This window comes from Phaethon aethereus, assembly GCF_964289735.1.
Source record: "Phaethon aethereus genome assembly, chromosome: 3".
In the NCBI taxonomy this organism is placed as follows: domain Eukaryota; kingdom Metazoa; phylum Chordata; class Aves; order Phaethontiformes; family Phaethontidae; genus Phaethon; species Phaethon aethereus.
This window is the reverse complement of record NC_138576.1, coordinates 90,276,454-90,420,632: the sequence shown is the minus strand read 5'-3', so window position 1 is coordinate 90,420,632 and position 144,179 is coordinate 90,276,454. Positions and strand designations below refer to the sequence as shown.

General features: G+C 45.2%; 4 protein-coding genes across 4 annotated transcripts; all 4 read right to left on the bottom strand.

The window, feature by feature from the left end:
- Positions 1-15,347: 15,347 nt before the first annotated feature.
- Positions 15,348-30,387, bottom strand: LOC309404191 (protein ELYS-like; the record flags this gene model as incomplete). The annotated part of the gene is made up of 12 exons (XM_081998575.1): positions 30,205-30,387; positions 28,696-28,949; positions 27,114-27,294; positions 26,122-26,329; positions 24,741-24,857; positions 23,638-23,722; positions 19,993-20,143; positions 18,542-18,674; positions 18,273-18,454; positions 17,769-17,830; positions 16,703-16,831; positions 15,348-15,362 (listed from the first exon to the last, which is right to left on the bottom strand). Exons 1-12 carry the CDS (start codon positions 30,323-30,325, stop codon positions 15,348-15,350), a joined length of 1,638 nt encoding a protein of 545 aa, XP_081854701.1. The 5' UTR covers positions 30,326-30,387.
- A 22,339-nt stretch (positions 30,388-52,726) lies between these two features.
- Positions 52,727-68,067, bottom strand: LOC309404190 (protein ELYS-like; the record flags this gene model as incomplete). Its single annotated transcript, XM_081998574.1, has 12 exons — positions 67,583-68,067; positions 66,074-66,327; positions 64,493-64,673; positions 63,501-63,708; positions 62,120-62,236; positions 61,017-61,101; positions 57,372-57,522; positions 55,921-56,053; positions 55,652-55,833; positions 55,148-55,209; positions 54,082-54,210; positions 52,727-52,741 (listed from the first exon to the last, which is right to left on the bottom strand). Exons 1-12 carry the CDS (start codon positions 67,701-67,703, stop codon positions 52,727-52,729), a joined length of 1,638 nt encoding a protein of 545 aa, XP_081854700.1. The 5' UTR covers positions 67,704-68,067.
- A 563-nt stretch (positions 68,068-68,630) lies between these two features.
- On the bottom strand, positions 68,631-105,131 carry LOC309404189 (protein ELYS-like; the record flags this gene model as incomplete). Its single annotated transcript, XM_081998573.1, has 12 exons — positions 104,647-105,131; positions 103,138-103,391; positions 101,557-101,737; positions 100,565-100,772; positions 99,184-99,300; positions 98,081-98,165; positions 94,436-94,586; positions 92,985-93,117; positions 92,716-92,897; positions 92,212-92,273; positions 91,151-91,279; positions 68,631-68,678 (listed from the first exon to the last, which is right to left on the bottom strand). The coding sequence occupies exons 1-12, from the start codon at positions 104,765-104,767 to the stop codon at positions 68,631-68,633; spliced, it is 1,671 nt and encodes a 556-aa protein (XP_081854699.1). The 5' UTR covers positions 104,768-105,131.
- Positions 105,132-120,129: 14,998 nt separating this feature from the next.
- Positions 120,130-140,267, bottom strand: LOC309404188 (protein ELYS-like; the record flags this gene model as incomplete). The annotated part of the gene is made up of 15 exons (XM_081998572.1): positions 120,130-120,585; positions 122,613-122,808; positions 123,965-124,115; positions 124,202-124,349; positions 126,477-126,605; positions 127,543-127,604; positions 128,047-128,228; positions 128,316-128,448; positions 129,767-129,917; positions 133,579-133,663; positions 134,682-134,798; positions 136,064-136,265; positions 137,056-137,236; positions 138,638-138,891; positions 140,147-140,267. The coding sequence occupies 15 exons, from the start codon at positions 140,265-140,267 to the stop codon at positions 120,130-120,132; spliced, it is 2,568 nt and encodes an 855-aa protein (XP_081854698.1).
- Positions 140,268-144,179: the final 3,912 nt, after the last annotated feature.

The window sequence follows — 144,179 nt, the reverse complement described above, 5'->3', positions numbered from 1 at the left end:
CTGGATGTGCCCATGCCAGTGCTGCAAATGAGTATAGGGAGCAATTCTCAAAGGCAGTCTCGTGGGTTGTTTTTTTCCTTTTTAAGTTTTTAAAAGCAGTATGTCTGGGGAGAAAAAAAACCCAACAGCCTTTAGAAAAAATCCCAAGTCACATACTATTAACTGCTACTCCCATGCTGGCAGGCAGAGACTCAGCAGCGCTGTCAGGCTGCCTTAATGAAGCAGAGCACGAGCTGGCCAGCAGGCAGTTAGGGGAGAGCACCCACCTGCGGGCAGTGCCCACCCAGGACAAGGCTCCTGGGTTCTCCCAGTGCCTCATCTCAGGCTCAGAGGGAGTCCTAATCCGGACAGGGGTGGGGTGGCACAACAAGGCCTGTGCTCCTGCACGTGTGTCAGGGCTGAGCAGGTTTCATGCAGGTCTCCTCTCTCCCTCCCAAGTATTTTGAAATCCTTGGGATTGGCATACCGGGGTTAATACGTTATGAAACACCGTCTGCTGGACACCCTGTGCTCCCGAGCCCAGACAGCCTGGAGAGTAGTTTGTTATTTTCAGCCTTCCATGCTCTTTGAAGCTTCTCACTGGCACTTGCATTCACTACTGCTTTGCTCCTGATCTTGTTTGTCCTTTCAAAATCTATAAATACGTAAAAGACAAAAAAGAAGCTGTTACCCAGAGAACCCCAGGACACAACAAGATTTCCTCTCAAACATGACTTTTCTTCTTTTGTTCTTTTCCCCGTCCAGAAATATCCCATGTAGCTCCGGAACCTCACAAGTGAAAAGTCTCATGGCCGCTTTGCTCCTCAGGTGGAAGCACCTGATGCCCCCCCTGGTACTGCTACCAGCAATCACAGCCTGGTTTGCTTTGCCCCTGCCAGTCCAGGAAAACCCTTCTCTTCCCCCCGCCCCGAAACCTAACTGGCAGCAACGGAGCCACGACTGCTGTGCCTCTAGGATGTGGGGCAATGTGGGATGGGACACTTCCAAACCAGACCTGACCCACTGCAAGTGTGGGTACGCCAGGTGGGCAGACAAATCCCCTGCAGGGACAACTACAGCTGTCCCTGCACGGAGTGAGCTCGGGCGTGGGGCGTTTCTTGGTCTGCGTTCATCGGCACATGAAAGCAAGTCAGCTCGTTGCAGGACTGAACTGGTGCTGGAAACATTAAACCTTCTGCTCCTGGCACCTGCTAACAGCCCGGCTGCTGTGGCTACAGGGTCACTGAGCCCTGATCCGCTTCAGGATAACAGATGTGTTTTATGGCACCTCGTTTTATGGGAGCTGGAATAGGAAGGAATTAGTGCTGGAGTGCCAGCGGAAACCTGACTGAAAGGATGGCAAAGAGAGCGGTTTTCCATCCCGAGCCCCAGGAAGGGCAGGAGGAGAGCAAAGGCGAGGAGAGAGGGAACCTTCTCCTCCAGAAGGAGCCGACGGACTGGGGAAGTGGCCGGGAAGCAAGCTGCTCCTGGGCAGGAAGGAAAAAGCTCCGTGTGGCACTGTCGCTGGGGTCTGGGATTGGGAAGCAGAGACGGCAAATGCCTGGCAGCAGGGATCGTCTCTATGTCCTACGCTTCAAACCATGTTTGGTCTGTGGGACCCCAAACTACAGCTTCGTTTTAGAGGTGCTGCGCTACTGGGAGAGAAAGGGAAGGAGAGGAGCTGAGTTAAGTCACACATGTGAGCGAGACCCAGAATGCTCAGGAAAAATAGTTACTTCTGTCGTTCCACTTAGTTGTAAAAATAGATGCCGTTCGTTAGTAGGAATACAGAAGCAGCTCTTAATGGGCCTCCCTTGCTTATTGACAGATTCCCTCTTTCTGCACCCTCAGCTGGCAATCACTTTGAGCTGCTATCTTTTGTCATTTTGACCAGTGCCTGACTGCAAGTTGCACCAAGACCAGAGAGGAAACACTGGTGGTGTGTTGGACCATTAAGCACACCGTAAAGCTGACAGTTTCTTCATAACAGGTGTCTGCTGCACTCACGGCCGCACTCTGTAAGCACAGGAAAAGTACTAACTGGCATTAGCTTTTGAAGGAGGCTTTTCAAGGAGTTTTAAACACTGCCAAAAATCAGGTAAGGTTTCACATGGAAAAACAGACCATTAAGGCCTTCACCGTAAGAGGAGAACCCTAGTGTCTTAGCAATCTGGCTCCAAGTTATCTCTCCTTAACATTTTGCAAGAAAAGAGACAGGCAGAAAGAGAGAAAGAGAGGTGAGAAGATACAGGTCATTTTTGCAAAAATCAGTCATGTAGGTGCTTGAATCCTAGTAACTGGCTTACGCGAGCGTCAACGCAAGAAAACCCTCGCAAAACCACGTCGATGGTATTTGTACAAGTAACAACTGAAGAATCTGTCCTTAAGTGTGTTCAAAACACCCTTGATTCATCACGGGACTTAGCATTTGAAGAAACTCAGGTAAACTGGTTGAAGACTATCAGCATTTACAGTCAACGTTTTCACATATGCCCCTCTTTATTTGTATTCTTCCTTCTTTCATTTGATAGCGCTTTCTGTGAGAAAAAATGGGAGCTGGAATAGGAAGGAATTAGTGCTGGAGTGCCAGCGGAAACCTGACTGAAAGGATGGCAAAGAGAGCGGTTTTCCATCCCGAGCCCCAGGAAGGGCAGGAGGAGAGCAAAGGCGAGGAGAGAGGGAACCTTCTCCTCCAGAAGGAGCCAACGGACTGGGGAAGTGGCCGGGAAGCAAGCTGCTCCTGGGCAGGAAGGAAAAAGCTCCGTTGAAGACTATCAGCATTTACAGTCAACGTTTTCACATATGCCCCTCTTTATTTGTATTCTTCCTTCTTTCATTTGATAGCGCTTTCTGTGAGAAAAAATGCCTCTTCAAAGTGCTGGAGTGTGCTGGAGTACACAGTTCATTCACCCGAATTCGGCCCCAGAACCGAGCCCTGGGGAACACCGCTTGTGACCGGCCGCCAGCTGGATTTAACGCCATTCACCACCACTCTCTGAGCTCGGCCATCCAGCCAGTTCTTTACCCAGCAAAGAGTAAACCTGTCTAAGCCACGAGCCACCAGTTCCTCCAGGAGAATGCTGTGGGAGACGCTGTCCAAGGCTTTACTAAAGTCCAGGTAGACAACATCCACAGCCTTTCCCTCATCCGCTAGGCGGGTCACCTGGTCATGGAAGGAGATCAGGTTGGTCAAGCAGGACCTGCCTTTCAAGAACCCCTGCTGGCTGGGCCCGACCCCTTGGTTGTCCTGCACATGCCCTGTGAGCACTCTCAAGACCAACCGCTCCATGATCTTCCCCAGTACGGAGGTGAGGCTGACAGACCTGTACTTCCCAGGATCCTCCTTCCGGCCTTTCTTGTAGATGGGCGTCACATTGGCAAGCCTCTAGTCATCTGGGACCTCCTCTGTGAACCACGACTGCTGATAAAGGATGGAGAGTGGCTTGGCAAGCTCCTCCGCCAGCTCCCTCATACTCTTGGGTGCATCCCATCAGGCCCCATCATAGGCTTGTGGGTGTCCAGGTGGCTTAACAGGTCCTTAACCGTTTTCTGCTGGATTATGGGCCGGTTATTGTGCTCTCCATCCCCGTCTTCCAGCTCAGGGGGCTGAATACCCTGCGGATACCTGCTCTGGCTATTAAAGACTGAGGCAAAGGCGGCATTAAGTACCTCAGCCTTGTCCTCATCCTTGGTGACAATGTTCCCTGCCATATCCAGTAAGGGATGGAAATTCTCCTTGGCTTTCTGTTGTTAACATATTTGTAAAAACATTTTTTGTTATCCTTTATGACCGTGGCCAGACTGAGTTCTAGCTGGGCTTTTGCCCTTCTAATTTTGTCTTGTTTTGTCTCTAATTTTTGTCTATTTTTGTCTCTTGGGCTCAGGCACCCCCTGCAGCCAGACACCTCCTGGACAGCCACGTTCTTGAGCGGGAGCTCAGCCTGGGTCGCCACATTCCTTCTGGCCACGGTTTTCAGCCAAGTGGAGAACATGGCCGGCCCTCTTCTGGGAGGCCGACGACCACTCGTCAGAGAGCCTCTAGTGCGGGGGGGGACTGTGCCTTGCCCGCACACCTTCCCTGCACAAACTGACGCGCAAACTGACGCGCCACATCCTGTTTGCCCGCCCTCTTGGCGGCGCTGCGGGTTGCCCGCGCTCCCTGGGGCTGCTCTTGTACGTGAGGGGCTTTGGCCGCCGCCGCTCCTGTGCCCGCCCGCGCGGAGCCAGAGCTGCCGCTCATTAGGAGCCTGCTCCACCGGCCTGGGGCGGGGCTGGGGCACCCTCTCTCTCTCCCTGTGCTGCCGCCTTCGCGGTTTGGCCGCTTCAGGAAGGGTCCCCCGGCACAATCCTCCACTCCGGAGCCCTTCGCCTAATGTGGTTAGCCTTAGATTTACTCACGTTCCTTCCTTCAATCCGTCTCTTTCAGACCCTGAGGATTTTTGCCCAGTCCTCCAGATTTATGACGGAACATTTAGTGATTGCTTCATCAAGAAAAAGCTCTTAAAATACGGCATCAACAGCAGGAAAAATTACCACGTCAATTGCTCAGACAGCAGAGTTCACCAAAAACTGTGGCTCTGGTACAGAGACGACCAGGGGAAAAGCTGGGAGGGTGCTGATAGGAGCAAGGCCCGCTTTCCAGAGCAGAGCCGCGAGCAGTCGCCTCCCCCAGCACGGCTGCGCCGAGATGGTTCAGCCACGCGTCAGCAGCAGCACCACGGTCACCCAGCACCCCGCCGCCTGGCCGGGGGCACACACAGCGAGGACAGCAGGGTTCGGGCCCACCTGTCCCTCTGGGGCCACGTCTTTGCAGCTGCCCCACTGCAGTGTTCCCTCATGCGGGGTCAGGGAGGGAGAAACAAATGCTCTCCTACTACTTGAAATTCTATTACTTCATAGTATGTTGCGATTGGCCTAGACTAACAGGTTACAAGCATTGCCTAACTACTCATGAGGAACTATGGATTGGCTTCTGCCTGGAGCTTGTTTTGCCCCCACCAGAAATCAACAACTAAGCTACTTCTGATAAACTATATGAGAACGGATGAAATCGCAGCAAACAAATTTATTGCGCTGACAACCCCGAGAGTAGTCTTCCGTGAGAGGAAGTTCTGACAGGGGATTAAACTACTCAGGTATCTGAGGCCTCAGTTGCACACCGGGCAGGTTCTTGCAATACGATCCATTAAGGTTCTTAGTATTTTATCACGCGCAGATGGGTTTCTCTTTTTAAGCAGCACAGGAGTGTCCCCAGGTCCTCGGGGGAAGGCCTCCTCCCCTGTGCTCTCCTCCAATACCGATCGTCTCTTTCTGCCCCGACGCCCTGTCCTGGTTGTGCTCCTGGGTGTGGTTGATTCCTCCTTTGGCTGGGCAGGTGTTTGCTCATGCGTACCCCTTTTTTCTGGTTTCGCATGTGGAACTCTTCTTGTTCTTCGCCTAGGTGGATCAAGGATTTCCACTTTCGCACCTGAATGTATGTCTTCCTGAGTAGAGGCAGATTCTGTGTCTGCCAAGAGATTTTGTGCCCGCTTCCTGGCTTTTTCTTCTGATGAGCAGGACATCTTGGATCCCTGGTGCTTTGTTTCACTTCATGAACACAGAGAGAGAGAGAGAGAGAGAGAGAGAGAAATTCATCATGAAGCTTCAAAACAAACCTTGAAGAGCTGTGCAAATTACCTTAGCACTGTAAAATCTTCAGGTTTCAGAACAGAAGAAATTAAAAATTACAAGTTCCTTTACCAACGTACCTACATTCAGTTTGTGACTCATTCTGTGAATTCACTGAATCAAGTACTTAATGCTCTTCCCAGCTATCTAACGCTAGAGAGTAACGTAACAACAGAGCTGTGCTAAACAATAAGGTCTTACTTGTCTTCTGTAGGAAGAGTGCAACTGCTCTACTGCAGGTTTAGAACAAACTGAACAAGTTTGTACCAGGGTATGTTACCACTTGAAATTGAGGCTTACTTTGTTGCCTACATTCTCTCTTTAGCACTAAGCCGTTCCAGCTTTTAAAGTGTCTGGCGAGAAAACTGCTTCCCTACCAGAAACAGGGAGATGCTAATTGAGCACACGCAGAAAATAAAAATTCAGTGTATGAAATACTGCCAGGAACTGTTCAAAGCCACTAAAGTTACAGGAACCTCAGGTGTAATTTGTAGCTACACAATTTTCAGACACAAGCAAGGCGTATGTTCACAGCATCTGCTTAGTAACCCTCAAACTGTAGAAAGGCTTACATAGGCTGGTGAAGGAAGTCTTCATCAGCACACTTTGGGGCCTGCAATGACCGGAGAAAAAAGGCCTAAACTGGCAGCTAGTCAAGCTCACTTCTATTCATGCCAAGCCAGTTCTGTTCACAGACAGAAAGGACTAGAAAAGCCGTTACATTTAAGAACACAGGAGAGGACCAATACCTCGTCAAAATCATAGCTTCCAAACACACGAAAGCCAGCAGCTACATGTTGTGTGAGCCCAAAAATGTATCGATTTTAGAAACCTACCCTTCGCTTGCAGTCCCAAAAGTAGCAGCCTCAGCAGCTTTAAACACCAATTTACCATCCTGAGGAAGGGGGAGACATTCAGCACTTGAGTCTTCCACAAATCCTACAAAAACAAGCAGATGAATGACTTCCCTGTTGCACTTAACATCATGTCCGTTAAAACACTCATGTGATTTTAAAGTGAGCCTTTATGCATTTCAGCTAGGAGAGTGATCTGACAGAATAATGCTGCCAAGGCTTCAAAAGCACAGGAGGTCTGAATTCTTCTTCCCAGTAAAACAAGAAATCCGATGCGTAGTTTCAGGCAAGGAGACAAAATGTCCAGGGACACTCTGTTTACAAACTAAGCTTGACATGTTACTGACCTAACACATCCAAACCTCACAAAACATGCCTCCTTCTTAAAAGCGGGTACTAAGTTTTCTTATTTCTCTTTGGATATTTATCGCATTCCTGCAATGCTCTTTCCTTGCTTGACTCCATTTCCCCTCTCCCACAAGAATACATCTAAGGTCTCTTCTGGTTCTGCTCTCTAATGATTGACCGGTGGTGTTGAAGCCTGGCTGCTTGCTAACCTGTTCTCATCTCAACAGGTTCCGTTTTAGAAACATCCTCCTCTTCTGCCTTGTTTCTACCGCCTGCTTCCTCCAGATCCAGCAATTACCTTGGCAGACAGTAGGCAGGACTGGCATAAGTTTGCCAGCTCAGGCCAAACAAGGGCTATACAGACTGCCTTCTAATGCCTCCAGAGTACTCAAAGTGTACAGAACTGTTTGTACCGTAGCCCAGCAATGGCCAAGTTCCTTTATCAGGTTATTCTTTGAAGGCCATTTGAAAAATTCAGGATCTTAGGTTATCTTAGGGTGAAACACACCAGCTTCTTTTCTTAGTTCTGATGAATCGGGTTGTTCCATCTGGAAAGGTTTATCTTCGACCATTTGACTGTCTTCTTCCTTCTTCGATTCTGGAAAATCAGCAGTTTCTTCAGTGGAAGAATGAGCTGGTGTAGCAGCTATGAAGATGACATCATCTTCAAAATCGCCAGGTGACTTTGCATCATGACTCTCCAAAGTAGTTTGGTCTGACCTGGCAGAGAACTTACTATTTTCTTGGCTGACATCCGTTTTCTCCAAACCATCTCCAGGTCTGCTCTCTGAAGAATCTTCCGCTTCAGCACCATCACCCTCAGGATTGCTCGGAGTAAACAGCGTTGGTTTCTCTCTACTTTCAGACCAAGCATCCTCCACCACTCCATGATGATGCTCAGATGAGTCTCCAGACAGCGCTTTAGCATCTTCTGGTAACTTTTTTTTTAAAAAAAAACAAAAAAAAAAGGTTCACAACCAATAACATGCATATGCTTTTTCTCAAAGCAAGACACACACAAAAGAAAAATATGTACCAGTGTTTGTAAGTTTTACAAGCATCACCTTAAGCAAGGCACTACAAGATTAATTCTCATTCTAGCACTATCTTTTAAAGCTGAGGGGAAAAACTAATCACACTTTTGACCGCTTACTGAGTTTCCAGGTCCTTGGAGAATTAAGGTGAAGTGGGTCTTGTAAGTGCTTGCTTACAAGCTGTTGTGAGGCTTGTTCTCAGCACTGTTCACTGGCTTCACTACTGTGCCTTCAAGAGGAGGGAGCTTTGCATAACTAAAAGCATAACCCAAGAGCTCTCTTTTGTTATGCTTGCTTTTTCAAGTTGGATGCACTACTAAAATATCCTAGCGTTCACTGTGCCTGTAGCATGGAGCAAGTAAATTAATCTGGCCATGCTGCATTATTAGTAAGAACTTCTTATCGGAGGGAGAGCCTCTTGTTACAGTTGAGCAGCTCTTTCTAGCAGCCAATAAAAACAAAAACCAGGTATAAAAAAGGTATCGTAAAAATGCCCCTGATTTTGATCGGCAGTTGCATGAGGAGCCGAACCAGGGAATCCGACTGACAGAACAAAAGGAGGAGTAGAAGGGGGCAACGTTCAGATGGACCAACTTCGTTTGACAGCTGTACAAATGCTACCCCTGATGCAAGGCAAGAAACAAAATTGCGCACTTCAGGGCTGGAGAACAGACAACAGTACAGCTCTCTTCACCAGGCGTCTACTGTTACCATAGTTGAAGGAAACGCAGCCTCGCGAAAAGAGAGATTGAAAGTAAATCCAGCTCATGACTCATGTTGCTTTTGAAGAGGGTTAATTCACAAAGCTTAACAAACCCAAACAACTGGCTCAATCTATAGTCCTTTACCTTCCTGCCAGACCAGCCTTTCAAAAGGCCTAGCGGGGAGCTGAACTCGCAGGTTGGAACAATCACAGCTCCTAACACCTCTCGGGTAAAAACCGCCAAGCTCGTTGGCACTTCTTCTGAACACGTTCCTGCAGGCACGTGACATTACAGAAGGTCTAACATGACCTTTTTTGAGCAAATTCAGGTCTGCCATCCCGATGTGCAGTTCCAATTCTCAATATAGGGAGTTTTGGCAAACTTGAAAAAAAATCTAAATCAAATCAGAGTCTGTAAAGCCTTTAACCGTAAAAGTCACTAACTACAGCCCAGCTTACTCCAACAGTCCATCTTGCCTTCGAGTTCTCTTCCCTGACAGACACTCTATGTTTCTTTGCTCGCGGAGATGCAGAGGGAGTTGCTAGGGGTGTGGTGCGAAGGCTGGATCTGAGAATAGACCGAGGAGTAAACCCAGGACAACCGGAAGCAGATGTGGCCAAGACTTTCGCTCTCTATGAAAAGAAATAAAAACATCTACTTGAAAACCAGGCAAACCTTCAAAAGAGTAGACTCCACTCGACAGAAGCATTAGTGTAAAAAATTGTAAACTGCGATTGTACCAGCAGAGAGGACAAAGTTTAGCCTCTGCACTGGTCTTTTTCCAAAGGTAGGAAAACATTAATGATTAAGGAAACGTGCTGTTCATGTTTCTTTTGGCGCTTTTTTAATGTCAACATAAAATGTTATCTTTCAAACTAATTATACGGAAAAAAAAAGGATGTGGCACCTTGTTGTCTGCAGCGCACTAGACTTAATTAAGTGACACTGCTGTAAAAACACCTAGACCTCTTCATCAAGAAGCGTTGAGGTCTTCTTAGCTCAGCTGAAAAAAGACTTGACAGTACTGACAGGGTTTCCCTCTTCAAGACTGCTCCCAACGTACTGCTTCCAAAAGGACTTTATCTGCAATAACCACATGCATACTGAAAATACTCCACAAGTTGAATCCAACAGTGTTGGTGTCAAATCCCTTTGCTGGTTTCATTTTCAACAAAGTTTACAGGCTTTTGGTTTGGCTGTTTTTCACAGGTTCTTTAAAATACTGACCTTAACCGCAGGAGGAATCTCCAGTAACTTCCGCACTGATGCCCCTGAAAATTCCTTCTGTGAGATGGAACTGTGGATATTTGATTTCAGTGGGCTGGAGGCCATGAACAAAGCAGGGGCTCTGCATGGTGACTGAGCGCTACCACCCTGTGCAGCAGAGCATGAAGGAACAGGACGAACCACCAAATCCAGCGGTCTGTTAAGATCCACAATTTAAAAGAGGAGAATAATTAAAAAATGCAAAAAATCATGCTGCGTCCAAGAAATTGGAGATGAAACATAGCAAAAACATACAACAAACAAGAAGTACGGGTGAGCCCTCACACTTCGGGTGATGCATGAGGGCCATGAACAAGTTACAGCCATTTTCTCTTTCTTTGATGATTCCTTTACATTTCATACTTCATTTCCCAAGTCACTGCCTCTGAGGCAAGAGTAGCCCAATTTTAAGCTGCACAAGTGATGTGCTTCTCATGTCAGAAGAAAAATTGTCTACATTTCAATGCTGGGACCACTTCAGATTCTCCACTTAGTTGTGTCCCTGAGTTGGCCTTTTCTTTAGCAGATACAAAACTAAATGCAAACAGAACACTTTGCAAACACTGAGAGTAAAGACACACTCTCTCACACACACACACATACATATATATGAGAAACCACACCTTTTTGAAATAGTCGTTCTGTAGATCTACTATACCTGGAACAGTTTTGTGAACGTTTTGTAAATAGTGTCCCAACAAATGCATCGCGCAACTCTGTGCCAGCGAGAGGATGTGTTACGGCTGGTGGTTCTGTAGCAGTAGGACTAGATTTAAAAGGAAAATGTAAGTGACTTTCAATCCCCCGAAGTCCATACGTATGAGAACTCAAATTTAGTTGACCGTACCACCTAGAGGAAAATCATCAGACCGCTGCTAGCCTCTTTTCTGCTCTTTACAATTCTGCCTGGGTTTTGGGTAAGAAAAAGGCAGAAACGAGGCAGAAACTGGGCAGGAGGAGGTAAAAGAGTACTATTTGGTCACGCGATCAAGTCTATCAAAATCCATACACCAATAGCTTGGACGGTAATCATAGCTTTACTTTCAGCTATCTTAAATTCTGTAAACACATTTGCCATCATACATATGCAAATATATGTGTTTACAAGATCATCATAGCAGAAGAACTCTCTCCAACTATTACTTATGCTGTATTGTTTCTTCGCTGTTATATATCGTATGAGTAAAACAACGCCAAACAAAGCTTTGTTCAGGCGCACCTTCCCTCCGAAACACTAGCGTCATTCAAAAGGATTTTTCCCTCTCTCTCCCAACACGTAGTTCAAGACTAAACACTGTGAAAAGGCTGCTCACCTAGCATAGTGTGAGAAACTGGTTTGCTGCTCATTTCCCACTCCAGCTTCTCCAATTTTGGATAATACATTACTGATAAAAGTTGCTCTTGTATGCACATTTCCTGTGTTAGCTTGTTTTGTTACTGTTGACAATGGTGTTGGTCTTGCAACTGTAAAACAAGAGGGAAAAAACATCAGCCTTGTGTAATCAAAGCCGTGGTTAGCTGTCCATTATATATCACCCCCTAAAAAGTACCTTGACTTAAGACCGATGAAGGCAAACGGTAAGGCTTGGCCCTCTCCACAGCCAGCTTCCTTTGAACTCTAGGCAGGATCTTGCCATATTGGTCTACCGTGGAATTTCTGGCAACCGCTCGCTCTCTCAAGGGAGGATCACAATCGTTCTGATCCATGAAAAGCGTAAAGCAAAAAGTTAACTGATTGCAAGAAGTTCATCGCACAGAACTCTCTGTGCTCTTTCTAATTAGTGAATAAATTTCCTCCACAGGTCGAGGAAAATACACCCACTGCACACACCAGCAGCAAGTTCTGCCCATCAGCACACGCCAGCTTCACCTGGTAGTTTTGGCAAAGTGGAAGGAAGACTAGAGGAATAACAGAACCCACAACTTCAAGGTAAAACAGCTCTGGCACTCTGCAGAACTTTGTTCTGATACACTTGCTGTCACCTGCAATCCTCAAATGGCTGACAAAACAGCAGGCTCTCCCTTGTTTTCCCTCAATATATATGAACAACCAACACTAAACGTCCGTGTCTAACTGTATCCTCATTCAGACACCACAAACCCAATTAGGACACATGCAACTAATTCCACATTCTTTTGCTTAATTCGAGCCGCAGGCTGGGCTGCCTGTTGGTCTGAGGAACACTCTCACTTTTCCTCCGACATTTCAACTTACGGAAGGCTAATTCTAATCTTTGCTTGCATGCCTCGGCATTACAGTCTCAGTTTACTGAGTTCCAACTAACTGGCTTTGGGCACATCCTCTGCTAATACCCATTGCGCATTTTGTGCAGTTGAGTTTGCCGTCAGGAATGCACGAAGGGGACAGAACAAGTACAACTACGCAATGACGTTTGCAGGGAAACAGCGGAACTAAGGTCAAGCAGCTTTCTAGGCTGTGAGAACAGGAACCCATTCTGCCACCCAAAACGTTAAGTTACAATTTCCTAAAATGACAGAAAAGATGCAACGTGTTTAAATTCTAATGGCTTTAAATTTTAGGCTGTTGAAATACTGTATTATCATGTAGCGGTAATCCCTTAGAAGCACAATGCACAGCCATACGACACAAAGTAGTAGCTTAGTTCAGCTGGTGTTCTGATAATTCTCTCCGGTGAAATGATCCTTCATACAATTTTACTTTTTTCTTTTAGGTACTTTCTTTGTTTTTAAACGCGCTCGGAAGTATCTTTCCCTTCTAGGCATAATCATTACATCCAAAGCGATTACTACACATTAGAATACACGTGGGATATCCCCATCTTTCACAGCAATTAACCTAGAACTAAACGTTCCCTCTGCGGGACTGTTCGCAACGTACTGCTTCCAAAGGGACTGTATCTACAATAAGTACATGCATACTGAAAATACTCCACAAGTTGAATCCAGCAGTGTTGGTGCCAAATCCCTTTCCTGGTTTCATTTTCAACAAAGTTTACAGGCGTTTGTTTTGGCTGGTTTTCACAGGTTCTTTAAAATACCGACCTTAACCGCAGGAGGAATCTCCAGTAACTTCCGCACTGATGCCCCTGAAAATTCCTTCTGTGAGATGGAACTGTGGATATTTGATTTCAGTGGGCTGGAGGCCATGAACAAAGCAGGGGCTCTGCATGGTGACTGAGCGCTACCACCCTGTGCTGCAGAGCATGAAGGAACAGGACGAACCACCAAATCCAGCGGTCTGTTAAGATCCACAATTTAAAAGAGGAAAATAAATTAAACAATGGGAAAAAATTCAAGAAATCGGAGGTGATACCTAGCAAAAACATTCAACAAACAAGAAGTACGGGTGAGCCCTCACTCACCAGGCCCATGAACCTGCTACAGGCATTTTCTCTTTTTTTAATGATTTCTTTATATTTTGAACCTCATTTCGCAAGTCACTGCCTCTGAGGCAAGACTAGTCCAGTTTTAAGCTGCACAAGTGATGTGCTTCTCATGCCAGAAGAAAAATTGTCTACATTTCAATGCTGGGACCACTTCAGATTCTCCGCTTAGTTGTGTCCCTGAGTTGGCCTTTTCTTTAACAGATACAAAACTAAATGCAAACAGAACACTTTGCAAACACTGAGAGTATAGACACACACACACACATATATATATATATGAGAAACAACACCTTTTTGAAATAGTTGTTCTCTAGATCCACTATACCTGGAAGAGTTTGGTGAATATTTTGTAACTGGTGTCCCAAGAAATGCATCGCGCAACTCTGCGTCAGGGAGAGGATGTGTTACGGCTGGTGGTTCCGTAGCTCTGGGACTAGATTTAAAAGGAAAATGTAAGTGACTTTCAATCCCCTGAAGTCCGTACGTATGAGAACTCAAATTTAGTTGACCGTACCACCTGGAGGAAAATCATCAGACCGCTGCTAGCTTCTTTTCTGCTCTTTACAATTCTGCCTGGGTTTTGGGTAAGAAAAAGGCAGAAACGAGGCAGAAACTGGGCAGGAGGAGGTAAAAGAGTACTATTTGGTCACGCGATCAAGTCTATTAAAATCTGTACACCAATAGGTTTATGGTAATCATAGCTTTACTTTCAGCTACCTTAAATTCTGTAAACACATTTGCCATCATACATATGCAAATATATGCGTTTACAAGATCATCATAGCAGAAGAACTCTCTCCAACTATTACTTATGCTGTGTTGTTTCTTCGCTGTTACATATCGTATGCGCAAAAGAAAGCCAAACAAAGCTTTGTTCAGGCGCACCTTCCCTCCGAAACACTAGTGTCATTCAAATGGATTTTTCCCTCTCTCTCCCAACACATAGCTCAAGACTAAACACTGTGAAAAGGCTGCTTACCTAGCATAGTGCGAGAAACTGGTTGGCTGCTTAAAACCCACCCAAAAGTCCCTAATTTTTGAAAATACATTACGAATGAAAGAATGCACATTTCCTGCGTGAGCTTGTTTTGTTACTGTTGACAATGGTGTTGGTCTTGCGACTGTAAAGCAAGAGGGAAAAAACATCAGCCTCATGTAATCAAAGCCATGGTTAGTTGTCCGCTATATTTCACTCCCTAAAAATTACCTTGACTTAAGACCGATGAAGGCAAACGGTAAGGCTTGGCTCTCTCCACAGCCAGCTTCCTTTGAACTCTAGGCAGGATCTTGCCATATTGGTCTACCGTGGAATTTCTGGCAACCGCTCGCTCTCTCAAGCGAGGATCACAATTGTTCTGGTGCATGAAAAGCGTAAAGCAAAAAGTTAACTGATTGCAAGAAGTTCATCGCTCAGAACTCTCTGCGCTCTTTCTAATTAGTGAATAAATTTCCTCTACAGGTCGAGGAAAATGCACCCACTGCACACACCAGCAGCAAGTTCTGCCCATCAGCATGCACCAGCTTCGCCTGGTAGTTTTGGCAAAGTGGAACGAAGACTAGAGGAATAACAGAACCCACAACTTCAAAGTAAAACACCTCTGGCACTCTCCAGAACCTTGTTCTGTTACACTTGCTGTCACCTGCAATTCTCAAACGGCTGACAAAACAGCAGGCTCTCCCTTGTTTTCCCCCAATATATATGAAGCACCAACACTAAACGTCCGTGTCTAACTGTATCCTCATTCAGACACCACAAACCCAGTTAGGACACATGCAACTAATTCCACATTCTTTGCTTAATTCTAGCCGCAGGCTGGGCTGCCTGTTGGTCTGAGGAACACTCTCACTTTTCCTCCGACATTTCAACTTACGGAAGGCTAATTCTAATCTTTGCTTGCATGCCTCGGCATTACAGTCTCAGTTTACTGAGTTCCAACTAACTGGCTTTGGGAACGTCCTCTGCTAATACCTATTGCGCATTTTGTGCAGTTGAGTTTGCCGTCAGGAATGCACGAAGGGGACAGAACAAGTACAACTACGCAATGACGTTTGCAGGGAAACAGCGGAACTAAGGTCAAGCAGCTTTCTGGACTAGGACGACAGGAAGCCGTTCTGACACCCAAAACGCTAAGGTACAATTTCCTAAAATGACAGAAAAGGCGTGAAGCATTTAAATTCTAATGGGTTTAAATTTTAGGCTGTTCAAATACCGTATTATCATGTAGTGGTAATCCTTTACAAGGATAATGCACAGACACGCGACACGCAGTAGCAGCTTAATTCAGCTGGTGTTCTGATACTTCTCTCCGGTGAAATGATCCTTCATAAATTTTTACTTTTTTCTTTTAGGTTCTTTGTTTGTTTGTTTGCTTTTAAACACATTCAAAAGTATCCTTTCCTTCTAGGCATATTCATTACACCCAAAGCAATTTCTACACATTAGAATACATATGGGGTATTCCCACCTTTTTCTGAAAACGGGTTTCAGACAAGGGAAACACACCAAATACTGCTTACGGTGGCCAACAAAACTCCTAACCAAGCTTCCTGACCACAATTCTGAAATTTGTCTTACTAACATGCAAAAGAAATCCCTGCTCAAATGCATCACAGGTCTCTGAATGATTGAGAGGTAGCAAAGGGTATTAAAAACGTTCTTGATTTACCAAGTTTTTTCCAAACTGGAGTCATGATCAGAATATCTCATTTGAATGTAAGAGTCTACATCAGGCTTGCAAAGGAAACAGTCTACATGCTAGGCCAGCTTGCCAAGAAATTTATTTTAGCACCACCCTGTGCAGAAGTGTTCTCTGCCCTACCACACTTCCACAAATCTAGTGAAGAATCCAGGAGACAGGAAGATGAGGCCAGCAGGAAGACTGCTCTCCCTGTCCTACTACTTGCTCCACTGGGCAATGACTAGCTAGCTGATCCTTCAGCTTAGTTCCTGCCTGGGGGAAGATGGGCTGTGCACCACATAGGCTCCATCTCTCATGAAACTCTTCAGAGAGAAAGGGAGGTGCACTGCAGATGGGAAGCCTATGACAGAGGGGGGTGAAGTCACTATGGGGGGAGAAAGCAGACAGAAGGTCGTGGGTGTCATAAGACAAAGGTGATTAAGGTGTTGCAGCAACAAGAGGGCCGTCTAAGAGGAGAAAACTGGGCTACTGTAGCTTCCTTGGAAGCAAATGATCCTGTTTAGTGCAGCAAGCTGATGTTTGCAATAGCTCGCATCCGAGTGAGACACCCCCCTCGTCAGCTACTGCACTGGACCTAACGCTTGAGAAAGTGATGGGGATCAAGGTCGTTCTGAGGGAAAGACGCTTTCTGCTGCGCATGACCAGCACGGACTGCACACTTCCTTGTGCCTATCTGTGGCGCAGGATTAATAGACGGGTCTCTAAAGACAGATCTGCTGGGGCTGTTGCCAGTCAGGCTCAAGATGGACGTATTTCCCCCTTGATTCCCTGATGTGCACTCACCTGACTCAAACTGGATGGCTCAACATCAACTAGTCTCGGAGACAGCAAGCCAGCTACAAGACACCTCTTGTAGCTCTCATGAATGGCTTCTCTTATTGCAGGACCCTGTTTCTTTAAAAACTTCAAGGTCTGAAACATCAATCGAGCATTACAGATTAAGACAGCACTATTATTCAGTCACTGAGGTTCTGGGTTAACCACTAAGAGAAATAATAGAAATGTTCAGGTAAACTGTCAGAAAGCTTGCATCAGTAATAAGCTTTAGGTTTGCAATCTGAGTAAGTGGTACTACGTAGAGTCTTAAAGCTGGCAGACAAACCGTTACAGATTCTTTCAAAAAATCCTGTACGACAAACTATCAGCCCTTGCAATGCTTAGTTAAGCATTGTTTAGCTTCTCTGTCAATATACAGGCCTTTCTGTTTCCATGAACGCTGACACAAAATACGTTCTATGTAAGCTAAAACTAACACACAACTTCAAATCACACTTTGGAAGATCCTTTCTATGCTTGTTTGTGCAGAAGCTGATGCATGTTGGAAATATTTAGTCAGCTCAAACTTAATGCAAAGTTCTTTGTCACAATCTGCGCAGTGGCTCCGAACTTATACTTCGGCCAAGTTTGGGAGAAAAAAACATTTCATTTCTTCTCCAACAGTTAAATAATTTTCCACTTTCTCCATTCTGTCCACCTTTTTCAAGTTAACCGGGGATCAAAACCCTAACTCCGGACTATGCAGGCAGTTCCACTGAGGGGTAGTAAAGAAGTAACAGCTTTCCCCGACTTCCACAACATCTTTGTTCTTGCTCCGGGAGCAGCGTTCTATTCCTTTCTAGACATTCAATCCCCGACCGTGCTTCAACAGGAGACAACGGTAGTTTTACAGCCCCAAGAGTGCACCTAAAACGTTACCCTTTGCATAAAACTGGCAGGACACAACTGCAATTATGCGCGTGGGTGGGCAGGACGAGCATAAAATGGTCTCTGACACTCAAAGCCGCGCAATAGAAAACTTAGACAAGGTACGTCTCTTGACATTCTCGGTAAAGACACAGTAAAAGATCACCTCCTTCTGGAAGCCGGTGCAAGTCACATGAACAACTCCGCAGGTCAGCAAGCACGTAACATCTGCAAAAACAAGGAACGTTTGACAACCTCCCATACTCTCACAGCCAGGTTATGACCAGATTACAAGTTTTAAACAGCAGTGTCTGGAAAGACATAACTGAGGACCCATTTTCTTCATCAGATCACTTACAAACCTGTTTTAAAAAACAATTACTGCGTGCAGAAATTTTATCTCTAGTGCTATTGAGGCGCTGTGCTTTGAGCTTCCGTTCAAAGTCATTTCGTTTTATGACCGCCACCACTTCACAGGCTACATGACAAGAGCACCAAAACCCAAAACTCAGCAGACTGTCAGAGACGTTCCACAATATTAAATAACTTGTTAGTACAATGTAATCAGAGTTGGGTTTGGGGGGAGGTTGTGTTGTTTTGGTTTGGTTTTTGACTGACAAACAATGAACAGGAGAACCAATTTCACAACCAAAAGCAGTGAAATACCTACCAAAATTATAGTTCCTTGGATGAAAAAACTGCTCAGGTGGTGGATAAGAAGGACGAGCTCCCCGACTTAGACTCCGCTCATGTACCAGAATATCCAAAAGGAGGTTTGGAGAAGTCATGCTTATCACAGTGTCCAGTGACCACAATCCAAAGTAGGGGCAGTCATGAAGGAATTCTTCTGGCCTTAAAGAAAACAAGTGCATAAGCTAAAGGCCGGCATTCAAATGAAGTTTTTGGAGGGGTATTGAAAACAATGTAAGAAAAACCTACCTTAGTGAATCTGGCATTTGAGCATGATACCAGCGATTAATGTCAAATACAGCCAAATAAGCAGATGGTTTTCCCTGACCACATGTATTCACTTGCCAAGTGAAGACTGACACACTGGTCTCGGGAGATATTACTGTAAAAGACAAGACATTGTTTCTTATGTGTAGAAAAGATGATCTCTCTGATATTTTCAAAACACCACTTTCTGTTTTGGCTTCATTCTGTTCTATCCCTCATGAAACACAACACTTACTAAGAATAATCAAAAAAATGTCTGGAATAGCAAACACCTCTGTGATAGGTTTCAGTCATACTGCCCCTTTTTCTTGTTCAAATGGTATCAGTTCTAAGCCAAAGCAAACACACAATTATTAGCTAATTAAGTTTTCCAGACATTAACAGTTGATCAAGACGTTTAGCTAGACAAATAGTTTAGGGAAAAAAATATGCTAGGGACACGTACATTGCTACTTTCAGAAAGCATACAACTATTTATCATGTACACTCGTATCAATCAGTAGGCATTCACAATTTCCAGATTTGAGTCAACTGCAAGTTTTAAGACTAGCCCCTTTCCAGCATATATTGAAGTAAAGAAAACTGAACACAGTATTCAAGGTGCAGCCTCACCACTGCCGAGTACAGGGGGGTGATCACTTCCCTACTCCTGCTGGCCACACTATTTCTGAGACAGGATGCTGCTGGCCACCTTGGCCACCTGGGCACACTGCCGGCTCATGTTCAGCTGGCTGTCGAACAACACCCCCAGGTCCTTTTCCACCAGGCAGCTTTGCAGCCGCTCTTCCCCAAGCCTGTAGCGTTGCATGGGGGTGTTGTGACCAAAGTGCCCTGGCACTTGGCCTTGTTGAACAATTGACCTCGGCCTATTGGTCCAGCCTGTCCAGATCCCTCTGTACAGCCTTCCTACCCTCAAGCAGATCAACACTCCTGCCCAGCTTGGTGTCTTCTGCAAACTTACTGAGGGTGTGCTCGATCCCCTTCTCCAGGTCAACAATAAAGATATGAAACAAGACGGGCCCCAAAACCGAGCCCTGGGGAGCAGCATTTGTGACTGGCTGACAACTGGATGCAGATGCAGATACAGGTTTGAACAGAAAAAAAAAAGATCAGGTAACATTCCTAAGCAATGGAGGGAATGATCTTGTTGTTCAAAGACGACAGCTGGAGGAATAAAGGGACTGACCAGCATTATACACATGACCCCACCATATATCACTATAGCATTTCAGCAAGCACAAAATAAAACCTATTTTTCCCCTGAAAGAAGTCCCACATCACTTAAGCACACAGTTTTTCTTTTTAAATAAGCCCAACAAGCTAGTCTATGCAGACATTTAAGACCTTCAGCCTGTGGGTACAGAACAGCATTCATTGCTTAGATTCCAAAACCATTTATTGTAGAATAACCAAACACGGACATCAGAACAAACCTTCATTAACGCTATCCTCGCTGTCAACGCATTTGTGAAATTTTTCTACAGTCTGGCAGCTGAGTAATTTAATATTGCTCGTTTGCCCTCTCGAGGGAAAGACTCCACCCATGAGATCTAAGCTGTACCTTTCATCACAGAATTCCAAACCCTGGGGAAAGAATAAAAGGGGAGGAAAAAGGTCATTTTGAGATTAAAACATACAGTATACCTAAATATGAACGAATGTCTCTCTCTGACATAATATGCATATTATACTGTGTATTTCCCTTGAGTTCTTTATTACGGTAAATAGCAGGTACAACTGACATGCAAGAGAATTAAATGTCAAATTGTAATGGGTAAGTTTGGCTCTGAAGGCTTTGCACAGCTCCAAAATGTAGCATTTCCCTAACGTTATTCAGATCGGAAGATGTTTTGCAGAATTCTATGCGGCATCAAGGCTTCTTTACAAACCTAAACGTATATTTACAAAGCGATACCTGAAATAATACAACAGATATGCACGCAAAGCTCTTTGCTCCATGTCTTGATTACAGAACCGATGGAGTTAGAAAAGTCGTGGCACTACAGCAGCTAAAGCTCTGTTGAGAGCTCTTCTCTGCAGGCACACCACTGGAGAGAACATGCACCCCTCTGTCGCAACTATGAGGCCTTCTTACTGGTTCACAATCTTCTTTCAAACCACGTCAGCTCTTACCAGCTCCTCCTCGAAGCTTGTCAGAGACTAACGGGTGAAATATCCCTCAGTTCCTGCACCAAGCACAGCCAAGAGCAAAAGGGGAAAACAGAGAGGACATGGGGTGCAGAGTAAGCAAACTACTTTGAGATACACAGAGACCCCGGCAGGATTGTGTTGAAACTCTGCTGCCACCATCTCCCAAGTAAGCACTAACTGAAATGCTCTCTTTGCAAATACAGCATTTGTTCAACCGGTCTACCGCACAACACATGAATGTGTGTATTGTGGACAAATGGCAGCTCTACAACTAAAAAACCACCCAAAACAAACCACAACAACAAAACACCAAACAAAAAAAAAAAACCAAAAACCCCACGCACCACCTAACATAAAACAACCCCCAAACTGATCAGACCACATTCTACCCAAGTTCCCTAAGCTTTCAGAGCTCTCAAATGAACTGGCATGAAACAACACATTCCCAGATGATCTCATGCGCTACATCTAATTTGCCGAATCTGAGAAAAGGCAAGCTTTCTCTTCATAGTTCCAGGAAATAAATATCAAGGCAGTCTAAACCAAAAATAATTTAAAAACCAAAATTAACTCTTTCATTACTGAGAAGAAAAATAATTCTGAAGCACAGCAGCGTATTTTACATTCTCCACCCTGGGGCAAGCAAATCTAAGGGAAGGAACTCCATTGTATGGAAGATATTAAGCACTGTCTTTATCGACCAGTAAAATATGAAGACACTTTTCAGATGAGATGCACTCAAACTTGGCCTGGCAAGTGGGAACAACTCTTACCTTTGCTGCCACTGAGGTCGGACAAGAAACTTGACTCGGCCAGCCATGTAGGCAGACAGTCATGTAGTACTGACCACTCTGTGACTACAAGGAAGTATTCTGAGACTAAAAGTGCCCGCTGTAGAGCACAGATTCTGCCCTAGTGCGTCTTCGGGAGGTTTTGGCGGGTTGGGAGTTGGTTTTGCTGGGCTTTGGTGCTTTTTTTGGCTGTAGGTGTTGTCCCGTCTTGGTATGTGTAAGTGGCTCATCTGGAAGCTAGCTGAAGAACCTGTCTCTTCTCCCCAGAGGGTCCAGCTGTTTCGTTCTCTCTTCCACTTACCTTGTACGACTGGTTCCTCTTTCAGTCTTCCACGACACTCATCACAGGGAAGCGGAAACAGCGGGGCAGTAAACTGCCTCAAACCCAGAGACTGGTGCCTGACACCTCTCACAAGCCTGTGAACGTGTGGCTGGTTGCATGGTCTGCACTGGCTTAAAAGTCTTACATTAAGTACACCACAGCTTTCTCAGGCCACAAACACAGTAACCCTATTTAATCCCTTTGTGTGCTTTTTTTCAACAGTGTCAACTGGAGTTTCTAGTAGATGCATTTTTAAAGGCTGATGAAACGTTTCAACCCTCTGAGGTAAAGACTGACACGCGTCACACCTTTTGTTCGGGAAAATAAGACGGCCAAGACAAAGAACAGCCAAAGACTTGAAGGTCAAACATTTTAGGATTGAAGGGTTGAGACAGAGCAAAGTATCCTATCAACCTGCCAAAGTGCTTAGAGTACTACAAGAGATGCAGCAGAGAACCACAGAGAAAGCCCACGTACAATTAAAAAAACCCAATCAGGGTGCTCTCCTCCTCTAGAGCACGGTATAGTTATGTCATATAAAAAAAACACTGCGCATAAACAAAGACAAAGGGATGACATCCATATCTAGATCATGCTGAATCACTTGAAGATATTTCTACTTTCTCACCATGAGAGAGAATGCATCTTAGAGAAACACCACCTTTTCCAAACACCCAACCCTTACCTAGTCAAAAGCAACGCTTACAAGTGAGGAAGCACCTTTCCGCTATAGAAGGAAAACCAAAAAGATCCAAATGTAAACTCATGCAGAAAATCAAAACGCAGAGTCCCGATAAGAACATGTACCACGCGAGTGTTTAGAAACGAGTACCACGATGCAAGAACCACCCCTATTTCATTCCACACCTATTGAGGACATGCACGAGAAAGTATCAAAATAGGAGGAAAGACTTGCTCTGAAGTGAGATTGCTTTCCCCTCAAAAAGGTTTTGGAAGAGTTCCAAGCATACTACTGAAGACAATTATACATACATTATAAATATTATACATACATTAGACAAATATACATTCTACTGAGTAGAATTATATATACACACAGACAGATGTGGCTTACATCTGTTAGATATCAGAAATATCATGATACCTCATCTATATTTTAAACACACCACCTTTGAAGCCAGTTCTAAAAATTTATGTATGCTCTTCTGACCAAGTCATACCACTCTTTACTGTATGTACATATTTTGCTGGCTTTAAGAGTAGACTGCATAGGTGACCCAGCCAAAAAGTAGAAAGGGTTACCTTTACAGCTACTAAGCTTCAGGATCAACACTTAAGAGACGCTGTAACTACATTTCATTCCAAGTCCAGCTTGCAGAGCTCAAAAGAAAAACAAGAATATAAAAACGAAGATCAGAAAAGGACATGAGGGGGGGAGAGAGAGAGAGAGAGAGGGGGGCCGTATTTTAAGAAAGGGAGACAGAAGCTTATTCAAGCCTGCGGTTTGGTTAAGCAAAGCTACTCAAAGTCCTGTCTTCTCCTCCTACGTGCTATTAATTTGCTGTTTCAGTCAAGAGTAATTTTACGGGTAAAAGCTGCTGCTTCTTCAGGAATTGAATTTATACGAGCCCTTTACAGACGAATCTAGCTGGAACACACGACACTGCAGTATACAATTGTATGGCTTGTTTTCAAAAAGTATGGCCATAGGCCATGCCCGAGAAGCTCAGCAAACCATTTCTTTTTTTAGAGGTCTCGGAATTGTGATGGTAACTATTAGCCCTGACAACTTAACTGACACGCACTTAGAGAAAATGACTGTTTTCTTCCTCTCACATACATGCACGTCTTACCTCATACATGACTTGTCCTGATGCCAGGCGTTTTCTGTCACCAAATTCTAACTGCAACAGATGTAAACTCACAACATCACCTTCACTGAAAAAGGTAAAAATGAGGAAATTTGATGACAAAGCTGCTTTGTAGTCCTTATTATCATTTTATTAGATCTAGACTGAAGTATTCTTAAGAGTGTGTTCTTGCTGAAAAGAAAAACACCACTTCCCAAAACATCACGATTGGTCACATTTAGCTGCTAAAACATAAAGGAGGACGTTCTGACACTAGCACACCTTGAGGGGCAAATGCTAACCATACAATTTGGAGGCTTTAGCATGTTGTATGGACTAAATAATGTTGGAAATAGTGTGGAAATAGTGGAAATAGAATATCTCTTCACTTCTTCATGGTGAAAAGCTCTCGATCAAAACTGCTTTAAAGTCAAACTTAAGCAGACTGCCGCTCCATGAACACCTGAGCTGGTTAAATAGCTTCCCGGTGCTGGAAGAGAGAGCTCTTTCTCCCCGTCCCTTCCCACCAAAGTTCCAGTCCCTCTCTTGCATACACTGCACCCTTCCACATACTGATTTGATTCATTAGCCCAGCAGGCAACCGGTGACTTTTCTGCTGACCAGTGATCGTTCTCTGCCAGCTGAGCCGAACCGGCTCGTGAAGGCTCCAAAGACTGCTAGAGTTGCCGCAAGGGAATCGGCAATACTGTCACCTCCCTCCTTTAGGGGCAGCAGGCTGTTACATCGGCACATTTACTGGGCTAGATCTGCAGCCTCAACTACTTTTAACAGTAATTTAATACCGTGGTGCGAATATCAAACAAGCCATAAAGCAGTCGTCAAGAAACAAAGGAAATCATTTAAGAACGCAAGCACAAAAAGACAGCTGCTGTTGCTTTGCCTTCTTTTCAGGAGGTAGGAACTACTAGGTCCCTCTTCACGTCCGTTAAAGCCTGTCAAAATTGCCTTGTAAGCGTAACACCTTCCCTACCTCAGACAACCTCCCACACAGCTACATAAACAAAAGCAATACACATGTACCAACTGTATGTCAACAAATATATTTTTAAAAAAAAGTCAGTGGCTTCCAGTAAGTTTCAATTCACCTTTCTTGTGTAGACTGAACAGCCCACAAGTAGCAACACTTGCGAGGATCATTCTCAGGCTCTTGAAAAGTGACAGCATAGACAGGAATCCTTCCTCCTTCAAGCTGAGAGTGGTGCCTACAGGGTTCAAGAAAAAAGAAGAAAGGTCAGCCCGCTGGCACAAACTGCAGAAGGGCAGAAGCATCTTCTGAGAAAAGAGCACCTTACATGCTTATCCTCAAAGCACAAAAGGTCATACTTCCGGCTCAGACAAGTGAGTCAAGGAAGCCACTACGTTTTATGCAACAGTCAGGAGGTGAGGAAACTACTGTCCATCAAATGCAATAACCTGGGCTAACATCCTCCTCTGCCTGAGGACAAGGAACACAAATGACTACTTCAGCTGCCACGCAGAAGATTGGTCCTGCTCTTGTAGCCTACTTCAATATTGAACTTAAAAAGCAGCATAGCTCCTGAACAAATCTAAAATGGCACCAAGCAGAAGAAGTTCCTCACTTCTTCACCTGGACGACGTAAACCATTTTCTCTTCCAGGCTTCTGAACCGTATCTGCACCTTCACAATCCATTCTTGCCCCCTAACTATTCCTCCACTGTCTTTTTACGCATCCAATAGTTTCTGGTCAGTCACTGCAGATGTGCTTAAGGGAATCCCTATCTGAATTTGGTCAAGTATTTCAAGTGCGATTGCTCTGTGGCAGAGTTAAAAACTTCTCGTTTGTATTGCTTATAGGTTTATGCGTCCCTTATGCTCATCTACAAGTCTTCCAAGTAAACTTTCATTCACATGCATCATTGCCTTGGAAGGGGTCAATCCCCTACGTCAGTCAAGGCTGAAATGCAGGAAAGAATCTGCCTTCTGGCACAGATCAGCTACTGGTTTTTCATGTCTCACTAGTTTCACCCTGGACACTTTAGAGAATATTATCACCAAAAGCGCATTCTTAGCATACTTAAGCCTTTCCATGTATGCCCCAATGGCAGCAACTGGTGCTGCAACATAATTTCTAAAATCTCTTTCATCAAAATACACACATTTCCTGGTTTCACTGAATTCTACCGAGAGGACACACTGTCTTACAGAACTCAGCTCTATCGCACCCTAACTGCTTGACGTCACCCCAAAGGAGCATGCTTTCCACGATTCCTCAATCCACAGGCACAAGAAGGAAAACAATGCTAGTCCATGGGGGAGAAGGCGGTCCACTTAATCCATGTAGGACTTAGCAGTTGTCTCAGAAGAGGATTTCCAAACATTCCAAGGTTATAATCAAAATTCCAGTCCCTGAAAAAGGTCTCTCTCCTAAATTAACATACTTCCTTCAGCAAGAAAATTGAGACCCCTCCCCATCCTGGCATGGTCAAGGGTACAGGCCTACTTACTCCCGCTGCAACGTTTTCATACTCCATAGTGACAGGTAGCCATCTGAAAAACCCACAACGAGCTGATTGCTTCTGCTTATGTAGCACAGGGTTGATATTGCTGCTCCTGAAGGATTTTGTAATTGGAAACAGAGATGTCTTCCTTCTCTGGTCACAGCTTCTCTTCTTTGTGGAACTCCAGCAGGGATTCTAGTGACGACTTCTAGATCTACACACACAAAACCACACCATAAATGAATGCGGTATGCCATTTTAAACACTGACGTGACAACAGGTATAATCTACTTCTACCGTGCCAGGCAAAACACCCGTTTATGCAACACTTCTCTTGCTATTTCCATGCTGGATGCGTTCAAAGAACATTAAGAACTCTCTGACGCGATGGGTATTCTCACTCGTATTTCAAAACCTGGTAAAAGTGTGACCTTCATAGACAAATTCTTCTTGCGCTCTGTAAATCAGAGGAGTCTGGGCCTCATGATGAAGCTATCTATCTGAAGTGACATCTACTCCTGAGGCCGCTGCTGTAGTAGCCGAAGCAGCGTATGCAATCGGAGTACACAAATCAGAGATTTCATTCATCCAAATGCGTGGTTTTTCATACGTCAGATGTATTTTAAAAAACGAGCCCCAATTTTGCCCCAAGTCAATTTGCAGAAGCGCAAGAACATTCCGGAGAAATAGGGCACCTCTGACACAACTCCCTATCAGGCAGCTGCACCGACTCAGATGCTACAATTCCTACACCTCACTGGCAAGAATCATAGCGACATAGGGGTCGGGGTGGGAGGGAGGCATTTAGAGCACTGGGAGGAATATTAAGCCGCTCCCGTTCTTAATCAGTTGAGGACTATACGGTGTCAAACCACCATCTGCAATCAGCAGTCGTAAATGTCTGCACACTAGTATCTTCAAAGTGGGACGTGTATTGTTTATTTAAAAGACACACCTTTCCTTCCTTTCAAATTCGAGTTTAAAACCTGCAAGCTTACCCAATGCTTCTGCTTCATTCTGACGGCAAGACAAAACATCCAAGCAAAGGTCAACCAGAAGTAGATGACCAGCATCTGTAGCCACTGCTGCCACTCCAAAGAGCCATCGCAGACTCCGATGTAGGTGCCCAGTGCTCACGCTGGGTCCTCCGTCATTAGTTATGGGTTCTACAGCAGTTACCTACAGGAAAACTACAAGTTGCTATTCAAGCTGTTTGACAAGCTGAAGAGAAATCATTCAGAAGTGAAGCCAGAATTAGCACATCAGAAACAAGACAATAAATACAGGATCGTCGGACTCGGAAGCAAAGCCTTGTTTCCAATTACATCAAGGTGGGGGGGGGGGGGAACAGAAGGCCCTCTACAAAAACCTGTTCCTGCCTTCCACTTACTAGAGTTCCTACAGTTACCTAACTGAATTAACTTCACCTTAAAGTTGGGAATTCTATTCCTAGAGCTTACCAATTTCCACCTCCTCCGTAGAAATAATTAACTCTAAGAAAGCACAGAAAATCAGTTCTATGCAAGAAACTTTATCATATTTAAGGGACTTAAGTAAGAAAAAGAAAACTAAATCTAGTTCTCCCACTGCCCACAGCCCATCAGCACTGCCATACAGCCGGTGTCACCTTTGCCAAACAGGCATTAGGATAAGCCATGGCTGTCAGTCAGACGAGGCGGCGGGCACCCGCACTACAGCTATACAACAAAAGAACTAGCGTTCAGCCTTCTTACAAGATGCAACACAACGGAAAAAGCTTTACGTCAACAACAAAGTTTCACATGAAAAGAACACAAAGAAGTGAGCACCACAAGGTAGGCCATGTTTTTATATCTTTCTTTTTACCCCCAGAGTTGGGGAAAAATATCCAAATCCCTAAGCCCCAAAGCTTTCTCCTTTCCCGTATCAAGCGCTTACTATGACTACACGGCCTGGCAATCTGCTACAGAATTTACCTTTCATCTTGGTCACAAGAATTCTAATCTTAGCAGTACCTATTAGTAGTTCAGGCACCTTTAATTTGTTGCAGGTTTCCAATCTGTCAGGTGACTCACTAAAGGCTCTTTTTGCCTGTCCTAAGTCAACATAAAAACCTGCTGTGCTCTGAAGCCACCTGCTTGCTAGTCTGAGATTTGCAGGAATGTGCCCAAGCCATCTACTGCACAACTGCGGAACTTGGACATATTTTAAAGGCAGTGTTTCTGACAGAAATCAAGCATGTAGGAAACATATGTTACAGACAGTTTGAAGAGTGGGGTGGGGTTTTTTGTTCTTCTCTCTGGCCAAAAAAAGGTATTTTTCAATGCCTTTTTGTGCAAGTGGAGAGTTAGGTAACTATGTGCTCTACAATAAAACCAGAAAACTTGCTTCACTATCAGTAAACTCAAACGATAATGGTACCGTTAAGTCCAGGATTTTACATCAAGGCTGTCTTGACGGGGTACTCGGAAGTGACAGCGTCTTAAGGCAATATAGAAAAAATTCCTCCTACAAAGAGACGCTCCACAGCTTTCCCTGCAACAGGACTATGCAGCACCTAACCACCTAAAAGCTTCGTTTCTCCAACTAAAAAGTACGCACCCTTCCTGGAAGAGCAACTGCTTTAACCACTTTTGATATTCCAAGGTCGTACAGGCAGAGAACGCTTCCCTCGGCTTCTTCCAACCCAACCAGTAGTCCAGTTCTCTTCTGCCAGGAAAACTCCTTTACCACACGAACAATGGGAGGCTGTTCATTCACGCCGCCAAAACGATGTGCCGAGAGCCGCTCTCCTGTCACAGAGTTCACGACCTCAAGTTGAGGACCACACGCCAGCCATGCTAGGCGCTTTCTCCCTGTAAGAGAAAAACAAGCTGACTATGGCCCATCTCCAAGAGAAGGTTGAAAACAACTGAAAAATCACAGTCACTGCCCCTTTCCTTCAAGAAAAGTACCTAACAGAGGAAGACTGACTTACCTCACTTGGGTCAATTATTTAAAGTCGCCTACTGAAATCCTCAGGCAACGCATCTTAGAATTAACAACCTTCTTATTTTGCATTTGTACTTGCCATTCCTGCACTGAAGAATTCTGATCATTTGCGATAAAGATTACAATATATTGATCTACAGTCTTTATACCATGTTTGGCTTGTTTTTGCTAGAAATCACCTGAATACATACGGGAATACAACTCTTGGAGCATACTTCTGACGCAACAAATCTAAACCAATCCATTTCTAGTTTCTGAGTTTTACTTGACACATGCCTACTTTGGGCAGGGGTTTGGACTTCAGCAAGAAACTATCTTAAAATGGGCACTGTTTGAGCAAACTTAGGCTTTTACACGTGCCGATCACAGAAAGAATGTAGCACACTTTGTTTCACTGAGCTACTTCAAGCTCCAAGGAAGTCTTAAGTCAATTACTGCATTTACAGTCCGGTAGATGGACTCTACCTGGGCTTAACAGAAGCCTAGACATCCAGATGGGCACTCAGCTCTATCCAGTTTCAGATCACCCAGAAACTCAACTACCTAATCTGCTCAGCCACTTCCAGCAGCTCTCACTGGCTCCTCATCTGCACCCCATTAAGTACTTGGGAGATATGGGGCTGCGGCGCTGAACAGGGTTATCCTCTTCCTTCTGTTTTCATTCAGACTAGAAAAGAAAAATGGGGGGGGTTGCCTCTGCAACACTGCAGAAGAACTATTTCTGCATGTGACGTTGGATGGTCCTAGAGCTTGAGCTGGTATAAATAAATACAGCCCAAAGCAACACTATTACTTTTTTGAAAACTGCCTTTTGTTTAATGAAAAATGGAGGAGGGCCCACTGACTGAGCATAGTAACTAAGTGAATTATTTTAATGGCACAAGACCAGTGCAAGCTGTTGTAATGTCAAAGTTTAACTATTTGCTTTTGTTAATTGAACACCTAATGCTAGTGTTTTACTATTAGCATTTTTAATCGTTAAAACATCCTTTTTGTTCTCTCAAAACCTGATGCGTCTTAACAGCACCAACCTGACACAGCTGATACCGTGACCCTACGCGTCAGGTAACCTCCAGGCAGTGACAACTTTATACCTAAAAACTAAAGGAAAATGCTCACCTCCAGAAAACTTCCCGCACAGCACAGAACCTGGGGTTATTCCGTCTTCCGCAAGGGCCTGGATAGTCCCCTCGGGAAACTGCAGCAGACTGCTCGTTACCTGAGCCGTTAGGTCTCCCATTCTTCACTGGAAATAAAGGCAAAAATGCAAAACCAGACTCATGTCAGCCATAAATATTTCCGAGATTGACAGAAGTTTCATCAGTACGCTCTGAAAAATCTCCTCCACATCGCCTGTAGCTCTTTTCCTTAAAAAAATGGCACTCAGGACAGCTTTTGATCCCACAGCAGAGCAAAAGGAGAACCCGTTGCTTTCCCGATGCCTGTGAGATCACCAGCAAAAGGCGTCACAGAGGTACTGACAAGGTAAGTAACAGGAAAAAACACAGTACACCGAGTTCAAGTCTACTCACATAGGCTAGTAAGACGGGGCCTGAGAAAAATCGTATCTTAAAAAGCTTCTCAGTAACAGGTATAAGTTTCCATTTGTCCTTTCCCTTGGTTTTATACCATATCATTTATTGTCAGTTGTCTTCTAGTAGATTTCATGCATCATTTATGTCTTGTTCACTTTTGCATGTTTATTCTGAACATTAAGGAATACTAAGTTCTTAACTACCTTCACTCTCAAATTCTTCCAGAAAATGTACTGTTGATATTTTCACATTACGAGCAATACAGACTTTCAGAGCTCATCAGTTAGAAAGTAGTTTTCCGTACTCTGACAACGTAAACATAACGCAGCACTTCGAGGCACTGATTTTTTCCCTGGGCTTGAATCCTTGTATTGCTTATTCCAGTCCCTTCCTTCCTATCGCCTGTCCTTCCCGGCAGGAATTAACAAAAATTTCCTTTATTTTTTTGGGGGGAAAACTTAAAAGCTGAAGCGTTTGACACGATTACATAGGAGGCCAAATAAGAGATACTCCATAGACGTGCGAATACAAACGGCTTGAAGTATCCATGTTTTGCAAGTTCTGTGCGTTACTGAAAAAGCCCCCGGAAGACAAGACAGTTTAATTATCTTGCTCAAACAGCACTGCTTTCTTCATGAAGTCTCAAAAGGCAGGCAGTACGCGTCGTTCACTGTTCCCGGCTGTTACACACGCTGAGCAACTCAGGCGTCAAACAGAACCCTTACTCTGTACTACGAAGCACTACAGCCAGCCACCTAAATGTGCACACAAAGCCTTGCTGCATTAACTGCAGCACACGTGTTCTCCTGCAACTACAGTTTTAGGATTGTTTCTTCCAGCGTGCACTAGTAACCTATTTTCCTTACAGCACTGCGGGTTACGGCTAGTTTTGAAGACTACACTCTGGCAGCAACACAAAGCTAGGAAAGGGAAATGTTTATAAACCAATACCGTTTCTATGAGTTGTTACTTCTGCGAAGCAAGGTCATGCTCTGAAACCTGGGCACTGGAATCTACTCGATTGCAAGTCACAAGCACTCTACTTGTGAGCATGTTCCAGCATCTTCTGCCAGCATGAAAACAACGAGCGCGTGAAACACAGCAAGTGTCAAGTCAGGGTACGCCAGGGTCCCGCATGAGGCACAAGTCAACGTTTTGAAAGAAATGTTGCCGATGGCAAAGCCAGCATTGCGGGACGCTGCTGCAGCCAGCCAGCCGGACCACTTTGCCAGAATTTGCCCGAATATTCAGGTGGTCAGTCCTCCTTTAAGGGAGAACCCTGGCTATGACAACATACATTAAGGAGTTTTAAACAACAGCACAAAATTCCCAAAAGAGCATAGATGACTGTAGTGAATAAAAAAGAAATCTTTCCTGTAAATAAGCACCAAGGTGTCTGAAAAACAAGTCTGTGTGGTGAGTACTCCACGAGTACTCACCCAATGGAGATTCGGATTTGATGGGTGGACTGCTGGGCGGATGAGGAATTGTTTGGATGGTCGCATCCAGAGGGTAGTGGTCCAAGCACTCCACGACTACTAATACAACATATCATAGTAGTAGCAAGGTGGTTTTCAGAAAAAGAGTGAACAAGGATCTTCCACTAGGGAAGGTAGCAGCATCCAAGAAAGCTTCTCAACTGCATGCTCTCCGTGAGTCACCCCGCCTTCGCCACTGCCTGCCTGGGCAGGCCAAGAGCACAGAGGGAATGCCTGAACTTTGTGTGGCCAAACTGGAAATCCAGTTTTAACATACTCTACTGGGGAGATTTGAGTTTCTAAACAAACCACTCACCAGCCAAACTCCCCACCAAATCGGAAAGAATTCTGCTCTGCTGGAAAGCTCACACTTTGACACAGTGTACTTCTGCCTACAGCACACATCAAGTGTGCTTACCAGTCCAATAGCACCAGTAAGAACTGTCAAAGAAGTAACACTCCAACACCTGGACCATTCATTAAGTAAATGCAATCATGCGGCAGCTACTAACTGCATATAACAGCATGTGAAAATGCTGGAGCATCAGCCATGCCCGGGTTTCCTCTAGCAAGCCAATGGACATTTTAAACATTTTTGTTCTAGACATCTGGCTCGGCAACATGGAACTAGGAAGGTAAAATCCATCATCAATTATGAGCAGTGCATATAGAGCGATCTGGTTTTTAGGATGTTGTACTTGCATCATTCTGCTAAGCTAAACCAAGGAGTAGTGGGAAATCAAAACAGTGGCAAAATAGAGAGAGTTAGGGTAGAGGCATGAAGCCTCTCCTTTAGGGGATATAGCCAACACTAACTGCATTTCTGCTCTCTTTGAAAACAGCGACTACAATCCCATTCCTCTTTCTGTCTGTTAGAAGGCAGATTAGTGTAAAACGCAACAGGCTCACTCCACGTTCAGGAGTAAGCCGGACTCCAACCTCCCAGCTGTATCCTATACCAAAGTGGTCTGCGTACAAGTTGCCAAAATTACCATTCTTCTTCACCCTCGGTACTTACGACTTCCAAGCATCATCAGCTATTTCCACGGGAAGGAACACGTCACAAGTCGTAGACTGATGATAGAGTTTTGGATTAAAAAGCTCCAGGTGGGAAAAGAAAAAAAGTCAAGCAATTACGTGTTCAAGCAGAATGACATACAGCCCAGCCAGAGTTCTGGGATGTCAGTTGTCGCTGACTGTAGTACATGAAAATCAAAGGCCAACAACGCTGTGGCCTTACTGAAGAAAAAGCTAAACCTATGGTCAGCTGCGCTGAACATACGATTTCACAAAACATGTTGACTTCACTGCCACCACAACAGAGGCCTCGCTGCTGCCTCCCATCCCTCCCTCTACCCTTTTGTTCTCCTACTCTATTCCTGTGGCTTGCCTTGCACTGACTTGAACGCTTTCTAGCGCACTTTATGAGCCAAGTGAACTCCCTAAGCAGACAGGAAACTAACCCAGAAAAGCAGATTGTTTTCCACCAGGTTAGAGAGTTAAACTGGCTTGCAGAGAGAACTAGCAAGCATAAAAGCTGGGACGACGAAACAGGCAGGACAATGTAAATGGGAAGCAGGAGAGGGAATTCGTCCGTCCCCATCTTGAGGCAGTAAGCCATTGTGCTAGCTCATACGCGTGTGAAACTACATGCTCACTTTGCAAGGATTGAGAAAAACCCCTTTAGTTTTGGAAAAAGCGCTTTACTTGAGAAAAGCACCCAAGACACAGCCAGTCAACTTTTTACTCCCTCTTGCGCCTAGAGGCTCACGACCTCGCTGGGAAAGGCCGCAGCTGACGGGCGTCATTCTTTCCTTCAGCCCGATGTGGAAGCTAAGGGGACTTCAGGGGAGTGTTACTCAGTGATCAGAGAAGGGACAATATTGTGTGGCACTATTCAGATCACGTTTTCAAAGGAAACGGGACAGAGAGTAGGAAGAAGCCCGAGAAGAAGAACAGGAAGAACAGCTACGTTCTTTTCAGAAAAACAGCACCCACTTTGTTGAATAACAGGTAAAGATGACAGTCACAGAATTTTTTGAATTATTATTAATGACTGCTTCAGTGACATTTTCCCCAGAAAAACAGGAAGCAACTCACAAGCACTGGAAAAGCAGTACATGGGAAAGACACTTCGGGCACCTCAGCAGTCAGGTTCAGTGAATTGGCACTTTGCTGTATTTCACTCCTGCAAGAAAGAGGATTTTGTGAGTTAGCAGGTGACCTAGTGACAACCACTAAGTCACTTCTTTCCCACGAAGGCAGACAAATTCCCCCTGATGTCTGAGGCAGAACCCCTGCATTTAATCCAAACCCCGAGGTTTACTCTAAAAAGCCACCAGCATAACAGAGACGGTCTTCGACAATCAATCAATCAATCAATCAATCAGGCTTATTTCACTCAAGTGCAGCCTACAGGTTGCCTTGCAGAGTTTGTGCGGATGCCCCACAAGCTCTCTGAGTAGCACAAATCTGCGGCAGAAGGTGAATAGAAGAAAGGATTTCAGCTCCCTATGCCAACAACCCCCAACAGCGAAGATCCTGCATCTGATGCAGACCATAGATGCGATTTCCCTTTAAACGAAAAAACAAACCAACCCAACACAGACCAGAAGTTGACACTAGAGCCAGTTTACCCAGATGCCTCCTGTGGCTATACTCCAACACAGCTAGACTTACTCTCAAGAGCTGCAGTCCCTGTCTAACGTGGCTAAGCTCGCTTGCCTCTCACAGCACAAATTCCAGAATCACAGAATCACAATGAAGAGAAGGGCCTTCCAGAATCACTGGAGGTCACCTGGCCCAACCCCCCTGCTCTAGCACGCTCACCTAGACCCCTGTCTAAGACAGACCCCACTGTCATAAGAAATAACAAAAATGTTTTTACAAATATATTATCTAGAAAAGAGAGCCACGTAGAATCCCCATCCTTTATTGGATGCGCGGGGCAACATTGCCACCAAAGTAAGGAAAAGGCTGAGGTACTTAATGCCTTCTGTGCCTCAGTCTTTAGTAGCCAAACCAGGTATCTGCAGGGTATTCAGCCCCCTGAGCGGGAAGACGGGGATGGAGAGCACAATAACGCCCCCCATAATCCAGGAGGAAGCAGTTAAGGACCTGTTAAGCCACCTGGACAGCCACAAGTCTATGGGGCCTGATAGGTCCACCCGAGAGTACTGAGGGAGCTGGCGGAGGAGCTTGCCAAGCCACTCTCCATCCTTTATCAGCAGTCGTGGTTCACAGGGGAGGTCCGAGACGACTGGAGGCTTGCCAGTGTGACACCCATCTACAAGAAGAGTCGGAAGGAGCATCCGGGGAACTACAGGCCTATCAGCCTGACCTCGGTGCTGGGGAAGGTTATGGAGAAGTCCATCTTGAGGGTGCTCACAGGGCATGTGCAGGACAACCAGGGGATCAGGCCCAGCCAGCATGGGTTCAGGAAAGGCAGATCCTTCTTGGCCAACCGGATCTCCTTCCATGACCAGGTGACCCGCCTAGTGGATGAGGGAAAGGCTGTGGATGTTGTCTACCTGGACTTTAGTAAAGCCTTTGACAGTGTCTCCCACAGCATTCTCTTAGAGGAGCTGGTGGCTCATGGCTTAGACAGGTGCATTCTTCGCCGGGTAAGAAACTGGCTGGAAGGCCGAGCCCAGAGGGTTGTGGTGAACGAAGATAAATCCAGTTCACAGCCAGTCACAAGTGGTGTTCCCCAAGGCTCAGTTTTGGGGCTAGTCTTGTTTCGTATCTTTATCAACGACCTGGACGAGGGGATCAAGCGCACCCTCAGTACGTTTGCAGATGACACCAAGCTGGGCGGGAGCGTTGATGTGCTTGAGGATAGGAAGGCTGTACAGAGGGATCTGGACAGGCAGGATCACGGGCCGAAGCAGTTGCATGGTATTTAACAAGGCCAACTGCCAGGTCTTGCACTTTGGTCATAACAACCCCAAGCAACGCTACAGGCTTGGGGAAGAGCAGCTGGAAAGCTGCCCAGTAGAAAAGGCTGTGGGGGGGCTGGTGGACAGTCAGCTGAACATGAGCCAGCAGTGTGCCCAGGTGGCCAAGAAGGCCAAGAGAATCCTGGCCTGTATCAGAAATGGTGTGGCCAGCAGGAGTAGGGAAGGGATAACGCCCCTGTACTCAGCACTGGTGAGGCCGCACCTCGAATCCTGTGTTCCGTTTTGGTCCCCTCACTACAAGAAGGACGTTTAGGTGCTGGAGCGTGTCCAGAGAAGGGCAACGAAGCTGGTGAAGGTTCTAGAGAACAAGTCTTAAGAGGAGTGGCTGCGGGACCTGGGGTTCTTTAGTCTGGAGGAAAGGAGGCTGAGAGGAGAGAGACTTTATCATTCTCTACAACTACCTGAAAGGAGGTTGTAGTGAGGTGGGTGTTGGTCTCTTCTCCCAAGTAACTTGCGATAGCATGAGAGGAAACGGCCTCAAGTTGCGCCAGGGGAGGTTTAGCTTGGATTCAGGAGAAATTCCTTTACTGAAAGAGCAGTCAAGCATTGGAACAGGATCCCCAGGGAAGTGGTGGACTCACCATCCCTGCAGGTGTTCAAAAAACGTGTAGACGTGGCACTCTGGGACATGTTTTAGTGGGCATGGTGGTGATGGGTTGATGGTGGGACTCGATGGCCTTAGAGGACTTTTCCAACCGTAAAAATTCCATGATGCAGAGCATAGATTTGATTTCCCTTTACATGAAAAAACAAACCAACCCAGCACAGATCAGAAGTTGACACTAGAGCCAGTTTACCCAGCTGCCTCCGATGGCTATCCTCTAACACAACTAGACTTACCTTCAAGAGCTGCAGTCCCCGTCTAACGTGGCTAAGGTAGCAACAGTTCCCACATCAGCTCTGAAATTATGCTCTTTTTTACGTTGCGCAATGTAGCTGGACAGACAGGCGTAGGTGCTAACTGTCTCAGTATAGAAGACACACGCAGCCTCCCTGACAGAGAGAGACGACAGTTCACAAGACACTGCCAGCGTACCACACCGGTAGGGTGCCCAGCAGCACAAAGTCCAGAATCACAGAATCACAATGAAGGGAAGGGCCTTCCAGAATCACTGGAGGTCATCTGGTCCAACCCCCCTGCTCCAGCAGGGTCACCTAGAGCAGGCAGCCCAGGACCATGTCCAGACGGCTTCTGAGTATCTCACTCTGATACTTTTACAAACAGCAAGCTGAGAAGATGAACTGCCAAAGCATCTGCGACACATGCAACAGGCCCAGGTTTTTGGCGACTCTCTCTCCTACCAATTTAAGTACGTTCTCCACCACACCAGTAAACAATACCACACCAGCGAAGGCTTGTCACCATTCCTTCTCTAAAACTCTCCCCGACAGCTTGCTGGGTAGCAGACACAAAATCCCCTTTAAAAGTGTTTGCAAGTACTTGCCAACTGCAAACGCTTCCATCTCTTTCTTCAGCTCTGATGTTTGCCCACTCTCGTCGCCTTATAATATTCCTCACTTTTACAGTTGGAACATTTTTCACTCCTGCCAGCAGTATCCTTTCTTACACTTGTTTTGGACTTTTACCTTGAGCAAACCATCAACACTTGATAAGGGAACTGACTTTGAGCAAGTGGATGTGCGCATGCCAGTGCTGCAAATGAGTATAGGGAGCAATTCTCAAAGGCAGTCTCGTGGGTTGTTTTTTTCCTTTTTAAGTTTTTAAAAGCAGTATGTCTGGGGAGAAAAAAAAAACAACAACCTTTGGAAAAAATCCCAAGTCACAGACTATTAACTGTTACTCCCATGCCGGCAGGCAGAGACTCAGCAGCGCTGTCAGGCTGCCTTAATGAAGCAGAGCACGAGCTGGCCAGCAGGCAGTTAGGGGAGAGCACCCACCTGCGGGCAGTGCCCACCCAGGACAAGGCTCCTGCTGGCCTTGGTTCTCCCGTGCCTCATCTCGGGCTCAGAGGGAGTCCTAATCCGGACAGGGGTGGGGTGGCACAACAAGGCCTGTGCTCCTGCACGTGTGTCAGGGCTGAGCAGGATTCATGCAGGTCTCCTCTCTCCCTCCCAAGTATTTTGAAATCCTTGGGATTGGCATACCGGGGTTAATACGTTATGAAACACCGTCTGCTGGTCACCCTGTGCTCCCGAGCCCAGACAGCCTGGAGAGTAGTTTGTTATTTTCAGCCTTCCATGCTCTTTGAATCTTCTCACTGGCACTTGCATTCACTACTGCTTTGCTCCTGATCTTGTTTGTCCTTTCAAAATCTATAAATACGTAAAAGACAAAAAAGAAGCTGTTACCCAGAGAACCCCAGGACACAACAAGATTTCCTCTCAAACATGACTTTTCTTCTTTTGTTCTTTTCCCCGTCCAGAAATATCCCATGTAGCTCCGGAACCTCACAAGTGAAAAGTCTCATGGCCGCTTTGCTCCTCAGGTGGAAGCACCTGATGCCCCCCCTGGTACTGCTACCAGCAATCACAGCCTGGTTTGCTTTGCCCCTGCCAGTCCAGGAAAACCCTTCTCTTCCCCCCGCCCCGAAACCTAACTGGCAGCAACGGAGCCACGGCTGCTGTGCCTCTAGGATGTGGGGCAATGTGGGATGGGATACTTCCAAACCAGACCTGACCCACTGCAAGTGTGGGTACGCCAGGTGGGCAGACAAATCCCCTGCAGGGACAACTACAGCTGGCCCTGCACGGAGTGAGCTCGGGCGTGGGGCGTTTCTTGGTCTGCGTTCATCGGCACATGAAAGCAAGTCAGCTCGTTGCAGGACTGAACTGGTGCTGGAAACATTAAACCTTCTGCTCCTGGCACCTGCTAACAGCCCGGCTGCTGCGGCTACAGGGTCACTCAGCCCTGATCCGCTTCGGGATAACAGACGTGTCTTATGGCACCTCGTTTTATGGGAGCTGGAATAGGAAGGAATTAGTGCTGGAGTGCCAGCGGAAACCTGACTGAAAGGATGGCAAAGAGAGCGGTTTTCCATCCCGAGCGCCAGGAAGGGCAGGAGGAGAGCAAAGGCGAGGAGAGAGGGAACCTTCTCCTCCAGAAGGAGCCGACGGACTGGGGAAGTGGCTGGGAAGCAAGCTGCTCCTGGGCAGGAAGGAAAAAGCTCCGTGTGGCACTGTCGCTGGGGTCTGGGATTGGGAAGCAGAGACGGCAAATGCCTGGCAGCAGGGATCGTCTCTATGTCCTACGCTTCAAACCATGTTTGGTCTGTGGGACCCCAAACTACAGCTTCATTTTAGAGGTGCTGCGCTACTGGCAGAGAAAGGGAAGGAGAGGAGCTGAGTTAAGTCACACATGTGAGCGAGACCCAGAATGCTCAGGAAAAATAGTTACTTCTGTCGTTCCACTTAATTGTAAAAATAGATGCCGTTCGTTAGTAGGAATACAGAAGCAGCTCTTAATGGGCCCCCCTTGCTTATTGACAGATTCCCTCTTTCTGCACCCTCAGCTGGCAATCACTTTGAGCTGCTATCTTTTGTCATTTTGACCAGTGCCTGACTGCAAGTTGCACCAAAACCAGAGAGGAAACACTTACAAAAGTGGACCATTCAGCACACCGTAAAGCTGACAGTTTCTTCATAACAGGTGTCTGCTGCACTCACGGCCGCACTCTGTAAGCACAGGAAAAGTACTAACTGGCATTAGCTTTTGAAGGAGGCTTTTCAAGGAGTTTTAAACACTGCCAAAAATCAGGTAAGGTTTCACATGGAAAAACAGACCATTAAGGCCTTCACCGTAAGAGGAGAACCCTAGTGTCTTAGCAATCTGGCTCCAAGTTAGCTCTCCTTAACATTTTGCAAGAAAAGAGACAGGCAGAAAGCGAGAAAGAGAGGTGAGAAGATACAGGTCATTTTTGCAAAAATCAGTCATGAAGGTGCTTGAATCCTAGTAACTGGCTTACGCGAGCGTCAACGCAAGAAAACCCTGCAAAACCACGTCGATGGTATTTGTACAAGTAACAACTGAAGAATCTGTCCTTAAGTGTGTTCAAAACACCCTTGATTCATCACGGGACTTAGCATTTGAAGAAACTCAGGTAAACTGGTTGAAGACTATCAGCATTTACAGTCAACGTTTTCACATATGCCCCTCTTTATTTGTATTCTTCCTTCTTTCATTTGATAGCACTTTCTGTGAGAAAAAATGCCTCTTCAAAGTGCTGGAGTGTGCTGGAGTACACAGTTCATTCACCTGAATTCGGCCCCAGAACCGAGCCCTGGGGAACACCGCTTGTGACCGGCCGCCAGCTGGATTTAACGCCATTCACCACCACTCTCTGAGCTCGGCCATCCAGCCAGTTCTTTACCCAGCAAAGAGTAAACCTGTCTAAGCCACGAGCCACCAGTTTCTCCAGGAGAATGCTGTGGGAGACGCTGTCCAAGGCTTTACTAAAGTCCAGGTAGACAACATCCACAGCCTTTCCCTCATCCGCTAGGCGGGTCACCTGGTCATGGAAGGAGATCAGGTTGGTCAAGCAGGACCTGCCTTTCATGAACCCCTGCTGGCTGGGCCCGATCCCTTGGTTGTCCTGCACATGCCCTGTGAGCACTCTCAAGACCAACCGCTCCATGATCTTCCCCAGTACGGAGGTGAGGCTGACAGACCTGTACTTCCCAGGATCCTCCTTCCGGCCTTTCTTGTAGATGGGCGTCACATTGGCAAGCCTCTAGTCATCTGGGACCTCCTCTGTGAACCACGACTGCTGATAAAGGATGGAGAGTGGCTTGGCAAGCTCCTCCGCCAGCTCCCTCATACTCTTGGGTGCATCCCATCAGGCCCCACCATAGGCTTGTGGGTGTCCAGGTGGCTTAACAGGTCCTTAACCGTTTTCTGCTGGATTATGGGCCGGTTATTGTGCTCTCCATCCCCGTCTTCCAGCTCAGGGGGCTGAATACCCTGCGGATACCTGCTCTGGCTATTAAAGACTGAGGCAAAGGCGGCATTAAGTACCTCAGCCTTGTCCTCATCCTTGGTGACAATGTTCCCTGCCATATCCAGTAAGGGATGGAAATTCTCCTTGGCTTTCTGTTGTTAACATATTTGTAAAAACATTTTTTGTTATCCTTTATGACCGTGGCCAGACTGAGTTCTAGCTGGGCTTTTGCCCTTCTAATTTTGTCTCGTTTTGTCTCTAATTTTTGTCTATTTTTGTCTCTTGGGCTCAGGCACCCCCTGCAGCCAGACACCTCCTGGACAGCCACGTGCTTGAGCGGGAGCTCAGCCTGGGTCGCCACATTCCTTCTGGCCACAGTTTTCAGCCGAGTGGAGAACATGGCCGGCCCTCTTCTGGGAGGCTGACGACCACTCGTCAGAGAGCCTCTAGTGCGGGGGGGGACTGTGCCTTGCCCGCACACCTTCCCTGCATGAACTGACGCGCAAACTGACGCGCCACGTCCTGTTTGCCCGCCCTCTTGGCGGCGCTGCGGGTCGCTCACGCTCCCTGAGGCTGCTCTTGTACGTGAAGGGCTTTGGCCACTGCCGCTCCTGTGCCCGCCCGCGCGGAGCCAGAGCTGCCGCTCGTTAGGAGCCCGCTCCGCCGGCCTGGGGCGGGGCTGGGGCACCTCTCTCTCTCCCTGTGCTGCCACCTTCGCGGTTTGGCTGCTTCAGGAAGGGTCCCCCGGCACAATCCTCCACTCCGGAGCCCTTCGCCTAACGTGGTTAGCCTTAGATTTACTCACGTTCCTTCCTTCAATCCGTCTCTTTCAGACCCTGAGGATTTTTGCCCAGTCCTCCAGATTTATGACGGAACATTTAGTGATTGCTTCATCAAGAAAAAGCTCTTAAAATACGGCATCAACAGCAGGAAAAATTACCACGTCAATTGCTCAGACAGCAGAGTTCACCAAAAACTGTGGCTCTGGTACAGAGACGACCAGGGGAAAAGCTGGGGGGGCGCTGATAGGAGCAAGGCCCGCTTTCCAGAGCAGAGCCGCGAGCAGTCGCCTCCCCCAGCACGGCTGCGCCGAGATGGTTCGGCCACGCGTCAGCAGCAGCACCACGGTCACCCAGCACCCCGCCGCCTGGCCGGGGGCACACACAGCGAGGACAGCAGGGTTCGGGCCCACCTGTCCCTCTGGGGCCACATCTTTGCAGCTGCCCCACTGCAGCGTTCCCTCATGCGGGGTCAGGGAGGGAGAAACAAATGCTCTCCTACTACTTGAAATTCTATTACTTCATAGTATGTTGCGATTGGCCTAGACTAACAGGTTACAAGCATTGCCTAACTACTCATGAGGAACTATGGATTGGCTTCTGCCTGGAGCTTGTTTTGCCCCCACCAGAAATCAACAACTAAGCTACTTCTGATAAACTATATGAGAACGGATGAAATCGCAGCAAACAAATTTATTGCGCTGACAACCCCGAGAGTAGTCTTCCGTGAGAGGAAGTTCTGACAGGGGATTAAACTACTCAGGTATCTGAGGCCTCAGTTGCACACCGGGCAGGTTCTTGCAATACGATCCATTAAGGTTCTTAGTATTTTATCACGCGCAGATGGGTTTCTCTTTTTAAGCAGCACAGGAGTGTCCCCAGGTCCTCGGGGGAAGGCCTCCTCCCCTGTGCTCTCCTCCAATACCGATCGTCTCTTTCTGCCCCGACGCCCTGTCCTGGTTGTGCTCCTGGGTGTGGTTGATTCCTCCTTTGGTTGGGCAGGTGTTTGCTCATGCGTATCCATTTTTTCTGGTTTCGCATGTGGAACTCTTCTTGTTCTTCGCCTAGGAGGATCAAGGATTTCCACTTTCGCACCTGAACGTATGTCTTCCTGAGTAGAGGCAGATTCTGTGTCTGCCAAGAGATTTTGTGCCCGCTTCCTGGCTTTTTCTTCTGATGAGCAGGACATCTTGGACCCCTGGTGCTTTGTTTCACTTCATGAACACAGAGAGAGAGAGAGAGGGAGAGAGAAATTCATCATGAAGCTTCAAACCAAACCTTGAAGAGCTGTGCAAATTACCTTAGCACTGTAAAATCTTCAGGTTTCAGAACAGAAGAAATTAAGAAAAATTACAAGTTCCTTTACCAACGTACCTACATTCAGTTTGTGACTCATTCTGTGAATTCACTGAATCAAGTACTTAATGCTCTTCCCAGCTATCTAACGCTAGAGAGTAACATAACAACAGAGCTGTGCTAAACAATAAGGTCTTACTTGTCTTCTGTAGGAAGAGTGCAACTGCTCTACTGCAGGTTTAGAACAAACTGAACAAGTTTGTACCAGGGTATGTTACCACTTGAAATTGAGGCTTACTTTGTTGCCTACATTCTCTCTTTAGCACTAAGCCGTTCCAGCTTTTAAAGTGTCTGGCGAGAAAACTGCTTCCCTACCAGAAACAGGGAGATGCTAATTGAGCACACGCAGAAAATAAAAATTCAGTGTATGAAATACTGCCAGGAAGTGTTCAAAGCCACTAAAGTTACAGGAACCTCAGGTGTAATTTGTAGCTACACAATTTTCAGACACAAGCAAGGCGTATGTTCACAGCATCTGCTTAGTAACCCTCAAACTGTAGAAAGGCTTACATAGGCTGGTGAAGGAAGTCTTCATCAGCACACTTTGGGGCCTGCAATGACCGGAGAAAAAAGGCCTAAACTGGCAGCTAGTCAAGCTCACTTCTATTCATGCCAAGCCAGTTCTGTTCACAGACAGAAAGGACTAGAAAAGCCGTTACATTTAAGAACACAGGAGAGGACCAATACCTCGTCAAAATCATAGCTTCCAAACACACAAAAGCCAGCAGCTACATGTTGTGTGAGCCCAAAAATGTATCGATTTTAGAAACCTACCCTTCGCTTGCAGTCCCAAAAGTAGCAGCCTCAGCAGCTTTAAACACCAATTTACCATCCTGAGGAAGGGGGAGACATTCAGCACTTGAGTCTTCCACAAATCCTACAAAAACAAGCAGATGAATGACTTCCCTGTTGCACTTAACATCATGTCCGTTAAAACACTCATGTGATTTTAAAGTGAGCCTTTATGCATTTCAGCTAGGAGAGTGATCTGACAGAATAATGCTGCCAAGGCTTCAAAAGCACAGGAGGTCTGAATTCTTCTTCCCAGTAAAACAAGAAATCCGATGCGTAGTTTCAGGCAAGGAGACAAAATGTCCAGGGACACTCTGTTTACAAACTAAGCTTGACATGTTACTGACCTAACACATCCAAACCTCACAAAACATGCCTCCTTCTTAAAAGCGGGTACTAAGTTTTCTTATTTCTCTTTGGATATTTATCGCATTCCTGCAATGCTCTTTCCTTGCTTGACTCCATTTCCCCTCTCCCACAAGAATACATCTAAGGTCTCTTCTGGTTCTGCTCTCTAATGATTGACCGGTGGTGTTGAAGCCTGGCTGCTTGCTAACCTGTTCTCATCTCAACAGGTTCCGTTTTAGAAACATCCTCCTCTTCTGCCTTGTTTCTACCGCCTGCTTCCTCCAGATCCAGCAATTACCTTGGCAGACAGTAGGCAGGACTGGCATAAGTTTGCCAGCTCAGGCCAAACAAGGGCTATACAGACTGCCCTCTAATGCCTCCAGAGTACTCAAAGTGTACAGAACTGTTTGTACTGTAGCCCAGCAATGGCCAAGTTCCTTTATCAGGTTATTCTTTGAAGGCCATTTGAAAAATTCAGGATCTTAGGTTATCTTAGGGTGAAACACACCAGCTTCTTTTCTTAGTTCTGATGAATCGGGTTGTTCCATCTGGAAAGGTTTATCTTCGACCATTTGACTGTCTTCTTCCTTCTTCGATTCTGGAAAATCAGCAGTTTCTTCAGTGGAAGAATGAGCTGGTGTAGCAGCTATGAAGATGACATCATCTTCAAAATCGCCAGGTGACTTTGCATCATGACACTCCAAAGTAGTTTGGTCTGACCTGGCAGAGAACTTACTATTTTCTTGGCTGACATCCGTTTTCTCCAAACCATCTCCAGGTCTGCTCTCTGAAGAATCTTCCGCTTCAGCACCATCACCCTCAGGATTGCTCGGAGTAAACAGCGTTGGTTTCTCTCTACTTTCAGACCAAGCATCCTCCACCACTCCATGATGATGCTCAGATGAGTCTCCAGACAGCGCTTTAGCATCTTCTGGTAACTTTTTTTTTAAAAAAAAACAAAAAAAAAAGGTTCACAACCAATAACATGCATATGCTTTTTCTCAAAGCAAGACACACACAAAAGAAAAATATGTACCAGTGTTTGTAAGTTTTACAAGCATCACCTTAAGCAAGGCACTACAAGATTAATTCTCATTCTAGCACTATCTTTTAAAGCTGAGGGGAAAAACTAATCACACTTTTGACCGCTTACTGAGTTTCCAGGTCCTTGGAGAATTAAGGTGAAGTGGGTCTTGTAAGTGCTTGCTTACAAGCTGTTGTGAGGCTTGTTCTCAGCACTGTTCACTGGCTTCACTACTGTGCCTTCAAGAGGAGGGAGCTTTGCATAACTAAAAGCATAACCCAAGAGCTCTCTTTTGTTATGCTTGCTTTTTCAAGTTGGATGCACTACTAAAATATCCTAGCGTTCACTGTGCCTGTAGCATGGAGCAAGTAAATTAATCTGGCCATGCTGCATTATTAGTAAGAACTTCTTATCGGAGGGAGAGCCTCTTGTTACAGTTGAGCAGCTCTTTCTAGCAGCCAATAAAAACAAAAACCAGGTATAAAAAAGGTATCGTAAAAATGCCCCTGATTTTGATCGGCAGTTGCATGAGGAGCCGAACCAGGGAATCCGACTGACAGAACAAAAGGAGGAGTAGAAGGGGGCAACGTTCAGATGGACCAACTTCGTTTGACAGCTGTACAAATGCTACCCCTGATGCAAGGCAAGAAACAAAACTGCGCACTTCAGGGCTGGAGAACAGACAACAGTACAGCTCTCTTCACCAGGCGTCTACTGTTACCATAGCTGAAGGAAACGCAGCCTCGCGAAAAGAGAGATTGAAAGTAAATGCAGCTCATGACTCATGTTGCTTTTGAAGAGGGTTAATTCACAAAGCTTAACAAACCCAAACAACTGGCTCAATCTATAGTCCTTTACCTTCCTGCCAGACCAGCCTTTCAAAAGGCCTAGCGGGGAGCTGAACTCGCAGGTTGGAACAATCACAGCTCCTAACACCTCTCGGGTAAAAACCGCCAAGCTCGTTGGCACTTCTTCTGAACACGTTCCTGCAGGCACGTGACATTACAGAAGGTCTAACATGACCTTTTTTGAGCAAATTCAGGTCTGCCATCCCGATGTGCAGTTCCAATTCTCAATATAGGGAGTTTTGGCAAACTTGAAAAAAAATCTAAATCAAATCAGAGTCTGTAAAGCCTTTAACCGTAAAAGTCACTAACTACAGCCCAGCTTACTCCAACAGTCCATCTTGCCTTCGAGTTCTCTTCCCTGACAGACACTCTATGTTTCTTTGCTCGCGGAGATGCAGAGGGAGTTGCTAGGGGTGTGGTGCGAAGGCTGGATCTGAGAATAGACCGAGGAGTAAACCCAGGACAACCGGAAGCAGATGTGGCCAAGACTTTCGCTCTCTATGAAAAGAAATAAAAACATCTACTTGAAAACCAGGCAAACCTTCAAAAGAGTAGACTCCACTCGACAGAAGCATTAGTGTAAAAAATTGTAAACTGCGATTGTACCAGCAGAGAGGACAAAGTTTAGCCTCTGCACTGGTCTTTTTCCAAAGGTAGGAAAACATTAATGATTAAGGAAACGTGCTGTTCATGTTTCTTTTGGCGCTTTTTTAATGTCAACATAAAATGTTATCTTTCAAACTAATTATACGGAAAAAAAAAGGATGTGGCACCTTGTTGTCTGCAGCGCACTAGACTTAATTAAGTGACACTGCTGTAAAAATACCTAGACCTCTTCATCAAGAAGCGTTGAGGTCTTCTTAGCTCAGCTGAAAAAAGACTTGACAGTACTGAAAGGGTTTCCCTCTTCAAGACTGCTCCCAACGTACTGCTTCCAAAAGGACTTTATCTGCAATAACCACATGCATACTGAAAATACTCCACAAGTTGAATCCAACAGTGTTGGTGTCAAATCCCTTTGCTGGTTTCATTTTCAACAAAGTTTACAGGCTTTTGGTTTGGCTGTTTTTCACAGGTTCTTTAAAATACTGACCTTAACCGCAGGAGGAATCTCCAGTAACTTCCGCACTGATGCCCCTGAAAATTCCTTCTGTGAGATGGAACTGTGGATATTTGATTTCAGTGGGCTGGAGGCCATGAACAAAGCAGGGGCTCTGCATGGTGACTGAGCGCTACCACCCTGTGCAGCAGAGCATGAAGGAACAGGACGAACCACCAAATCCAGCGGTCTGTTAAGATCCACAATTTAAAAGAGGAGAATAATTAAAAAATGCAAAAAATCATGCTGCGTCCAAGAAATTGGAGATGAAACATAGCAAAAACATACAACAAACAAGAAGTACGGGTGAGCCCTCACACTTCGGGTGATGCATGAGGGCCATGAACAAGTTACAGCCATTTTCTCTTTCTTTGATGATTCCTTTACATTTCATACTTCATTTCCCAAGTCACTGCCTCTGAGGCAAGAGTAGCCCAATTTTAAGCTGCACAAGTGATGTGCTTCTCATGTCAGAAGAAAAATTGTCTACATTTCAATGCTGGGACCACTTCAGATTCTCCACTTAGTTGTGTCCCTGAGTTGGCCTTTTCTTTAGCAGATACAAAACTAAATGCAAACAGAACACTTTGCAAACACTGAGAGTAAAGACACACTCTCTCACACACACACACATACATATATATGAGAAACCACACCTTTTTGAAATAGTCGTTCTGTAGATCTACTATACCTGGAACAGTTTTGTGAACGTTTTGTAAATAGTGTCCCAACAAATGCATCGCGCAACTCTGTGCCAGCGAGAGGATGTGTTACGGCTGGTGGTTCTGTAGCTCTAGGACTAGATTAAAAAGGAAAATGTAAGTGACTTTCAATCCCCCGAAGTCCATACGTATGAGAACTCAAATTTAGTTGACCGTACCACCTAGAGGAAAATCATCAGACCGCTGCTAGCCTCTTTTCTGCTCTTTACAATTCTGCCTGGGTTTTGGGTAAGAAAAAGGCAGAAACGAGGCAGAAACTGGGCAGGAGGAGGTAAAAGAGTACTATTTGGTCACGCGATCAAGTCTATCAAAATCCATACACCAATAGCTTGGACGGTAATCATAGCTTTACTTTCAGCTATCTTAAATTCTGTAAACACATTTGCCATCATACATATGCAAATATATGTGTTTACAAGATCATCATAGCAGAAGAACTCTCTCCAACTATTACTTATGCTGTATTGTTTCTTCGCTGTTATATATCGTATGAGTAAAACAACGCCAAACAAAGCTTTGTTCAGGCGCACCTTCCCTCCGAAACACTAGCGTCATTCAAAAGGATTTTTCCCTCTCTCTCCCAACACGTAGTTCAAGACTAAACACTGTGAAAAGGCTGCTCACCTAGCATAGTGTGAGAAACTGGTTTGCTGCTCATTTCCCACTCCAGCTTCTCCAATTTTGGATAATACATTACTGATAAAAGTTGCTCTTGTATGCACATTTCCTGTGTTAGCTTGTTTTGTTACTGTTGACAATGGTGTTGGTCTTGCAACTGTAAAACAAGAGGGAAAAAACATCAGCCTTGTGTAATCAAAGCCGTGGTTAGCTGTCCATTATATATCACCCCCTAAAAAGTACCTTGACTTAAGACCGATGAAGGCAAACGGTAAGGCTTGGCCCTCTCCACAGCCAGCTTCCTTTGAACTCTAGGCAGGATCTTGCCATATTGGTCTACCGTGGAATTTCTGGCAACCGCTCGCTCTCTCAAGGGAGGATCACAATCGTTCTGATCCATGAAAAGCGTAAAGCAAAAAGTTAACTGATTGCAAGAAGTTCATCGCACAGAACTCTCTGTGCTCTTTCTAATTAGTGAATAAATTTCCTCCACAGGTCGAGGAAAATACACCCACTGCACACACCAGCAGCAAGTTCTGCCCATCAGCACACGCCAGCTTCACCTGGTAGTTTTGGCAAAGTGGAACGAAGACTAGAGGAATAACAGAACCCACAACTTCAAGGTAAAACAGCTCTGGCACTCTGCAGAACTTTGTTCTGATACACTTGCTGTCACCTGCAATCCTCAAATGGCTGACAAAACAGCAGGCTCTCCCTTGTTTTCCCTCAATATATATGAACAACCAACACTAAACGTCCGTGTCTAACTGTATCCTCATTCAGACACCACAAACCCAATTAGGACACATGCAACTAATTCCACATTCTTTTGCTTAATTCGAGCCGCAGGCTGGGCTGCCTGTTGGTCTGAGGAACACTCTCACTTTTCCTCCGACATTTCAACTTACGGAAGGCTAATTCTAATCTTTGCTTGCATGCCTCGGCATTACAGTCTCAGTTTACTGAGTTCCAACTAACTGGCTTTGGGCACATCCTCTGCTAATACCCATTGCGCATTTTGTGCAGTTGAGTTTGCCGTCAGGAATGCACGAAGGGGACAGAACAAGTACAACTACGCAATGACGTTTGCAGGGAAACAGCGGAACTAAGGTCAAGCAGCTTTCTAGGCTGTGAGAACAGGAACCCATTCTGCCACCCAAAACGTTAAGTTACAATTTCCTAAAATGACAGAAAAGATGCAACGTGTTTAAATTCTAATGGCTTTAAATTTTAGGCTGTTGAAATACTGTATTATCATGTAGCGGTAATCCCTTAGAAGCACAATGCACAGCCATACGACACAAAGTAGTAGCTTAGTTCAGCTGGTGTTCTGATAATTCTCTCCGGTGAAATGATCCTTCATACAATTTTACTTTTTTCTTTTAGGTACTTTCTTTGTTTTTAAACGCGCTCGGAAGTATCTTTCCCTTCTAGGCATAATCATTACATCCAAAGCGATTACTACACATTAGAATACACGTGGGATATCCCCATCTTTCACAGCAATTAACCTAGAACTAAACGTTCCCTCTGCGGGACTGTTCGCAACGTACTGCTTCCAAAGGGACTGTATCTACAATAAGTACATGCATACTGAAAATACTCCACAAGTTGAATCCAGCAGTGTTGGTGCCAAATCCCTTTCCTGGTTTCATTTTCAACAAAGTTTACAGGCGTTTGTTTTGGCTGGTTTTCACAGGTTCTTTAAAATACCGACCTTAACCGCAGGAGGAATCTCCAGTAACTTCCGCACTGATGCCCCTGAAAATTCCTTCTGTGAGATGGAACTGTGGATATTTGATTTCAGTGGGCTGGAGGCCATGAACAAAGCAGGGGCTCTGCATGGTGACTGAGCGCTACCACCCTGTGCTGCAGAGCATGAAGGAACAGGACGAACCACCAAATCCAGCGGTCTGTTAAGATCCACAATTTAAAAGAGGAAAATAAATTAAACAATGGGAAAAAATTCAAGAAATCGGAGGTGATACCTAGCAAAAACATTCAACAAACAAGAAGTACGGGTGAGCCCTCACTCACCAGGCCCATGAACCTGCTACAGGCATTTTCTCTTTTTTTAATGATTTCTTTATATTTTGAACCTCATTTCGCAAGTCACTGCCTCTGAGGCAAGACTAGTCCAGTTTTAAGCTGCACAAGTGATGTGCTTCTCATGCCAGAAGAAAAATTGTCTACATTTCAATGCTGGGACCACTTCAGATTCTCCGCTTAGTTGTGTCCCTGAGTTGGCCTTTTCTTTAACAGATACAAAACTAAATGCAAACAGAACACTTTGCAAACACTGAGAGTATAGACACACACACACACATATATATATATATGAGAAACAACACCTTTTTGAAATAGTTGTTCTCTAGATCCACTATACCTGGAAGAGTTTGGTGAATATTTTGTAACTGGTGTCCCAAGAAATGCATCGCGCAACTCTGCGTCAGGGAGAGGATGTGTTACGGCTGGTGGTTCCGTAGCTCTGGGACTAGATTTAAAAGGAAAATGTAAGTGACTTTCAATCCCCTGAAGTCCGTACGTATGAGAACTCAAATTTAGTTGACCGTACCACCTGGAGGAAAATCATCAGACCGCTGCTAGCTTCTTTTCTGCTCTTTACAATTCTGCCTGGGTTTTGGGTAAGAAAAAGGCAGAAACGAGGCAGAAACTGGGCAGGAGGAGGTAAAAGAGTACTATTTGGTCACGCGATCAAGTCTATTAAAATCTGTACACCAATAGGTTTATGGTAATCATAGCTTTACTTTCAGCTACCTTAAATTCTGTAAACACATTTGCCATCATACATATGCAAATATATGCGTTTACAAGATCATCATAGCAGAAGAACTCTCTCCAACTATTACTTATGCTGTGTTGTTTCTTCGCTGTTACATATCGTATGCGCAAAAGAAAGCCAAACAAAGCTTTGTTCAGGCGCACCTTCCCTCCGAAACACTAGTGTCATTCAAATGGATTTTTCCCTCTCTCTCCCAACACATAGCTCAAGACTAAACACTGTGAAAAGGCTGCTTACCTAGCATAGTGCGAGAAACTGGTTGGCTGCTTAAAACCCACCCAAAAGTCCCTAATTTTTGAAAATACATTACGAATGAAAGAATGCACATTTCCTGCGTGAGCTTGTTTTGTTACTGTTGACAATGGTGTTGGTCTTGCGACTGTAAAGCAAGAGGGAAAAAACATCAGCCTCATGTAATCAAAGCCATGGTTAGTTGTCCGCTATATTTCACTCCCTAAAAATTACCTTGACTTAAGACCGATGAAGGCAAACGGTAAGGCTTGGCTCTCTCCACAGCCAGCTTCCTTTGAACTCTAGGCAGGATCTTGCCATATTGGTCTACCGTGGAATTTCTGGCAACCGCTCGCTCTCTCAAGCGAGGATCACAATTGTTCTGGTGCATGAAAAGCGTAAAGCAAAAAGTTAACTGATTGCAAGAAGTTCATCGCTCAGAACTCTCTGCGCTCTTTCTAATTAGTGAATAAATTTCCTCTACAGGTCGAGGAAAATGCACCCACTGCACACACCAGCAGCAAGTTCTGCCCATCAGCATGCACCAGCTTCGCCTGGTAGTTTTGGCAAAGTGGAACGAAGACTAGAGGAATAACAGAACCCACAACTTCAAAGTAAAACACCTCTGGCACTCTCCAGAACCTTGTTCTGTTACACTTGCTGTCACCTGCAATTCTCAAACGGCTGACAAAACACCAGGCTCTCCCTTGTTTTCCCCCAATATATATGAAGCACCAACACTAAACGTCCGTGTCTAACTGTATCCTCATTCAGACACCACAAACCCAGTTAGGACACATGCAACTAATTCCACATTCTTTGCTTAATTCTAGCCGCAGGCTGGGCTGCCTGTTGGTCTGAGGAACACTCTCACTTTTCCTCCGACATTTCAACTTACGGAAGGCTAATTCTAATCTTTGCTTGCATGCCTCGGCATTACAGTCTCAGTTTACTGAGTTCCAACTAACTGGCTTTGGGAACGTCCTCTGCTAATACCTATTGCGCATTTTGTGCAGTTGAGTTTGCCGTCAGGAATGCACGAAGGGGACAGAACAAGTACAACTACGCAATGACGTTTGCAGGGAAACAGCGGAACTAAGGTCAAGCAGCTTTCTGGACTAGGACGACAGGAAGCCGTTCTGACACCCAAAACGCTAAGGTACAATTTCCTAAAATGACAGAAAAGGCGTGAAGCATTTAAATTCTAATGGGTTTAAATTTTAGGCTGTTCAAATACCGTATTATCATGTAGTGGTAATCCTTTACAAGGATAATGCACAGACACGCGACACGCAGTAGCAGCTTAATTCAGCTGGTGTTCTGATACTTCTCTCCGGTGAAATGATCCTTCATAAATTTTTACTTTTTTCTTTTAGGTTCTTTGTTTGTTTGTTTGCTTTTAAACACATTCAAAAGTATCCTTTCCTTCTAGGCATATTCATTACACCCAAAGCAATTTCTACACATTAGAATACATATGGGGTATTCCCACCTTTTTCTGAAAACGGGTTTCAGACAAGGGAAACACACCAAATACTGCTTACGGTGGCCAACAAAACTCCTAACCAAGCTTCCTGACCACAATTCTGAAATTTGTCTTACTAACATGCAAAAGAAATCCCTGCTCAAATGCATCACAGGTCTCTGAATGATTGAGAGGTAGCAAAGGGTATTAAAAACGTTCTTGATTTACCAAGTTTTTTCCAAACTGGAGTCATGATCAGAATATCTCATTTGAATGTAAGAGTCTACATCAGGCTTGCAAAGGAAACAGTCTACATGCTAGGCCAGCTTGCCAAGAAATTTATTTTAGCACCACCCTGTGCAGAAGTGTTCTCTGCCCTACCACACTTCCACAAATCTAGTGAAGAATCCAGGAGACAGGAAGATGAGGCCAGCAGGAAGACTGCTCTCCCTGTCCTACTACTTGCTCCACTGGGCAATGACTAGCTAGCTGATCCTTCAGCTTAGTTCCTGCCTGGGGGAAGATGGGCTGTGCACCACATAGGCTCCATCTCTCATGAAACTCTTCAGAGAGAAAGGGAGGTGCACTGCAGATGGGAAGCCTATGACAGAGGGGGGTGAAGTCACTATGGGGGGAGAAAGCAGACAGAAGGTCGTGGGTGTCATAAGACAAAGGTGATTAAGGTGTTGCAGCAACAAGAGGGCCGTCTAAGAGGAGAAAACTGGGCTACTGTAGCTTCCTTGGAAGCAAATGATCCTGTTTAGTGCAGCAAGCTGATGTTTGCAATAGCTCGCATCCGAGTGAGACACCCCCCTCGTCAGCTACTGCACTGGACCTAACGCTTGAGAAAGTGATGGGGATCAAGGTCGTTCTGAGGGAAAGACGCTTTCTGCTGCGCATGACCAGCACGGACTGCACACTTCCTTGTGCCTATCTGTGGCGCAGGATTAATAGACGGGTCTCTAAAGACAGATCTGCTGGGGCTGTTGCCAGTCAGGCTCAAGATGGACGTATTTCCCCCTTGATTCCCTGATGTGCACTCACCTGACTCAAACTGGATGGCTCAACATCAACTAGTCTCGGAGACAGCAAGCCAGCTACAAGACACCTCTTGTAGCTCTCATGAATGGCTTCTCTTATTGCAGGACCCTGTTTCTTTAAAAACTTCAAGGTCTGAAACATCAATCGAGCATTACAGATTAAGACAGCACTATTATTCAGTCACTGAGGTTCTGGGTTAACCACTAAGAGAAATAATAGAAATGTTCAGGTAAACTGTCAGAAAGCTTGCATCAGTAATAAGCTTTAGGTTTGCAATCTGAGTAAGTGGTACTACGTAGAGTCTTAAAGCTGGCAGACAAACCGTTACAGATTCTTTCAAAAAATCCTGTACGACAAACTATCAGCCCTTGCAATGCTTAGTTAAGCATTGTTTAGCTTCTCTGTCAATATACAGGCCTTTCTGTTTCCATGAACGCTGACACAAAATACGTTCTATGTAAGCTAAAACTAACACACAACTTCAAATCACACTTTGGAAGATCCTTTCTATGCTTGTTTGTGCAGAAGCTGATGCATGTTGGAAATATTTAGTGAGCTCAAACTTAATGCAAAGTTCTTTGTCACAATCTGCGCAGTGGCTCCGAACTTATACTTCGGCCAAGTTTGGGAGAAAAAAACATTTCATTTCTTCTCCAACAGTTAAATAATTTTCCACTTTCTCCATTCTGTCCACCTTTTTCAAGTTAACCGGGGATCAAAACCCTAACTCCGGACTATGCAGGCAGTTCCACTGAGGGGTAGTAAAGAAGTAACAGCTTTCCCCGACTTCCACAACATCTTTGTTCTTGCTCCGGGAGCAGCGTTCTATTCCTTTCTAGACATTCAATCCCCGACCGTGCTTCAACAGGAGACAACGGTAGTTTTACAGCCCCAAGAGTGCACCTAAAACGTTACCCTTTGCATAAAACTGGCAGGACACAACTGCAATTATGCGCGTGGGTGGGCAGGACGAGCATAAAATGGTCTCTGACACTCAAAGCCGCGCAATAGAAAACTTAGACAAGGTACGTCTCTTGACATTCTCGGTAAAGACACAGTAAAAGATCACCTCCTTCTGGAAGCCGGTGCAAGTCACATGAACAACTCCGCAGGTCAGCAAGCACGTAACATCTGCAAAAACAAGGAACGTTTGACAACCTCCCATACTCTCACAGCCAGGTTATGACCAGATTACAAGTTTTAAACAGCAGTGTCTGGAAAGACATAACTGAGGACCCATTTTCTTCATCAGATCACTTACAAACCTGTTTTAAAAAACAATTACTGCGTGCAGAAATTTTATCTCTAGTGCTATTGAGGCGCTGTGCTTTGAGCTTCCGTTCAAAGTCATTTCGTTTTATGACCGCCACCACTTCACAGGCTACATGACAAGAGCACCAAAACCCAAAACTCAGCAGACTGTCAGAGACGTTCCACAATATTAAATAACTTGTTAGTACAATGTAATCAGAGTTGGGTTTGGGGGGAGGTTGTGTTGTTTTGGTTTGGTTTTTGACTGACAAACAATGAACAGGAGAACCAATTTCACAACCAAAAGCAGTGAAATACCTACCAAAATTATAGTTCCTTGGATGAAAAAACTGCTCAGGTGGTGGATAAGAAGGACGAGCTCCCCGACTTAGACTCCGCTCATGTACCAGAATATCCAAAAGGAGGTTTGGAGAAGTCATGCTTATCACAGTGTCCAGTGACCACAATCCAAAGTAGGGGCAGTCATGAAGGAATTCTTCTGGCCTTAAAGAAAACAAGTGCATAAGCTAAAGGCCGGCATTCAAATGAAGTTTTTGGAGGGGTATTGAAAACAATGTAAGAAAAACCTACCTTAGTGAATCTGGCATTTGAGCATGATACCAGCGATTAATGTCAAATACAGCCAAATAAGCAGATGGTTTTCCCTGACCACATGTATTCACTTGCCAAGTGAAGACTGACACACTGGTCTCGGGAGATATTACTGTAAAAGACAAGACATTGTTTCTTATGTGTAGAAAAGATGATCTCTCTGATATTTTCAAAACACCACTTTCTGTTTTGGCTTCATTCTGTTCTATCCCTCATGAAACACAACACTTACTAAGAATAATCAAAAAAATGTCTGGAATAGCAAACACCTCTGTGATAGGTTTCAGTCATACTGCCCCTTTTTCTTGTTCAAATGGTATCAGTTCTAAGCCAAAGCAAACACACAATTATTAGCTAATTAAGTTTTCCAGACATTAACAGTTGATCAAGACGTTTAGCTAGACAAATAGTTTAGGGAAAAAAATATGCTAGGGACACGTACATTGCTACTTTCAGAAAGCATACAACTATTTATCATGTACACTCGTATCAATCAGTAGGCATTCACAATTTCCAGATTTGAGTCAACTGCAAGTTTTAAGACTAGCCCCTTTCCAGCATATATTGAAGTAAAGAAAACTGAACACAGTATTCAAGGTGCAGCCTCACCACTGCCGAGTACAGGGGGGTGATCACTTCCCTACTCCTGCTGGCCACACTATTTCTGAGACAGGATGCTGCTGGCCACCTTGGCCACCTGGGCACACTGCCGGCTCATGTTCAGCTGGCTGTCGAACAACACCCCCAGGTCCTTTTCCACCAGGCAGCTTTGCAGCCGCTCTTCCCCAAGCCTGTAGCGTTGCATGGGGGTGTTGTGACCAAAGTGCCCTGGCACTTGGCCTTGTTGAACAATTGACCTCGGCCTATTGGTCCAGCCTGTCCAGATCCCTCTGTACAGCCTTCCTACCCTCAAGCAGATCAACACTCCTGCCCAGCTTGGTGTCTTCTGCAAACTTACTGAGGGTGTGCTCGATCCCCTTCTCCAGGTCAACAATAAAGATATGAAACAAGACGGGCCCCAAAACCGAGCCCTGGGGAGCAGCATTTGTGACTGGCTGACAACTGGATGCAGATGCAGATACAGGTTTGAACAGAAAAAAAAAAGATCAGGTAACATTCCTAAGCAATGGAGGGAATGATCTTGTTGTTCAAAGACGACAGCTGGAGGAATAAAGGGACTGACCAGCATTATACACATGACCCCACCATATATCACTATAGCATTTCAGCAAGCACAAAATAAAACCTATTTTTCCCCTGAAAGAAGTCCCACATCACTTAAGCACACAGTTTTTCTTTTTAAATAAGCCCAACAAGCTAGTCTATGCAGACATTTAAGACCTTCAGCCTGTGGGTACAGAACAGCATTCATTGCTTAGATTCCAAAACCATTTATTGTAGAATAACCAAACACGGACATCAGAACAAACCTTCATTAACGCTATCCTCGCTGTCAACGCATTTGTGAAATTTTTCTACAGTCTGGCAGCTGAGTAATTTAATATTGCTCGTTTGCCCTCTCGAGGGAAAGACTCCACCCATGAGATCTAAGCTGTACCTTTCATCACAGAATTCCAAACCCTGGGGAAAGAATAAAAGAGGAGGAAAAAGGTCATTTTGAGATTAAAACATACAGTATACCTAAATATGAACGAATGTCTCTCTCTGACATAATATGCATATTATACTGTGTATTTCCCTTGAGTTCTTTATTACGGTAAATAGCAGGTACAACTGACATGCAAGAGAATTAAATGTCAAATCGTAATGGGTAAGTTTGGCTCTGAAGGCTTTGCACAGCTCCAAAATGTAGCATTTCCCTAACGTTATTCAGATCGGAAGATGTTTTGCAGAATTCTATGCGGCATCAAGGCTTCTTTACAAACCTAAACGTATATTTACAAAGCGATACCTGAAATAATACAACAGATATGCACGCAAAGCTCTTTGCTCCATGTCTTGATTACAGAACCGATGGAGTTAGAAAAGTCGTGGCACTACAGCAGCTAAAGCTCTGTTGAGAGCTCTTCTCTGCAGGCACACCACTGGAGAGAACATGCACCCCTCTGTCGCAACTATGAGGCCTTCTTACTGGTTCACAATCTTCTTTCAAACCACGTCAGCTCTTACCAGCTCCTCCTCGAAGCTTGTCAGAGACTAACGGGTGAAATATCCCTCAGTTCCTGCACCAAGCACAGCCAACAGCAAAAGGGGAAAACAGAGAGGACATGGGGTGCAGAGTAAGCAAACTACTTTGAGATACACAGAGACCCCGGCAGGATTGTGTTGAAACTCTGCTGCCACCATCTCCCAAGTAAGCACTAACTGAAATGCTCTCTTTGCAAATACAGCATTTGTTCAACCGGTCTACCGCACAACACATGAATGTGTGTATTGTGGACAAATGGCAGCTCTACAACTAAAAAACCACCCAAAACAAACCACAACAACAAAACACCAAACAAAAAAAAAAACCCAAAAACCCCACGCACCACCTAACATAAAACAACCCCCAAACTGATCAGACCACATTCTACCCAAGTTCCCTAAGCTTTCAGAGCTCTCAAATGAACTGGCATGAAACAACACATTCCCAGATGATCTCATGCGCTACATCTAATTTGCCGAATCTGAGAAAAGGCAAGCTTTCTCTTCATAGTTCCAGGAAATAAATATCAAGGCAGTCTAAACCAAAAATAATTTAAAAACCAAAATTAATTCTTTCATTACTGAGAAGAAAAATAATTCTGAAGCACAGCAGCGTATTTTACATTCTCCACCCTGGGGCAAGCAAATCTAAGGGAAGGAACTCCATTGTATGGAAGATATTAAGCACTGTCTTTATCGACCAGTAAAATATGAAGACACTTTTCAGATGAGATGCACTCAAACTTGGCCTGGCAAGTGGGAACAACTCTTACCTTTGCTGCCACTGAGGTCGGACAAGAAACTTGACTCGGCCAGCCATGTAGGCAGACAGTCATGTAGTACTGACCACTCTGTGACTACAAGGAAGTATTCTGAGACTAAAAGTGCCCGCTGTAGAGCACAGATTCTGCCCTAGTGCGTCTTCGGGAGGTTTTGGCGGGTTGGGAGTTGGTTTTGCTGGGCTTTGGTGCTTTTTTTGGCTGTAGGTGTTGTCCCGTCTTGGTATGTGTAAGTGGCTCATCTGGAAGCTAGCTGAAGAACCTGTCTCTTCTCCCCAGAGGGTCCAGCTGTTTCGTTCTCTCTTCCACTTACCTTGTACGACTGGTTCCTCTTTCAGTCTTCCACGACACTCATCACAGGGAAGCGGAAACAGCGGGGCAGTAAACTGCCTCAAACCCAGAGACTGGTGCCTGACACCTCTCACAAGCCTGTGAACGTGTGGCTGGTTGCATGGTCTGCACTGGCTTAAAAGTCTTACATTAAGTACACCACAGCTTTCTCAGGCCACAAACACAGTAACCCTATTTAATCCCTTTGTGTGCTTTTTTTCAACAGTGTCAACTGGAGTTTCTAGTAGATGCATTTTTAAAGGCTGATGAAACGTTTCAACCCTCTGAGGTAAAGACTGACACGCGTCACACCTTTTGTTCGGGAAAATAAGACGGCCAAGACAAAGAACAGCCAAAGACTTGAAGGTCAAACATTTTAGGATTGAAGGGTTGAGACAGAGCAAAGTATCCTATCAACCTGCCAAAGTGCTTAGAGTACTACAAGAGATGCAGCAGAGAACCACAGAGAAAGCCCACGTACAATTAAAAAAACCCAATCAGGGTGCTCTCCTCCTCTAGAGCACGGTATAGTTATGTCATATAAAAAAAACACTGCGCATAAACAAAGACAAAGGGATGACATCCATATCTAGATCATGCTGAATCACTTGAAGATATTTCTACTTTCTCACCATGAGAGAGAATGCATCTTAGAGAAACACCACCTTTTCCAAACACCCAACCCTTACCTAGTCAAAAGCAACGCTTACAAGTGAGGAAGCACCTTTCTGCTATAGAAGGAAAACCAAAAAGATCCAAATGTAAACTCATGCAGAAAATCAAAACGCAGAGTCCCGATAAGAACATGTACCACGCGAGTGTTTAGAAACGAGTACCACGATGCAAGAACCACCCCTATTTCATTCCACACCTATTGAGGACATGCACGAGAAAGTATCAAAATAGGAGGAAAGACTTGCTCTGAAGTGAGATTGCTTTCCCCTCAAAAAGGTTTTGGAAGAGTTCCAAGCATACTACTGAAGACAATTATACATACATTATAAATATTATACACACATTAGACAAATATACATTCTACTGAGTAGAATTATATATACACACAGACAGATGTGGCTTACATCTGTTAGATATCAGAAATATCATGATACCTCATCTATATTTTAAACACACCACCTTTGAAGCCAGTTCTAAAAATTTATGTATGCTCTTCTGACCAAGTCATACCACTCTTTACTGTATGTACATATTTTGCTGGCTTTAAGAGTAGACTGCATAGGTGACCCAGCCAAAAAGTAGAAAGGGTTACCTTTACAGCTACTAAGCTTCAGGATCAACACTTAAGAGACGCTGTAACTACATTTCATTCCAAGTCCAGCTTGCAGAGCTCAAAAGAAAAACAAGAATATAAAAACGAAGATCAGAAAAGGACATGAGGGGGGGAGAGAGAGAGAGAGAGAGGGGGGCCGTATTTTAAGAAAGGGAGACAGAAGCTTATTCAAGCCTGCGGTTTGGTTAAGCAAAGCTACTCAAAGTCCTGTCTTCTCCTCCTACGTGCTATTAATTTGCTGTTTCAGTCAAGAGTAATTTTACGGGTAAAAGCTGCTGCTTCTTCAGGAATTGAATTTATACGAGCCCTTTACAGACGAATCTAGCTGGAACACACGACACTGCAGTATACAATTGTATGGCTTGTTTTCAAAAAGTATGGCCATAGGCCATGCCCGAGAAGCTCAGCAAACCATTTCTTTTTTTAGAGGTCTCGGAATTGTGATGGTAACTATTAGCCCTGACAACTTAACTGACACGCACTTAGAGAAAATGACTGTTTTCTTCCTCTCACATACATGCACGTCTTACCTCATACATGACTTGTCCTGATGCCAGGCGTTTTCTGTCACCAAATTCTAACTGCAACAGATGTAAACTCACAACATCACCTTCACTGAAAAAGGTAAAAATGAGGAAATTTGATGACAAAGCTGCTTTGTAGTCCTCATTATCATTTTATTAGATCTAGACTGAAGTATTCTTAAGAGTGTGTTCTTGCTGAAAAGAAAAACACCACTTCCCAAAACATCACGATTGGTCACATTTAGCTGCTAAAACATAAAGGAGGACGTTCTGACACTAGCACACTTTGAGGGGCAAATGCTAACCATACAATTTGGAGGCTTTAGCATGTTGTATGGACTAAATAATGTTGGAAATAGTGTGGAAATAGTGGAAATAGAATATCTCTTCACTTCTTCATGGTGAAAAGCTCTCGATCAAAACTGCTTTAAAGTCAAACTTAAGCAGACTGCCGCTCCATGAACACCTGAGCTGGTTAAATAGCTTCCCGGTGCTGGAAGAGAGAGCTCTTTCTCCCCGTCCCTTCCCACCAAAGTTCCAGTCCCTCTCTTGCATACACTGCACCCTTCCACATACTGATTTGATTCATTAGCCCAGCAGGCAACCGGTGACTTTTCTGCTGACCAGTGATCGTTCTCTGCCAGCTGAGCCGAACCGGCTCGTGAAGGCTCCAAAGACTGCTAGAGTTGCCGCAAGGGAATCGGCAATACTGTCACCTCCCTCCTTTAGGGGCAGCAGGCTGTTATATCGGCACGTTTACTGGGCTAGATCTGCAGCCTCAACTACTTTTAACAGTAATTTAATACCGTGGTGCGAATATCAAACAAGCCATGAAGCAGTCGTCAAGAAACAAAGGAAATCATTTAAGAACGCAAGCACAAAAATACAGCTGCTGTTGCTTTGCGTTCTTTTCAGGAGGTAGGAACTACTAGGTCCCTCTTCACGTCCGTTAAAGCCTGTCAAAATTGCCTTGTAAGCGTAACACCTTCCCTACCTCAGACAACCTCCCACACAGCTACATAAACAAAAGCAATACACATGTACCAACTGTATGTCAACAAATATATTTTTAAAAAAAAGTCAGTGGCTTCCAGTAAGTTTCAATTCACCTTTCTTGTGTAGACTGAACAGCCCACAAGTAGCAACACTTGCGAGGATCATTCTCAGGCTCTTGAAAAGTGACAGCATAGACAGGAATCCTTCCTCCTTCAAGCTGAGAGTGGTGCCTACAGGGTTCAAGAAAAAAGAAGAAAGGTCAGCCCGCTGGCACAAACTGCAGAAGGGCAGAAGCATCTTCTGAGAAAAGAGCACCTTACATGCTTATCCTCAAAGCACAAAAGGTCATAATTCCGGCTCAGACAAGTGAGTCAAGGAAGCCACTACGTTTTATGCAACAGTCAGGAGGTGAGGAAATTACTGTCCATCAAATGCAATAACCTGGGCTAACGTCCTACTCTGCCTGAGGACAAGGAACACAAATGACTACTTCAGCTGCCACGCAGAAGATTGGTCCTGCTCTTGTAGCCTACTTCAATATTGAACTTAAAAAGCAGCCTAGCTCCTGAACAAATCTAAAATGGCACCAAACAGATGTAGTTCCTCATTTCTTCACTTGGACGACGTAAACCATTTTCTCTTCCAGGCTTCTGAACCGTATCTGCACCTTCACAATCCATTCTTGCCCCCTAACTATTCCTCCACTGTCTTTTTACGCATCCAATAGTTTCTGGTCAGTCACTGCAGATGTGCTTAAGGGAATCCCTATCTGAATTTGGTCAAGTATTTCAAGTGCGATTGCTCTGTGGCAGAGTTAAAAACTTCTCGTTTGTATTGCTTATAGATTTATGCGTCCCTTATGCTCATCTACAAGTCTTCCAAGTAAACTTTCATTCACATGCATCATTGCCTTGGAAGGGGTCAATCCCCTACGTCAGTCAAGGCTGAAATGCAGGAAAGAATCTACTTTCTGGCACAGATCAGCTACTGGTTTTTCATGTCTCACTAGTTTCACCCTGGACACTTTAGAGAATATTATCACCAAAAGCGCATTCTTAGCATACTTAAGCCTTTCCATGTATGCCCCAATGGCAGCAACTGGTGCTGCAACATAATTTCTAAAATCTCTTTCATCAAAATACACACATTTCCTGGTTTCACTGAATTCTACCGAGAGGACACACTGTCTTACAGAACTCAGCTCTATCGCACCCTAACTGCTTGACGTCACCCCAAAGGAGCATGCTTTCCACGATTCCTCAATCCACAGGCACAAGAAGGAAAACAATGCTAGTCCATGGGGGAGAAGGCGGTCCACTTAATCCATGTAGGACTTAGCAGTTGTCTCAGAAGAGGATTTCCAAACATTCCAAGGTTATAATCAAAATTCCAGTCCCTGAAAAAGGTCTCTCTCCTAAATTAACATACTTCCTTCAGCAAGAAAATTGAGACCCCTCCCCATCCTGGCATGGTCAAGGGTACAGGCCTACTTACTCCCGCTGCAACGTTTTCATACTCCATAGTGACAGGTAGCCATCTGAAAAACCCACAACGAGCTGATTGCTTCTGCTTATGTAGCACAGGGTTGATATTGCTGCTCCTGAAGGATTTTGTAATTGGAAACAGAGATGTCTTCCTTCTCTGGTCACAGTTTCTCTTCTTTGTGGAACTCCAGCAGGGATTCTAGTGACGACTTCTAGATCTACACACACAAAACCACACAATAAATGAATGCGGTATGCCATTTTAAACACTGACGTGACAACAGGTATAATCTACTTCTACCGTCCCAGGCAAAACACCTGTTTATGCAACACTTCTCTTGCTATTTCCATGCTGGATGCGTTCAAAGAACATTAAGAACTCTCTGACGCGATGGGTATTCTCACTCGTATTTCAAAACCTGGTAAAAGTGTGACCTTCATAGACAAATTCTTCTTGCGCTCTGTAAATCAGAGGAGTCTGGGCCTCATGATGAAGCTATCTATCTGAAGTGACATCTACTCCTGAAGCCGCTGCTGTAGTAGCCGAAGCAGCGTATGCAATCGGAGTACACAAATCAGAGATTTCATTCATCCAAATGCGTGGTTTTTCATACGTCAGATGTATTTTAAAAAACGAGCCCCAATTTTGCCCCAAGTCAATTTGCAGAAGCACAAGAACATTCCGGAGAAATAGGGCACCTCTGACACAACTCCCTATCAGGCAGCTGCACCGACTCAGATGCTACAATTCCTACACCTCACTGGCAAGAATCATAGCGACATAGGGGTCGGGGTGGGAGGGAGGCATTTAGAGCACTGGGAGGAATATTAAGCCGCTCCCATTCTTAATCAGTTGAGGACTATACGGTGTCAAACCACCATCTGCAATCAGCAGTCGTAAATGTCTGCACACTAGTATCTTCAAAGTGGGACGTGTATTGTTTATTTAAAAGACGCACCTTTCCTTCCTTTCAAATTCGAGTTTAAAACCTGCAAGCTTACCCAATGCTTCTGCTTCATTCTGATGGCAAGACAAAACATCCAAGCAAAGGTCAACCAGAAGTAGATGACCAGCATCTGTAGCCACTGCTGCCACTCCAAAGAGCCATCGCAGACTCCGATGTAGGTGCCCAGTGCTCACGCTGGGTCCTCCGTCATTAGTTATGGGTTCTACAGCAGTTACCTACAGGAAAACTACAAGTTGCTATTCAAGCTGTTTGACAAGCTGAAGAGAAATCATTCAGAAGTGAAGCCAGAATTAGCACATCAGAAACAAGACAATAAATACAGGATCGTCGGACTCGGAAGCAAAGCCTTGTTTCCAATTACATCAAGGTGGGGGGGGGGGGAACAGAAGGCCCTCTACAAAAACCTGTTCCTGCCTTCCACTTACTAGAGTTCCTACAGTTACCTAACTGAATTAACTTCACCTTAAAGTTGGGAATTCTATTCCTAGAGCTTACCAATTTCCACCTCCTCCGTAGAAATAATTAACTCTAAGAAAGCACAGAAAATCAGTTCTATGCAAGAAACTTTATCATATTTAAGGGACTTAAGTAAGAAAAAGAAAACTAAATCTAGTTCTCCCACTGCCCACAGCCCATCAGCACTGCCATACAGCCGGTGTCACCTTTGCCAAACAGGCATTAGGATAAGCCATGGCTGTCAGTCAGACGAGGCGGCGGGCACCCGCACTACAGCTATACAACAAAAGAACTAGCGTTCAGCCTTCTTACAAGATGCAACACAACGGAAAAAGCTTTACGTCAACAACAAAGTTTCACATGAAAAGAACACAAAGAAGTGAGCACCACAAGGTAGGCCATGTTTTTATATCTTTCTTTTTACCCCCAGAGTTGGGGAAAAATATCCAAATCCCTAAGCCCCAAAGCTTTCTCCTTTCCCGTATCAAGCGCTTACTATGACTACACGGCCTGGCAATCTGCTACAGAATTTACCTTTCATCTTGGTCACAAGAATTCTAATCTTAGCAGTACCTATTAGTAGTTCAGGCACCTTTAATTTGTTGCAGGTTTCCAATCTGTCAGGTGACTCACTAAAGGCTCTTTTTGCCTGTCCTAAGTCAACATAAAAACCTGCTGTGCTCTGAAGCCACCTGCTTGCTAGTCTGAGATTTGCAGGAATGTGCCCAAGCCATCTACTGCACAACTGCGGAACTTGGACATATTTTAAAGGCAGTGTTTCTGACAGAAATCAAGCATGTAGGAAACATATGTTACAGACAGTTTGAAGAGTGGGGTGGGGTTTTTTGTTCTTCTCTCTGGCCAAAAAAAGGTATTTTTCAATGCCTTTTTGTGCAAGTGGAGAGTTAGGTAACTATGTGCTCTACAATAAAACCAGAAAACTTGCTTCACTATCAGTAAACTCAAACGATAATGGTACCGTTAAGTCCAGGATTTTACATCAAGGCTGTCTTGACGGGGTACTCGGAAGTGACAGCGTCTTAAGGCAATATAGAAAAAATTCCTCCTACAAAGAGACGCTCCACAGCTTTCCCTGCAACAGGACTATGCAGCACCTAACCACCTAAAAGCTTCGTTTCTCCAACTAAAAAGTACGCACCCTTCCTGGAAGAGCAACTGCTTTAACCACTTTTGATATTCCAAGGTCGTACAGGCAGAGAACGCTTCCCTCGGCTTCTTCCAACCCAACCAGTAGTCCAGTTCTCTTCTGCCAGGAAAACTCCTTTACCACACGAACAATGGGAGGCTGTTCATTCACGCCGCCAAAACGATGTGCCGAGAGCCGCTCTCCTGTCACAGAGTTCACGACCTCAAGTTGAGGACCACACGCCAGCCATGCTAGGCGCTTTCTCCCTGTAAGAGAAAAGCAAGCTGACTATGGCCCATCTCCAAGAGAAGGTTGAAAACAACTGAAAAATCACAGTCACTGCCCCTTTCCTTCAAGAAAAGTACCTAACAGAGGAAGACTGACTTACCTCACTTGGGTCAATTATTTAAAGTCGCCTACTGAAATCCTCAGGCAACGCATCTTAGAATTAACAACCTTCTTATTTTGCATTTGTACTTGCCATTCCTGCACTGAAGAATTCTGATCATTTGCGATAAAGATTACAATATATTGATCTACAGTCTTTATACCATGTTTGGCTTGTTTTTGCTAGAAATCACCTGAATACATACGGGAATACAACTCTTGGAGCATACTTCTGACGCAACAAATCTAAACCAATCCATTTCTAGTTTCTGAGTTTTACTTGACACATGCCTACTTTGGGCAGGGGTTTGGACTTCAACAAGAAACTATCTTAAAATGGGCACTGTTTGAGCAAACTTAGGCTTTTACACGTGCCGATCACAGAAAGAATGTAGCACACTTTGTTTCACTGAGCTACTTCAAGCTCCAAGGAAGTCTTAAGTCAATTACTGCATTTACAGTCCGGTAGATGGACTCTACCTGGGCTTAACAGAAGCCTAGACATCCAGATGGGCACTCAGCTCTATCCAGTTTCAGATCACCCAGAAACTCAACTACCTAATCTGCTCAGCCACTTCCAGCAGCTCTCACTGGCTCCTCATCTGCACCCCATTAAGTACTTGGGAGATATGGGGCTGCGGCGCTGAACAGGGTTATCCTCTTCCTTCTGTTTTCATTCAGACTAGAAAAGAAAAATGGGGGGGGTTGCCTCTGCAACACTGCAGAAGAACTATTTCTGCATGTGACGTTGGATGGTCCTAGAGCTTGAGCTGGTATAAATAAATACAGCCCAAAGCAACACTATTACTTTTTTGAAAACTGCCTTTTGTTTAATGAAAAATGGAGGAGGGCCCACTGACTGAGCATAGTAACTAAGTGAATTATTTTAATGGCACAAGACCAGTGCAAGCTGTTGTAATGTCAAAGTTTAACTATTTGCTTTTGTTAATTGAACACCTAATGCTAGTGTTTTACTATTAGCATTTTTAATCGTTAAAACATCCTTTTTGTTCTCTCAAAACCTGATGCGTCTTAACAGCACCAACCTGACACAGCTGATACCGTGACCCTACGCGTCAGGTAACCTCCAGGCAGTGACAACTTTATACCTAAAAACTAAAGGAAAATGCTCACCTCCAGAAAACTTCCCGCACAGCACAGAACCTGGGGTTATTCCGTCTTCCGCAAGGGCCTGGATAGTCCCCTCGGGAAACTGCAGCAGACTGCTCGTTACCTGAGCCGTTAGGTCTCCCATTCTTCACTGGAAATAAAGGCAAAAATGCAAAACCAGACTCATGTCAGCCATAAATATTTCCGAGATTGACAGAAGTTTCATCAGTACGCTCTGAAAAATCTCCTCCACATCGCCTGTAGCTCTTTTCCTTAAAAAAATGGCACTCAGGACAGCTTTTGATCCCACAGCAGAGCAAAAGGAGAACCCGTTGCTTTCCCGATGCCTGTGAGATCACCAGCAAAAGGCATCACAGAGGTACTGACAAGGTAAGTAACAGGAAAAAACACAGTACACCGAGTTCAAGTCTACTCACATAGGCTAGTAAGACGGGGCCTGAGAAAAATCGTATCTTAAAAAGCTTCTCAGTAACAGGTATAAGTTTCCATTTGTCCTTTCCCTTGGTTTTATACCATATCATTTATTGTCAGTTGTCTTCTAGTAGATTTCATGCATCATTTATGTCTTGTTCACTTTTGCATGTTTATTCTGAACATTAAGGAATACTAAGTTCTTAACTACCTTCACTCTCAAATTCTTCCAGAAAATGTACTGTTGATATTTTCACATTACGAGCAATACAGACTTTCAGAGCTCATCAGTTAGAAAGTAGTTTTCCGTACTCTGACAACGTAAACATAACGCAGCACTTCGAGGCACTGATTTTTTCCCTGGGCTTGAATCCTTGTATTGCTTATTCCAGTCCCTTCCTTCCTATCGCCTGTCCTTCCCGGCAGGAATTAACAAAAATTTCCTTTATTTTTTTGGGGGGAAAACTTAAAAGCTGAAGCGTTTGACACGATTACATAGGAGGCCAAATAAGAGATACTCCATAGACGTGCGAATACAAACGGCTTGAAGTATCCATGTTTTGCAAGTTCTGTGCGTTACTGAAAAAGCCCCCGGAAGACAAGACAGTTTAATTATCTTGCTCAAACAGCACTGCTTTCTTCATGAAGTCTCAAAAGGCAGGCAGTACGCGTCGTTCACTGTTCCCGGCTGTTACACACGCGGAGCAACTCAGGCGTCAAACAGAACCCTTACTCTGTACTACGAAGCACTACAGCCAGCCACCTAAATGTGCACACAAAGCCTTGCTGCATTAACTGCAGCACACGTGTTCTCCTGCAACTACAGTTTTAGGATTGTTTCTTCCAGCGTGCACTAGTAACCTATTTTCCTTACAGCACTGGGGGTTACGGCTAGTTTTGAAGACTACACTCTGGCAGCAACACAAAGCTAGGAAAGGGAAATGTTTATAAACCAATACCGTTTCTATGAGTTGTTACTTCTGCGAAGCAAGGTCATGCTCTGAAACCTGGGCACTGGAATCTACTCGATTGCAAGTCACAAGCACTCTACTTGTGAGCATGTTCCAGCATCTTCTGCCAGCATGAAAACAACGAGCGCGTGAAACACAGCAAGTGTCAAGTCAGGGTAAATCAGGGTCCCGCATGAGGCACAAGTCAACGTTTTGAAAGAAATGTTGCCGATGGCAAAGCCAGCATTGCGGGACGCTGCTGCAGCCAGCCAGCCGGACCACTTTGCCAGAATTTGCCCGAATATTCAGGTGGTCAGTCCTCCTTTAAGGGAGAACCCTGGCTATGACAACATACATTAAGGAGTTTTAAACAACAGCACAAAATTCCCAAAAGAGCATAGATGACTGTAGTGAATAAAAAAGAAATCTTTCCTGTAAATAAGCACCAAGGTGTCTGAAAAACAAGTCTGTGTGGTGAGTACTCCACGAGTACTCACCCAATGGAGATTCGGATTTGATGGGTGGACTGCTGGGCGGATGAGGAATTGTTTGGATGGTCGCATCCAGAGGGTAGTGGTCCAAGCACTCCACGACTACTAATACAACATATCATAGTAGTAGCAAGGTGGTTTTCAGAAAAAGAGTGAACAAGGATCTTCCACTAGGGAAGGTAGCAGCATCCAAGAAAGCTTCTCAACTGCATGCTCTCCGTGAGTCACCCCGCCTTCGCCACTGCCTGCCTGGGCAGGCCAAGAGCACAGAGGGAATGCCTGAACTTTGTGTGGCCAAACTGGAAATCCAGTTTTAACATACTCTACTGGGGAGATTTGAGTTTCTAAACAAACCACTCACCAGCCAAACTCCCCACCAAATCGGAAAGAATTCTGCTCTGCTGGAAAGCTCACACTTTGACACAGTGTACTTCTGCCTACAGCACACATCAAGTGTGCTTACCAGTCCAATAGCACCAGTAAGAACTGTCAAAGAAGTAACACTCCAACACCTGGACCATTCATTAAGTAAATGCAATCATGCGGCAGCTACTAACTGCATATAACAGCATGTGAAAATGCTGGAGCATCAGCCATGCCCGGGTTTCCTCTAGCAAGCCAATGGACATTTTAAACATTTTTGTTCTAGACATCTGGCTCGGCAACATGGAACTAGGAAGGTAAAATCCATCATCAATTATGAGCAGTGCATATAGAGCGATCTGGTTTTTAGGATGTTGTACTTGCATCATTCTGCTAAGCTAAACCAAGGAGTAGTGGGAAATCAAAACAGTGGCAAAATAGAGAGAGTTAGGGTAGAGGCATGAAGCCTCTCCTTTAGGGGATATAGCCAACACTAACTGCATTTCTGCTCTCTTTGAAAACAGCGACTACAATCCCATTCCTCTTTCTGTCTGTTAGAAGGCAGATTAGTGTAAAACGCAACAGGCTCACTCCACGTTCAGGAGTAAGCCGGAATCCAACCTCCCAGCTGTATCCTATACCAAAGTGGTCTGCGTACAAGTTGCCAAAATTACCATTCTTCTTCACCCTCGGTACTTACGACTTCCAAGCATCATCAGCTATTTCCAAGGGAAGGAACACATCACAAGTCGTAGACTGATGATAGAGTTTTGGATTAAAAAGCTCCAGGTGGGAAAAGAAAAAAAGTCAAGCAATTACGTGTTCAAGCAGAATGACATACAGCCAAGCCAGAGTTCTGGGATGTCAGTTGTCGCTGACTGTAGTACATGAAAATCAAAGGCCAACAACGCTGTGGCCTTACTGAAGAAAAAGCTAAACCTATGGTCAGCTGCGCTGAACATACGATTTCACAAAACATGTTGACTTCACTGCCACCACAACAGAGGCCTCGCTGCTGCCTCCCATCCCTCCCTCTACCCTTTTGTTCTCCTACTCTATTCCTGTGGCTTGCCTTGCACTGACTTGAACGCTTTCTAGCGCACTTTATGAGCCAAGTGAACTCCCTAAGCAGACAGGAAACTAACCCAGAAAAGCAGATTGTTTTCCACCAGGTTAGAGAGTTAAACTGGCTTGCAGAGAGAACTAGCAAGCATAAAAGCTGGGACGACGAAACAGGCAGGACAATGTAAATGGGAAGCAGGAGAGGGAATTCGTCCGTCCCCATCTTGAGGCAGTAAGCCGTTGTGCTAGCTCATACGCGTGTGAAACTACATGCTCACTTTGCAAGGATTGAGAAAAACCCCTTTAGTTTTGGAAAAAGCGCTTTACTTGAGAAAAGCACCCAAGACACAGCCAGTCAACTTTTTACTCCCTCTTGCGCCTAGAGGCTCACGACCTCGCTGGGAAAGGCCGCAGCTGACGGGCGTCATTCTTTCCTTCAGCCCGATGTGGAAGCTCAGGGGACTTCAGGGGAGTGTTACTCGGTGATCAGAGAAGGGACAATATTGTGTGGCACTATTCAGATCACGTTTTCAAAGGAAACAGGACAGAGAGTGGGAAGAAGCCCGAGAAGAAGAACAGGAAGAACAGCTACGTTCTTTTCAGAAAAACAGCACCCACTTTGTTGAATAACAGGTAAAGATGACAGTCACAGAATTTTTTGAATTATTATTAATGACTGCTTCAGTGACATTTTCCCCAGAAAAACAGGAAGCAACTCACAAGCACTGGAAAAGCAGTACATGGGAAAGACACTTCGGGCACCTCAGCAGTCAGGTTCAGTGAATTGGCACTTTGCTGTGTTTCACTCCTGCAAGAAAGAGGATTTTGTGAGTTAGCAGGTGATCTAGTGACAACCACTAAGTCACTTCTTTCCCACTAAGGCAGACAAATTCCCCCTGATGTCTGAGGCAGAACCCCTGCATTTAATCCAAACCCCGAGGTTTACTCTAAAAAGCCACTAGCATAACAGAGACGGTCTTCGACAATCAATCAATCAATCAATCAATCAGGCTTATTTCACTCAAGTGCAGCCTACAGGTTGCCTTGCAGAGTTTGTGCGGATGCCCCACAAGCTCTCTGAGTAGCACAAATCTGCGGCAGAAGGTGAATAGAAGAAAGGATTTCAGCTCCCTATGCCAACAACCCCCAACAGCGAAGATCCTGCATCTGATGCAGACCATAGATGCGATTTCCCTTTAAACGAAAAAACAAACCAACCCAACACAGACCAGAAGTTGACACTAGAGCCAGTTTACCCAGATGCCTCCTGTGGCTATACTCCAACACAGCTAGACTTACTCTCAAGAGCTGCAGTCCCTGTCTAACGTGGCTAAGCTCGCTTGCCTCTCACAGCACAAATTCCAGAATCACAGAATCACAATGAAGAGAAGGGCCTTCCAGAATCACTGGAGGTCACCTGGCCCAACCCCCCTGCTCTAGCACGCTCACCTAGACCCCTGTCTAAGACAGACCCCACTGTCATAAGAAATAACAAAAATGTTTTTACAAATATATTATCTAGAAAAGAGAGCCACGTAGAATCCCCATCCTTTATTGGATGCGCGGGGGAACATTGCCACCAAAGTAAGGAAAAGGCTGAGGTACTTAATGCCTTCTGTGCCTCAGTCTTTAGTAGCCAAACCAGGTATCTGCAGGGTATTCAGCCCCCTGAGCGGGAAGACGGGGATGGAGAGCACAATAACGCCCCCCATAATCCAGGAGGAAGCAGTTAAGGACCTGTTAAGCCACCTGGACAGCCACAAGTCTATGGGGCCTGATAGGTCCACCCGAGAGTACTGAGGGAGCTGGCGGAGGAGCTTGCCAAGCCACTCTCCATCCTTTATCAGCAGTCGTGGTTCACAGGGGAGGTCCGAGACGACTGGAGGCTTGCCAGTGTGACACCCATCTACAAGAAGAGTCGGAAGGAGCATCCGGGGAACTACAGGCCTATCAGCCTGACCTCGGTGCTGGGGAAGGTTATGGAGAAGTCCATCTTGAGGGTGCTCACAGGGCATGTGCAGGACAACCAGGGGATCAGGCCCAGCCAGCATGGGTTCAGGAAAGGCAGATCCTTCTTGGCCAACCGGATCTCCTTCCATGACCAGGTGACCCGCCTAGTGGATGAGGGAAAGGCTGTGGATGTTGTCTACCTGGACTTTAGTAAAGCCTTTGACAGTGTCTCCCACAGCATTCTCTTAGAGGAGCTGGTGGCTCATGGCTTAGACAGGTGCATTCTTCGCCGGGTAAGAAACTGGCTGGAAGGCCGAGCCCAGAGGGTTGTGGTGAACGAAGATAAATCCAGTTCACAGCCAGTCACAAGTGGTGTTCCCCAAGGCTCAGTTTTGGGGCTAGTCTTGTTTCGTATCTTTATCAACGACCTGGACGAGGGGATCAAGCGCACCCTCAGTACGTTTGCAGATGACACCAAGCTGGGCGGGAGCGTTGATGTGCTTGAGGATAGGAAGGCTGTACAGAGGGATCTGGACAGGCAGGATCACGGGCCGAAGCAGTTGCATGGTATTTAACAAGGCCAACTGCCAGGTCTTGCACTTTGGTCATAACAACCCCAAGCAACGCTACAGGCTTGGGGAAGAGCAGCTGGAAAGCTGCCCAGTAGAAAAGGCTGTGGGGGGGCTGGTGGACAGTCAGCTGAACATGAGCCAGCAGTGTGCCCAGGTGGCCAAGAAGGCCAAGAGAATCCTGGCCTGTATCAGAAATGGTGTGGCCAGCAGGAGTAGGGAAGGGATAACGCCCCTGTACTCAGCACTGGTGAGGCCGCACCTCGAATCCTGTGTTCCGTTTTGGGCCCCTCACTACAAGAAGGACGTTTAGGTGCTGGAGCGTGTCCAGAGAAGGGCAACGAAGCTGGTGAAGGTTCTAGAGAACAAGTCTTAAGAGGAGTGGCTGCGGGACCTGGGGTTCTTTAGTCTGGAGGAAAGGAGGCTGAGAGGAGAGAGACTTTATCATTCTCTACAACTACCTGAAAGGAGGTTGTAGTGAGGTGGGTGTTGGTCTCTTCTCCCAAGTAACTTGCGATAGCATGAGAGGAAACGGCCTCAAGTTGCGCCAGGGGAGGTTTAGCTTGGATTCAGGAGAAATTCCTTTACTGAAAGAGCAGTCAAGCATTGGAACAGGATCCCCAGGGAAGTGGTGGACTCACCATCCCTGCAGGTGTTCAAAAAACGTGTAGACGTGGCACTCTGGGACATGTTTTAGTGGGCATGGTGGTGATGGGTTGATGGTGGGACTCGATGGCCTTAGAGGACTTTTCCAACCGTAAAAATTCCATGATGCAGAGCATAGATTTGATTTCCCTTTACATGAAAAAACAAACCAACCCAGCACAGATCAGAAGTTGACACTAGAGCCAGTTTACCCAGCTGCCTCCGATGGCTATCCTCTAACACAACTAGACTTACCTTCAAGAGCTGCAGTCCCCGTCTAACGTGGCTAAGGTAGCAACAGTTCCCACATCAGCTCTGAAATTATGCTCTTTTTTACGTTGCGCAATGTAGCTGGACAGACAGGCGTAGGTGCTAACTGTCTCAGTATAGAAGACACACGCAGCCTCCCTGACAGAGAGAGACGACAGTTCACAAGACACTGCCAGCGTACCACACCGGTAGGGTGCCCAGCAGCACAAAGTCCAGAATCACAGAATCACAATGAAGGGAAGGGCCTTCCAGAATCACTGGAGGTCATCTGGTCCAACCCCCCTGCTCCAGCAGGGTCACCTAGAGCAGGCAGCCCAGGACCATGTCCAGACGGCTTCTGAGTATCTCACTCTGATACTTTTACAAACAGCAAGCTGAGAAGATGAACTGCCAAAGCATCTGCGACACATGCAACAGGCCCAGGTTTTTGGCGACTCTCTCTCCTACCAATTTAAGTACGTTCTCCACCACACCAGTAAACAATACCACACCAGCGAAGGCTTGTCACCATTCCTTCTCTAAAACTCTCCCCGACAGCTTGCTGGGTAGCAGACACAAAATCCCCTTTAAAAGTGTTTGCAAGTACTTGCCAACTGCAAACGCTTCCATCTCTTTCTTATAATATTCCTCACTTTTACAGTTGGAACATTTTTCACTCCTGCCAGCAGTATCCTTTCTTACACTTGTTTTGGACTTTTACCTTGAGCAAACCATCAACACTTGATAAGGGAACTGACTTTGAGCAAGTGGATGTGCGCATGCCAGTGCTGCAAATGAGTATAGGGAGCAATTCTCAAAGGCAGTCTCGTGGGTTGTTTTTTTCCTTTTTAAGTTTTTAAAAGCAGTATGTCTGGGGAGAAAAAAAAAACAACAACCTTTGGAAAAAATCCCAAGTCACAGACTATTAACTGTTACTCCCATGCCGGCAGGCAGAGACTCAGCAGCGCTGTCAGGCTGCCTTAATGAAGCAGAGCACGAGCTGGCCAGCAGGCAGTTAGGGGAGAGCACCCACCTGCGGGCAGTGCCCACCCAGGACAAGGCTCCTGCTGGCCTTGGTTCTTCCGTGCCTCATCTCGGGCTCAGAGGGAGTCCTAATCCGGACAGGGGTGGGATGGCACAACAAGGCCTGTGCTCCTGCACGTGTGTCAGGGCTGAGCAGGATTCATGCAGGTCTCCTCTCTCCCTCCCAAGTATTTTGAAATCCTTGGGATTGGCATACCGGGGTTAATACGTTATGAAACACCGTCTGCTGGTCACCCTGTGCTCCCGAGCCCAGACAGCCTGGAGAGTAGTTTGTTATTTTCAGCCTTCCATGCTCTTTGAATCTTCTCACTGGCACTTGCATTCACTACTGCTTTGCTCCTGATCTTGTTTGTCCTTTCAAAATCTATAAATACGTAAAAGACAAAAAAGAAGCTGTTACCCAGAGAACCCCAGGACACAACAAGATTTCCTCTCAAACATGACTTTTCTTCTTTTGTTCTTTTCCCCGTCCAGAAATATCCCATGTAGCTCCGGAACCTCACAAGTGAAAAGTCTCATGGCCGCTTTGCTCCTCAGGTGGAAGCACCTGATGCCCCCCCTGGTACTGCTACCAGCAATCACAGCCTGGTTTGCTTTGCCCCTGCCAGTCCAGGAAAACCCTTCTCTTCCCCCCGCCCCGAAACCTAACTGGCAGCAACGGAGCCACGGCTGCTGTGCCTCTAGGATGTGGGGCAATGTGGGATGGGATACTTCCAAACCAGACCTGACCCACTGCAAGTGTGGGTACGCCAGGTGGGCAGACAAATCCCCTGCAGGGACAACTACAGCTGGCCCTGCACGGAGTGAGCTCGGGCGTGGGGCGTTTCTTGGTCTGCGTTCATCGGCACATGAAAGCAAGTCAGCTCGTTGCAGGACTGAACTGGTGCTGGAAACATTAAACCTTCTGCTCCTGGCACCTGCTAACAGCCCGGCTGCTGCGGCTACAGGGTCACTCAGCCCTGATCCGCTTCGGGATAACAGACGTGTCTTATGGCACCTCGTTTTATGGGAGCTGGAATAGGAAGGAATTAGTGCTGGAGTGCCAGCGGAAACCTGACTGAAAGGATGGCAAAGAGAGCGGTTTTCCATCCCGAGCCCCAGGAAGGGCAGGAGGAGAGCAAAGGCGAGGAGAGAGGGAACCTTCTCCTCCAGAAGGAGCCGACGGACTGGGGAAGTGGCTGGGAAGCAAGCTGCTCCTGGGCAGGAAGGAAAAAGCTCCGTGTGGCACTGTCGCTGGGGTCTGGGATTGGGAAGCAGAGACGGCAAATGCCTGGCAGCAGGGATCGTCTCTATGTCCTACGCTTCAAACCATGTTTGGTCTGTGGGACCCCAAACTACAGCTTCATTTTAGAGGTGCTGCGCTACTGGCAGAGAAAGGGAAGGAGAGGAGCTGAGTTAAGTCACACATGTGAGCGAGACCCAGAATGCTCAGGAAAAATAGTTACTTCTGTCGTTCCACTTAATTGTAAAAATAGATGCCATTCGTTAGTAGGAATACAGAAGCAGCTCTTAATGGGCCCCCCTTGCTTATTGACAGATTCCCTCTTTCTGCACCCTCAGCTGGCAATCACTTTGAGCTGCTATCTTTTGTCATTTTGACCAGTGCCTGACTGCAAGTTGCACCAAGACCAGAGAGGAAACACTTACAAAAGTGGACCATTCAGCACACCGTAAAGCTGACAGTTTCTTCATAACAGGTGTCTGCTGCACTCACGGCCGCACTCTGTAAGCACAGGAAAAGTACTAACTGGCATTAGCTTTTGAAGGAGGCTTTTCAAGGAGTTTTAAACACTGCCAAAAATCAGGTAAGGTTTCACATGGAAAAACAGACCATTAAGGCCTTCACCGTAAGAGGAGAACCCTAGTGTCTTAGCAATCTGGCTCCAAGTTAGCTCTCCTTAACATTTTGCAAGAAAAGAGACAGGCAGAAAGCGAGAAAGAGAGGTGAGAAGATACAGGTCATTTTTGCAAAAATCAGTCATGAAGGTGCTTGAATCCTAGTAACTGGCTTACGCGAGCGTCAACGCAAGAAAACCCTCGCAAAACCACGTCGATGGTATTTGTACAAGTAACAACTGAAGAATCTGTCCTTAAGTGTGTTCAAAACACCCTTGATTCATCACGGGACTTAGCATTTGAAGAAACTCAGGTAAACTGGTTGAAGACTATCAGCATTTACAGTCAACGTTTTCACATATGCCCCTCTTTATTTGTATTCTTCCTTCTTTCATTTGATAGCACTTTCTGTGAGAAAAAATGCCTCTTCAAAGTGCTGGAGTGTGCTGGAGTACACAGTTCATTCACCTGAATTCGGCCCCAGAACCGAGCCCTGGGGAACACCGCTTGTGACCGGCCGCCAGCTGGATTTAACGCCATTCACCACCACTCTCTGAGCTCGGCCATCCAGCCAGTTCTTTACCCAGCAAAGAGTAAACCTGTCTAAGCCACGAGCCACCAGTTTCTCCAGGAGAATGCTGTGGGAGACGCTGTCCAAGGCTTTACTAAAGTCCAGGTAGACAACATCCACAGCCTTTCCCTCATCCGCTAGGCGGGTCACCTGGTCATGGAAGGAGATCAGGTTGGTCAAGCAGGACCTGCCTTTCATGAACCCCTGCTGGCTGGGCCCGATCCCTTGGTTGTCCTGCACATGCCCTGTGAGCACTCTCAAGACCAACCGCTCCATGATCTTCCCCAGTACGGAGGTGAGGCTGACAGACCTGTACTTCCCAGGATCCTCCTTCCGGCCTTTCTTGTAGAAAGACTGAGGCAAAGGCGGCATTAAGTACCTCAGCCTTGTCCTCATCCTTGGTGACAATGTTCCCTGCCATATCCAGTAAGGGATGGAAATTCTCCTTGGCTTTCTGTTGTTAACATATTTGTAAAAACATTTTTTGTTATCCTTTATGACCGTGGCCAGACTGAGTTCTAGCTGGGCTTTTGCCCTTCTAATTTTGTCTCGTTTTGTCTCTAATTTTTGTCTATTTTTGTCTCTTGGGCTCAGGCACCCCCTGCAGCCAGACACCTCCTGGACAGCCACGTGCTTGAGCGGGAGCTCAGCCTGGGTCGCCACATTCCTTCTGGCCACGGTTTTCAGCCGAGTGGAGAACATGGCCGGCCCTCTTCTGGGAGGCCGACGACCACTCGTCAGAGAGCCTCTAGTGCGGGGGGGGACTGTGCCTTGCCCGCACACCTTCCCTGCATGAACTGACGCGCAAACTGACGCGCCACGTCCTGTTTGCCCGCCCTCTTGGCGGCGCTGCGGGTCGCTCACGCTCCCTGAGGCTGCTCTTGTACGTGAAGGGCTTTGGCCGCTGCCGCTCCTGTGCCCACCCGCGCGGAGCCAGAGCTGCCGCTCGTTAGGAGCCCGCTCCGCCGGCCTGGGGCGGGGCTGGGGCACCCTCTCTCTCTCCCTGTGCTGCCGCCTTCGCGGTTTGGCCGCTTCAGGAAGGGTCCCCCGGCACAATCCTCCACTCCGGAGCCCTTCGCCTAACGTGGTTAGCCTTAGATTTACTCACGTTCCTTCCTTCAATCCGTCTCTTTCAGACCCTGAGGATTTTTGCCCAGTCCTCCAGATTTATGACGGAACATTTAGTGATTGCTTCATCAAGAAAAAGCTCTTAAAATACGGCATCAACAGCAGGAAAAATTACCACGTCAATTGCTCAGACAGCAGAGTTCACCAAAAACTGTGGCTCTGGTACAGAGACAACCAGGGGAAAAGCTGGGGGGGCGCTGATAGGAGCAAGGCCCGCTTTCCAGAGCAGAGCCGCGAGCAGTCGCCTCCCCCAGCACGGCTGCGCCGAGATGGTTCGGCCACGCGTCAGCAGCAGCACCACGGTCACCCAGCACCCCGCCGCCTGGCCGGGGGCACACACAGCGAGGACAGCAGGGTTCGGGCCCACCTGTCCCTCTGGGGCCACGTCTTTGCAGCTGCCCCACTGCAGCGTTCCCTCATGCGGGGTCAGGGAGGGAGAAACAAATGCTCTCCTACTACTTGAAATTCTATTACTTCATAGTATGTTGCGATTGGCCTAGACTAACAGGTTACAAGCATTGCCTAACTACTCATGAGGAACTATGGATTGGCTTCTGCCTGGAGCTTGTTTTGCCCCCACCAGAAATCAACAACTAAGCTACTTCTGATAAACTATATGAGAACGGATGAAATCGCAGCAAACAAATTTATTGCGCTGACAACCCCGAGAGTAGTCTTCCGTGAGAGGAAGTTCTGACAGGGGATTAAACTACTCAGGTATCTGAGGCCTCAGTTGCACACCGGGCAGGTTCTTGCAATACGATCCATTAAGGTTCTTAGTATTTTATCACGCGCAGATGGGTTTCTCTTTTTAAGCAGCACAGGAGTGTCCCCAGGTCCTCGGGGGAAGGCCTCCTCCCCTGTGCTCTCCTCCAATACCGATCGTCTCTTTCTGCCCTGACGCCCTGTCCTGGTTGTGCTCCTGGGTGTGGTTGATTCCTCCTTTGGTTGGGCAGGTGTTTGCTCATGCGTATCCATTTTTTCTGGTTTCGCATGTGGAACTCTTCTTGTTCTTCGCCTAGGAGGATCAAGGATTTCCACTTTCGCACGTGAACGTATGTCTTCCTGAGTAGAGGCAGATTCTGTGTCTGCCAAGAGATTTTGTGCCCGCTTCCTGGCTTTTTCTTCTGATGAGCAGGACATCTTGGACCCCTGGTGCTTTGTTTCACTTCATGAACACAGAGAGAGAGAGAGAGAGAGAGAGAAATTCATCATGAAGCTTCAAACCAAACCTTGAAGAGCTGTGCAAATTACCTTAGCACTGTAAAATCTTCAGGTTTCAGAACAGAAGAAATTAAGAAAAATTACAAGTTCCTTTACCAACGTACCTACATTCAGTTTGTGACTCATTCTGTGAATTCACTGAATCAAGTACTTAATGCTCTTCCCAGCTATCTAACGCTAGAGAGTAACGTAACAACAGAGCTGTGCTAAACAATAAGGTCTTACTTGTCTTCTGTAGGAAGAGTGCAACTGCTCTACTGCAGGTTTAGAACAAACTGAACAAGTTTGTACCAGGGTATGTTACCACTTGAAATTGAGGCTTACTTTGTTGCCTACATTCTCTCTTTAGCACTAAGCCGTTCCAGCTTTTAAAGTGTCTGGCGAGAAAACTGCTTCCCTACCAGAAACAGGGAGATGCTAATTGAGCACACGCAGAAAATAAAAATTCAGTGTATGAAATACTGCCAGGAACTGTTCAAAGCCACTAAAGTTACAGGAACCTCAGGTGTAATTTGTAGCTACACAATTTTCAGACACAAGCAAGGCGTATGTTCACAGCATCTGCTTAGTAACCCTCAAACTGTAGAAAGGCTTACATAGGCTGGTGAAGGAAGTCTTCATCAGCACACTTTGGGGCCTGCAATGACCGGAGAAAAAAGGCCTAAACTGGCAGCTAGTCAAGCTCACTTCTATTCATGCCAAGCCAGTTCTGTTCACAGACAGAAAGGACTAGAAAAGCCGTTACATTTAAGAACACAGGAGAGGACCAATACCTCGTCAAAATCATAGCTTCCAAACACACGAAAGCCAGCAGCTACATGTTGTGTGAGCCCAAAAATGTATCGATTTTAGAAACCTACCCTTCGCTTGCAGTCCCAAAAGTAGCAGCCTCAGCAGCTTTAAACACCAATTTACCATCCTGAGGAAGGGGGAGACATTCAGCACTTGAGTCTTCCACAAATCCTACAAAAACAAGCAGATGAATGACTTCCCTGTTGCACTTAACATCATGTCCGTTAAAACACTCATGTGATTTTAAAGTGAGCCTTTATGCATTTCAGCTAGGAGAGTGATCTGACAGAATAATGCTGCCAAGGCTTCAAAAGCACAGGAGGTCTGAATTCTTCTTCCCAGTAAAACAAGAAATCCGATGCGTAGTTTCAGGCAAGGAGACAAAATGTCCAGGGACACTCTGTTTACAAACTAAGCTTGACATGTTACTGACCTAACACATCCAAACCTCACAAAACATGCCTCCTTCTTAAAAGCGGGTACTAAGTTTTCTTATTTCTCTTTGGATATTTATCGCATTCCTGCAATGCTCTTTCCTTGCTTGACTCCATTTCCCCTCTCCCACAAGAATACATCTAAGGTCTCTTCTGGTTCTGCTCTCTAATGATTGACCGGTGGTGTTGAAGCCTGGCTGCTTGCTAACCTGTTCTCATCTCAACAGGTTCCGTTTTAGAAACATCCTCCTCTTCTGCCTTGTTTCTACCGCCTGCTTCCTCCAGATCCAGCAATTACCTTGGCAGACAGTAGGCAGGACTGGCATAAGTTTGCCAGCTCAGGCCAAACAAGGGCTATACAGACTGCCTTCTAATGCCTCCAGAGTACTCAAAGTGTACAGAACTGTTTGTACCGTAGCCCAGCAATGGCCAAGTTCCTTTATCAGGTTATTCTTTGAAGGCCATTTGAAAAATTCAGGATCTTAGGTTATCTTAGGGTGAAACACACCAGCTTCTTTTCTTAGTTCTGATGAATCGGGTTGTTCCATCTGGAAAGGTTTATCTTCGACCATTTGACTGTCTTCTTCCTTCTTCGATTCTGGAAAATCAGCAGTTTCTTCAGTGGAAGAATGAGCTGGTGTAGCAGCTATGAAGATGACATCATCTTCAAAATCGCCAGGTGACTTTGCATCATGACACTCCAAAGTAGTTTGGTCTGACCTGGCAGAGAACTTACTATTTTCTTGGCTGACATCCGTTTTCTCCAAACCATCTCCAGGTCTGCTCTCTGAAGAATCTTCCGCTTCAGCACCATCACCCTCAGGATTGCTCGGAGTAAACAGCGTTGGTTTCTCTCTACTTTCAGACCAAGCATCCTCCACCACTCCATGATGATGCTCAGATGAGTCTCCAGACAGCGCTTTAGCATCTTCTGGTAACTTTTTTTTTAAAAAAAAACAAAAAAAAAAGGTTCACAACCAATAACATGCATATGCTTTTTCTCAAAGCAAGACACACACAAAAGAAAAATATGTACCAGTGTTTGTAAGTTTTACAAGCATCACCTTAAGCAAGGCACTACAAGATTAATTCTCATTCTAGCACTATCTTTTAAAGCTGAGGGGAAAAACTAATCACACTTTTGACCGCTTACTGAGTTTCCAGGTCCTTGGAGAATTAAGGTGAAGTGGGTCTTGTAAGTGCTTGCTTACAAGCTGTTGTGAGGCTTGTTCTCAGCACTGTTCACTGGCTTCACTACTGTGCCTTCAAGAGGAGGGAGCTTTGCATAACTAAAAGCATAACCCAAGAGCTCTCTTTTGTTATGCTTGCTTTTTCAAGTTGGATGCACTACTAAAATATCCTAGCGTTCACTGTGCCTGTAGCATGGAGCAAGTAAATTAATCTGGCCATGCTGCATTATTAGTAAGAACTTCGTATCGGAGGGAGAGCCTCTTGTTACAGTTGAGCAGCTCTTTCTAGCAGCCAATAAAAACAAAAACCAGGTATAAAAAAGGTATCGTAAAAATGCCCCTGATTTTGATCGGCAGTTGCATGAGGAGCCGAACCAGGGAATCCGACTGACAGAACAAAAGGAGGAGTAGAAGGGGGCAACGTTCAGATGGACCAACTTCGTTTGACAGCTGTACAAATGCTACCCCTGATGCAAGGCAAGAAACAAAACTGCGCACTTCAGGGCTGGAGAACAGACAACAGTACAGCTCTCTTCACCAGGCGTCTACTGTTACCATAGCTGAAGGAAACGCAGCCTCGCGAAAAGAGAGATTGAAAGTAAATGCAGCTCATGACTCATGTTGCTTTTGAAGAGGGTTAATTCACAAAGCTTAACAAACCCAAACAACTGGCTCAATCTATAGTCCTTTACCTTCCTGCCAGACCAGCCTTTCAAAAGGCCTAGCGGGGAGCTGAACTCGCAGGTTGGAACAATCACAGCTCCTAACACCTCTCGGGTAAAAACCACCAAGCTCGTTGGCACTTCTTCTGAACACGTTCCTGCAGGCACGTGACATTACAGAAGGTCTTAACATGACCTTTTTTGAGCAAATTCAGGTCTGCCATCCCGATGTGCAGTTCCAATTCTCAATATAGGGAGTTTTGGCAAACTTGAAAAAAAATCTAAATCAAATCAGAGTCTGTAAAGCCTTTAACCGTAAAAGTCACTAACTACAGCCCAGCTTACTCCAACAGTCCATCTTGCCTTCGAGTTCTCTTCCCTGACAGACACTCTATGTTTCTTTGCTCGCGGAGATGCAGAGGGAGTTGCTAGGGGTGTGGTGCGAAGGCTGGATCTGAGAATAGACCGAGGAGTAAACCCAGGACAACCGGAAGCAGATGTGGCCAAGACTTTCGCTCTCTATGAAAAGAAATAAAAACATCTACTTGAAAACCAGGCAAACCTTCAAAAGAGTAGACTCCACTCGACAGAAGCATTAGTGTAAAAAATTGTAAACTGCGATTGTACCAGCAGAGAGGACAAAGTTTAGCCTCTGCACTGGTCTTTTTCCAAAGGTAGGAAAACATTAATGATTAAGGAAACGTGCTGTTCATGTTTCTTTTGGCGCTTTTTTAATGTCAACATAAAATGTTATCTTTCAAACTAATTATACGGCAAAAAAAAGGATGTGGCACCTTGTTGTCTGCAGCGCACTAGACTTAATTAAGTGACACTGCTGTAAAAACACCTAGACCTCTTCATCAAGAAGCGTTGAGGTCTTCTTAGCTCAGCTGAAAAAAGACTTGACAGTACTGACAGGGTTTCCCTCTTCAAGACTGCTCCCAACGTACTGCTTCCAAAAGGACTTTATCTGCAATAACCACATGCATACTGAAAATACTCCACAAGTTGAATCCAACAGTGTTGGTGTCAAATCCCTTTGCTGGTTTCATTTTCAACAAAGTTTACAGGCTTTTGGTTTGGCTGTTTTTCACAGGTTCTTTAAAATACTGACCTTAACCGCAGGAGGAATCTCCAGTAACTTCCGCACTGATGCCCCTGAAAATTCCTTCTGTGAGATGGAACTGTGGATATTTGATTTCAGTGGGCTGGAGGCCATGAACAAAGCAGCGGCTCTGCATGGTGACTGAGCGCTACCACCCTGTGCTGCAGAGCATGAAGGAACAGGACGAACCACCAAATCCAGCGGTCTGTTAAGATCCACAATTTAAAAGAGGAAAATAATTAAAAAAATGCAAAAAATCATGCTGCGTTCAAGAAATTGGAGTTGAAACATAGCAAAAACATACAACAAACAAGAAGTACGGGTGAGCCCTCACACTTCGGGTGATGCATGAGGGCCATGAACAAGTTACAGCCATTTTCTCTTTCTTTGATGATTCCTTTACATTTCATACTTCATTTCCCAAGTCACTGCCTCTGAGGCAAGAGTAGCCCAATTTTAAGCTGCACAAGTGATGTGCTTCTCATGTCAGAAGAAAAATTGTCTACATTTCAATGCTGGGACCACTTCAGATTCTCCACTTAGTTGTGTCCCTGAGTTGGCCTTTTCTTTAGCAGATACAAAACTAAATGCAAACAGAACACTTTGCAAACACTGAGAGTAAAGACACACTCTCTCACACACACACACACACATATATATGAGAAACCACACCTTTTTGAAATAGTCGTTCTGTAGATCTACTATACCTGGAACAGTTTTGTGAACGTTTTGTAAATAGTGTCCCAACAAATGCATCGCGCAACTCTGTGCCAGCGAGAGGATGTGTTACGGCTGGTGGTTCTGTAGCAGTCGGACTAGATTTAAAAGGAAAATGTAAGTGACTTTCAATCCCTTGAAGCCCGTACGTATGAGAACTCAAATTTAGTTGACCGTACCACCTAGAGGAAAATCATCAGACCGCTGCTAGCCTCTTTTCTGCTCTTTACAATTCTGCCTGGGTTTTGGGTAAGAAAAAGGCAGAAACGAGGCAGAAACTGGGCAGGAGGAGGTAAAAGAGTACTATTTGGTCACGCGATCAAGTCTATCAAAATCCATACACCAATAGCTTGGACGGTAATCATAGCTTTACTTTCAGCTATCTTAAATTCTGTAAACACATTTGCCATCATACATATGCAAATATATGTGTTTACAAGATCATCATAGCAGAAGAACTCTCTCCAACTATTACTTATGCTGTATTGTTTCTTCGCTGTTATATATTGTATGAGTAAAACAACGCCAAACAAAGCTTTGTTCAGGCGCACCTTCCCTCCGAAACACTAGCGTCATTCAAAAGGATTTTTCCCTCTCTCTCCCAACACGTAGTTCAAGACTAAACACTGTGAAAAGGCTGCTCACCTAGCATAGTGTGAGAAACTGGTTTGCTGCTCATTTCCCACTCCAGCTTCTCCAATTTTGGATAATACATTACTGATAAAAGTTGCTCTTGTATGCACATTTCCTGTGTTAGCTTGTTTTGTTACTGTTGACAATGGTGTTGGTCTTGCAACTGTAAAACAAGAGGGAAAAAACATCAGCCTTGTGTAATCAAAGCCGTGGTTAGCTGTCCATTATATTTCACCCCCTAAAAAGTACCTTGACTTAAGACCGATGAAGGCAAACGGTAAGGCTTGGCCCTCTCCACAGCCAGCTTCCTTTGAACTCTAGGCAGGATCTTGCCATATTGGTCTACCGTGGAATTTCTGGCAACCGCTCGCTCTCTCAAGGGAGGATCACAATCGTTCTGATCCATGAAAAGCGTAAAGCAAAAAGTTAACTGATTGCAAGAAGTTCATCGCACAGAACTCTCTGTGCTCTTTCTAATTAGTGAATAAATTTCCTCCACAGGTCGAGGAAAATACACCCACTGCACACACCAGCAGCAAGTTCTGCCCATCAGCACACGCCAGCTTCACCTGGTAGTTTTGGCAAAGTGGAACGAAGACTAGAGGAATAACAGAACCCACAACTTCAAGGTAAAACAGCTCTGGCACTCTGCAGAACTTTGTTCTGATACACTTGCTGTCACCTGCAATCCTCAAATGGCTGACAAAACAGCAGGCTCTCCCTTGTTTTCCCTCAATATATATGAACAACCAACACTAAACGTCCGTGTCTAACTGTATCCTCATTCAGACACCACAAACCCAATTAGGACACATGCAACTAATTCCACATTCTTTTGCTTAATTCGAGCCGCAGGCTGGGCTGCCTGTTGGTCTGAGGAACACTCTCACTTTTCCTCCGACATTTCAACTTACGGAAGGCTAATTCTAATCTTTGCTTGCATGCCTCGGCATTACAGTCTCAGTTTACTGAGTTCCAACTAACTGGCTTTGGGCACATCCTCTGCTAATACCCATTGCGCATTTTGTGCAGTTGAGTTTGCCGTCAGGAATGCACGAAGGGGACAGAACAAGTACAACTATGCAATGACGTTTGCAGGGAAACAGCGGAACTAAGGTCAAGCAGCTTTCTAGGCTGTGAGAACAGGAACCCATTCTGCCACCCAAAACGTTAAGTTACAATTTCCTAAAATGACAGAAAAGATGCAACGTGTTTAAATTCTAATGGCTTTAAATTTTAGGCTGTTGAAATACTGTATTATCATGTAGCGGTAATCCCTTAGAAGCACAATGCACAGCCATACGACACAAAGTAGTAGCTTAGTTCAGCTGGTGTTCTGATAATTCTCTCCGGTGAAATGATCCTTCATACAATTTTACTTTTTTCTTTTAGGTACTTTCTTTGTTTTTAAACGCGCTCGGAAGTATCTTTCCCTTCTAGGCATAATCATTACATCCAAAGCGATTACTACACATTAGAATACACGTGGGATATCCCCATCTTTCACAGCAATTAACCTAGAACTAAACGTTCCCTCTGCGGGACTGTTCGCAACGTACTGCTTCCAAAGGGACTTTATCTGCAATAAGTACATGCATACTGAAAATACTCCACAAGTTGAATCCAGCAGTGTTGGTGCCAAATCCCTTTCCTGGTTTCATTTTCAACAAAGTTTACAGGCGTTTGTTTTGGCTGGTTTTCACAGGTTCTTTAAAATACCGACCTTAACCGCAGGAGGAATCTCCAGTAACTTCCGCACTGATGCCCCTGAAAATTCCTTCTGTGAGATGGAACTGTGGATATTTGATTTCAGTGGGCTGGAGGCCATGAACAAAGCAGGGGCTCTGCATGGTGACTGAGCGCTACCACCCTGTGCTGCAGAGCATGAAGGAACAGGACGAACCACCAAATCCAGCGGTCTGTTAAGATCCACAATTTAAAAGAGGAAAATAAATTAAACAATGGGAAAAAATTCAAGAAATCGGAGGTGATACCTAGCAAAAACATTCAACAAACAAGAAGTACGGGTGAGCCCTCACTCACCAGGCCCATGAACCTGCTACAGGCATTTTCTCTTTTTTTAATGATTTCTTTATATTTTGAACCTCATTTCGCAAGTCACTGCCTCTGAGGCAAGACTAGTCCAGTTTTAAGCTGCACAAGTGATGTGCTTCTCATGCCAGAAGAAAAATTGTCTACATTTCAATGCTGGGACCACTTCAGATTCTCCGCTTAGTTGTGTCCCTGAGTTGGCCTTTTCTTTAACAGATACAAAACTAAATGCAAACAGAACACTTTGCAAACACTGAGAGTATAGACACACACACACACATATATATATATATGAGAAACAACACCTTTTTGAAATAGTTGTTCTCTAGATCCACTATACCTGGAAGAGTTTGGTGAATATTTTGTAACTGGTGTCCCAAGAAATGCATCGCGCAACTCTGCGTCAGGGAGAGGATGTGTTACGGCTGGTGGTTCCGTAGCTCTGGGACTAGATTTAAAAGGAAAATGTAAGTGACTTTCAATCCCCTGAAGTCCGTACGTATGAGAACTCAAATTTAGTTGACCGTACCACCTGGAGGAAAATCATCAGACCGCTGCTAGCTTCTTTTCTGCTCTTTACAATTCTGCCTGGGTTTTGGGTAAAAAAGGCAGAAACGAGGCAGAAACTGGGCAGGAGGAGGTAAAAGAGTACTATTTGGTCACGCGATCAAGTCTATTAAAATCTGTACACCAATAGGTTTATGGTAATCATAGCTTTACTTTCAGCTACCTTAAATTCTGTAAACACATTTGCCATCATACATATGCAAATATGTGTTTACAAGATCATCATAGCAGAAGAACTCTCTCCAACTATTACTTATGCTGTGTTGTTTCTTCGCTGTTACATATCGTATGCGCAAAAGAAAGCCAAACAAAGCTTTGTTCAGGCGCACCTTCCCTCCGAAACACTAGTGTCATTCAAATGGATTTTTCCCTCTCTCTCCCAACACATAGCTCAAGACTAAACACTGTGAAAAGGCTGCTTACCTAGCATAGTGCGAGAAACTGGTTGGCTGCTTAAAACCCACCCAAAAGTCCCTAATTTTTGAAAATACATTACGGATGAAAGTATGCACATTTCCTGCGTGAGCTTGTTTTGTTACTGTTGACAATGGTGTTGGTCTTGCGACTGTAAAGCAAGAGGGAAAAAACATCAGCCTCATGTAATCAAAGCCATGGTTAGTTGTCCGCTATATTTCACTCCCTAAAAATTACCTTGACTTAAGACCGATGAAGGCAAACGGTAAGGCTTGGCTCTCTCCACAGCCAGCTTCCTTTGAACTCTAGGCAGGATCTTGCCATATTGGTCTACCGTGGAATTTCTGGCAACCGCTCGCTCTCTCAAGCGAGGATCACAATTGTTCTGGTGCATGAAAAGCGTAAAGCAAAAAGTTAACTGATTGCAAGAAGTTCATCGCTCAGAACTCTCTGCGCTCTTTCTAATTAGTGAATAAATTTCCTCTACAGGTCGAGGAAAATACACCCACTGCACACACCAGCAGCAAGTTCTGCCCATCAGCATGCACCAGCTTCGCCTGGTAGTTTTGGCAAAGTGGAACGAAGACTACAGGAATAACAGAACCCACAACTTCAAAGTAAAACACCTCTGGCACTCTCCAGAACCTTGTTCTGTTACACTTGCTGTCACCTGCAATTCTCAAACGGCTGACAAAACACCAGGCTCTCCCTTGTTTTCCCCCAATATATATGAAGCACCAACACTAAACGTCCGTGTCTAACTGTATCCTCATTCAGACACCACAAACCCAGTTAGGACACATGCAACTAATTCCACATTCTTTGCTTAATTCGAGCCGCAGGCTGGGCTGCCTGTTGGTCTGAGGAACACTCTCACTTTTCCTCCGACATTTCAACTTACGGAAGGCTAATTCTAATCTTTGCTTGCATGCCTCGGCATTACAGTCTCAGTTTACTGAGTTCCAACTAACTGGCTTCGGGAACGTCCTCTGCTAATACCCATTGCGCATTTTGTGCAGTTGAGTTTGCCGTCAGGAATGCACGAAGGGGACAGAACAAGTACAACTATGCAATGACGTTTGCAGGGAAACAGCGGAACTAAGGTCAAGCAGCTTTCTGGACTATGACGACAGGAAGCCGTTCTGACACCCAAAACGCTAAGGTACAATTTCCTAAAATGACAGAAAAGGCGTGAAGCATTTAAATTCTAATGGGTTTAAATTTTAGGCTGTTCAAATACCGTATTATCATGTAGTGGTAATCCTTTACAAGGATAATGCACAGACACGCGACACGCAGTAGCAGCTTAATTCAGCTGGTGTTCTGATACTTCTCTCCGGTGAAATGATCCTTCATAAATTTTTACTTTTTTCTTTTAGGTTCTTTGTTTGTTTGTTTGCTTTTAAACACATTCAAAAGTATCCTTTCCTTCTAGGCATATTCATTACACCCAAAGCAATTTCTACACATTAGAATACATATGGGGTATTCCCACCTTTTTCTGAAAACGGGTTTCAGACAAGGGAAACACACCAAATACTGCTTACGGTGGCCAACAAAACTCCTAACCAAGCTTCCTGACCACAATTCTGAAATTTGTCTTACTAACATGCAAAAGAAATCCCTGCTCAAATGCATCACAGGTCTCTGAATGATTGAGAGGTAGCAAAGGGTATTAAAAACGTTCTTGATTTACCAAGTTTTTTCCAAACTGGAGTCATGATCAGAATATCTCATTTGAATGTAAGAGTCTACATCAGGCTTGCAAAGGAAACAGTCTACATGCTAGGCCAGCTTGCCAAGAAATTTATTTTAGCACCACCCTGTGCAGAAGTGTTCTCTGCCCTACCACACTTCCACAAATCTAGTGAAGAATCCAGGAGACAGGAAGATGAGGCCAGCAGGAAGACTGCTCTCCCTGTCCTACTACTTGCTCCACTGGGCAATGACTAGCTAGCTGATCCTTCAGCTTAGTTCCTGCCTGGGGGAAGATGGGCTGTGCACCACATAGGCTCCATCTCTCATGAAACTCTTCAGAGAGAAAGGGAGGTGCACTGCAGATGGGAAGCCTATGACAGAGGGGGGTGAAGTCACTATGGGGGGAGAAAGCAGACAGAAGGTCGTGGGTGTCATAAGACAAAGGTGATTAAGGTGTTGCAGCAACAAGAGGGCCGTCTAAGAGGAGAAAACTGGGCTACTGTAGCTTCCTTGGAAGCAAATGATCCTGTTTAGTGCAGCAAGCTGATGTTTGCAATAGCTCGCATCCGAGTGAGACACCCCCCTCGTCAGCTACTGCACTGGACCTAACGCTTGAGAAAGTGATGGGGATCAAGGTCGTTCTGAGGGAAAGACGCTTTCTGCTGCGCATGACCAGCACGGACTGCACACTTCCTTGTGCCTATCTGTGGCGCAGGATTAATAGACGGGTCTCTAAAGACAGATCTGCTGGGGCTGTTGCCAGTCAGGCTCAAGATGGACGTATTTCCCCCTTGATTCCCTGATGTGCACTCACCTGACTCAAACTGGATGGCTCAACATCAACTAGTCTCGGAGACAGCAAGCCAGCTACAAGACACCTCTTGTAGCTCTCATGAATGGCTTCTCCTATTGCAGGACCCTGTTTCTTTAAAAACTTCAAGGTCTGAAACATCAATCGAGCATTACAGATTAAGACAGCACTATTATTCAGTCACTGAGGTTCTGGGTTAACCACTAAGAGAAATAATAGAAATGTTCAGGTAAACTGTCAGAAAGCTTGCATCAGTAATAAGCTTTAGGTTTGCAATCTGAGTAAGTGGTACTACGTAGAGTCTTAAAGCTGGCAGACAAACCGTTACAGATTCTTTCAAAAAATCCTGTACGACAAACTATCAGCCCTTGCAATGCTTAGTTAAGCATTGTTTACCTTCTCTGTCAATATACAGGCCTTCCTGTTTCCATGAACGCTGACACAAAATACGTTCTATGTAAGCTAAAACTAACACACAACTTCAAATCACACTTTGGAAGATCCTTTCTATGCTTGTTTGTGCAGAAGCTGATGCATGTTGGAAATATTTAGTGAGCTCAAACTTAATGCAAAGTTCTTTGTCACAATCTGCGCAGTGGCTCCGAACTTATACTTCGGCCAAGTTTGGGAGAAAAAAACATTTCATTTCTTCTCCAACAGTTAAATAATTTTCCACTTTCTCCATTCTGTCCACCTTTTTCAAGTTAACCGGGGATCAAAACCCTAACTCCGGACTATGCAGGCAGTTCCACTGAGGGGTAGTAAAGAAGTAACAGCTTTCCCCGACTTCCACAACATCTTTGTTCTTGCTCCGGGAGCAGCGTTCTATTCCTTTCTAGACATTCAATCCCCGACCGTGCTTCAACAGGAGACAACGGTAGTTTTACAGCCCCAAGAGTGCACCTAAAACGTTACCCTTTGCATAAAACTGGCAGGACACAACTGCAATTATGCGCGTGGGTGGGCAGGACGAGCATAAAATGGTCTCTGACACTCAAAGCCGCGCAATAGAAAACTTAGACAAGGTACGTGACATTCTCAGTAAAGACACAGTAAAAGATCACCTCCTTCTGGAAGCCGGTGCAAGTCACATGAACAACTCCGCAGGTCAGCAAGCACGTAACATCTGCAAAAACAAGGAACATTTGACAACCTCCCATACTCTCACAGCCAGGTTATGACCAGATTACAAGTTTTAAACAGCAGTGTCTGGAAAGACATAACTGAGGACCCATTTTCTTCATCAGATCACTTACAAACCTGTTTTAAAAAACAATTACTGCGTGCAGAAATTTTATCTCTAGTGCTATTGAGGCGCTGTGCTTTGAGCTTCCGTTCAAAGTCATTTCGTTTTATGACCGCCACCACTTCACAGGCTACATGACAAGAGCACCAAAACCCAAAACTCAGCAGACTGTCAGAGACGTTCCACAATATTAAATAACTTGTTAGTACAATGTAATCAGAGTTGGGTTTGGGGGGAGGTTGTGTTGTTTTGGTTTGGTTTTTGACTGACAAACAATGAACAGGAGAACCAATTTCACAACCAAAAGCAGTGAAATACCTACCAAAATTATAGTTCCTTGGATGAAAAAACTGCTCAGGTGGTGGATAAGAAGGACGAGCTCCCCGACTTAGACTCCGCTCATGTACCAGAATATCCAAAAGGAGGTTTGGAGAAGTCATGCTTATCACAGTGTCCAGTGACCACAATCCAAAGTAGGGGCAGTCATGAAGGAATTCTTCTGGCCTTAAAGAAAACAAGTGCATAAGCTAAAGGCCGGCATTCAAATGAAGTTTTTGGAGGGGTATTGAAAACAATGTAAGAAAAACCTACCTTAGTGAATCTGGCATTTGAGCATGATACCAGCGATTAATGTCAAATACAGCCAAATAAGCAGATGGTTTTCCCTGACCACATGTATTCACTTGCCAAGTGAAGACTGACACACTGGTCTCGGGAGATATTACTGTAAAAGACAAGACATTGTTTCTTATGTGTAGAAAAGATGATCTCTCTGATATTTTCAAAACACCACTTTCTGTTTTGGCTTCATTCTGTTCTATCCCTCATGAAACACAACACTTACTAAGAATAATCAAAAAAATGTCTGGAATAGCAAACACCTCTGTGATAGGTTTCAGTCATACTGCCCCTTTTTCTTGTTCAAATGGTATCAGTTCTAAGCCAAAGCAAACACACAATTATTAGCTAATTAAGTATTCCAGACATTAACAGTTGATCAAGACGTTTAGCTAGACAAATAGTTTAGGGAAAAAAATATGCTAGGGACACGTACATTGCTACTTTCAGAAAGCATACAACTATTTATCATGTACACTCGTATCAATCAGTAGGCATTCACAATTTCCAGATTTGAGTCAACTGCAAGTTTTAAGACTAGCCCCTTTCCAGCATATATTGAAGTAAAGAAAACTGAACACAGTATTCAAGGTGCAGCCTCACCACTGCCGAGTACAGGGGGGTGATCACTTCCCTACTCCTGCTGGCCACACTATTTCTGAGACAGGATGCTGCTGGCCACCTTGGCCACCTGGGCACACTGCCGGCTCATGTTCAGCTGGCTGTCGAACAACACCCCCAGGTCCTTTTCCACCAGGCAGCTTTGCAGCCGCTCTTCCCCAAGCCTGTAGCGTTGCATGGGGGTGTTGTGACCAAAGTGCCCTGGCACTTGGCCTTGTTGAACAATTGACCTCGGCCTATTGGTCCAGCCTGTCCAGATCCCTCTGTACAGCCTTCCTACCCTCAAGCAGATCAACACTCCTGCCCAGCTTGGTGTCTTCTGCAAACTTACTGAGGGTGTGCTCGATCCCCTTCTCCAGGTCAACAATAAAGATATGAAACAAGACGGGCCCCAAAACCGAGCCCTGGGGAGCAGCATTTGTGACTGGCTGACAACTGGATGCAGATGCAGATACAGGTTTGAACAGAAAAAAAAAAGATCAGGTAACATTCCTAAGCAATGGAGGGAATGATCTTGTTGTTCAAAGACGACAGCTGGAGGAATAAAGGGACTGACCAGCATTATACACATGACCCCACCATATATCACTATAGCATTTCAGCAAGCACAAAATAAAACCTATTTTTCCCCTGAAAGAAGTCCCACATCACTTAAGCACACAGTTTTTCTTTTTAAATAAGCCCAACAAGCTAGTCTATGCAGACATTTAAGACCTTCAGCCTGTGGGTACAGAACAGCATTCATTGCTTAGATTCCAAAACCATTTATTGTAGAATAACCAAACACGGACATCAGAACAAACCTTCATTAACGCTATCCTCGCTGTCAACGCATTTGTGAAATTTTTCTACAGTCTGGCAGCTGAGTAATTTAATATTGCTCGTTTGCCCTCTCGAGGGAAAGACTCCACCCATGAGATCTAAGCTGTACCTTTCATCACAGAATTCCAAACCCTGGGGAAAGAATAAAAGAGGAGGAAAAAGGTCATTTTGAGATTAAAACATACAGTATACCTAAATATGAACGAATGTCTCTCTCTGACATAATATGCATATTATACTGTGTATTTCCCTTGAGTTCTTTATTACGGTAAATAGCAGGTACAACTGACATGCAAGAGAATTAAATGTCAAATCGTAATGGGTAAGTTTGGCTCTGAAGGCTTTGCACAGCTCCAAAATGTAGCATTTCCCTAACGTTATTCAGATCGGAAGATGTTTTGCAGAATTCTATGCGGCATCAAGGCTTCTTTACAAACCTAAACGTATATTTACAAAGCGATACCTGAAATAATACAACAGATATGCACGCAAAGCTCTTTGCTCCATGTCTTGATTACAGAACCGATGGAGTTAGAAAAGTCGTGGCACTACAGCAGCTAAAGCTCTGTTGAGAGCTCTTCTCTGCAGGCACACCACTGGAGAGAACATGCACCCCTCTGTCGCAACTATGAGGCCTTCTTACTGGTTCACAATCTTCTTTCAAACCACGTCAGCTCTTACCAGCTCCTCCTCGAAGCTTGTCAGAGACTAACGGGTGAAATATCCCTCAGTTCCTGCACCAAGCACAGCCAAGAGCAAAAGGGGAAAACAGAGAGGACATGGGGTGCAGAGTAAGCAAACTACTTTGAGATACACAGAGACCCCGGCAGGATTGTGTTGAAACTCTGCTGCCACCATCTCCCAAGTAAGCACTAACTGAAATGCTCTCTTTGCAAATACAGCATTTGTTCAACCGGTCTACCGCACAACACATGAATGTGTGTATTGTGGACAAATGGCAGCTCTACAACTAAAAAACCACCCAAAACAAACCACAACAACAAAACACCAAACAAAAAAAAAAACCCAAAAACCCCACGCACCACCTAACATAAAACAACCCCCAAACTGATCAGACCACATTCTACCCAAGTTCCCTAAGCTTTCAGAGCTCTCAAATGAACTGGCATGAAACAACACATTCCCAGATGATCTCATGCGCTACATCTAATTTGCCGAATCTGAGAAAAGGCAAGCTTTCTCTTCATAGTTCCAGGAAATAAATATCAAGGCAGTCTAAACCAAAAATAATTTAAAAACCAAAATTAACTCTTTCATTACTGAGAAGAAAAATAATTCTGAAGCACAGCAGCGTATTTTACATTCTCCACCCTGGGGCAAGCAAATCTAAGGGAAGGAACTCCATTGTATGGAAGATATTAAGCACTGTCTTTATCGACCAGTAAAATATGAAGACACTTTTCAGATGAGATGCACTCAAACTTGGCCTGGCAAGTGGGAACAACTCTTACCTTTGCTGCCACTGAGGTCGGACAAGAAACTTGACTCGGCCAGCCATGTAGGCAGACAGTCATGTAGTACTGACCACTCTGTGACTACAAGGAAGTATTCTGAGACTAAAAGTGCCCGCTGTAGAGCACAGATTCTGCCCTAGTGCGTCTTCGGGAGGTTTTGGCGGGTTGGGAGTTGGTTTTGCTGGGCTTTGGTGCTTTTTTTGGCTGTAGGTGTTGTCCCGTCTTGGTATGTGTAAGTGGCTCATCTGGAAGCTAGCTGAAGAACCTGTCTCTTCTCCCCAGAGGGTCCAGCTGTTTCGTTCTCTCTTCCACTTACCTTGTACGACTGGTTCCTCTTTCAGTCTTCCACGACACTCATCACAGGGAAGCGGAAACAGCGGGGCAGTAAACTGCCTCAAACCCAGAGACTGGTGCCTGACACCTCTCACAAGCCTGTGAACGTGTGGCTGGTTGCATGGTCTGCACTGGCTTAAAAGTCTTACATTAAGTACACCACAGCTTTCTCAGGCCACAAACACAGTAACCCTATTTAATCCCTTTGTGTGCTTTTTTTCAACAGTGTCAACTGGAGTTTCTAGTAGATGCATTTTTAAAGGCTGATGAAACGTTTCAACCCTCTGAGGTAAAGACTGACACGCGTCACACCTTTTGTTCGGGAAAATAAGACGGCCAAGACAAAGAACAGCCAAAGACTTGAAGGTCAAACATTTTAGGATTGAAGGGTTGAGACAGAGCAAAGTATCCTATCAACCTGCCAAAGTGCTTAGAGTACTACAAGAGATGCAGCAGAGAACCACAGAGAAAGCCCACGTACAATTAAAAAAACCCAATCAGGGTGCTCTCCTCCTCTAGAGCACGGTATAGTTATGTCATATAAAAAAAACACTGCGCATAAACAAAGACAAAGGGATGACATCCATATCTAGATCATGCTGAATCACTTGAAGATATTTCTACTTTCTCACCATGAGAGAGAATGCATCTTAGAGAAACACCACCTTTTCCAAACACCCAACCCTTACCTAGTCAAAAGCAACGCTTACAAGTGAGGAAGCACCTTTCCGCTATAGAAGGAAAACCAAAAAGATCCAAATGTAAACTCATGCAGAAAATCAAAACGCAGAGTCCCGATAAGAACATGTACCACGCGAGTGTTTAGAAACGAGTACCACGATGCAAGAACCACCCCTATTTCATTCCACACCTATTGAGGACATGCACGAGAAAGTATCAAAATAGGAGGAAAGACTTGCTCTGAAGTGAGATTGCTTTCCCCTCAAAAAGGTTTTGGAAGAGTTCCAAGCATACTACTGAAGACAATTATACATACATTATAAATATTATACACACATTAGACAAATATACATTCTACTGAGTAGAATTATATATACACACAGACAGATGTGGCTTACATCTGTTAGATATCAGAAATATCATGATACCTCATCTATATTTTAAACACACCACCTTTGAAGCCAGTTCTAAAAATTTATGTATGCTCTTCTGACCAAGTCATACCACTCTTTACTGTATGTACATATTTTGCTGGCTTTAAGAGTAGACTGCATAGGTGACCCAGCCAAAAAGTAGAAAGGGTTACCTTTACAGCTACTAAGCTTCAGGATCAACACTTAAGAGACGCTGTAACTACATTTCATTCCAAGTCCAGCTTGCAGAGCTCAAAAGAAAAACAAGAATATAAAAACGAAGATCAGAAAAGGACATGAGGGGGGGAGAGAGAGAGAGAGAGAGGGGGGCCGTATTTTAAGAAAGGGAGACAGAAGCTTATTCAAGCCTGCGGTTTGGTTAAGCAAAGCTACTCAAAGTCCTGTCTTCTCTTCCTACGTGCTATTAATTTGCTGTTTCAGTCAAGAGTAATTTTACGGGTAAAAGCTGCTGCTTCTTCAGGAATTGAATTTATACGAGCCCTTTACAGACGAATCTAGCTGGAACACACGACACTGCAGTATACAATTGTATGGCTTGTTTTCAAAAAGTATGGCCATAGGCCATGCCCGAGAAGCTCAGCAAACCATTTCTTTTTTTAGAGGTCTCGGAATTGTGATGGTAACTATTAGCCCTGACAACTTAACTGACACGCACTTAGAGAAAATGACTGTTTTCTTCCTCTCACATACATGCACGTCTTACCTCATACATGACTTGTCCTGATGCCAGGCGTTTTCTGTCACCAAATTCTAACTGCAACAGATGTAAACTCACAACATCACCTTCACTGAAAAAGGTAAAAATGAGGAAATTTGATGACAAAGCTGCTTTGTAGTCCTCATTATCATTTTATTAGATCTAGACTGAAGTATTCTTAAGAGTGTGTTCTTGCTGAAAAGAAAAACACCACTTCCCAAAACATCACGATTGGTCACATTTAGCTGCTAAAACATAAAGGAGGACGTTCTGACACTAGCACACCTTGAGGGGCAAATGCTAACCATACAATTTGGAGGCTTTAGCATGTTGTATGGACTAAATAATGTTGGAAATAGTGTGGAAATAGTGGAAATAGAATATCTCTTCACTTCTTCATGGTGAAAAGCTCTCGATCAAAACTGCTTTAAAGTCAAACTGAAGCAGACTGCCGCTCCATGAACACCTGAGCTGGTTAAATAGCTTCCCGGTGCTGGAAGAGAGAGCTCTTTCTCCCCGTCCCTTCCCACCAAAGTTCCAGTCCCTCTCTTGCATACACTGCACCCTTCCACATACTGATTTGATTCATTAGCCCAGCAGGCAACCGGTGACTTTTCTGCTGACCAGTGATCGTTCTCTGCCAGCTGAGCCGAACCGGCTCGTGAAGGCTCCAAAGACTGCTAGAGTTGCCGCAAGGGAATCGGCAATACTGTCACCTCCCTCCTTTAGGGGCAGCAGGCTGTTATATCGGCACGTTTACTGGGCTAGATCTGCAGCCTCAACTACTTTTAACAGTAATTTAATACCGTGGTGCGAATATCAAACAAGCCATGAAGCAGTCGTCAAGAAACAAAGGAAATCATTTAAGAACGCAAGCACAAAAATACAGCTGCTGTTGCTTTGCCTTCTTTTCAGGAGGTAGGAACTACTAGGTCCCTCTTCACGTCCGTTAAAGCCTGTCAAAATTGCCTTGTAAGCATAACACCTTCCCTACCTCAGACAACCTCCCACACAGCTACATAAACAAAAGCAATACACATGTACCAACTGTATGTCAACAAATATATTTTTAAAAAAAAGTCAGTGGCTTCCAGTAAGTTTCAATTCACCTTTCTTGTGTAGACTGAACAGCCCACAAGTAGCAACACTTGCGAGGATCATTCTCAGGCTCTTGAAAAGTGACAGCATAGACAGGAATCCTTCCTCCTTCAAGCTGAGAGTGGTGCCTACAGGGTTCAAGAAAAAAGAAGAAAGGTCAGCCCGCTGGCACAAACTGCAGAAGGGCAGAAGCATCTTCTGAGAAAAGAGCACCGTACATGCTTATCCTCAAAGCACAAAAGGTCATACTTCCGGCTCAGACAAGTGAGTCAAGGAAGCCACTACGTTTTATGCAACAGTCAGGAGGTGAGGAAACTACTGTCCATCAAATGCAATAACCTGGGCTAACATCCTACTCTGCCTGAGGACAAGGAACACAAATGACTACTTCAGCTGCCACGCAGAAGATTGGTCCTGCTCTTGTAGCCTACTTCAATATTGAACTTAAAAAGTGGCATAGCTCCTGAACAAAGCTAAAATGGCACCAAGCAGAAGAAGTTCCTCACTTCTTCACCTGGACGACGTAAACCATTTTCTCTTCCAGGCTTCTGAACCGTATCTGCACCTTCACAATCCATTCTTGCCCCCTAACTATTCCTCCACTGTCTTTTTACGCATCCAATAGTTTCTGGTCAGTCACTGCAGATGTGCTTAAGGGAATCCCTATCTGAATTTGCTCAAGTATTTCAAGTGCGATTGCTCTGTGGCAGAGTTAAAAACTTCTCGTTTGTATTGCTTATAGATTTATGCGTCCCTTATGCTCATCTACAAGTCTTCCAAGTAAACTTTCATTCACATGCATCATTGCCTTGGAAGGGGTCAATCCCCTACGTCAGTCAAGGCTGAAATGCAGGAAAGAATCTGCCTTCTGGCACAGATCAGCTACTGGTTTTTCATGTCTCACTAGTTTCACCCTGGACACTTTAGAGAATATTATCACCAAAAGCGCATTCTTAACATACTTAAGCCTTTCCATGTATGCCCCAATGGCAGCAACTGGTGCTGCAACATAATTTCTAAAATCTCTTTCATCAAAATACACACATTTCCTGGTTTCACTGAATTCTACCGAGAGGACACACTGTCTTACAGAACTCAGCTCTATCGCACCCTAACTGCTTGACGTCACCCCAAAGGAGCATGCTTTCCACGATTCCTCAATCCACAGGCACAAGAAGGAAAACAATGCTAGTCCATGGGGGAGAAGGCGGTCCACTTAATCCATGTAGGACTTAGCAGTTGTCTCAGAAGAGGATTTCCAAACATTCCAAGGTTATAATCAAAATTCCAGTCCCTGAAAAAGGTCTCTCTCCTAAATTAACATACTTCCTTCAGCAAGAAAATTGAGACCCCTCCCCATCCTGGCATGGTCAAGGGTACAGGCCTACTTACTCCCGCTGCAACGTTTTCATACTCCATAGTGACAGGTAGCCATCTGAAAAACCCACAACGAGCTGATTGCTTCTGCTTATGTAGCACAGGGTTGATATTGCTGCTCCTGAAGGATTTTGTAATTGGAAACAGAGATGTCTTCCTTCTCTGGTCACAGTTTCTCTTCTTTGTGGAACTCCAGCAGGGATTCTAGTGACGACTTCTAGATCTACACACACAAAACCACACAATAAATGAATGCGGTATGCCATTTTAAACACTGACGTGACAACAGGTATAATCTACTTCTACCGTCCCAGGCAAAACACCTGTTTATGCAAGACTTCTCTTGCTATTTCCATGCTGGATGCGTTCAAAGAACATTAAGAACTCTCTGACGCGATGGGTATTCTCACTCGTATTTCAAAACCTGGTAAAAGTGTGACCTTCATAGACAAATTCTTCTTGCGCTCTGTAAATCAGAGGAGTCTGGGCCTCATGATGAAGCTATCTATCTGAAGTGACATCTACTCCTGAGGCCGCTGCTGTAGTAGCCGAAGCAGCGTATGCAATCGGAGTACACAAATCGGAGATTTCATTCATCCAAATGCGTGGTTTTTCATACGTCAGATGTATTTTAAAAAACGAGCCCCAATTTTGCCCCAAGTCAATTTGCAGAAGCACAAGAACATTCCGGAGAAATAGGGCACCTCTGACACAACTCCCTATCAGGCAGCTGCACCGACTCAGATGCTACAATTCCTACACCTCACTGGCAAGAATCATAGCGACATAGGGGTCGGGGTGGGAGGGAGGCATTTAGAGCACTGGGAGGAATATTAAGCCGCTCCCGTTCTTAATCAGTTGAGGACTATACGGTGTCAAACCACCATCTGCAATCAGCAGTCGTAAATGTCTGCACACTAGTATCTTCAAAGTGGGACGTGTATTGTTTATTTAAAAGACGCACCTTTCCTTCCTTTCAAATTCGAGTTTAAAACCTGCAAGCTTACCCAATGCTTCTGCTTCATTCTGATGGCAAGACAAAACATCCAAGCAAAGGTCAACCAGAAGTAGATGACCAGCATCTGTAGCCACTGCTGCCACTCCAAAGAGCCATCGCAGACTCCAATGTAGGTGCCCAGTGCTCACGCTGGGTCCTCCGTCATTAGTTATGGGTTCTACAGCAGTTACCTACAGGAAAACTACAAGTTGCTATTCAAGCTGTTTGACAAGCTGAAGAGAAATCATTCAGAAGTGAAGCCAGAATTAGCACATCAGAAACAAGACAATAAATACAGGATCGTCGGACTCGGAAGCAAAGCCTTGTTTCCAATTACATCAAGGTGGGGGGGGGGGGAACAGAAGGCCCTCTACAAAAACCTGTTCCTGCCTTCCACTTACTAGAGTTCCTACAGTTACCTAACTGAATTAACTTCACCTTAAAGTTGGGAATTCTATTCCTAGAGCTTACCAATTTCCACCTCCTCCGTAGAAATAATTAACTCTAAGAAAGCACAGAAAATCAGTTCTATGCAAGAAACTTTATCATATTTAAGGGACTTAAGTAAGAAAAAGAAAACTAAATCTAGTTCTCCCACTGCCCACAGCCCATCAGCACTGCCATACAGCCGGTGTCACCTTTGCCAAACAGGCATTAGGATAAGCCATGGCTGTCAGTCAGACGAGGCGGCGGGCACCCGCACTACAGCTATACAACAAAAGAACTAGCGTTCAGCCTTCTTACAAGATGCAACACAACGGAAAAAGCTTTACGTCAACAACAAAGTTTCACATGAAAAGAACACAAAGAAGTGAGCACCACAAGGTAGGCCATGTTTTTATATCTTTCTTTTTACCCCCAGAGTTGGGGAAAAATATCCAAATCCCTAAGCCCCAAAGCTTTCTCCTTTCCCGTATCAAGCGCTTACTATGACTACACGGCCTGGCAATCTGCTACAGAATTTACCTTTCATCTTGGTCACAAGAATTCTAATCTTAGCAGTACCTATTAGTAGTTCAGGCACCTTTAATTTGTTGCAGGTTTCCAATCTGTCAGGTGACTCACTAAAGGCTCTTTTTGCCTGTCCTAAGTCAACATAAAAACCTGCTGTGCTCTGAAGCCACCTGCTTGCTAGTCTGAGATTTGCAGGAATGTGCCCAAGCCATCTACTGCACAACTGCGGAACTTGGACATATTTTAAAGGCAGTGTTTCTGACAGAAATCAAGCATGTAGGAAACATATGTTACAGACAGTTTGAAGAGTGGGGTGGGGTTTTTTGTTCTTCTCTCTGGCCAAAAAAAGGTATTTTTCAATGCCTTTTTGTGCAAGTGGAGAGTTAGGTAACTATGTGCTCTACAATAAAACCAGAAAACTTGCTTCACTATCAGTAAACTCAAACGATAATGGTACCGTTAAGTCCAGGATTTTACATCAAGGCTGTCTTGACGGGGTACTCGGAAGTGACAGCGTCTTAAGGCAATATAGAAAAAATTCCTCCTACAAAGAGACGCTCCACAGCTTTCCCTGCAACAGGACTATGCAGCACCTAACCACCTAAAAGCTTCGTTTCTCCAACTAAAAAGTACGCACCCTTCCTGGAAGAGCAACTGCTTTAACCACTTTTGATATTCCAAGGTCGTACAGGCAGAGAACGCTTCCCTCGGCTTCTTCCAACCCAACCAGTAGTCCAGTTCTCTTCTGCCAGGAAAACTCCTTTACCACACGAACAATGGGAGGCTGTTCATTCACGCCGCCAAAACGATGTGCCGAGAGCCGCTCTCCTGTCACAGAGTTCACGACCTCAAGTTGAGGACCACACGCCAGCCATGCTAGGCGCTTTCTCCCTGTAAGAGAAAAGCAAGCTGACTACGGCCCATCTCCAAGAGAAGGTTGAAAACAACTGAAAAATCACAGTCACTGCCCCTTTCCTTCAAGAAAAGTACCTAACAGAGGAAGACTGACTTACCTCACTTGGGTCAATTATTTAAAGTCGCCTACTGAAATCCTCAGGCAACGCATCTTAGAATTAACAACCTTCTTATTTTGCATTTGTACTTGCCATTCCTGCACTGAAGAATTCTGATCATTTGCGATAAAGATTACAATATATTGATCTACAGTCTTTATACCATGTTTGGCTTGTTTTTGCTAGAAATCACCTGAATACATACGGGAATACAACTCTTGGAGCATACTTCTGACGCAACAAATCTAAACCAATCCATTTCTAGTTTCTGAGTTTTACTTGACACATGCCTACTTTGGGCAGGGGTTTGGACTTCAACAAGAAACTATCTTAAAATGGGCACTGTTTGAGCAAACTTAGGCTTTTACACGTGCCGATCACAGAAAGAATGTAGCACACTTTGTTTCACTGAGCTACTTCAAGCTCCAAGGAAGTCTTAAGTCAATTACTGCATTTACAGTCCGGTAGATGGACTCTACCTGGGCTTAACAGAAGCCTAGACATCCAGATGGGCACTCAGCTCTATCCAGTTTCAGATCACCCAGAAACTCAACTACCTAATCTGCTCAGCCACTTCCAGCAGCTCTCACTGGCTCCTCATCTGCACCCCATTAAGTACTTGGGAGATATGGGGCTGCGGCGCTGAACAGGGTTATCCTCTTCCTTCTGTTTTCATTCAGACTAGAAAAGAAAAATGGGGGGGGTTGCCTCTGCAACACTGCAGAAGAACTATTTCTGCATGTGACGTTGGATGGTCCTAGAGCTTGAGCTGGTATAAATAAATACAGCCCAAAGCAACACTATTACTTTTTTGAAAACTGCCTTTTGTTTAATGAAAAATGGAGGAGGGCCCACTGACTGAGCATAGTAACTAAGTGAATTATTTTAATGGCACAAGACCGGTGCAAGCTGTTGTAATGTCAAAGTTTAACTATTTGCTTTTGTTAATTGAACACCTAATGCTAGTGTTTTACTATTAGCATTTTTAATCGTTAAAACATCCTTTTTGTTCTCTCAAAACCTGATGCGTCTTAACAGCACCAACCTGACACAGCTGATACCGTGACCCTACGCGTCAGGTAACCTCCAGGCAGTGACAACTTTATACCTAAAAACTAAAGGAAAATGCTCACCTCCAGAAAACTTCCCGCACAGCACAGAACCTGGGGTTATTCCGTCTTCCGCAAGGGCCTGGATAGTCCCCTCGGGAAACTGCAGCAGACTGCTCGTTACCTGAGCCGTTAGGTCTCCCATTCTTCACTGGAAATAAAGGCAAAAATGCAAAACCAGACTCATGTCAGCCATAAATATTTCCGAGATTGACAGAAGTTTCATCAGTACGCTCTGAAAAATCTCCTACACATCGCCTGTAGCTCTTTTCCTTAAAAAAATGGCACTCAGGACAGCTTTTGATCCCACAGCAGAGCAAAAGGAGAACCCGTTGCTTTCCCGATGCCTGTGAGATCACCAGCAAAAGGCGTCACAGAGGTACTGACAAGGTAAGTAACAGGAAAAAACACAGTACACCGAGTTCAAGTCTACTCACATAGGCTAGTAAGACGGGGCCTGAGAAAAATCGTATCTTAAAAAGCTTCTCAGTAACAGGTATAAGTTTCCATTTGTCCTTTCCCTTGGTTTTATACCATATCATTTATTGTCAGTTGTCTTCTAGTAGATTTCATGCATCATTTATGTCTTGTTCACTTTTGCATGTTTATTCTGAACATTAAGGAATACTAAGTTCTTAACTACCTTCACTCTCAAATTCTTCCAGAAAATGTACTGTTGATATTTTCACATTACGAGCAATACAGACTTTCAGAGCTCATCAGTTAGAAAGTAGTTTTCCGTACTCTGACAACGTAAACATAACGCAGCACTTCGAGGCACTGATTTTTTCCCTGGGCTTGAATCCTTGTATTGCTTATTCCAGTCCCTTCCTTCCTATCGCCTGTCCTTCCCGGCAGGAATTAACAAAAATTTCCTTTATTTTTTTGGGGGGAAAACTTAAAAGCTGAAGCGTTTGACACGATTACATAGGAGGCCAAATAAGAGATACTCCATAGACGTGCGAATACAAACGGCTTGAAGTATCCATGTTTTGCAAGTTCTGTGCGTTACTGAAAAAGCCCCCGGAAGACAAGACAGTTTAATTATCTTGCTCAAACAGCACTGCTTTCTTCATGAAGTCTCAAAAGGCAGGCAGTACGCGTCGTTCACTGTTCCCGGCTGTTACACACGCTGAGCAACTCAGGCGTCAAACAGAACCCTTACTCTGTACTACGAAGCACTACAGCCAGCCACCTAAATGTGCACACAAAGCCTTGCTGCATTAACTGCAGCACACGTGTTCTCCTGCAACTACAGTTTTAGGATTGTTTCTTCCAGCGTGCACTAGTAACCTATTTTCCTTACAGCACTGGGGGTTACGGCTAGTTTTGAAGACTACACTCTGGCAGCAACACAAAGCTAGGAAAGGGAAATGTTTATAAACCAATACCGTTTCTATGAGTTGTTACTTCTGCGAAGCAAGGTCATGCTCTGAAACCTGGGCACTGGAATCTACTCGATTGCAAGTCACAAGCACTCTACTTGTGAGCATGTTCCAGCATCTTCTGCCAGCATGAAAACAACGAGCGCGTGAAACACAGCAAGTGTCAAGTCAGGGTACGTCAGGGTCCCGCATGAGGCACAAGTCAACGTTTTGAAAGAAATGTTGCCGATGGCAAAGCCAGCATTGCGGGACGCTGCTGCAGCCAGCCAGCCGGACCACTTTGCCAGAATTTGCCCGAATATTCAGGTGGTCAGTCCTCCTTTAAGGGAGAACCCTGGCTATGACAACATACATTAAGGAGTTTTAAACAACAGCACAAAATTCCCAAAAGAGCATAGATGACTGTAGTGAATAAAAAAGAAATCTTTCCTGTAAATAAGCACCAAGGTGTCTGAAAAACAAGTCTGTGTGGTGAGTACTCCACGAGTACTCACCCAATGGAGATTCGGATTTGATGGGTGGACTGCTGGGCGGATGAGGAATTGTTTGGATGGTCGCATCCAGAGGGTAGTGGTCCAAGCACTCCACGACTACTAATACAACATATCATAGTAGTAGCAAGGTGGTTTTCAGAAAAAGAGTGAACAAGGATCTTCCACTAGGGAAGGTAGCAGCATCCAAGAAAGCTTCTCAACTGCATGCTCTCCGTGAGTCACCCCGCCTTCGCCACTGCCTGCCTGGGCAGGCCAAGAGCACAGAGGGAATGCCTGAACTTTGTGTGGCCAAACTGGAAATCCAGTTTTAACATACTCTACTGGGGAGATTTGAGTTTCTAAACAAACCACTCACCAGCCAAACTCCCCACCAAATCGGAAAGAATTCTGCTCTGCTGGAAAGCTCACACTTTGACACAGTGTACTTCTGCCTACAGCACACATCAAGTGTGCTTACCAGTCCAATAGCACCAGTAAGAACTGTCAAAGAAGTAACACTCCAACACCTGGACCATTCATTAAGTAAATGCAATCATGCGGCAGCTACTAACTGCATATAACAGCATGTGAAAATGCTGGAGCATCAGCCATGCCCGGGTTTCCTCTAGCAAGCCAATGGACATTTTAAACATTTTTGTTCTAGACATCTGGCTCGGCAACATGGAACTAGGAAGGTAAAATCCATCATCAATTATGAGCAGTGCATATAGAGCGATCTGGTTTTTAGGATGTTGTACTTGCATCATTCTGCTAAGCTAAACCAAGGAGTAGTGGGAAATCAAAACAGTGGCAAAATAGAGAGAGTTAGGGTAGAGGCATGAAGCCTCTCCTTTAGGGGATATAGCCAACACTAACTGCATTTCTGCTCTCTTTGAAAACAGCGACTACAATCCCATTCCTCTTTCTGTCTGTTAGAAGGCAGATTAGTGTAAAACGCAACAGGCTCACTCCACGTTCAGGAGTAAGCCGGACTCCAACCTCCCAGCTGTATCCTATACCAAAGTGGTCTGCGTACAAGTTGCCAAAATTACCATTCTTCTTCACCCTCGGTACTTACGACTTCCAAGCATCATCAGCTATTTCCAAGGGCAGGAACACATCACAAGTCGTAGACTGATGATAGAGTTTTGGATTAAAAAGCTCCAGGTGGGAAAAGAAAAAAAGTCAAGCAATTACGTGTTCAAGCAGAATGACATACAGCCAAGCCAGAGTTCTGGGATGTCAGTTGTCGCTGACTGTAGTACATGAAAATCAAAGGCCAACAACGCTGTGGCCTTACTGAAGAAAAAGCTAAACCTATGGTCAGCTGCGCTGAACATACGATTTCACAAAACATGTTGACTTCACTGCCACCACAACAGAGGCCTCGCTGCTGCCTCCCATCCCTCCCTCTACCCTTTTGTTCTCCTACTCTATTCCTGTGGCTTGCCTTGCACTGACTTGAACGCTTTCCAGCGCACTTTATGAGCCAAGTGAACTCCCTAAGCAGACAGGAAACTAACCCAGAAAAGCAGATTGTTTTCCACCAGGTTAGAGAGTTAAACTGGCTTGCAGAGAGAACTAGCAACCATAAAAGCTGGGACGACGAAACAGGCAGGACAATGTAAATGGGAAGCAGGAGAGGGAATTCGTCCGTCCCCATCTTGAGGCAGTAAGCCGTTGTGCTAGCTCATACGCGTGTGAAACTACACGCTCACTTTGCAAGGATTGAGAAAAACCCCTTTAGTTTTGGAAAAAGCGCTTTACTTGAGAAAAGCACCCAAGACACAGCCAGTCAACTTTTTACTCCCTCTTGCGCCTAGAGGCTCACGACCTCGCTGGGAAAGGCCGCAGCTGACGGGCGTCATTCTTTCCTTCAGCCCAATGTGGAAGCTAAGGGGACTTCAGGGGAGTGTTACTCGGTGATCAGAGAAGGGACAATATTGTGTGGCACTATTCAGATCACGTTTTCAAAGGAAACGGGACAGAGAGTGGGAAGAAGCCCGAGAAGAAGAACAGGAAGAACAGCTACGTTCTTTTCAGAAAAACAGCACCCACTTTGTTGAATAACAGGTAAAGATGACAGTCACAGAATTTTTTGAATTATTATTAATGACTGCTTCAGTGACATTTTCCCCAGAAAAACAGGAAGCAACTCACAAGCACTGGAAAAGCAGTAGATGGGAAAGACACTTCGGGCACCTCAGCAGTCAGGTTCAGTGAATTGGCACTTTGCTGTGTTTCACTCCTGCAAGAAAGAGGATTTTGTGAGTTAGCAGGTGATCTAGTGACAACCACTAAGTCACTTCTTTCCCACTAAGGCAGACAAATTCCCCCTGATGTCTGAGGCAGAACCCCTGCATTTAATCCAAACCCCGAGGTTTACTCTAAAAAGCCACCAGCATAACAGAGACGGTCTTCGACAATCAATCAATCAATCAATCAATCAGGCTTATTTCACTCAAGTGCAGCCTACAGGTTGCCTTGCAGAGTTTGTGCGGATGCCCCACAAGCTCTCTGAGTAGCACAAATCTGCAGCAGAAGGTGAATAGAAGAAAGGATTTCAGCTCCCTATGCCAACAACCCCCAACAGCGAAGATCCTGCATCTGATGCAGACCATAGATGCGATTTCCCTTTAAACGAAAAAACAAACCAACCCAACACAGACCAGAAGTTGACACTAGAGCCAGTTTACCCAGATGCCTCCTGTGGCTATACTCCAACACAGCTAGACTTACTCTCAAGAGCTGCAGTCCCTGTCTAACGTGGCTAAGCTCGCTTGCCTCTCACAGCACAAATTCCAGAATCACAGAATCACAATGAAGAGAAGGGCCTTCCAGAATCACTGGAGGTCACCTGGCCCAACCCCCCTGCTCTAGCACGCTCACCTAGACCCCTGTCTAAGACAGACCCCACTGTCATAAGAAATAACAAAAATGTTTTTACAAATATATTATCTAGAAAAGAGAGCCACGTAGAATCCCCGTCCTTTATTGGATGCGCGGGGGAACATTGCCACCAAAGTAAGGAAAAGGCTGAGGTACTTAATGCCTTCTGTGCCTCAGTCTTTAGTAGCCAAACCAGGTATCTGCAGGGTATTCAGCCCCCTGAGCGGGAAGACGGGGATGGAGAGCACAATAACGCCCCCCATAATCCAGGAGGAAGCAGTTAAGGACCTGTTAAGCCACCTGGACAGCCACAAGTCTATGGGGCCTGATAGGTCCACCCGAGAGTACTGAGGGAGCTGGCGGAGGAGCTTGCCAAGCCACTCTCCATCCTTTATCAGCAGTCGTGGTTCACAGGGGAGGTCTGAGACGACTGGAGGCTTGCCAGTGTGACACCCATCTACAAGAAGAGTCGGAAGGAGCATCCGGGGAACTACAGGCCTATCAGCCTGACCTCGGTGCTGGGGAAGGTTATGGAGAAGTCCATCTTGAGGGTGCTCACAGGGCATGTGCAGGACAACCAGGGGATCAGGCCCAGCCAGCATGGGTTCAGGAAAGGCAGATCCTTCTTGGCCAACCGGATCTCCTTCCATGACCAGGTGACCCGCCTAGTGGATGAGGGAAAGGCTGTGGATGTTGTCTACCTGGACTTTAGTAAAGCCTTTGACAGTGTCTCCCACAGCATTCTCTTAGAGGAGCTGGTGGCTCATGGCTTAGACAGGTGCATTCTTCGCCGGGTAAGAAACTGGCTGGAAGGCCGAGCCCAGAGGGTTGTGGTGAACGAAGATAAATCCAGTTCACAGCCAGTCACAAGTGGTGTTCCCCAAGGCTCAGTTTTGGGGCTAGTCTTGTTTCGTATCTTTATCAACGACCTGGACGAGGGGATCAAGCACACCCTCAGTACGTTTGCAGATGACACCAAGCTGGGCGGGAGCGTTGATGTGCTTGAGGATAGGAAGGCTGTACAGAGGGATCTGGACAGGCAGGATCACGGGCCGAAGCAGTTGCATGGTATTTAACAAGGCCAACTGCCAGGTCTTGCACTTTGGTCATAACAACCCCAAGCAACGCTACAGGCTTGGGGAAGAGCAGCTGGAAAGCTGCCCAGTAGAAAAGGCTGTGGGGGGGCTGGTGGACAGTCAGCTGAACATGAGCCAGCAGTGTGCCCAGGTGGCCAAGAAGGCCAAGAGAATCCTGGCCTGTATCAGAAATGGTGTGGCCAGCAGGAGTAGGGAAGGGATAACGCCCCTGTACTCAGCACTGGTGAGGCCGCACCTCGAATCCTGTGTTCCGTTTTGGGCCCCTCACTACAAGAAGGACGTTTAGGTGCTGGAGCGTGTCCAGAGAAGGGCAACGAAGCTGGTGAAGGTTCTAGAGAACAAGTCTTAAGAGGAGTGGCTGCGGGACCTGGGGTTCTTTAGTCTGGAGGAAAGGAGGCTGAGAGGAGAGAGACTTTATCATTCTCTACAACTACCTGAAAGGAGGTTGTAGTGAGGTGGGTGTTGGTCTCTTCTCCCAAGTAACTTGCGATAGCATGAGAGGAAACGGCCTCAAGTTGCGCCAGGGGAGGTTTAGCTTGGATTCAGGAGAAATTCCTTTACTGAAAGAGCAGTCAAGCATTGGAACAGGATCCCCAGGGAAGTGGTGGACTCACCATCCCTGCAGGTGTTCAAAAAACGTGTAGACGTGGCACTCTGGGACATGTTTTAGTGGGCATGGTGGTGATGGGTTGATGGTGGGACTCGATGGCCTTAGAGGACTTTTCCAACCGTAAAAATTCCATGATGCAGAGCATAGATTTGATTTCCCTTTACATGAAAAAACAAACCAACCCAGCACAGATCAGAAGTTGACACTAGAGCCAGTTTACCCAGCTGCCTCCGATGGCTATCCTCTAACACAACTAGACTTACCTTCAAGAGCTGCAGTCCCCGTCTAACGTGGCTAAGGTAGCAACAGTTCCCACATCAGCTCTGAAATTATGCTCTTTTTTACGTTGCGCAATGTAGCTGGACAGACAGGCATAGGTGCTAACTGTCTCAGTATAGAAGACACACGCAGCCTCCCTGACAGAGAGAGACGACAGTTCACAAGACACTGCCAGCGTACCACACCGGTAGGGTGCCCAGCAGCACAAAGTCCAGAATCACAGAATCACAATGAAGGGAAGGGCCTTCCAGAATCACTGGAGGTCATCTGGTCCAACCCCCCTGCTCCAGCAGGGTCACCTAGAGCAGGCAGCCCAGGACCATGTCCAGACGGCTTCCGAGTATCTCACTCTGATACTTTTACAAACAGCAAGCTGAGAAGATGAACTGCCAAAGCATCTGCGACACATGCAACAGGCCCAGGTTTTTGGCGACTCTCTCTCCTACCAATTTAAGTACGTTCTCCACCACACCAGTAAACAATACCACACCAGCGAAGGCTTGTCACCATTCCTTCTCTAAAACTCTCCCCGACAGCTTGCTGGGTAGAAGACACAAAATCAGCAGAGACCTGATTCCGTTCATTTCACTGTCCTGAAAAAGCAAACCCCAGGCAAATCGATGTAGGAAAACAAGGTGATGCAGTACATGAACGAGGAGCTGTCCTCAGCAGAGCAGGACACAGTACTGTGTGCCCAAAGGCACGGGACAGCTGCCAGCCAAGACGGATACAATCATCCGGACTGATGGGCACCAAGGAGGTGCTTCAACTACCACGTTTAGCCATACGCCCCAAACGGGCTTCGGCATTCCCCACAGAATTAAGTCCCTATGTTTCCCATAATTTTACCAAACGTGATTGGGAAGCAACTGTTAGACCTGAAAGACTGACACCACGCTTCTTTCTGTCGGCAGAAGCTCCAGACCTGGAGTCACAGTGTATTAATGAAGAATTCACGCACCTTTGTTTAAGTCAGCAACTCTGCTGTGTGATGGATGCTTCATGCAAAAATCAAGTTACCCCCCCAAAACATGCTGGATTCCTGTAAAGCTGTGCTTTCCCCACTAAACCCAGCCCTCTCCCTGCAATCGCCGCTCTAGGCAGAGAGCGAATTTCCTGCCTCCTCTGTTTGGCAGTTACCCATGTTGAAGCAAGGAAATGGTTTGTGAAGAGCAAGGGGGAGGGGAGCAGCGTATGGCCTTTCAGTGAAGGTGTGCCTTGAATGATTATTAATCAAGTCACCATCACGCCCCTTCTTTCCCAGAGGAGCCCGTCCTGCACTCCCTGGCTCTTACACACCACAGCCTCCTACTGAAATGCTTCTGTCTGGCTAAATAACTCGTCAACCTTGGTTGCTTTCAGAAACATGCCCCAAATTAAAAGCACTATAGATATATATATATATTCAATTTTTTTAAGAACAAAGAACACATCTGTCCCCAAGTTCTAGGGTGTTTATCTCATGGTTGGTTTTAAAGTGAAAAATCTTTGGTTCTCCCTTTGGAGAACCAAGGACTTTGAAACAACACAAGTCTGAGCTGCTTTGACATGGCTCGGTGCACTGCCAACTGCAAACACCTCCATCTCTTTCTTCAGCTCTGATGTTTGCCCACTCTCGTCGCCTTATAATATTCCTCACTTTTACAGTTGGAACATTTTTCACTCCTGCCGGCAGTATCCTTTCTTACACTTGTTTTGGACTTTTACCTTGAGCAAACCATCAACACTTGATAAGGGAACTGACTTTGAGCAACTGGATGTGCGCATGCCAGTGCTGCACATGAGTATAGGGAGCAATTCTCAAAGGCAGTCTCGTGGGTTGTTTTTTTCCTTTTTAAGTTTTTAAAAGCAGTATGTCTGGGGAGAAAAAAAAAACAACAACCTTTGGAAAAAATCCCAAGTCACAGACTATTAACTGCTACTCCCATGCCGGCAGGCAGAGACTCAGCAGCGCTGTCAGGCTGCCTTAATGAAGCAGAGCACGAGCTGGCCAGCAGGCAGTTAGGGGAGAGCACCCACCTGCGGGCAGTGCCCACCCAGGACAAGGCTCCTGCTGGCCTTGGTTCTCCCGTGCCTCATCTCGGGCTCAGAGGGAGTCCTAATCCGGACAGGGGTGGGGTGGCACAACAAGGCCTGTGCTCCTGCACGTGTGTCAGGGCTGAGCAGGATTCATGCAGGTCTCCTCTCTCCCTCCCAAGTATTTTGAAATCCTTGGGATTGGCATACCGGGGTTAATACGTTATGAAACACCGTCTGCTGGTCACCCTGTGCTCCCGAGCCCAGACAGCCTGGAGAGTAGTTTGTTATTTTCAGCCTTCCATGCTCTTTGAATCTTCTCACTGACACTTGCATTCACTACTGCTTTGCTCCTGATCTTGTTTGTCCTTTCAAAATCTATAAATACGTAAAAGACAAAAAAGAAGCTGTTACCCAGAGAACCCCAGGACACAACAAGATTTCCTCTCAAACATGACTTTTCTTCTTTTGTTCTTTTCCCCGTCCAGAAATATCCCATGTAGCTCCGGAACCTCACAAGTGAAAAGTCTCATGGCCGCTTTGCTCCTCAGGTGGAAGCACCTGATGCCCCCCCTGGTACTGCTACCAGCAATCACAGCCTGGTTTGCTTTGCCCCTGCCAGTCCAGGAAAACCCTTCTCTTCCCCCCGCCCCGAAACCTAACTGGCAGCAACGGAGCCACGGCTGCTGTGCCTCTAGGATGTGGGGCAATGTGGGATGGGATACTTCCAAACCAGACCTGACCCACTGCAAGTGTGGGTACGCCAGGTGGGCAGACAAATCCCCTGCAGGGACAACTACAGCTGGCCCTGCACGGAGTGAGCTCGGGCGTGGGGCGTTTCTTGGTCTGCGTTCATCGGCACATGAAAGCAAGTCAGCTCGTTGCAGGACTGAACTGGTGCTGGAAACATTAAACCTTCTGCTCCTGGCACCTGCTAACAGCCCGGCTGCTGCGGCTACAGGGTCACTCAGCCCTGATCCGCTTCGGGATAACAGACGTGTCTTATGGCACCTCGTTTTATGGGAGCTGGAATAGGAAGGAATTAGTGCTGGAGTGCCAGCGGAAACCTCACTGAAAGGATAGCAAAGAGAGCGGTTTTCCATCCCGAGCCCCAGGAAGGGCAGGAGGAGAGCAAAGGCGAGGAGAGAGGGAACCTTCTCCTCCAGAAGGAGCCGACGGACTGGGGAAGTGGCTGGGAAGCAAGCTGCTCCTGGGCAGGAAGGAAAAAGCTCCGTGTGGCACTGTCGCTGGGGTCTGGGATTGGGAAGCAGAGACGGCAAATGCCTGGCAGCAGGGATCGTCTCTATGTCCTACGCTTCAAACCATGTTTGGTCTGTGGGACCCCAAACTACAGCTTCATTTTAGAGGTGCTGCGCTACTGGCAGAGAAAGGGAAGGAGAGGAGCTGAGTTAAGTCACACATGTGAGCGAGACCCAGAATGCTCAGGAAAAATAGTTACTTCTGTCGTTCCACTTAGTTGTAAAAATAGATGCCGTTCGTTAGTAGGAATACAGAAGCAGCTCTTAATGGGCCCCCCTTGCTTATTGACAGATTCCCTCTTTCTGCACCCTCAGCTGGCAATCACTTTGAGCTGCTATCTTTTGTCATTTTGACCAGTGCCTGGCTGCAAGTTGCACCAAGACCAGAGAGGAAACACTTACAAAAGTGGACCATTCAGCACACCGTAAAGCTGACAGTTTCTTCATAACAGGTGTCTGCTGCACTCACGGCCGCACTCTGTAAGCACAGGAAAAGTACTAACTGGCATTAGCTTTTGAAGGAGGCTTTTCAAGGAGTTTTAAACACTGCCAAAAATCAGGTAAGGTTTCACATGGAAAAACAGACCATTAAGGCCTTCACCGTAAGAGGAGAACCCTAGTGTCTTAGCAATCTGGCTCCAAGTTAGCTCTCCTTAACATTTTGCAAGAAAAGAGACAGGCAGAAAGCGAGAAAGAGAGGTGAGAAGATACAGGTCATTTTTGCAAAAATCAGTCATGAAGGTGCTTGAATCCTAGTAACTGGCTTACGCGAGCGTCAACGCAAGAAAACCCTCGCAAAACCACGTCGATGGTATTTGTACAAGTAACAACTGAAGAATCTGTCCTTAAGTGTGTTCAAAACACCCTTGATTCATCACGGGACTTAGCATTTGAAGAAACTCAGGTAAACTGGTTGAAGACTATCAGCATTTACAGTCAACGTTTTCACATATGCCCCTCTTTATTTGTATTCTTCCTTCTTTCATTTGATAGCACTTTCTGTGAGAAAAAATGCCTCTTCAAAGTGCTGGAGTGTGCTGGAGTACACAGTTCATTCACCTGAATTCGGCCCCAGAACCGAGCCCTGGGGAACACCGCTTGTGACCGGCCGCCAGCTGGATTTAACGCCATTCACCACCACTCTCTGAGCTCGGCCATCCAGCCAGTTCTTTACCCAGCAAAGAGTAAACCTGTCTAAGCCACGAGCCACCAGTTTCTCCAGGAGAATGCTGTGGGAGACGCTGTCCAAGGCTTTACTAAAGTCCAGGTAGACAACATCCACAGCCTTTCCCTCATCCGCTAGGCGGGTCACCTGGTCATGGAAGGAGATCAGGTTGGTCAAGCAGGACCTGCCTTTCATGAACCCCTGCTGGCTGGGCCCGATCCCTTGGTTGTCCTGCACATGCCCTGTGAGCACTCTCAAGACCAACCGCTCCATGATCTTCCCCAGTACGGAGGTGAGGCTGACAGACCTGTACTTCCCAGGATCCTCCTTCCGGCCTTTCTTGTAGATGGGCGTCACATTGGCAAGCCTCTAGTCATCTGGGACCTCCTCTGTGAACCACGACTGCTGATAAAGGATGGAGAGTGGCTTGGCAAGCTCCTCCGCCAGCTCCCTCATACTCTTGGGTGCATCCCATCAGGCCCCATCATAGGCTTGTGGGTGTCCAGGTGGCTTAACAGGTCCTTAACCATTTTCTGCTGGATTATGGGCCGGTTATTGTGCTCTCCATCCCCGTCTTCCAGCTCAGGGGGCTGAATACCCTGCGGATACCTGCTCTGGCTATTAAAGACTGAGGCAAAGGCGGCATTAAGAACCTCAGCCTTGTCCTCATCCTTGGTGACAATGTTCCCTGCCATATCCAGTAAGGGATGGAAATTCTCCTTGGCTTTCTGTTGTTAACATATTTGTAAAAACATTTTTTGTTATCCTTTATGACCGTGGCCAGACTGAGTTCTAGCTGGGCTTTTGCCCTTCTAATTTTGTCTCGTTTTGTCTCTAATTTTTGTCTATTTTTGTCTCTTGGGCTCAGGCACCCCCTGCAGCCAGACACCTCCTGGACAGCCACGTGCTTGAGCGGGAGCTCAGCCTGGGTCGCCACATTCCTTCTGGCCACGGTTTTCAGCCGAGTGGAGAACATGGCCGGCCCTCTTCTGGGAGGCCGACGACCACTCGTCAGAGAGCCTCTAGTGCGGGGGGGGACTGTGCCTTGCCCGCACACCTTCCCTGCATGAACTGACGCGCAAACTGACGCGCCACGTCCTGTTTGCCCGCCCTCTTGGCGGCGCTGCGGGTCGCTCGCGCTCCCTGGGGCTGCTCTTGTACGTGAGGGGCTTTGGCCGCTGCCGCTCCTGTGCCCGCCCGCGCGGAGCCAGAGCTGCCGCTCGTTAGGAGCCCGCTCCGCCGGCCTGGGGCGGGGCTGGGGCACCTTCTCTCTCTCCCTGTGCTGCCGCCTTCGCGGTTTGGCCGCTTCAGGAAGGGTCCCCCGGCACAATCCTCCACTCCGGAGCCCTTCGCCTAACGTGGTTAGCCTTAGATTTACTCACGTTCCTTCCTTCAATCCGTCTCTTTCAGACCCTGAGGATTTTTGCCCAGTCCTCCAGATTTATGACGGAACATTTAGTGATTGCTTCATCAAGAAAAAGCTCTTAAAATACGGCATCAACAGCAGGAAAAATTACCACGTCAATTGCTCAGACAGCAGAGTTCACCAAAAACTGTGGCTCTGGTACAGAGACGACCAGGGGAAAAGCTGGGGGGGCGCTGATAGGAGCAAGGCCCGCTTTCCAGAGCAGAGCCGCGAGCAGTCGCCTCCCCCAGCACGGCTGCGCCGAGATGGTTCGGCCACGCGTCAGCAGCAGCACCACGGTCACCCAGCACCCCGCCGCCTGGCCGGGGGCACACACAGCGAGGACAGCAGGGTTCGGGCCCACCTGTCCCTCTGGGGCCACGTCTTTGCAGCTGCCCCACTGCAGCGTTCCCTCATGCGGGGTCAGGGAGGGAGAAACAAATGCTCTCCTACTACTTGAAATTCTATTACTTCATAGTATGTTGCGATTGGCCTAGACTAACAGGTTACAAGCATTGCCTAACTACTCATGAGGAACTATGGATTGGCTTCTGCCTGGAGCTTGTTTTGCCCCCACCAGAAATCAACAACTAAGCTACTTCTGATAAACTATATGAGAACGGATGAAATCGCAGCAAACAAATTTATTGCGCTGACAACCCCGAGAGTAGTCTTCCGTGAGAGGAAGTTCTGACAGGGGATTAAACTACTCAGGTATCTGAGGCCTCAGTTGCACACCGGGCAGGTTCTTGCAATACGATCCATTAAGGTTCTTAGTATTTTATCACGCGCAGATGGGTTTCTCTTTTTAAGCAGCACAGGAGTGTCCCCAGGTCCTCGGGGGAAGGCCTCCTCCCCTGTGCTCTCCTCCAATACCGATCGTCTCTTTCTGCCCCGACGCCCTGTCCTGGTTGTGCTCCTGGGTGTGGTTGATTCCTCCTTTGGTTGGGCAGGTGTTTGCTCATGCGTATCCATTTTTTCTGGTTTCGCATGTGGAACTCTTCTTGTTCTTCGCCTAGGAGGATCAAGGATTTCCACTTTCGCACCTGAACGTATGTCTTCCTGAGTAGAGGCAGATTCTGTGTCTGCCAAGAGATTTTGTGCCCGCTTCCTGGCTTTTTCTTCTGATGAGCAGGACATCTTGGACCCCTGGTGCTTTGTTTCACTTCATGAACACAGAGAGAGAGAGAGAGAGAGAGAGAAATTCATCATGAAGCTTCAAACCAAACCTTGAAGAGCTGTGCAAATTACCTTAGCACTGTAAAATCTTCAGGTTTCAGAACAGAAGAAATTAAGAAAAATTACAAGTTCCTTTACCAACGTACCTACATTCAGTTTGTGACTCATTCTGTGAATTCACTGAATCAAGTACTTAATGCTCTTCCCAGCTATCTAACGCTAGAGAGTAACGTAACAACAGAGCTGTGCTAAACAATAAGGTCTTACTTGTCTTCTGTAGGAAGAGTGCAACTGCTCTACTGCAGGTTTAGAACAAACTGAACAAGTTTGTACCAGGGTATGTTACCACTTGAAATTGAGGCTTACTTTGTTGCCTACATTCTCTCTTTAGCACTAAGCCGTTCCAGCTTTTAAAGTGTCTGGCGAGAAAACTGCTTCCCTACCAGAAACAGGGAGATGCTAATTGAGCACACGCAGAAAATAAAAATTCAGTGTATGAAATACTGCCAGGAACTGTTCAAAGCCACTAAAGTTACAGGAACCTCAGGTGTAATTTGTAGCTACACAATTTTCAGACACAAGCAAGGCGTATGTTCACAGCATCTGCTTAGTAACCCTCAAACTGTAGAAAGGCTTACATAGGCTGGTGAAGGAAGTCTTCATCAGCACACTTTGGGGCCTGCAATGACCGGAGAAAAAAGGCCTAAACTGGCAGCTAGTCAAGCTCACTTCTATTCATGCCAAGCCAGTTCTGTTCACAGACAGAAAGGACTAGAAAAGCCGTTACATTTAAGAACACAGGAGAGGACCAATACCTCGTCAAAATCATAGCTTCCAAACACACGAAAGCCAGCAGCTACATGTTGTGTGAGCCCAAAAATGTATCGATTTTAGAAACCTACCCTTCGCTTGCAGTCCCAAAAGTAGCAGCCTCAGCAGCTTTAAACACCAATTTACCATCCTGAGGAAGGGGGAGACATTCAGCACTTGAGTCTTCCACAAATCCTACAAAAACAAGCAGATGAATGACTTCCCTGTTGCACTTAACATCATGTCCGTTAAAACACTCATGTGATTTTAAAGTGAGCCTTTATGCATTTCAGCTAGGAGAGTGATCTGACAGAATAATGCTGCCAAGGCTTCAAAAGCACAGGAGGTCTGAATTCTTCTTCCCAGTAAAACAAGAAATCCGATGCGTAGTTTCAGGCAAGGAGACAAAATGTCCAGGGACACTCTGTTTACAAACTAAGCTTGACATGTTACTGACCTAACACATCCAAACCTCACAAAACATGCCTCCTTCTTAAAAGCGGGTACTAAGTTTTCTTATTTCTCTTTGGATATTTATCGCATTCCTGCAATGCTCTTTCCTTGCTTGACTCCATTTCCCCTCTCCCACAAGAATACATCTAAGGTCTCTTCTGGTTCTGCTCTCTAATGATTGACCGGTGGTGTTGAAGCCTGGCTGCTTGCTAACCTGTTCTCATCTCAACAGGTTCCGTTTTAGAAACATCCTCCTCTTCTGCCTTGTTTCTACCGCCTGCTTCCTCCAGATCCAGCAATTACCTTGGCAGACAGTAGGCAGGACTGGCATAAGTTTGCCAGCTCAGGCCAAACAAGGGCTATACAGACTGCCTTCTAATGCCTCCAGAGTACTCAAAGTGTACAGAACTGTTTGTACCGTAGCCCAGCAATGGCCAAGTTCCTTTATCAGGTTATTCTTTGAAGGCCATTTGAAAAATTCAGGATCTTAGGTTATCTTAGGGTGAAACACACCAGCTTCTTTTCTTAGTTCTGATGAATCGGGTTGTTCCATCTGGAAAGGTTTATCTTCGACCATTTGACTGTCTTCTTCCTTCTTCGATTCTGGAAAATCAGCAGTTTCTTCAGTGGAAGAATGAGCTGGTGTAGCAGCTATGAAGATGACATCATCTTCAAAATCGCCAGGTGACTTTGCATCATGACACTCCAAAGTAGTTTGGTCTGACCTGGCAGAGAACTTACTATTTTCTTGGCTGACATCCGTTTTCTCCAAACCATCTCCAGGTCTGCTCTCTGAAGAATCTTCCGCTTCAGCACCATCACCCTCAGGATTGCTCGGAGTAAACAGCGTTGGTTTCTCTCTACTTTCAGACCAAGCATCCTCCACCACTCCATGATGATGCTCAGATGAGTCTCCAGACAGCGCTTTAGCATCTTCTGGTAACTTTTTTTTTAAAAAAAAACAAAAAAAAAAGGTTCACAACCAATAACATGCATATGCTTTTTCTCAAAGCAAGACACACACAAAAGAAAAATATGTACCAGTGTTTGTAAGTTTTACAAGCATCACCTTAAGCAAGGCACTACAAGATTAATTCTCATTCTAGCACTATCTTTTAAAGCTGAGGGGAAAAACTAATCACACTTTTGACCGCTTACTGAGTTTCCAGGTCCTTGGAGAATTAAGGTGAAGTGGGTCTTGTAAGTGCTTGCTTACAAGCTGTTGTGAGGCTTGTTCTCAGCACTGTTCACTGGCTTCACTACTGTGCCTTCAAGAGGAGGGAGCTTTGCATAACTAAAAGCATAACCCAAGAGCTCTCTTTTGTTATGCTTGCTTTTTCAAGTTGGATGCACTACTAAAATATCCTAGCGTTCACTGTGCCTGTAGCATGGAGCAAGTAAATTAATCTGGCCATGCTGCATTATTAGTAAGAACTTCGTATCGGAGGGAGAGCCTCTTGTTACAGTTGAGCAGCTCTTTCTAGCAGCCAATAAAAACAAAAACCAGGTATAAAAAAGGTATCGTAAAAATGCCCCTGATTTTGATCGGCAGTTGCATGAGGAGCCGAACCAGGGAATCCGACTGACAGAACAAAAGGAGGAGTAGAAGGGGGCAACGTTCAGATGGACCAACTTCGTTTGACAGCTGTACAAATGCTACCCCTGATGCAAGGCAAGAAACAAAACTGCGCACTTCAGGGCTGGAGAACAGACAACAGTACAGCTCTCTTCACCAGGCGTCTACTGTTACCATAGCTGAAGGAAACGCAGCCTCGCGAAAAGAGAGATTGAAAGTAAATGCAGCTCATGACTCATGTTGCTTTTGAAGAGGGTTAATTCACAAAGCTTAACAAACCCAAACAACTGGCTCAATCTATAGTCCTTTACCTTCCTGCCAGACCAGCCTTTCAAAAGGCCTAGCGGGGAGCTGAACTCGCAGGTTGGAACAATCACAGCTCCTAACACCTCTCGGGTAAAAACCGCCAAGCTCGTTGGCACTTCTTCTGAACACGTTCCTGCAGGCACGTGACATTACAGAAGGTCTAACATGACCTTTTTTGAGCAAATTCAGGTCTGCCATCCCGATGTGCAGTTCCAATTCTCAATATAGGGAGTTTTGGCAAACTTGAAAAAAAATCTAAATCAAATCAGAGTCTGTAAAGCCTTTAACCGTAAAAGTCACTAACTACAGCCCAGCTTACTCCAACAGTCCATCTTGCCTTCGAGTTCTCTTCCCTGACAGACACTCTATGTTTCTTTGCTCGCGGAGATGCAGAGGGAGTTGCTAGGGGTGTGGTGCGAAGGCTGGATCTGAGAATAGACCGAGGAGTAAACCCAGGACAACCGGAAGCAGATGTGGCCAAGACTTTCGCTCTCTATGAAAAGAAATAAAAACATCTACTTGAAAACCAGGCAAACCTTCAAAAGAGTAGACTCCACTCGACAGAAGCATTAGTGTAAAAAATTGTAAACTGCGATTGTACCAGCAGAGAGGACAAAGTTTAGCCTCTGCACTGGTCTTTTTCCAAAGGTAGGAAAACATTAATGATTAAGGAAACGTGCTGTTCATGTTTCTTTTGGCGCTTTTTTAATGTCAACATAAAATGTTATCTTTCAAACTAATTATACGGAAAAAAAAAGGATGTGGCACCTTGTTGTCTGCAGCGCACTAGACTTAATTAAGTGACACTGCTGTAAAAATACCTAGACCTCTTCATCAAGAAGCGTTGAGGTCTTCTTAGCTCAGCTGAAAAAAGACTTGACAGTACTGACAGGGTTTCCCTCTTCAAGACTGCTCCCAACGTACTGCTTCCAAAAGGACTTTATCTGCAATAACCACATGCATACTGAAAATACTCCACAAGTTGAATCCAACAGTGTTGGTGTCAAATCCCTTTGCTGGTTTCATTTTCAACAAAGTTTACAGGCTTTTGGTTTGGCTGTTTTTCACAGGTTCTTTAAAATACTGACCTTAACCGCAGGAGGAATCTCCAGTAACTTCCGCACTGATGCCCCTGAAAATTCCTTCTGTGAGATGGAACTGTGGATATTTGATTTCAGTGGGCTGGAGGCCATGAACAAAGCAGGGGCTCTGCATGGTGACTGAGCGCTACCACCCTGTGCAGCAGAGCATGAAGGAACAGGACGAACCACCAAATCCAGCGGTCTGTTAAGATCCACAATTTAAAAGAGGAGAATAATTAAAAAATGCAAAAAATCATGCTGCGTCCAAGAAATTGGAGATGAAACATAGCAAAAACATACAACAAACAAGAAGTACGGGTGAGCCCTCACACTTCGGGTGATGCATGAGGGCCATGAACAAGTTACAGCCATTTTCTCTTTCTTTGATGATTCCTTTACATTTCATACTTCATTTCCCAAGTCACTGCCTCTGAGGCAAGAGTAGCCCAATTTTAAGCTGCACAAGTGATGTGCTTCTCATGTCAGAAGAAAAATTGTCTACATTTCAATGCTGGGACCACTTCAGATTCTCCACTTAGTTGTGTCCCTGAGTTGGCCTTTTCTTTAGCAGATACAAAACTAAATGCAAACAGAACACTTTGCAAACACTGAGAGTAAAGACACACTCTCTCACACACACACACATACATATATATGAGAAACCACACCTTTTTGAAATAGTCGTTCTGTAGATCTACTATACCTGGAACAGTTTTGTGAACGTTTTGTAAATAGTGTCCCAACAAATGCATCGCGCAACTCTGTGCCAGCGAGAGGATGTGTTACGGCTGGTGGTTCTGTAGCAGTAGGACTAGATTTAAAAGGAAAATGTAAGTGACTTTCAATCCCTTGAAGCCCGTACGTATGAGAACTCAAATTTAGTTGACCGTACCACCTAGAGGAAAATCATCAGACCGCTGCTAGCCTCTTTTCTGCTCTTTACAATTCTGCCTGGGTTTTGGGTAAGAAAAAGGCAGAAACGAGGCAGAAACTGGGCAGGAGGAGGTAAAAGAGTACTATTTGGTCACGCGATCAAGTCTATCAAAATCCATACACCAATAGCTTGGACGGTAATCATAGCTTTACTTTCAGCTATCTTAAATTCTGTAAACACATTTGCCATCATACATATGCAAATATATGTGTTTACAAGATCATCATAGCAGAAGAACTCTCTCCAACTATTACTTATGCTGTATTGTTTCTTCGCTGTTATATATCGTATGAGTAAAACAACGCCAAACAAAGCTTTGTTCAGGCGCACCTTCCCTCCGAAACACTAGCGTCATTCAAAAGGATTTTTCCCTCTCTCTCCCAACACGTAGTTCAAGACTAAACACTGTGAAAAGGCTGCTCACCTAGCATAGTGTGAGAAACTGGTTTGCTGCTCATTTCCCACTCCAGCTTCTCCAATTTTGGATAATACATTACTGATAAAAGTTGCTCTTGTATGCACATTTCCTGTGTTAGCTTGTTTTGTTACTGTTGACAATGGTGTTGGTCTTGCAACTGTAAAACAAGAGGGAAAAAACATCAGCCTCGTGTAATCAAAGCCGTGGTTAGCTGTCCATTATATATCACCCCCTAAAAAGTACCTTGACTTAAGACCGATGAAGGCAAACGGTAAGGCTTGGCCCTCTCCACAGCCAGCTTCCTTTGAACTCTAGGCAGGATCTTGCCATATTGGTCTACCGTGGAATTTCTGGCAACCGCTCGCTCTCTCAAGGGAGGATCACAATCGTTCTGATCCATGAAAAGCGTAAAGCAAAAAGTTAACTGATTGCAAGAAGTTCATCGCACAGAACTCTCTGTGCTCTTTCTAATTAGTGAATAAATTTCCTCCACAGGTCGAGGAAAATACACCCACTGCACACACCAGCAGCAAGTTCTGCCCATCAGCATGCACCAGCTTCGCCTGGTAGTTTTGGCAAAGTGGAACGAAGACTAGAGGAATAACAGAACCCACAACTTCAAAGTAAAACACCTCTGGCACTCTCCAGAACCTTGTTCTGTTACACTTGCTGTCACCTGCAATTCTCAAACGGCTGACAAAACACCAGGCTCTCCCTTGTTTTCCCCCAATATATATGAAGCACCAACACTAAACGTCCGTGTCTAACTGTATCCTCATTCAGACACCACAAACCCAGTTAGGACACATGCAACTAATTCCACATTCTTTGCTTAATTCGAGCCGCAGGCTGGGCTGCCTGTTGGTCTGAGGAACACTCTCACTTTTCCTCCGACATTTCAACTTACGGAAGGCTAATTCTAATCTTTGCTTGCATGCCTCGGCATTACAGTCTCAGTTTACTGAGTTCCAACTAACTGGCTTTGGGCACATCCTCTGCTAATACCCATTGCGCATTTTGTGCAGTTGAGTTTGCCGTCAGGAATGCACGAAGGGGACAGAACAAGTACAACTACGCAATGACGTTTGCAGGGAAACAGCGGAACTAAGGTCAAGCAGCTTTCTGGACTAGGACGACAGGAAGCCGTTCTGACACCCAAAACGCTAAGGTACAATTTCCTAAAATGACAGAAAAGGCGTGAAGCATTTAAATTCTAATGGGTTTAAATTTTAGGCTGTTCAAATACCGTATTATCATGTAGTGGTAATCCTTTACAAGGATAATGCACAGACACGCGACACGCAGTAGCAGCTTAATTCAGCTGGTGTTCTGATACTTCTCTCCGGTGAAATGATCCTTCATAAATTTTTACTTTTTTCTTTTAGGTTCTTTGTTTGTTTGTTTGCTTTTAAACACATTCAAAAGTATCCTTTCCTTCTAGGCATATTCATTACACCCAAAGCAATTTCTACACATTAGAATACATATGGGGTATTCCCACCTTTTTCTGAAAACGGGTTTCAGACAAGGGAAACACACCAAATACTGCTTACGGTGGCCAACAAAACTCCTAACCAAGCTTCCTGACCACAATTCTGAAATTTGTCTTACTAACATGCAAAAGAAATCCCTGCTCAAATGCATCACAGGTCTCTGAATGATTGAGAGGTAGCAAAGGGTATTAAAAACGTTCTTGATTTACCAAGTTATTTCCAAACTGGAGTCATGATCAGAATATCTCATTTGAATGTAAGAGTCTACATCAGGCTTGCAAAGGAAACAGTCTACATGCTAGGCCAGCTTGCCAAGAAATTTATTTTAGCACCACCCTGTGCAGAAGTGTTCTCTGCCCTACCACACTTCCACAAATCTAGTGAAGAATCCAGGAGACAGGAAGATGAGGCCAGCAGGAAGACTGCTCTCCCTGTCCTACTACTTGCTCCACTGGGCAATGACTAGCTAGCTGATCCTTCAGCTTAGTTCCTGCCTGGGGGAAGATGGGCTGTGCACCACATAGGCTCCATCTCTCATGAAACTCTTCAGAGAGAAAGGGAGGTGCACTGCAGATGGGAAGCCTATGACAGAGGGGGGTGAAGTCACTATGGGGGGAGAAAGCAGACAGAAGGTCGTGGGTGTCATAAGACAAAGGTGATTAAGGTGTTGCAGCAACAAGAGGGCCGTCTAAGAGGAGAAAACTGGGCTACTGTAGCTTCCTTGGAAGCAAATGATCCTGTTTAGTGCAGCAAGCTGATGTTTGCAATAGCTCGCATCCGAGTGAGACACCCCCCTCGTCAGCTACTGCACTGGACCTAACGCTTGAGAAAGTGATGGGGATCAAGGTCGTTCTGAGGGAAAGACGCTTTCTGCTGCGCATGACCAGCACGGACTGCACACTTCCTTGTGCCTATCTGTGGCGCAGGATTACAAGACGGGTCTCTAAAGACAGATCTGCTGGGGCTGTTGCCAGTCAGGCTCAAGATGGACGTATTTCCCCCTTGATTCCCTGATGTGCACTCACCTGACTCAAACTGGATGGCTCAACATCAACTAGTCTCGGAGACAGCAAGCCAGCTACAAGACACCTCTTGTAGCTCTCATGAATGGCTTCTCTTATTGCAGGACCCTGTTTCTTTAAAAACTTCAAGGTCTGAAACATCAATCGAGCATTACAGATTAAGACAGCACTATTATTCAGTCACCGAGGTTCTGGGTTAACCACTAAGAGAAATAATAGAAATGTTCAGGTAAACTGTCAGAAAGCTTGCATCAGTAATAAGCTTTAGGTTTGCAATCTGAGTAAGTGGTACTACGTAGAGTCTTAAAGCTGGCAGACAAACCGTTACAGATTCTTTCAAAAAATCCTGTACGACAAACTATCAGCCCTTGCAATGCTTAGTTAAGCATTGTTTAGCTTCTCTGTCAATATACAGGCCTTCCTGTTTCCATGAACGCTGACACAAAATACGTTCTATGTAAGCTAAAACTAACACACAACTTCAAATCACACTTTGGAAGATCCTTTCTATGCTTGTTTGTGCAGAAGCTGATGCATGTTGGAAATATTTAGTCAGCTCAAACTTAATGCAAAGTTCTTTGTCACAATCTGCGCAGTGGCTCCGAACTTATACTTCGGCCAAGTTTGGGAGAAAAAAACATTTCATTTCTTCTCCAACAGTTAAATAATTTTCCACTTTCTCCATTCTGTCCACCTTTTTCAAGTTAACCGGGGATCAAAACCCTAACTCCGGACTATGCAGGCAGTTCCACTGAGGGGTAGTAAAGAAGTAACAGCTTTCCCCGACTTCCACAACATCTTTGTTCTTGCTCCGGGAGCAGCGTTCTATTCCTTTCTAGACATTCAATCCCCGACCGTGCTTCAACAGGAGACAACGGTAGTTTTACAGCCCCAAGAGTGCACCTAAAACGTTACCCTTTGCATAAAACTGGCAGGACACAACTGCAATTATGCGCGTGGGTGGGCAGGACGAGCATAAAATGGTCTCTGACACTCAAAGCCGCGCAATAGAAAACTTAGACAAGGTACGTCTCTTGACATTCTCGGTAAAGACACAGTAAAAGATCACCTCCTTCTGGAAGCCGGTGCAAGTCACATGAACAACTCCGCAGGTCAGCAAGCACGTAACATCTGCAAAAACAAGGAATGTTTGACAACCTCCCATACTCTCACAGCCAGGTTATGACCAGATTACAAGTTTTAAACAGCAGTGTCTGGAAAGACATAACTGAAGACCCATTTTCTTCATCAGATCACTTACAAACCTGTTTTAAAAAACAATTACTGCGTGCAGAAATTTTATCTCTAGTGCTATTGAGGCGCTGTGCTTTGAGCTTCCGTTCAAAGTCATTTCGTTTTATGACCGCCACCACTTCACAGGCTACATGACAAGAGCACCAAAACCCAAAACTCAGCAGACTGTCAGAGACGTTCCACAATATTAAATAACTTGTTAGTACAATGTAATCAGAGTTGGGTTTGGGGGGAGGTTGTGTTGTTTTGGTTTGGTTTTTGACTGACAAACAATGAACAGGAGAACCAATTTCACAACCAAAAGCAGTGAAATACCTACCAAAATTATAGTTCCTTGGATGAAAAAACTGCTCAGGTGGTGGATAAGAAGGACGAGCTCCCCGACTTAGACTCCGCTCATGTACCAGAATATCCAAAAGGAGGTTTGGAGAAGTCATGCTTATCACAGTGTCCAGTGACCACAATCCAAAGTAGGGGCAGTCATGAAGGAATTCTTCTGGCCTTAAAGAAAACAAGTGCATAAGCTAAAGGCCGGCATTCAAATGAAGTTTTTGGAGGGGTATTGAAAACAATGTAAGAAAAACCTACCTTAGTGAATCTGGCATTTGAGCATGATACCAGCGATTAATGTCAAATACAGCCAAATAAGCAGATGGTTTTCCCTGACCACATGTGTTCACTTGCCAAGTGAAGACTGACACACTGGTCTCGGGAGATATTACTGTAAAAGACAAGACATTGTTTCTTATGTGTAGAAAAGATGATCTCTCTGATATTTTCAAAACACCACTTTCTGTTTTGGCTTCATTCTGTTCTATCCCTCATGAAACACAACACTTACTAAGAATAATCAAAAAAATGTCTGGAATAGCAAACACCTCTGTGATAGGTTTCAGTCATACTGCCTCTTTTTCTTGTTCAAATGGTATCAGTTCTAAGCCAAAGCAAACACACAATTATTAGCTAATTAAGTATTCCAGACATTAACAGTTGATCAAGACGTTTAGCTAGACAAATAGTTTAGGGAAAAAAATATGCTAGGGACACGTACATTGCTACTTTCAGAAAGCATACAACTATTTATCATGTACACTCGTATCAATCAGTAGGCATTCACAATTTCCAGATTTGAGTCAACTGCAAGTTTTAAGACTAGCCCCTTTCCAGCATATATTGAAGTAAAGAAAACTGAACACAGTATTCAAGGTGCAGCCTCACCACTGCCGAGTACAGGGGGGTGATCACTTCCCTACTCCTGCTGGCCACACTATTTCTGAGACAGGATGCTGCTGGCCACCTTGGCCACCTGGGCACACTGCCGGCTCATGTTCAGCTGGCTGTCGAACAACACCCCCAGGTCCTTTTCCACCAGGCAGCTTTGCAGCCGCTCTTCCCCAAGCCTGTAGCGTTGCATGGGGGTGTTGTGACCAAAGTGCCCTGGCACTTGGCCTTGTTGAACAATTGACCTCGGCCTATTGGTCCAGCCTGTCCAGATCCCTCTGTACAGCCTTCCTACCCTCAAGCAGATCAACACTCCTGCCCAGCTTGGTGTCTTCTGCAAACTTACTGAGGGTGTGCTCGATCCCCTTCTCCAGGTCAACAATAAAGATATGAAACAAGACGGGCCCCAAAACCGAGCCCTGGGGAGCAGCATTTGTGACTGGCTGACAACTGGATGCAGATGCAGATACAGGTTTGAACAGAAAAAAAAAAGATCAGGTAACATTCCTAAGCAATGGAGGGAATGATCTTGTTGTTCAAAGACGACAGCTGGAGGAATAAAGGGACTGACCAGCATTATACACATGACCCCACCATATATCACTATAGCATTTCAGCAAGCACAAAATAAAACCTATTTTTCCCCTGAAAGAAGTCCCACATCACTTAAGCACACAGTTTTTCTTTTTAAATAAGCCCAACAAGCTAGTCTATGCAGACATTTAAGACCTTCAGCCTGTGGGTACAGAACAGCATTCATTGCTTAGATTCCAAAACCATTTATTGTAGAATAACCAAACACGGACATCAGAACAAACCTTCATTAACGCTATCCTCGCTGTCAACGCATTTGTGAAATTTTTCTACAGTCTGGCAGCTGAGTAATTTAATATTGCTCGTTTGCCCTCTCGAGGGAAAGACTCCACCCATGAGATCTAAGCTGTACCTTTCATCACAGAATTCCAAACCCTGGGGAAAGAATAAAAGAGGAGGAAAAAGGTCATTTTGAGATTAAAACATACAGTATACCTAAATATGAACGAATGTCTCTCTCTGACATAATATGCATATTATACTGTGTATTTCCCTTGAGTTCTTTATTACGGTAAATAGCAGGTACAACTGACATGCAAGAGAATTAAATGTCAAATCGTAATGGGTAAGTTTGGCTCTGAAGGCTTTGCACAGCTCCAAAATGTAGCATTTCCCTAACGTTATTCAGATCGGAAGATGTTTTGCAGAATTCTATGCGGCATCAAGGCTTCTTTACAAACCTAAACGTATATTTACAAAGCGATACCTGAAATAATACAACAGATATGCACGCAAAGCTCTTTGCTCCATGTCTTGATTACAGAACCGATGGAGTTAGAAAAGTCGTGGCACTACAGCAGCTAAAGCTCTGTTGAGAGCTCTTCTCTGCAGGCACACCACTGGAGAGAACATGCACCCCTCTGTCGCAACTATGAGGCCTTCTTACTGGTTCACAATCTTCTTTCAAACCACGTCAGCTCTTACCAGCTCCTCCTCGAAGCTTGTCAGAGACTAACGGGTGAAATATCCCTCAGTTCCTGCACCAAGCACAGCCAAGAGCAAAAGGGGAAAACAGAGAGGACATGGGGTGCAGAGTAAGCAAACTACTTTGAGATACACAGAGACCCCGGCAGGATTGTGTTGAAACTCTGCTGCCACCATCTCCCAAGTAAGCACTAACTGAAATGCTCTCTTTGCAAATACAGCATTTGTTCAACCGGTCTACCGCACAACACATGAATGTGTGTATTGTGGACAAATGGCAGCTCTACAACTAAAAAACCACCCAAAACAAACCACAACAACAAAACACCAAACAAAAAAAAAAACCCAAAAACCCCACGCACCACCTAACATAAAACAACCCCCAAACTGATCAGACCACATTCTACCCAAGTTCCCTAAGCTTTCAGAGCTCTCAAATGAACTGGCATGAAACAACACATTCCCAGATGATCTCATGCGCTACATCTAATTTGCCGAATCTGAGAAAAGGCAAGCTTTCTCTTCATAGTTCCAGGAAATAAATATCAAGGCAGTCTAAACCAAAAATAATTTAAAAACCAAAATTAACTCTTTCATTACTGAGAAGAAAAATAATTCTGAAGCACAGCAGCGTATTTTACATTCTCCACCCTGGGGCAAGCAAATCTAAGGGAAGGAACTCCATTGTATGGAAGATATTAAGCACTGTCTTTATCGACCAGTAAAATATGAAGACACTTTTCAGATGAGATGCACTCAAACTTGGCCTGGCAAGTGGGAACAACTCTTACCTTTGCTGCCACTGAGGTCGGACAAGAAACTTGACTCGGCCAGCCATGTAGGCAGACAGTCATGTAGTACTGACCACTCTGTGACTACAAGGAAGTATTCTGAGACTAAAAGTGCCCGCTGTAGAGCACAGATTCTGCCCTAGTGCGTCTTCGGGAGGTTTTGGCGGGTTGGGAGTTGGTTTTGCTGGGCTTTGGTGCTTTTTTTGGCTGTAGGTGTTGTCCCGTCTTGGTATGTGTAAGTGGCTCATCTGGAAGCTAGCTGAAGAACCTGTCTCTTCTCCCCAGAGGGTCCAGCTGTTTCGTTCTCTCTTCCACTTACCTTGTACGACTGGTTCCTCTTTCAGTCTTCCACGACACTCATCACAGGGAAGCGGAAACAGCGGGGCAGTAAACTGCCTCAAACCCAGAGACTGGTGCCTGACACCTCTCACAAGCCTGTGAACGTGTGGCTGGTTGCATGGTCTGCACTGGCTTAAAAGTCTTACATTAAGTACACCACAGCTTTCTCAGGCCACAAACACAGTAACCCTATTTAATCCCTTTGTGTGCTTTTTTTCAACAGTGTCAACTGGAGTTTCTAGTAGATGCATTTTTAAAGGCTGATGAAACGTTTCAACCCTCTGAGGTAAAGACTGACACGCGTCACACCTTTTGTTCGGGAAAATAAGACGGCCAAGACAAAGAACAGCCAAAGACTTGAAGGTCAAACATTTTAAGATTGAAGGGTTGAGACAGAGCAAAGTAGCCACGAGAGAAATGGATATAGACACCTCCTTTTCTTCCCAAAGAAGCACACAGTACCAGAATTTGTCTGGGCCGCTGCTAAGATTGTAGCCAAAAATAACTTTTAAAAGAGGATAAAACAAGGCGGAGTTCAAAAGTGAAACTGCAGAAAGATCAAAGAAACCTTCTCCTATCAACCTGCCAAAGTGCTTAGATCACTACAAGAGATGCAGCAGAGAACCACAGAGAAAGCCCACGTACAATTAAAAAAACCCAATCAGGGTGCTCTCCTCCTCTAGAGCACGGTATAGTTATGTCATATAAAAAAAACACTGCGCATAAACAAAGACAAAGGGATGACATCCATATCTAGATCATGCTGAATCACTTGAAGATATTTCTACTTTCTCACCATGAGAGAGAATGCATCTTAGAGAAACACCACCTTTTCCAAACACCCAACCCTTACCTAGTCAAAAGCAACGCTTACAAGTGAGGAAGCACCTTTCTGCTATAGAAGGAAAACCAAAAAGATCCAAATGTAAACTCATGCAGAAAATCAAAACGCAGAGTCCCGATAAGAACATGTACCACGCGAGTGTTTAGAAACGAGTACCACGATGCAAGAACCACCCCTATTTCATTCCACACCTATTGAGGACATGCACGAGAAAGTATCAAAATAGGAGGAAAGACTTGCTCTGAAGTGAGATTGCTTTCCCCTCAAAAAGGTTTTGGAAGAGTTCCAAGCATACTACTGAAGACAATTATACATACATTATAAATATTATACACACATTAGACAAATATACATTCTACTGAGTAGAATTATATATACACACAGACAGATGTGGCTTACATCTGTTAGATATCAGAAATATCATGATACCTCATCTATATTTTAAACACACCACCTTTGAAGCCAGTTCTAAAAATTTATGTATGCTCTTCTGACCAAGTCATACCACTCTTTACTGTATGTACATATTTTGCTGGCTTTAAGAGTAGACTGCATAGGTGACCCAGCCAAAAAGTAGAAAGGGTTACCTTTACAGCTACTAAGCTTCAGGATCAACACTTAAGAGACGCTGTAACTACATTTCATTCCAAGTCCAGCTTGCAGAGCTCAAAAGAAAAACAAGAATATAAAAACGAAGATCAGAAAAGGACATGAGGGGGGGAGAGAGAGAGAGAGAGAGGGGGGCCGTATTTTAAGAAAGGGAGACAGAAGCTTATTCAAGCCTGCGGTTTGGTTAAGCAAAGCTACTCAAAGTCCTGTCTTCTCTTCCTACGTGCTATTAATTTGCTGTTTCAGTCAAGAGTAATTTTACGGGTAAAAGCTGCTGCTTCTTCAGGAATTGAATTTATACGAGCCCTTTACAGACGAATCTAGCTGGAACACACGACACTGCAGTATACAATTGTATGGCTTGTTTTCAAAAAGTATGGCCATAGGCCATGCCCGAGAAGCTCAGCAAACCATTTCTTTTTTTAGAGGTCTCGGAATTGTGATGGTAACTATTAGCCCTGACAACTTAACTGACACGCACTTAGAGAAAATGACTGTTTTCTTCCTCTCACATACATGCACGTCTTACCTCATACATGACTTGTCCTGATGCCAGGCGTTTTCTGTCACCAAATTCTAACTGCAACAGATGTAAACTCACAACATCACCTTCACTGAAAAAGGTAAAAATGAGGAAATTTGATGACAAAGCTGCTTTGTAGTCCTCATTATCATTTTATTAGATCTAGACTGAAGTATTCTTAAGAGTGTGTTCTTGCTGAAAAGAAAAACACCACTTCCCAAAACATCACGATTGGTCACATTTAGCTGCTAAAACATAAAGGAGGACGTTCTGACACTAGCACACCTTGAGGGGCAAATGCTAACCATACAATTTGGAGGCTTTAGCATGTTGTATGGACTAAATAATGTTGGAAATAGTGTGGAAATAGTGGAAATAGAATATCTCTTCACTTCTTCATGGTGAAAAGCTCTCGATCAAAACTGCTTTAAAGTCAAACTGAAGCAGACTGCCGCTCCATGAACACCTGAGCTGGTTAAATAGCTTCCCGGTGCTGGAAGAGAGCGCTCTTTCTCCCCGTCCCTTCCCACCAAAGTTCCAGTCCCTCTCTTGCATACACTGCACCCTTCCACATACTGATTTGATTCATTAGCCCAGCAGGCAACCGGTGACTTTTCTGCTGACCAGTGATCGTTCTCTGCCAGCTGAGCCGAACCGGCTCGTGAAGGCTCCAAAGACTGCTAGAGTTGCCGCAAGGGAATCGGCAATACTGTCACCTCCCTCCTTTAGGGGCAGCAGGCTGTTATATCGGCACGTTTACTGGGCTAGATCTGCAGCCTCAACTACTTTTAACAGTAATTTAATACCGTGGTGCGAATATCAAACAAGCCATGAAGCAGTCGCCAAGAAACAAAGGAAATCATTTAAGAACGCAAGCACAAAAAGACAGCTGCTGTTGCTTTGCCTTCTTTTCAGGAGGTAGGAACTACTAGGTCCCTCTTCACATCCGTTAAAGCCTGTCAAAATTGCCTTGTAAGCGTAACACCTTCCCTACCTCAGACAACCTCCCACACAGCTACATAAACAAAAGCAATACACATGTACCAACTGTATGTCAACAAATATATTTTTAAAAAAAAGTCAGTGGCTTCCAGTAAGTTTCAATTCACCTTTCTTGTGTAGACTGAACAGCCCACAAGTAGCAACACTTGCGAGGATCATTCTCAGGCTCTTGAAAAGTGACAGCATAGACAGGAATCCTTCCTCCTTCAAGCTGAGAGTGGTGCCTACAGGGTTCAAGAAAAAAGAAGAAAGGTCAGCCCGCTGGCACAAACTGCAGAAGGGCAGAAGCATCTTCTGAGAAAAGAGCACCTTACATGCTTATCCTCAAAGCACAAAAGGTCATACTTCCGGCTCAGACAAGTGAGTCAAGGAAGCCACTACGTTTTATGCAACAGTCAGGAGGTGAGGAAACTACTGTCCATCAAATGCAATAACCTGGGCTAACATCCTACTCTGCCTGAGAACAAGGAACACAAATGACTACTTCAGCTGCCACGCAGAAGATTGGTCCTGCTCTTGTAGCCTACTTCAATATTGAACTTAAAAAGCAGCATAGCTCCTGAACAAAGCTAAAATGGCACCAAGCAGAAGAAGTTCCTCACTTCTTCACCTGGACGACGTAAACCATTTTCTCTTCCAGGCTTCTGAACCGTATCTGCACCTTCACAATCCATTCTTGCCCCCCTAACTATTCCTCCACCGTCTTTTTACGCATCCAATAGTTTCTGGTCAGTCACTGCAGATGTGCTTAAGGGAATCCCTATCTGAATTTGGTCAAGTATTTCAAGTGCGATTGCTCTGTGGCAGAGTTAAAAACTTCTCGTTTGTATTGCTTATAGATTTATGCGTCCCTTATGCTCATCTACAAGTCTTCCAAGTAAACTTTCATTCACATGCATCATTGCCTTGGAAGGGGTCAATCCCCTACGTCAGTCAAGGCTGAAATGCAGGAAAGAATCTGCCTTCTGGCACAGATCAGCTACTGGTTTTTCATGTCTCACTAGTTTCACCCTGGACACTTTAGAGAATATTATCACCAAAAGCGCATTCTTAACATACTTAAGCCTTTCCATGTATGCCCCAATGGCAGCAACTGGTGCTGCAACATAATTTCTAAAATCTCTTTCATCAAAATACACACATTTCCTGGTTTCACTGAATTCTACCGAGAGGACACACTGTCTTACAGAACTCAGCTCTATCGCACCCTAACTGCTTGACGTCACCCCAAAGGAGCATGCTTTCCACGATTCCTCAATCCACAGGCACAAGAAGGAAAACAATGCTAGTCCATGGGGGAGAAGGCGGTCCACTTAATCCATGTAGGACTTAGCAGTTGTCTCAGAAGAGGATTTCCAAACATTCCAAGGTTATAATCAAAATTCCAGTCCCTGAAAAAGGTCTCTCTCCTAAATTAACATACTTCCTTCAGCAAGAAAATTGAGACCCCTCCCCATCCTGGCATGGTCAAGGGTACAGGCCTACTTACTCCCGCTGCAACGTTTTCATACTCCATAGTGACAGGTAGCCATCTGAAAAACCCACAACGAGCTGATTGCTTCTGCTTATGTAGCACAGGGTTGATATTGCTGCTCCTGAAGGATTTTGTAATTGGAAACAGAGATGTCTTCCTTCTCTGGTCACAGTTTCTCTTCTTTGTGGAACTTCAGCAGGGATTCTAGTGACGACTTCTAGATATACACACACAAAACCACACAATAAATGAATGCGGTATGCCATTTTAAACACTGACGTGACAACAGGTATAATCTACTTCTACCGTCCCAGGCAAAACACCCGTTTATGCAACACTTCTCTTGCTATTTCCATGCTGGATGCGTTCAAAGAACATTAAGAACTCTCTGACGCGATGGGTATTCTCACTCGTATTTCAAAACCTGGTAAAAGTGTGACCTTCATAGACAAATTCTTCTTGCGCTCTGTAAATCAGAGGAGTCTGGGCCTCATGACGAAGCTATCTATCTGAAGTGACATCTACTCCTGAAGCCGCTGCTGTAGTAGCCGAAGCAGCGTATGCAATCGGAGTACACAAATCAGAGATTTCATTCATCCAAATGCGTGGTTTTTCATACGTCAGATGTATTTTAAAAAACGAGCCCCAATTTTGCCCCAAGTCAATTTGCAGAAGCACAAGAACATTCCGGAGAAATAGGGCACCTCTGACACAACTCCCTATCAGGCAGCTGCACCGACTCAGATGCTACAATTCCTACACCTCACTGGCAAGAATCATAGCGACATAGGGGTCGGGGTGGGAGGGAGGCATTTAGAGCACTGGGAGGAATATTAAGCCGCTCCCGTTCTTAATCAGTTGAGGACTATACGGTGTCAAACCACCATCTGCAATCAGCAGTCGTAAATGTCTGCACACTAGTATCTTCAAAGTGGGACGTGTATTGTTTATTTAAAAGACACACCTTTCCTTCCTTTCAAATTCGAGTTTAAAACCTGCAAGCTTACCCAATGCTTCTGTTTCATTCTGACGGCAAGACAAAACATCCAAGCAAAGGTCAACCAGAAGTAGATGACCAGCATCTGTAGCCACTGCTGCCACTCCAAAGAGCCATCGCAGACTCCGATGTAGGTGCCCAGTGCTCACGCTGGGTCCTCCGTCATTAGTTATGGGTTCTACAGCAGTTACCTACAGGAAAACTACAAGTTGCTATTCAAGCTGTTTGACAAGCTGAAGAGAAATCATTCAGAAGTGAAGCCAGAATTAGCACATCAGAAACAAGACAATAAATACAGGATCGTCGGACTCGGAAGCAAAGCCTTGTTTCCAATTACATCAAGGTGGGGCGGGGGGGGAACAGAAGGCCCTCTACAAAAACCTGTTCCTGCCTTCCACTTACTAGAGTTCCTACAGTTACCTAACTGAATTAACTTCACCTTAAAGTTGGGAATTCTATTCCTAGAGCTTACCAATTTCCACCTCCTCCGTAGAAATAATTAACTCTAAGAAAGCACAGAAAATCAGTTCTATGCAAGAAACTTTATCATATTTAAGGGACTTAAGTAAGAAAAAGAAAACTAAATCTAGTTCTCCCACTGCCCACAGCCCATCAGCACTGCCATACAGCCGGTGTCACCTTTGCCAAACAGGCATTAGGATAAGCCATGGCTGTCAGTCAGACGAGGCGGCGGGCACCCGCACTACAGCTATACAACAAAAGAACTAGCGTTCAGCCTTCTTACAAGATGCAACACAACGGAAAAAGCTTTACGTCAACAACAAAGTTTCACATGAAAAGAACACAAAGAAGTGAGCATCACAAGGTAGGCCATGTTTTTATATCTTTCTTTTTACCCCCAGAGGTGGGGAAAAATATCCAAAGCCCTAAGCCCCAAAGCTTTCTCCTTTCCCGTATCAAGCGCTTACTATGACTACACGGCCTGGCAATCTGCCACAGAATTTACCTTTCATCTTGGTCACAAGAATTCTAATCTTAGCAGTACCTATTAGTAGTTCAGGCACCTTTAATTTGTTGCAGGTTTCCAATCTGTCAGGTGACTCACTAAAGGCTCTTTTTGCCTGTCCTAAGTCAACATAAAAACCTGCTGTGCTCTGAAGCCACCTGCTTGCTAGTCTGAGATTTGCAGGAATGTGCCCAAGCCATCTACTGCACAACTGCGGAACTTGGACATATTTTAAAGGCAGTGTTTCTGACAGAAATCAAGCATGTAGGAAACATATGTTACAGACAGTTTGAAGAGTGGGGTGGGGTTTTTTGTTCTTCTCTCTGGCCAAAAAAAGGTATTTTTCAATGCCTTTTTGTGCAAGTGGAGAGTTAGGTAACTATGTGCTCTACAATAAAACCAGAAAACTTGCTTCACTATCAGTAAACTCAAACGATAATGGTACCGTTAAGTCCAGGATTTTACATCAAGGCTGTCTTGACGGGGTACTCGGAAGTGACAGCGTCTTAAGGCAATATAGAAAAAATTCCTCCTACAAAGAGACGCTCCACAGCTTTCCCTGCAACATGACTATGCAGCACCTAACCACTTAAAAGCTTCGTTTCTCCGACTAAAAAGTACGCACCCTTCCTGGAAGAGCAACTGCTTTAACCACTTTTGATATTCCAAAGTCGTACAGGCAGAGAACGCTTCCCTCGGCTTCTTCCAACCCAACCAGTAGTCCAGTTCTCTTCTGCCAGGAAAACTCCTTTACCACACGAACAATGGGAGGCTGTTCATTCACGCCGCCAAAACGATGTGCCGAGAGCCGCTCTCCTGTCACAGAGTTCACGACCTCAAGTTGAGGACCACACGCCAGCCATGCTAGGCGCTTTCTCCCTGTAAGAGAAAAGCAAGCTGACTACGGCCCATCTCCAAGAGAAGGTTGAAAACAACTGAAAAATCACAGTCACTGCCCCTTTCCTTCAAGAAAAGTACCTAACAGAGGAAGACTGACTTACCTCACTTGGGTCAATTATTTAAAGTCGCCTACTGAAATCCTCAGGCAACGCATCTTAGAATTAACAACCTTCTTATTTTGCATTTGTACTTGCCATTCCTGCACTGAAGAATTCTGATCATTTGCGATAAAGATTACAATATATTGATCTACAGTCTTTATACCATGTTTGGCTTGTTTTTGCTAGAAATCACCTGAATACATACGGGAATACAACTCTTGGAGCATACTTCTGACGCAACAAATCTAAACCAATCCATTTCTAGTTTCTGAGTTTTACTTGACACATGCCTACTTTGGGCAGGGGTTTGGACTTCAGCAAGAAACTATCTTAAAATGGGCACTGTTTGAGCAAACTTAGGCTTTTACACGTGCCGATCACAGAAAGAATGTAGCACACTTTGTTTCACTGAGCTACTTCAAGCTCCAAGGAAGTCTTAAGTCAATTACTGCATTTACAGTCCGGTAGATGGACTCTACCTGGGCTTAACAGAAGCCTAGACATCCAGATGGGCACTCAGCTCTATCCAGTTTCAGATCACCCAGAAACTCAACTACCTAATCTGCTCAGCCACTTCCAGCAGCTCTCACTGGCTCCTCATCTGCACCCCATTAAGTACTTGGGAGATATGGGGCTGCGGCGCTGAACAGGGTTATCCTCTTCGTTCTGTTTTCATTCAGACTAGAAAAGAAAAATGGGGGGGGTTGCCTCTGCAACACTGCAGAAGAACTATTTCTGCATGTGACGTTGGATGGTCTTAGAGCTTGAGCTGGTACAAATAAATACGGACCAAAGCAACACTATTACTTTTTTGAAAACTGCCTTTTGTTTAATGAAAAATGGAGGAGGGCCCACTGACTGAGCATAGTAACTAAGTGAATTATTTTAATGGCACAAGACCGGTGCAAGCTGTTGTAATGTCAAAGTTTAACTATTTGCTTTTGTTAATTGAACACCTAATGCTAGTGTTTTACTATTAGCATTTTTAATCGTTAAAACATCCTTTTTGTTCTCCCAAAACCTGATGCGTCTTAACAGCACCAACCTGACACAGCTGATACCGTGACCCTACGCGTCAGGTAACCTCCAGGCAGTGACAACTTTATACCTAAAAACTAAAGGAAAATGCTCACCTCCAGAAAACTTCCCGCACAGCACAGAACCTGGGGTTATTCCGTCTTCCGCAAGGGCCTGGATAGTCCCCTCGGGAAACTGCAGCAGACTGCTCGTTACCTGAGCCGTTAGGTCTCCCATTCTTCACTGGAAATAAAGGCAAAAATGTAAAACCAGACTCATGTCAGCCATAAATATTTCCGAGATTGACAGAAGTTTCATCAGTACGCTCTGAAAAATCTCCTACACATCGCCTGTAGCTCTTTTCCTTAAAAAAATGGCACTCAGGACAGCTTTTGATCCCACAGCAGAGCAAAAGGAGAACCCGTTGCTTTCCCGATGCCTGTGAGATCACCAGCAAAAGGCGTCACAGAGGTACTGACAAGGTAAGTAACAGGAAAAAACACAGTACACCGAGTTCAAGTCTACTCACATAGGCTAGTAAGACGGGGCCTGAGAAAAATCGTATCTTAAAAAGCTTCTCAGTAACAGGTATAAGTTTCCATTTGTCCTTTCCCTTGGTTTTATACCATATCATTTATTGTCAGTTGTCTTCTAGTAGATTTCATGCATCATTTATGTCTTGTTCACTTTTGCATGTTTATTCTGAACATTAAGGAATACTAAGTTCTTAACTACCTTCACTCTCAAATTCTTCCAGAAAATGTACTGTTGATATTTTCACATTACGAGCAATACAGACTTTCAGAGCTCATCAGTTAGAAAGTAGTTTTCCGTACTCTGACAACGTAAACATAACGCAGCACTTCGAGGCACTGATTTTTTCCCTGGGCTTGAATCCTTGTATTGCTTATTCCAGTCCCTTCCTTCCTATCGCCTGTCCTTCCCGGCAGGAATTAACAAAAATTTCCTTTATTTTTTTGGGGGGAAAACTTAAAAGCTGAAGCGTTTGACACGATTACATAGGAGGCCAAATAAGAGATACTCCATAGACGTGCGAATACAAACGGCTTGAAGTATCCATGTTTTGCAAGTTCTGTGCGTTACTGAAAAAGCCCCCGGAAGACAAGACAGTTTAATTATCTTGCTCAAACAGCACTGCTTTCTTCATGAAGTCTCAAAAGGCAGGCAGTACGCGTCGTTCACTGTTCCCGGCTGTTACACACGCGGAGCAACTCAGGCGTCAAACAGAACCCTTACTCTGTACTACGAAGCACTACAGCCAGCCACCTAAATGTGCACACAAAGCCTTGCTGCATTAACTGCAGCACACGTGTTCTCCTGCAACTACAGTTTTAGGATTGTTTCTTCCAGCGTGCACTAGTAACCTATTTTCCTTACAGCACTGGGGGTTACGGCTAGTTTTGAAGACTACACTCTGGCAGCAACACAAAGCTAGGAAAGGGAAATGTTTATAAACCAATACCGTTTCTATGAGTTGTTACTTCTGCGAAGCAAGGTCATGCTCTGAAACCTGGGCACTGGAATCTACTCGATTGCAAGTCACAAGCACTCTACTTGTGAGCATGTTCCAGCATCTTCTGCCAGCATGAAAACAACGAGCGCGTGAAACACAGCAAGTGTCAAGTCAGGGTACGCCAGGGTCCCGCATGAGGCACAAGTCAACGTTTTGAAAGAAATGTTGCCGATGGCAAAGCCAGCATTGCGGGACGCTGCTGCAGCCAGCCAGCCGGACCACTTTGCCAGAATTTGCCCGAATATTCAGGTGGTCAGTCCTCCTTTAAGGGAGAACCCTGGCTATGACAACATACATTAAGGAGTTTTAAACAACAGCACAAAATTCCCAAAAGAGCATAGATGACTGTAGTGAATAAAAAAGAAATCTTTCCTGTAAATAAGCACCAAGGTGTCTGAAAAACAAGTCTGTGTGGTGAGTACTCCACGAGTACTCACCCAATGGAGATTCGGATTTGATGGGTGGACTGCTGGGCGGATGAGGAATTGTTTGGATGGTCGCATCCAGAGGGTAGTGGTCCAAGCACTCCACGACTACTAATACAACATATCATAGTAGTAGCAAGGTGGTTTTCAGAAAAAGAGTGAACAAGGATCTTCCACTAGGGAAGGTAGCAGCATCCAAGAAAGCTTCTCAACTGCATGCTCTCCGTGAGTCACCCCGCCTTCGCCACTGCCTGCCTGGGCAGGCCAAGAGCACAGAGGGAATGCCTGAACTTTGTGTGGCCAAACTGGAAATCCAGTTTTAACATACTCTACTGGGGAGATTTGAGTTTCTAAACAAACCACTCACCAGCCAAACTCCCCACCAAATCGGAAAGAATTCTGCTCTGCTGGAAAGCTCACACTTTGACACAGTGTACTTCTGTCTACAGCACACATCAAGTGTGCTTACCAGTCCAATAGCACCAGTAAGAACTGTCAAAGAAGTAACACTCCAACACCTGGACCATTCATTAAGTAAATGCAATCATGCGGCAGCTACTAACTGCATATAACAGCATGTGAAAATGCTGGAGCATCAGCCATGCCCGGGTTTCCTCTAGCAAGCCAATGGACATTTTAAACATTTTTGTTCTAGACATCTGGCTCGGCAACATGGAACTAGGAAGGTAAAATCCATCATCAATTATGAGCAGTGCATATAGAGCGATCTGGTTTTTAGGATGTTGTACTTGCATCATTCTGCTAAGCTAAACCAAGGAGTAGTGGGAAATCAAAACAGTGGCAAAATAGAGAGAGTTAGGGTAGAGGCATGAAGCCTCTCCTTTAGGGGATATAGCCAACACTAACTGCATTTCTGCTCTCTTTGAAAACAGTGACTACAATCCCATTCCTCTTTCTGTCTGTTAGAAGGCAGATTAGTGTAAAACGCAACAGGCTCACTCCACGTTCAGGAGTAAGCCGGAATCCAACCTCCCAGCTGTATCCTATACCAAAGTGGTCTGCGTACAAGTTGCCAAAATTACCATTCTTCTTCACCCTCGGTACTTACGACTTCCAAGCATCATCAGCTATTTCCAAGGGAAGGAACACATCACAAGTCGTAGACTGATGATAGAGTTTTGGATTAAAAAGCTCCAGGTGGGAAAAGAAAAAAAGTCAAGCAATTACGTGTTCAAGCAGAATGACATACAGCCAAGCCAGAGTTCTGGGATGTCAGTTGTCGCTGACTGTAGTACATGAAAATCAAAGGCCAACAACGCTGTGGCCTTACTGAAGAAAAAGCTAAACCTATGGTCAGCTGCGCTGAACATACGATTTCACAAAACATGTTGACTTCACTGCCACCACAACAGAGGCCTCGCTGCTGCCTCCCATCCCTCCCTCTACCCTTTTGTTCTCCTACTCTATTCCTGTGGCTTGCCTTGCACTGACTTGAACGCTTTCCAGCGCACTTTATGAGCCAAGTGAACTCCCTAAGCAGACAGGAAACTAACCCAGAAAAGCAGATTGTTTTCCACCAGGTTAGAGAGTTAAACTGGCTTGCAGAGAGAACTAGCAACCATAAAAGCTGGGACGACGAAACAGGCAGGACAATGTAAATGGGAAGCAGGAGAGGGAATTCGTCCGTCCCCATCTTGAGGCAGTAAGCCGTTGTGCTAGCTCATACACGTGTGAAACTACACGCTCACTTTGCAAGGATTGAGAAAAACCCCTTTAGTTTTGGAAAAAGCGCTTTACTTGAGAAAAGCACCCAAGACACAGCCAGTCAACTTTTTACTCCCTCTTGCGCCTAGAGGCTCACGACCTCGCTGGGAAAGGCCGCAGCTGACGGGCGTCATTCTTTCCTTCAGCCCAATGTGGAAGCTAAGGGGACTTCAGGGGAGTGTTACTCGGTGATCAGAGAAGGGACAATATTGTGTGGCACTATTCAGATCACGTTTTCAAAGGAAACGGGACAGAGAGTGGGAAGAAGCCCGAGAAGAAGAACAGGAAGAACAGCTACGTTCTTTTCAGAAAAACAGCACCCACTTTGTTGAATAACAGGTAAAGATGACAGTCACAGAATTTTTTGAATTATTATTAATGACTGCTTCAGTGACATTTTCCCCAGAAAAACAGGAAGCAACTCACAAGCACTGGAAAAGCAGTAGATGGGAAAGACACTTCGGG